Source organism: Watersipora subatra, chromosome 8 (genome assembly GCF_963576615.1).
Source record: "Watersipora subatra chromosome 8, tzWatSuba1.1, whole genome shotgun sequence".
NCBI classification, from domain to species: domain Eukaryota; kingdom Metazoa; phylum Bryozoa; class Gymnolaemata; order Cheilostomatida; family Watersiporidae; genus Watersipora; species Watersipora subatra.
The window spans coordinates 7,464,163-7,580,617 of NC_088715.1; the positions used below are offsets into that span (position 1 = coordinate 7,464,163).

Consider the following 116,455-nt stretch of genomic DNA (forward strand, 5'->3'; position numbering starts at 1 on the left):
CTTAGACCACATCCAAGAGAGTTGAAAAATCAGATTCAATTAGCATTTTTTGATTTAATCAAAACTTTGCTGAGCCTCTATTGATCAACAAAATGTACTTCTCAAACCTATGCAGTGGTTTAGCTACCATTGTTGAGAAGTTTGGAATATAATTGGCACAATAAGAACAATGGCGATTACTTGGTGGCATATTTAGCCTTATCTATAACATTTATCTCAGATTTGGTTGGTGATATCCCTCAGCTGACAAGGTACGGCCAACAAATGACACCATCTAACTTGAACAAGTACTTTGTCATATTTAATTTCAAGCTAGTGTAATAAAGACACTGAAGGACTGCTTTCAACGTCTTTTTGTGCTCTCACATGGTTTGGGTGGCGACAGGTATATCATCCAGGTAGACATTTACACTAGGTATATTTTTCAACACCAAGTTTATTACTATAAAAAAAACTAAAGCGGTTTTCAATTCAAGCAAAACAAGCCTTCATGTGTGATAAACGATGTAAGAGATCTTGTTTCCTCATGAAGTGAAACATGGCGATAAGCTACTTCCAAATCTATCTTTGAATATAATCTAGCTTCAACCGATTAAAAAGTTCTCATCTTCATGGGGTATTACATGAACATCAGTTACTAAAGCTGTATTTACTCATTGTAAGTGAACAAATAATCTTGCTGATTCATCAGGCCCACGTACAACCATCAAGTATAAACCCAATGAGAAGTGTTAAGTTGTTCAATGATTCCTCATGCCTCCATGTTCTGAAACTTGTTTTTGACTTGCTCCTTAAATGCTAAAGGCAGTTTTAGCTGCTGCTGGCTAACAGGCTGTACATCAGACTTCTCTGTAGCTTTGTTATATATAGTCATTGACATTCTGTTCCATTACAGTCTTTAGGGTTGATGACCTCCGACCTCCTCTGACAAGGCTTGTTTGATGATAGCATTCTTACCTCAATTGCAATTCCATGATCAATCAAAAGATCTACCTATCAAACAATCTCTTTTGGTTACTTCATAGAATGTACTAGCTGCATATCGTCCATTGAATAGCATATCACATTTCAAGTAGCCCTATATTTCAATAGGTGGCTGATTCTACGACTTAAGTTTCAGAGGAAACGGCGCACCTCAATGTCACCAAAAGTTGCTTTCACAGAAGTTCTTGTCAATATAGACACCCATGATCCAGCATAAACTATAACTTTCACTGCTTTGTAAACATTTTTAGACATCAAGGTAATACTGAAGTTTATTGGTTGGTCTATCACGCTTTTAACATGAAATACATTTGATGGTTGTTCTTCTACGTCAACAACTAAAGTTTTGCCAGTAGCCTTGTCTTTGAAACACTTTTTAAAATGTTCGATTCTGACAACCAATGCATTCAGCATTCTTTTGCTAGAAAATGTGGATCCATTAGCTAAATGTTAACCCGAGTCGCATCCAAAACATCTTCTCTTCCCTTGACCAAAATGTTCAGTTTGCACCTGTGCTTCTACAGCTACATGATGTTTGTTTGTTAACTTCACTGCATCCCTAGCTGCCTCAATATTTCTGCATGTCTGCAGCACCCCATCCAGTGTCAAGTTAGCACCCACCAGTAAACTCTCTCGAACATGGTTGTCATTAGCATATTGTGGTAAGCTGTGATAAATCCTCTGCTCCAAATCATGAAACGAGCCGGTTCTGCAAAGATCTCTCAAATCAGCCACATATTGATCCACACTCGAACCTATTTCACACTTGTGAGTTCTAACTTTACATTGCTCAGCAAACACATTAACTTTTGGTAAAAAGTACTTATCAAATTTTTTGAAACATGTCTGATACTCCTCATTAGTCAATGCATGCTCTGGAGTAGACTCTGGTAGGTCTGTAAATGTGTAACAAGTTCTCTGTCTTTCAAAACAAAGAGAGTTAAGGACACTAAGGCTTAGTTCGAATCGATATAAAAGGATGAATGTTCACTCATATTCTTCACTCTTTCAATACAGCTTCATCATGGCAGACAGATATGTCCGCAGAGCAAGCCGAAGAGTCGATTACCAAGAGAACAAGAGGTTGACTATATTTTAAGTCTCAGACATTTACTTTCCATTCTTATAATTTAGTCTAAAGATATAACTATTATATTTGTTTCTCCTTAAAATAAACACAGGGTTATGGAAAAACCAATTGACATTTTTATATTAGGAATCTCATTTCTCTTGAAACTGTAGTTCTAAAGTACAGCATCTGGGAAGGTAAACTGTAAGTTCCTAGTTACATTAATCAACAAGATAAATTGATTAAAATAGTCAATAATCAAGATCAGACCTTATCTATGAGCTATTAGCAATAACTACTTAAAGCAGCCCATCTGCGTTCAATAATAAACTGATCCATGAACCAATACGATGTAGAGTAACTGTTAAAGGTTGACTTGCAACAAAATCCACATTACAGTTATTTGGTATCAAAAGATTCACCATGTCTTACTCTATTGTGTTGTAAGTGCCAAATATGTAGAAATGTGATTACAAGCTCTTAAAAGCTCACAAACGAAAAGCCGCCGTAGATTGGAATCTCTTTATTTCGATGACATAACCACGGAATTTGGTTATCCTCTTGTCACGTATGTTCTCACGTGAATTGAAAGGCCAATACAAAGCTCAATATAAAACTTATCGTAGTACTAGTTTATGACGAACACTTCGGCTGTTACCGAAGACCCCGTATCAAATATAGATGCTCGTTACTTTACAGTTTTGTTACGGCATTATTCAATCGTCAAGCCGTAATCTGATCATGTGACCCAATACTTCGCAAATAATTTTTGTAGCACTTTTCGATTATCACAGGTGACCAACAGGCTCGTCATGATTTTCAGACAATGATATGTACTCATTCGAGCTAAGGTTAAAAAGTTTAATGATTTTTTACGGTAAGTTATAAGATATCAGTGCTTAAAGTGACAGCATTACAATGACGATAAAATAGACGCGTAAGAACAATAGACATAGTTTTATTGAATGCGTGAAGTATATTTGTGAAAATCTTTCGACGAATAAGGTTGCGGGAAAGTGTAAACAGAAAACATCTCTCACAACTACATCACATTTGAGCCGTTTTGGAAAGGGAATCCAAACTATGGCAGTTTCGTGTGGCTGCGATTTTCTGTTCATTTTTGAGCTTTTAAAAGCTTGTAATCACATTTCCACATATTTTGCACCTACAACACAACAGAGTAAGACATGGTGAATCTTTTCATATCAAATAACGGTAATGTGAATTTGGTTGCAAGTCAACCTTTAAGATAATCCAGTTCTATCAATCACCAACACAACAACTAAATTTATGTAGTCGGACCTTTTTCTTAAATTTCCTAATATGCTTATTTAGTAGCAGTCAATTACAAGCTCCTTCGCAAGCTTGCGCTAAGCTGACCATTGTTAGGCTTTTTGTATGAAAATATTGGCAAACACAGAGATCGAAAGAAAACAACGCCTAAATCACCGGAGATATGCGCAATATTACAACGACAAAAAACACCTGATACAACAAAGGAACACCAAGAAAAGCAATCATCTTATACCCATCATCAAGCAAACTATAAACCGTCAGTGAAAATAATCTATCAGAAAAAATGCATCAATTGTCCTGCCAGAAAATCGCTAATAGAAATTAAAGGTGATTACATGCCAGCTCAGCCAACTTCTACCAAATAGATCCAAAATAACAAGAGTTAGTCATCATTTCAATCAGTACATGTATTACCTCGTAGTTGTCTTTACACTAGATCACTTAATGTAGAAGTAGTGGGCCTCATATGATTTAAATTATTTTGTTTGTGGTTTTCAGCTTTCGAGTAATTGAGTTTAATGTTACTCAGTAGTGCAAGCTTAACTTGCTATATAAGTTTATAGTGCTTTAGCTGAGTGGTTATTTGTAGGATTTTCAATGCCTCTTATGTTTATAGGTAGAAAGCTGTTAAAATATTTACTTTTAGTGGCATGTACGGATGATAGTAGTCCTTTACTGCGTTCTCGAGTTTGAATGTGAGGCTCGAATTGGTTAATAAGTTGGTCGTATGAACTGTTCATTGCTGAATGCTTATCATCTTCACCAAGTATCCTCATAAAAAGTCGTAGTCTGATGCGATGACATATCTTTTGTCGTAGCTCAAGACCAAGCTTTTCTTTCGCTTCACTAACGCATTCTCGTCCTTCAAGGTGGCTTATAAAACGTACAGCTTGATTTTGAACAGCTTCTATGTCTACTATGTGTTTTTTTAGAAACGGATCCCATATTGCTGCAGCATATTCAAGATGTGGACGACAAAGTGACTTGTATGCCAGCAACCGAGCAGATTGTGGAGCCAAGTATAAGGCTCTTTTTATCATGCCTAGTTGTCGCTTTGCAACTACTGTTTTTTCAGAAATATGCTTGTCAAATCTTAGGTTAGATTGTAACTGGACACCAAGATAGCTTTTGTCTTCTACATGGTCTAGAACTTGATCATGAAGATATATTTTGGTATTACTCTACTGTTGTTAAAGCTGATAACGTGACACTTAGTTGCATTGAAGTTCATTTTTCATTTATCTGCCCATTGTTGCAGTGAATCAATGTTTTTTTTGAAAACGATTTTCATCAGCTGTGTTGTTGACCACTTGGTAAATCAGAGTGTCATCTGCAAATTGACTTACTGAGCAGTCTATGCAATCTAGGAGGTCATTGATGTACACTAAGAAGAGAATAGGCCCTAATACAGATCCTTGTGGTACTCCTGAAGTCACAGGCAGAACAATAGTTGTAACTCCATTGAGCACCACACATTGATTTCGCTCAGACGAGAAGTCATGTATCCATGTTAACAAATAACTGTCAATACCTTGAATGATAGAACGTTTTTGCCTAGTCTAGTTTAAAATTAAGTGTTCTCAAAACCACATGTTCTAGAATTTTGCATGGGATGCTTGTTAATGAAACGGATCTATAGTTATTTGGTATGTACATTCTGCCCTTTTTGTGTAGAAGGGTAACATTTGCTGATTTCCATATTTTTGGCAATTTTCCAGTTTCAAGAGATTTATTGTATATTTTAGCTAAGCATTTAGAAGTTAATTTCACATTTATGTGAAGATCCTTTTTACAGAGCATGTCTGGCCCGGCTGCTTTGCTAGCCTGAAGATTGTGAATTAAGTTTTCAGTACCATCTGGTACTATTAATACATACTGGTACCATCTGGTATCTGTGTACTCGTTTTGATTTCTTGAGCATGCCTTTAATTGATGTTCTTAGCAAAATTGAATGTGAAAAACGTTATTCAAAATTGTAGCACATTGGACCGGATTTTTGTTGTATTGCCATTTGGGTGAGTTAGCCTGATAAGTTTTTTTCGATTTGTCAGTGTTTTTAATGTGTTTATAAAAGGGCTTAGTATTGCTTTCTTTTAAGAGATTACAGATCTTGTTTTCAATATAATCTCTCTTCTCATTCTGTTGACAGCCCTCTTGGTTTCCTTTCTCTCTTTTCTGTACCGTTCCAATAGAAATAAATCACTAGAATTCTTAAACTGATTATAATAAGTCCTTCGCTGTTTCTGGATAAATTTAGATGCTTCCTTGTTTAACCAGACAGGAATGTTTGTTTTTATCTTTATTCTTTTTGTAGGCACATATTTACTAGCTGATTTATTTACTATTTCATATTATATAGCTGTACTCAGTCCAGCTGAAAACACATTCCACATTTCATCAATGTTGGATACTTGAGACAATTGACTTTCAACATCCTGTAATTCAATGTTGAATTTTTCAAGTTCAACCTTATTGTACATTTTTGTGTCTCTTGTTGTTAATTTTGATAATTTTTTATTGATGTTAAGATCTTCTGTAATTATATAGCGATCACTAATGCCTGGACTGATAACATCAGTACATCTTATGACTGTTGGATTGTTTGTACATATTATGTCTAATGTGTTACCTAGTACATGTTATGTGTTGGTTCATAAATTAGCTGATGCAAATCATGTTGTTTTAATTTGTCACAAAATGTTGATGTAACAATTTTTCTCCGTTAGATGTTACTGTCAGATCATTCCAGTTTATTCCTGAAAAGGTCATGTCTCCAATAAGTATGAGCGTGTATCCAATATATTTATGCAGTAACTCTTTGATAGCAGAATTTAATGGTGAAAGTTCTCTATCATGTTGAGGTCGATAGTAGCAACCAATTAGTATAGAGCCATTTATTCTTGTTGTAGCTGATTTTGTTCGAAATGAGCTATCTACCTCCAATATTAGTATGAGTCCAAATCTCCTTTTATATGGGTAGTCTTCACTTTAGTTGTGTTTGTCATTAGGTGCAGAGGACTCTGGTTAGCTGGTTCTATAGTGTGTTCTTCACTGTCTACGTGAGTGTCGATGCCAATAGGTAGGAGGTAGTCTAGTGATGGTTAAGTTACGGTTCTACAACAAGGCTAATCCAATGCTATAGTTCATGTAATGATGCCTTATGTATATATATATATATATATATATATATATATATATATATATATATATATACAGTCAAACATGGATAACTCGAACTTCAAGGGACCGAGCAAAAGTGTTCGAATTATCAGAACATTCAAGTTATCAGAGCACTGTCATAAGTCCATATATTTACTTATTTATTAGTAGATACATGTACATATACAAACTATAATATAAATCAAAAGCACAAATGGCTTGTTTCAAATTAAATGCTTCTAATGTAAAGTTTAAAACGTTTTCATGAAAAAGTATAGAGATTTTTCTATCACTTGAGATTGGTTTGTTGTTTGAGGTGATGTTATTGCCAGGACGTTTTTCAGATTGACATTGGCAAAACTTGATCGTTGTTGAAATGCTCAAAAGAAAAGACATTTTTTTCTTTTGGGGTTTTACCCACGATCAATTTTGCCGTTTTTTCTTGAAGTTTATGCAGATTACCTTACTTTACCTGGGATTCGTTAAGAGCAACACTCCGAGGCAGTTCAATTAGAAGTTTTACGAGGTTTTACGGTACATTCTATATCACTCACGCTTTTTTAATAGATACTTATTGAATGTACACACGTATTCTGTGTTTAGGTCAAACGATGAATAGTTTTTTGTAGCTCAGACAACGTATACGTTTAATTACAACATTTTTTAAGACGTTTTAAACATTCAACATTCCGACGTTGATTCAACACGGAATCAACGTCGGAAAACTATTCATCACGGGCTAGCTGGGTTACGCCACGCACTCAAGGATTTTCGCCACGCACATACAAAACAACATGCGATTTTTGTTTTGTATGTGCGTGGCGAAAATTCTTGCACGCGTGACCCGGCTAGCCCGTGCTATTCATCGTATCGCAGTATAAATCAAATTTCACCAAACTTTTAGAAAAGTCGTTGACAAAAATATTTTGCCGATGGTGGTAATAACGACGCTTATGAATTACGAAAAGATGAAGTTTACCTCTATGGCTTTGAATAAAGTGATTTTCTAAAGCGAAAACAACCGTTTCGGTAGCTGTTGGGCAAAAAAACAGTTCGAATTAACAGTGTTGAGTTCGAGTTATCTATAGCAATTTATCATTACGTGGGAACGGACCAAAGGAAATGTTCGAATTAACCATGTTTTCGAGCTATCCGTGGACGAGTTATCCATGTTTGACTGTATATATATATATATATATGTATATATATATATATATATATATATAGATATATACATAAGGCATCATATATATATATCATATATATATACGCTACTGTAGACGTAAGATATTGCGATACAATATACATGTTGATCAACTATTAGTATACAATTAACTGATGTTGCTTCCTTAGTTGCTAGACATAGAATGAATATAACTATCAAGCTACTTCTATATAAATGGATGTACTGAATAGGAGTTGTGTTCCTACTATAGCGTTGCTATGGATTGAGTAGATAATTTCCAGCTTCACAATCAAATGATAAGAATATTGTACATGCATGCAGCCCGTCAGCAATGGTTGTTTAGATGCATACTTGTTGCCATTAGTGGGAGATAATATGCTGTAGCAATGAATTGTAACTACTAAGTTTCCTACCTATCAACTAATCTCTTGACATTTACATGTGTGGGAATGAAGTAAATTCTACTCGACAAGGATAGACCACTCCCAACTCAAGAGCGAGTTTACGCAAACTCGATGAGTCGATAAACCGACTCGTGGGTGAGCCGATAAACAGACTCGATGGTGAGCCGATAAACAGACTCGATGGTGAGCCGATAAACAGACTCGCGGGTGAGCCGATAAACAGACTCGAGAGTGAGCCGATAAACAGACTCAAGAGTGAGCCGATAAACAGACTCGATGGCGAGTCGATAGACAGACTCGTGGGTGAGCCGATAAACAGACGCGTGGGTGAGCCGATAAACAGACTCGGGAGTGAGCCGATAAACAGACTCAATGGTGAGCCGATAACAGACTCGTGGGTGAGACGATAAACAGACTCGAGAGTGAGCCGATAAGCAGACTCGATGGTGTCTTTTCTCAACTATTACACCCTAGCAAGCCAAGCGCAATAATTCTTGATGTTCGGTCAATAGCACTTATAGTGAATGCAGCTATGATACGCTGGCTAATATCGCAATGCTAAAGTCAGAAACAGTGACAAGAATGTTATACACTACAAGTGTACTTGCTTTTGAAACTCGAGCAGAGCTTATTGTAAAGAACGCAGTATCTTTATTGGTGTTATATCTCTCAGTAACAAGCATTAACACACCAGCAATGATAAAACTGACAGGTTATATAGCAATCCCAGGGAAAAATCTACAATTGATTGGCTGCACAGTAATTAGGTCAACCAATTCCACAATAACATACTGTATTTCGAGTACAAAAACGATAACATTTGTCACTAACTAATCACGCAATACGAGTATTAATAATTTTTTTAGTGTTTGTATAGTAACATGCAAATCTTAGAACAACATGGTAATAAATGATTAACATAAAAAATTGCTAGTATAACACATACATATACTCTACAGTGGACAAGTGTTAAGCGTGCGCCTTATAAATGACTATTCAAGTTTGTCTGAATTGCGGCGAACGTAATATAGATCCATTGAGTCCGCAATTTGAAGCTGCAGGATTATAGGCTTAGAAAAGACTTCATCAACTCTCTTATGCATGCTGACTGTCTATAAATACGGGCACACACTGATTGACAGTTCATTCGCTTTTACAAGCATGAAGCACTCGTGTACTTTTTGCGATTTTTCTTGCAACAAGGAGAGTGACCTACAGAGGCACGCTCGTGTACACAGACACCGCTGCTCCTCTTGTGATGAGGTGTACACCACCCAGCCACTCCTGCAAGCACACGTCTCTGCTTAGCACCAAAAAACACAGTCTACCCAGACTGTGTTTGAGGGCAACGCTACACAAGGCCACGGCAGGAGTGACGGCCGTACTGGAGGCCAGCCGGTGACGCTTGCCCTACTCCATGGCATGAAGTGGAGTCCAAGATCATCCGCCCATCGGTAGACCAAATCGGGGACGACAGTGACCCTCTCAAGCTACTGGACTCACCAGTCAAAATCGATTTCTGAGTGCCAGTAGTCCCACCAACCACCTCGGCCCTTTATAGGGCTATCATTTCCATTTTAAGGGTTTTGTTCTGCGACGACAATGGTGGAAACTCAGTGTCGTACTTATCATCCACTTTTTTATTACAGGAACATCGCTTTTCAAAAACATGATTTTCCACTATTACATCCTCACGAAAATTAGCTCACAAAAATTTTCATTTCTGAATGTTATAAGTTCATGATCAATATTTTGATTTACAGCTATAAAAATGCCTCCTTCGTATAATGTCCTGTCGAGTCTATAAATTGTTTATGATTGTAATCAAAATATGTTTATTACTTACTATAGTGTGATCAAGTTTAGTTTCAGTTAAGCCAATGATATACAGCCCCCATGGGGGAGGCTGTATATCATTGGTTAAGCATACTACAACATAGTTAGATGTTAACATCATTAGTTCTGTAGTTTTCCCTTTTAGAGATCTTGTGTTAGCATAAAAAAAGTTTTAAACTGTTGTTGTTGTGCTTTCCCTGTTCCCCCTGATCCCCGGGTTCTCTTTGTTCGCTGCAACCCATTCCCCTTTTCATTTTTGGTTTGAATTATACTGTTTCTAATTCTGTATTCAACATCAGAGCTTTTTTCATGTCAATGAAGTACTCAAGACAAGTCCACTCAAACAACAACAACAACAACAACAACCACAACAACAGCAACCGGACAACAAAACTAAACAACATAAAGAACAGAACCTAAGAACCAGCGCGCAGACTCACAGAGGCTTCGAATGCTCGTTCAGTGATCTCAGTGACATCTCGGAAATTCCGCGTCTTTCCAGAATTCCTAAAGTAAACGAATTCCTAAAACTTCCATTGATTCATTCGTCTATGTAGCTTGAGTTTCTTAAACTCGGAGTACGAGTACTCGTCGCACAACAACATCCCGTAGAAAACCATGTCCGAATTATTTGTGCCCGTGCCTCTCCTACATGCCTTTGTGTAATTTACGGTAAGATGCTTCCATTCAAGACCAAAAAACCATTTGTTACACCATCATTACGAAACGTTTGTTTAGCTTTTGTAATAGTTGTTCAAAGTTATTGTACAGTTGTTATTGGCTTACAAACCTAAACGGAGTAGGAAAATTAGTAACACTGAAGTTATAGCTGAAATATTCGGAGACACAGCGAAACAGATTTTTTCACTCACGTAACTCATGTCGTTTATTTATTCTAGTGCCAAACCAATCAGGCGACATGCCAAAGGCAAAGAAAGGAGGAAAGAGGGTTGTCGACCAGTAAGTATTAGTGTTATAAAACATCGATAATTTATGTTTATAAATCCGAATAAAAGCTGCGCTAACGGAGAAAAGTGGTTATATAAAATAGGATGTAGCAATCAAGACAGAAAGGAGGTTTTTAGTCGAGACGAATTATTACCTCTTAGCTACAATCATAAAGTTGAAACTCTCAGAACAGCCGCCTTAACAAAACCAAGTTACGCTATTCATGCGATGGTGTCAAAGCTGTACAGTTATTAGTTCCCAGGTTACCAAGACGGAGTTTGGTCAACGCAAGAAATAGGATGCTTAGAGGGGACTGAGAAGACAAAACTGTAAGGCAAATGATATAAATAAAATCGACAGCTAGAAAGATAATCAGTGATTCAATTGAAATTTAGTGAATTCCTATAGGACTGGGATTATGAATGCATGGCGCCTTACAGTGCCTCGCGTTGCGTGTGTTGTATAAATCAATGTACTCACATGTACTGATGTGAAGACGAAGAAGCCTCCGTCTTTCGTTACACTGCCTTATATCCTCCCCTATACTGCCTTACACTAGCTTATCTACTAGCTTTACCCACTAGCTTTATCCTGCTTTATGCACTCACCGTAATTACCAAGACCACCTGTACTGCCTTGAGCTCAGACACCAATATAGCCTGAGCCTAACAAATCCCATAATACAACATGCCCTTTCTTTTTTTCTTTTTGTTTTGGGCTACTCCATCACTACCAACAAGCAGACATAGTAACTTACCTTACTTGTGTTGCTCGTTACCTGACTCCATTAGGCTGTGGGCAGTCTCCATAGGCTATGCCTCTGGCTTGTCTGACCCTGTGCCACCGTCTAAAGTACTCTTCTCGCTACTGCCAGCTCCATTGCCAGTCTGCACTAGCTTTTCCATGACCTCCGCCGCTACCAATACTTTTGCTGTGACCCCTGTCTCTACCAACACTACTTCCACCAACATCTCCAACACTACTTCCACCAACCCTGACTAGCCCGGAGTCTTTTGGTTGGGTCAGTAATGACTCCTCAACCTCATCTCCGTCTCTTCCGTCTTTACCTCGCTCTCCCCAGTAAGAGGCAGGCTCGACAGGCTTCCTGTGGGAGGTCTCCACCTGGGCTGTAACCGGCTGCACAGGGGATGGCACCGCAGAGCTGGGAGTTGGCATAGGCCCAGACCTATCTAGCTCGACCTCACCTGCAACCAGTGCAGGTCTGCTACCAGCAATTCTGCTCTGAACCTCGGCTAACTCCTGCACCACTACCCTGAATGCCTTGACATTTTCCAACTCCATGACTGCTGCCTCCCGTTTGGCTTTCAGCTTAGCCAATTTCTCCTTCGACTTCCTCCGCACCTCCATTTCCTCTCTTTCAATCTCTGCTACCTTTTTCTCATGACCTTCTCTGTCTAACATTCCATTGCTGGATACCTCGGCTAAAAAAGAGCAAACCTTTTCCATTACAGACATTGGTTCAGCTACTTTCTCAACACCTTCCCTTACCTCATCGTGACTGTGTTCTCTATCATACCCCATAGACACTTGCGCCTCTCTGGTGCCTTGGGCTGTCCCCCGTTGACAACCAATTTCTACGTATTCGCTACTCTTCACTCCCTTGGTTTTACAAGTCCACCAATCTTGACCTATGTGACCTTTCTTAACTTTGCTCTCTCTGTCAGACTTATTTGTCAGGTTTTGCAACTCGACATCATCTGAAACATAACTTGACCCAGCAATAATCGTTCTTGACGAAAACGGCTTAACTGGCTTAATACTTCTACACTCCTTAACAGGCTCAAACTTACTTTTGCATAACGCGTTTACAACAGCAAATAGTTTTAGCAGCTTCAACTCAGTTATGCCCAAAAAGTTTGTTCTCAATCCTTTCACCACATGAACTTCAGCATCCATATGCCTGTCTTTACTTTCCAAATGCACTATTACACTTCCAACCACTTTTAACTCACTACCATCAGCAGTTTCTAAAACTGTCGACGGTTTCTTTAACCGTAGGTTCAACTTATTGGCTGTTGCCTCGGTTAATATTGACACCTCAGCCCCAGTATCAAATGTAAACTCTACATTTACTCCATTAACTTCTAAATACTGCACAATTCCCTGGCCTAGTCATTGATCTTCACTATATTTATCTCTATAACCAGAGGATCTAACACTTCTGCCCTTACTATTATCCTGGTACCCCTCATCATACCGGCTCGTCTCGCGCCTCTCCTTATACGTCTCCCCCTCAAACCTATCCATACTGTTGTCCCTGTACCTACTCAATTTGTCTCTCATCTCACGGAGGCTTTCTCGGCCCCTGTACCTCTCCCTACTACTATCCCTGATACCATATCGCTCGTAGCTATTATCTCGGCTACCTCCTGACCGCCTGCTACTACCTCGCCTGTCATAACCTACTTCTCTCCTATCCCTACAATAACGGGATACATGTCCTCGCTGTCCACAACAAAAACATTTAATGGAGGGACAACTCCTCATCTCATGCCCACTACGTTTGCAATTGTAGCATACTCTACCTTCACTGCCTTCTCTACTGCTTGCTCTATATCTAGAGACATGCCTCTCCCTGCTATTATCTCTATACTTTCTACTGTCACTGTCCTTGTTATACTCCCGGCCTCTTGTCCCATATCTACTAGTATCTTGCTCTTCACTACCATAATACTCTCTACTACTCCTAGGGCTACCCCTAGGGGAAGATCTACCTGCTGAATCATAACTTCTATCTTTATCATTACTCCTGTACTGCACTCGGCTATCAAACTCTGATACCTTTGCTACTTCTCTCTTAACCTCACTCTTTAAATCGGTACTTCTACCCTCACCTCTCAAAAATCTATCAGAGTTGTTGGCCATTTCACGAGCCCTCAATGCCTCCTGCAATAACGCCCAAGTAAGATTGGCATTCTTCATTAACTCTCTGCTTACTTCTCTATCTCTCAACCCGTTAACCGCCACAATAAGGGCAAACCTGACCCTATCATTATTGTTAGTCACCTCTGCATATCTGCTCAAACTCTCTACCCGTTGTAAATATTCTCTATCACTTTCCCGAAGTGCCTGCCTAGCCGTAAGGAACTTATGCCCCTTTACGAACATACTCTCTTGTCTACCATAATAATCCTGCAAAACCTCCACTGCCCCTTCATAAGTAGAATTTACGCCATCTACGTCAAACCCTGCACCCCTCAATACTTCTCTACCACTGTGCCCAATAGCTCTCAATAGTGGCACTAACCTACCTCTACCTCTCATAATAGGGCGTCTATCGCCACCTTCACCTTCATAACCTCTTCTCTCAACAGCACTCTCAATACATAAATTCATCTCCTCTATGAATCTCTCCCACGACCCATCACCGTGCTCATAAAAACACCAGCTTCGGAAACCCACTCTCCATCTCTACCCGACACAATATATCTCTCGCCACCAATTCACTCTATCCCACTCGTATGAAATTAGTGTAATTCCCACCTCCGAATACGTAATAAATATTTACACCTCAACAACACCGCTACTTCACCGCTACAACACCTCACAACACCACCCTAACTCACGTCACCTCACCTGCACGCCCGTGAAAGGGTCTATTCAACCGTTTAAACTTACCCCGCAACCAGAAAAATTATCGCCAAGGTTAACACACAAAGAAAAAAAATTAGAATTTTGTCAACTGCGCCATGTTGTATAAATCGATGTACTCACATGTACTGATGTGAAGATGAAGAAGCCTCCGTCTTTCGTTACACTGCCTTATATCTTCCCCTATACTGCCTTACACTAGCTTATCCACTAGCTTTACCCACTAGCTTTATCCTGCTTTATGCACTCACCGTAATTGCCAAGACCACCTGTACTGCCTTGAGCTCAGACACCAATATAACCTGAGCCTAACAAATCCCATAATACAACAGCGTGTTCGCAACCCGAGTTGTACAACTCGAGTTGCTGTTTAAAGAACTCGGCCTGGGTTTTTGATGAACTCGAGTTGTGTTACCAAAACTAACACGGGTTTGTAAAAAAGCAAAGTGAGTAATTGGGGTGTCTCATTTATAAAACATTACAGAAATTTAATAATAATAATTTAAATATACATGCATATTGTGATGGATTTACTAAGCTGAGCTGCTTTAATTGCCATAAGCATTTAGCTATTCTCAGATTAGCCCTATAATTAAAAGCCAGCTTCCGTGGAAAGCCCGTTGATTAACACTCAGCCCTTGCTATATAAGCAAAGGTGCTTCAGTGTTAAGACGGGAAAACAAAGAGCACAGAGCTAGCGATACAGAGTACAAATGACTGAACTAAAGACTGAGTTACGTTCTTAATCTGCATTAAAAACAGTGCGGTAACATTAACTTACCTTTGTGCAGCTTTGTATATCTTTGGTAACATATATATTGCTTAACATTCTTACATTTACAAGTGTAACTGTTTTGAGTATTTATTGTTTAACTCATTTCAGCATTACGCTTGATTGTAGTGAATTGTTCTAAATGTTACACCTTTTCATGTTTATAGAGCTTGTGTGAATAAAAGCCATTATTCACCAGACACTTTGTTTGCAACAATTACAGTTGTGCATGAGAGCTATTACTCATTCGGTATAAGACAACTTGTACGCAGAACCTACTTGCTAGTGGCTAGTCAGCGTTGACTTCCACAACATTGGTGGCAGCAGTGGGATATCTGTAATCCTGTTGCTACTGAAAGTTTAGCTGTACGCATAACCTAGTGATTGTTGAACAGCTCTCTGGAAAGAGATGGCTCAAGGCGGAGACTCCAGAATGTTTACTAATCCATTTCTGCCGATAAGTAAGCCATTCTTGGACGCGACTAATCCATTTACTGATACTGATGAAAAACAGCCCAAGCAAGTCATGCACTCCGATACATCAGTACACGTTGATGGGATGACCTTCATTGACGATATGTACCGGAAATATGTGTTGGAACTGCAGGACAGACAGGCTGCCAGCAGTCGCATATCTTCTTCAGTAGCAGAAGGACTCCACAATTTGGCACATCCTGTTTCCACTCCCCGACCAACGGAGCAGCTACAGTCAACCAGGTTGGTCGAGCCTACTTCAAAGAAGGCTGAGGTTCCTAACTCTACACTCAGTGGTCGAGTGGATCTCAGGTTACCACACTTTGATGGGCATGGAGATGTAAACTTATTTATACAACAATTTACTGAAATTTGTGACGTAAGCCGATGGGATGACCGAGTCGCACTAATACAACTAAGATCCTGCTTAGAGCAAACAGCCAAAGACTGTGGAAGAGCTGAAACGGTTGCTGAGGTAAATAGGAAGCTGCTACAGATGTTCGGACTGTCTTCATCCGAAGCAAGAGAACAGCTGCACTATTTACACCAACGAGCAGGAGAAGATTACCTATCATTGGGTAACAGAGTAGAAAGGCTGTCAAAGTTAGCCTATGGTGGTCTTGGGTGTGCTGTCGAGAATGAGATGGCCTTAGAACACTTCCAGTGAGCCGTGAATGACCCTGCACTTCGGCGGCACCTGCTGCTGGTCAAGGCTTCAAATCTGGAGGAAGCCATTACCGCAGCAAAACATTATGAAATAGTTGGGCGTCAACCAGTACCCTCAAGAACTAGAAATCCTCCAAGAGTTACCCAAATAGATAATCCAAGCGGTACTAGTGGCAAAGCTGCAGAAGACAACTCTGAAACGGATCTGGCTGAGGTTCTGTTCTCCATGTCATTAGAACTGGAAAAACAGACAAAGCTGATAAAAGATCAGTCTGCCCGGATTGCTGCTCTAGAGCAAAGAAGTGTTGACACAACCAATGTCAAGTCTCATAGAGCCAGACGTTGCTTCATATGTGGAGACTCTTCCCATCTGATGCGGAGTTGTACAGTACGGAAGAAAAGACCACCACCATCCACAAATCCTAATCAGGAAAACTAGCAAGGTTCACTCCTAAGATTACGGGTAAAGTGGGTGGACCGGTGTCAGATACCCGTCACAGAAAGCCAAATAAACAGGGCAGGAGAGAAACAAGGGTGAGCCAAGCAGACAGTCCTGGTGAGTTGTCACAATTAAAACCAATCATTAGGAAACCTGATTTGCTTCCCTTGCCTCTTCATTGCTCTGGAGATGCTGCGAACCCTCCGGTAGGTCAATCTAATTGCAGTACTAGGGTTGATGCAGAGCATCCTTGTATAAATTTTGCAGCCACTGCTTCTGCACTCTATATTCCAGGAAAAGTTGAGGGCTGTTCAGTACACTATTTAGTAGACAGTGGATGTACCCTCAACTTGCTGGCAAGGAGAATGTTTGATAGGCTGCCACGGAAGTTTCTTGGTGGATTGCTGGCATTTGAACACACTACAGGCACTCTGACAGATGGATCTGGTTTGAAATTTTATGGACAGATAAAATTAGCTGGCAGATTAAGGTCAGAACCAATCGAATTAGACTTTGTTGTTGCAGATATTGAACCAGATGCTATACTTGGAATGCCCTTTCTAGTAAGCCATAACTGCTTAGTTAGTTGTTTAGACTCTACTGTTGTGATGAATGGTAAACACCTTAGATGCACCAACCAGCGTGGTATAGATTTTGTTAGTAGGGTACAGGTAATCGCTAATGAATCTATTCCCGCTAGATCTGAACAGTTGGTCCGGTGTCGGTTGTTAAATAACATTTGTACCCCTGTTGGCATAGTAGAAAACACAGGGGTTGCGGCTAAGCATGGCATAGCTATTGCTGCTAGTGTGAGTACATGGAGTGAAGAAAGGAAATTTTTTGTTAGGTGCATTAATCCTGCAATGCAAGTATGTCACCTTAATGCTGGATCTATTATAGGGCAGTGTGTCAGCTTGGAGAAGAGACAGATTGTCAATTCATCTGTTCATATGATGGATGGGAACCACAGGAAGCGTGTCTCAGATGAAAATATCCCTGCTATTCCATCTCACTTGGAGAGTCTATATGAAGAGGCAACTGAGGCATGTTCTCAGCTTTCGCAACGCAAAGCGATTGCCAAGTTGTTGCATAGCTTCAGTGATGTCTTTTCAAAAGGTGACTCTGATCAAGGACTGACTTCTTTAACGAAACGTTCTATCCCTGTTAAGGCGATGTCACAGCCAATTAAACAGGCTCCAAGACGTTTAGGGGTGGAGAAAGAAGCCGAGGTCAGCAAGCAAGTTCACGAGTTGTCAAAGCAAGGTCTTATCGAGCCTGCATATGGAGCATGGAGCTCTCCTGTTGTACTCGTGAAAAAGAAAGATGGCAGCTGGAGGTTTTGCATTGACTATCGCAGATTAAATGCTATTACAGTCCATGATGCTCACCCCCCTGCCTCGTATAGATGAAAGTCTGGAGGCCTTGGCTGGCAGCAAACTTTTCTCCACACTGGATCTCATGAGCGGCTATTGGCAAATTCCACTAGATGAAGATGCTCAAGATAAGTCGGCATTTTGCACTAGAGAAGGCCTGTGGAAATGGAAAGTCTTGCCATTTGGTTTGACGGCAGCTCCGGCAACATTTCAACGAATGATGGAGCAAGTGCTACATGGACTGCATTGGAAGACTTTGCTGCTATATCTAGACGATGTTATAGTCATGGGTAACAGCTTCGAAGAACATTACCTCAACCTTGAAGAGGTCTTATCTCGGTTTCGATTGGCCAAGCTCAAGCTTAAGCCCTCCAAATGCCATCTCTTTCAAGAAGAAGTGGCATATTTGGGACATATAGTTAGTAGTAATGGTGTAGCAACTGATCCAAAGAAAATATCTGCTGTTGCTACTTGGCCATCTCCGAAGAATGTGACCGAGCTACAATCTTTTCTTGGGTCTGTTGGTTACTATCGTCAGTATGTCCAGGACTTTGCCAACAAAGCCCGACCACTGACAAAGCTAACCAGTAAAACAGCCAAGTTCGAATGGACTGAGGAGTGCCATGCAGCTTTTAACATACTGAAGCAGTCGCTACTGACGGCCCCAGTTCTGGGTTATCCAAACCCGGCCCTTGACTATATCCTGGACACAGATGCTTCTCTTAATAGGGTTGGTGCAGTTTTGTCTCAAATCCAAGATGGCCAGGAACGGGTAATATCCTATTATAGTCGTGCTTTGTCACGTGCTCAGCAAAACTATTGTGTGACTAGAAGAAAACTGTTAGCTGTTGTTAAAGCTGTTGCTCATTTTCGTCCATATTTGTATGGTAAAGAGTTCAAAATTCGTACTGATCATGCTTCACTTTTATGGTTATACAGGAGGACTACGCCTTCTGCCCAAGTTGCAAGATGGTTAGAGATCTTGAGCGAATTCACCTTTGCCATAGAGCATCGACCAGGGAGCAAACATGGGAACGCTGATGGGTTATCAAGGAGGCCATGCCACGACTGCACCAAATGCGACAGAGTCACGAAACAATGTGGAGGACCAAGCATGGGCCAAATTCGACATGAACTATCAAAGCGGGCACAAAATGAAAACCCTGTGTGTACTAGGATTGCTGGAGAGAAGTTGATGGCACAAGAGTGTGCCGATGACTTTTTGGATGAAAACCACATTCATGAAGTGGTTGGTACAGACTGTAAAGCATCAGCTAGGAGTGGACCAGAGTCCTCACAAACTGCCAGCTTAATCGTAACTAACGGTGATGGTTGTTGCATGGTAGAAGATTCCAGCACTAGTGATGACTGCCAGAATGATGAGGAGCAGACAACTTTAGATTATTCTTCTAATCAACAAGGGGGTCGCAACCAACCTTCCCCAACACCACAGTCGGATACACCCAGCTCTGATGAACTGTGTCAGGCTCAGTTGCTCCCAAGTGATATTGCGACTATCTACAATGCTGTCAAGAATCAACAATCTCTGGATCCAGCTATAGTCAACCTTGGCAGTACAGAATTACGAAAGCTTAGCACCATGCTCTCTTTAATGTGAATAAGAGAGGATCAAGTGCTGGTAACTCGTATACTTGTTGGGAAAAGATCTCAGGAGGTGATACTTTGTCCTATGAACACGCGGAAGCAGGTGGTGTGGAACGCACATACCCTTTCTCATGCCGGGATAATGAGGACCCTCCGGAGACTTAGACTAACATGGTACTGGCCTGGAATGACGTCTGATGTTCGACGTATAGTGAACAGCTGCGAAATATGCCAGCGAGCGAAGTCTGGAGGTTTGCATCATTCTTCAAGTCATAGACCTCTCTGGGTTGGCCGTCCTTGGCAAAAGGTTGCGATTGACTTAGTTGGACCGCTGCCTTTGACCCCTCGAGGAAACCGATGGATTTTAGTGTTGACAGATCATTTCACCCGTTGGCAGGATGCTGTACCTCTACCTGATGCTACAGCTCCTATAATTGCTGAAGCTTTAGATAGCCGCATCTTTTGCTACTTTGGATTACCCGAAGAGCTCCATAGTGACCGAGGAACACAGTTCGAAGGTGACCTTATGGCAGAACTTTGCGCCATGTGGAGAATCACTAAAACTCGGACAACTGCCTATCATCCCCAATCTAACGGGGTGGTGGAACGTGGAAATAGAACCTTGGGTGATTCCCTTCGCTGTCTTCTACTTAGTCAGATGGAAGCGCAAGAAAACTGGGACATTGTGCTACCACAGATCATGAGGGCCTTTAGGGCAACCCCACATGCAGCAACAGAAGAAACTGCAAACTATTTGATGCTAGGACGGGAATGTAGGCTACCTGACCAGCTAATAGGTGGGACACATGATGTCGATGAGACTACACGAAGTGAATACACCTCCCATATGCAAGACCGGTTAGATACTGCTTACCAGTTGATTCGCACTCAACAAATGCTACCTCCTAGATTACCTGAACAGGAGGATGCAATCTTCAAAGAAGGAGATCTGGTGTTAGTGCAAAACAAACGGAGACGTAAAGGGATTCACCCAAAATTACTACCAAAGTTTAATGGGCCATTCGTTGTAAAGAAGGTCTTTGACAACGGCACTTATAAGGTTGCTGGTCAAGGAACAATCAATGAATGTCGTCTCAAGCTATTCACGCCGGCATCTGATCCAGCTGGACAACTGAGAAGCCCAAGGACTAGCTCGGATGTTGACCAGTCAAGGAATGATTCTCTCAGTGATATAGAAGAGCATATCGGGCATGAAGAGAATCCAGCATCACCAGATGCTGCACTCGATCAGCATTTTGATGATCTCAACATGTCCTGGGAAGAACAAGTTCCGCTTCCTGAACGGCCAAGGCGAGCCTTGAGAAAACCTCCCTGGTTGAAGGATCATGTGTTATATTGAGCTTCGAGGCCTTAAAAGAAGATATTGGTATGTCCGATGACACCAAGTTTGGAAACTCACTTGGGGAGTCTCGGATGCCTTTATCTACGGTCTCGAGCCTTGCTATAGCATCAACCATCACTCAAAACATTCAACTCACTTGAACCAGCTGTATTATTAGGACAACTAAGCATTGTAACCTAAGGTTACAACAGGGTTGTCAACATTGGAGCTGGATCCCTAATCCATCCTTTATCGACGCTTGTGAGCCAATATTAAAATACCGGCACTGCATCTAGGGGTGGAGAATGTGATGGATTTACTAAGCTTAGCTGCTTTAATTGCCATAAGCATTCAGCTATTCTCAGATTAGCCCTATAATTTAAAAGCCAGCTTCCGTGGAAAGCCCGTTGATTAACACTCAGCCCTTGCTATATAAGCAAAGGTGCTTCAGTGTTAAGACGGGAAAACAAAGAGCACAGAGCTAGCGATACAGCGTACAAACGACTGAAATAAAGACTGAGAGTTACGTTCATAATCTGCATTAAGAACAGTGCGGTAACATTAACTTACCTTTGTGCAGCTTTGTATATCTTTGGTAACATATATATTGCTTAACATTCTTACATTTACAAGTGTAACTGTTTTGAGTATTTATTCTTTAACTCATTTCAGCATTACGCTTGATTGTAGTGAACGTTGTAATTGTTACACCTTTTCATGTTTATAGAGCTTGTGTGAATAAAAGCCATTATTCACCAGACCCTTCATTTGCAACAATTACAGTTGTGCATGAGAGCTATTACTCATTCGGTATAAGACAACTTGTACGCAGAACCCACTTGCTAGTGGCTAGTCAGCGCTGACTTCCACAACAGTATTAGGTAGTTTACAATAGTGTAAAATAAGGGCAGTATTTAACAATGCACTGCGTTTTGATAGTCCTATCATAAGCTGACCCTTCATAGGCCTTTTCTCGCATAACCAGTTTCTGTTAATTGCTAATTAACCTATTTCTTAAAAGTATGAAATTTACCTAAAACTGATTTGGTGAATAAATAATTGAAAAAATCCCAGTTATGCTTTGGTTCATCATTTTTTCCTACCATACTCTTATATTTGCTTTTAAAATCGCCGTCTTTTACACCACATGTTTTTTAACCAAAATGCTGACAAAACTCGATATTGTAACTATTGTAACAGGTTTTATGTGCTTTTCAATTGACTTATAAACAAAAATATTTATTAAACAAATCTAACTAATGTAAGTCTAGAGTAGGCCTACTGTTTTTTGTCAACGGTATGTAGCCTACAACAGAAAAGTTGCAAGTTTGGAAAATAAAGTTTTAAACAGTTTATTAACTAGTGCCTTTGTTGCAGAGTTGGATTTTTCCCGCGAACTATGGAATTTATCCCGAACTGTTGGGAAAAACTGGCATTTACCGGTAAATCCCCGATAAATAGTAAAAAGTGGTAAATTGGATTTTTATAGAAACAGTTACAATTAACAGAAGATTAGCGTTATTTATCAACCTTTCAAGAAATTGAATTGTAAACAAAGAACCAGTTGATGACCTTTTGTCAGGTCTATCACACTAAGTAACAACTTTCACAACTTAGAATAGCCAAAAGGCTTACACTCATACTGTACTTGGTAGTTTAACTCATCCTCTCAACCTGGATAATAAGGAATGGATTTGTCGCTATAATTAGCTTGTATTTTACTAAAATATTACTCAATTCAAATATCGGTTAAACAGAATTTTAGTAAAAGAAAACTCGTGGCTACCACCTACTGCAGGAGAATGACCAGCTGTTTGCAGTCCTTCATTCGAAATCTACCACATAGGGTCTCCATATCTACAGATGGTCAACATGGCATAGAACAGTGAATAAAAAATATCATCAAAAACATGGGTGTGGTTCAGGAAGCTAAAAATATGATCAGGTATTTTGAACCAGTGGCCAGTGTACTAAACCAATGTCAATCTGACAGCTGCACTATACCGGACTGCTGCTAGCCGTCGTTGGAGCTTAGAGAGAATTCTACAGTGCTTTTTTCATCGACGGTGAATCTTCATCTACGATGAAGAAAGCTCTGATAATCTGACATCCCAATTTGCTGGCAACCGTATCCACCCAAATACAGAGGTCATGAGCTTGACGAGGAGCAAAAAGGTCTGTCTAAGATGTTGATCTTACGCTACCCTTTACAAGTATTTTGCTGGAGAGACAGTGTTTGCCTCAGGCTTCTTCTCAGAAAGTATGAAGGAGATAAATCTAGGGGGTGTATAACTCAGGTGTATGAGATCAGAGCCCAGCGCGAACGATGCTGTATGCAAACTTCTCAAGTTGTTCAGAAATTATGTACATTATCTCTGCCAGCATCATCCACAGCAGTTGAGAGAACTTTTTGCAACTTTACATTGATGGAGCCAAAACTAAGGAACCGGCTGGGAATAAAGGAAACTGCAAAACTTGTGACTTGCAATAAATATTTTTCAGAAGAGTGAAATTTGAAACAGAATGATAATAATTACACGTATATATATTGTTAACTGACCTGGTGTGGCCATCCGAAGTACATGTAGTTTGTACCAATATAATATATTTAAGCTCATTTTGTAAACTTCATTATTGCAAATAAATATTCTATAATAAAAAATTATAATTTTCTGGCTTGCTTAAATGCTTTCAGAGCTCTTAGTTTCAGTAGAAATAGTTTAGTTAGAGGAAGAAGCATACTAGCATGAATTTATTGCTCTATTTCATCCTTTGATATTTCCCCGATCATCTATGGGTATTTAGGGCAGACGGTAAAAACCAAATTTTTCCCAGTGGTATTTACCGTCTTGGGAAAAACCTTCCAACCCTGCTCTGGTGTATTAAAGACGGCACTAATTTTAGCATACATATATCTTTTGACAAATGTTTGCCTATGTTCCTGACATGTCACATTTGCAACAAACTAAAAATATGCCTGCTGTTCTTTCAGGGAGTCGGATTGTGACATTGAAGACTTCAAAAAACAATCTGATGAAGATGATCCAGTTACAGCACTTCCTGCTGCTCCTTCAAAACAAAAGAAAGCAAAGAAGAAGAAGGGGAAAAAAAGGTGGGTAGCTTTTTGTGTAAACGCTATCTGTGTTCCCCCAGTGTCTACTCGATTTGGAGACCCTGCTGCATATGGCGGACATCTTGGAGGTCACAAATTGGTATTGTAGCTTTCCCTACTTCCTTGACTTATTTCTTCCTGTACAGACTCATAAAAACTTCAAATGTCTATATTGGCTTATATCACCTTTATTGTTTACTATTTGTTATTCAAACACTGAAATACTGAACTGGGTGGCAGTTAGCTCTCTTTATAATTTATATAGTATTCAAACGGAGAGACTTCTAGAGCATCATGTGTTATAAACGATATAAACTCATTCAGCCTCTATTTATGCTTGATTACAAAAAAGTGCACATTGATTGGAGGATTCAGCGTTTTATATGCTAATGATTGTGCAACGTTAGGCTAGTAACTAATAAACAAACCAAATAGGATGTTGTTTTATATGATGTCATCATGCAGGTGCTTGAGAGTGGCTGAACTTAAAAGATAAACAAAGCTTTGTTATTGTTGAAAAGCAGAATGACTGATTGTTGTTTGATTATAAACTAAGCCATTCCATGTAATAACACGGGATAGTATACCCTGGCTACACTCCTAGTAATAACACGCGATGGTATACTCTGGCTACACTCCTGGAAATAACATGAGATGGAATACCCTGGCTACACTCCTGGTAATAACACGCGATGGTATACCCTGGCTACACTCCTGGTAATAACACGCGATGGTATACTCTGGCTACACTCCTAGTCATAACATGGGATGGAATACCCTGGCTACATTCCTGGTAATAACACGGGATGGTATACTCTGGCTACACTCCTGGTAATAACACGCGATTGTATACTCTGACTACACTCCTGGTAATAACACACGATGGCATACTCTGGGTACACCCCTGGTAATAACATGGGATGGAACGCCCTGGCTACACTCCTGGTAATAACACGCGATGGTATACCCTGGCTACACTCCTGGTAATAACATGGGGTGGTATACCCTGGCTACATTCCTGGTAATAACTCATGTGATGGTATACTCTGGCTACACTCCTGGTAATAACATGGGATGGTATATTCTGGCCGTAGAGTTATCTCCCCCTAGTGTGATAACTGCGCATTCAACAATACGAGCATTTCCGGTGCCAACAAGGAGAGTTTAGGCCGCGCTCCTTTTTTGTGCTAGTCACTCGTAGTGATTGACAGAACAATAACGTCAGCCATGAGAAGATCATGAATTTGCACAGTTAAGATAGTAATTATTGACCATATTAAAGAAAAGATGATTATAGTTTCTTACTCAAATATATGCTTATTATTTAAAGCAATTCAATACCTACTTGACTTGCAAAGGCACTGAATAGATAATGTTAAGTGAGTTAATGTAATCAGTTACTCATAGATAAGATAGATAGTCATACTGGGGTTGTATTACATTGGTGTAATGGGAAGCTAATCGACTGCCATCAACTGAAAGTGTTGACATTGTATGGTGATAGAGTTATTCATTGACACCACAGTCCACAAACAGCCCTTGCATGTAATATTAGATTTCAATACATATCAATCAAATACATAGACTAGCTTGAAGCAAAGATGTCCACTAGTTAGTGGACATCTTTGCTTGATGTAAGCAAGCAAAAAGTTTGAAAGTTAGAGTGGCAAATGTTGTTATATGTTAAATAAAAATAAATTATACCTAATTATACTAAATTATAAGTATTTAAAAATAAAATAGACTTTTTATTATTTTATTTATTAAATAATTTTTCATTGTAATCATAGCTTAACAGATTACATTTAGCCATTACTTGCTAATTATTTTACATTTAAACACATTTACAGTTTTATTTTTCTTCCTAATTTATTTCAACAAAACACTTCTTTTATGATATGAAGTTTAAAAGTTGTAGTTGTTTGAAAAAGCGTGAAAACATTTACAGTTGTTTTTATTTTTTTTCTTCTCTTCATTTATTTCAATTACACAAAACACTTCTCATGATATGTAGTTTGAAAGTTAGAAAGGTAAATGTTATACAGAAATAAATTTTCTGTCCAAAGACTTTTTTATTACTCGGGCAACTCGGGTAGTACAGCTCATAGTTGATGGCAGTCGATTAGCTTCCCATCACACTAATGTAATACAACCCCAGTATGACTATCTATCTTATCGATGAGTAACTGATTGCATTAACTCACTTACTTAACACTATCCATTCAGTGCCTTTGTAAGTCATGTAGGTAATACCTATACAGGGATTACGTGTATGTCACAATTTCCATTTCCATAATTCATTTCCATATTATTTGCATTTTCATAATTAATCTCCATATTATTTCCATTTCCATAACATTTCCATAATTCATTTTCATATTATTTCCATTTCCATAATTCATTTCCATATTATTTGCATTTTCATAATTAATCTCCATATTATTTCCATTTTCATAACATTTCCATAATTCATATTCCATTTCCATAGCATTTCCATAATTCATTTTCATATTATTTCCATACCATTTCCATATTTCTAAAATAAAATTTTCATATCCATTTCCCTGAAATTATGGAAATATTTATGTTTATGGTAATGGATATGGAAAAGTAAACATTTCCATAATATGTTCAGCGATCCCTGGTAGGTATTGATTGGTTTTAAATAATAAGCATGTATTAGACTAATAAACTCTAATCATTATTTTTTTAATATGAGCATTAATTACTATCTTAACTAGAAATTCATGATCCTTGTTTAACCATTCTCGTGGCTGATGTTATTGATCTAGTCAATCACTACGACTGACTAGCACAAAAAAGGGGCGTGGCCTAAACGCTCCTTGTTGGCACCGGAAACGCTCGCGTTGTTATCACTCTAGGGGGAAATAACTCTATGATCCTGACCACACTCCTAGTAATAACTCGTGTGATGGTAATAACACTCCTATTTAAACTGTTGTTCACTTTTGCTATTCTTCTTCCTTTAATCATCTTGTCTTTATTATTTAGAGATGACATTGATGATGATGATGATGATAATGATATAGAGAACATGGTCAAGAACTTGGCTTTGTCTGAGGAACCTTTTCATCCCAAAAAGAAGACGCCAAAGGCCAAATCTAAACCTACTGCCATGAGCGCCTTTGCCATGCTTAATTCAGAGAGTGATGAGGGTAAAGACAGTGATCTAGACTCAGTGAGTATTTATTCATTCCTCGCTTCCGAGTTCTTATCCATGGCTGTTTCATGGTAGGAATAATTGAGTAACCTTTGACTCATTATAGAAATGTTAAATCGAGACTCTACTAAAGTTGAAAATGAACTTACACAAAATTTTAGTAAATTTTATTAGAGAATATCTCGGTATTTTTCTACTATTTGAAATTGTTTTTATTGTTTGAGGGGATCTCTGACTGCCGGGATGTTTCAAGATGATCCGCAAAACTTGATCGCCGTTAAAATGCTCAAAAGAAAAATACACACAAAAATGAGGTCACTGTCTGCGCGGCTGCCCGTCTCTCGTGTTCTCTATAACGGCTATTGCTTCAAGTTGCCGGTTTATGCGTCACTATTTCTGTCAGTCTCTTTGTCGAAGTACAACTCATAGAGTTATCTCCCCCTAGAGTGATAACTACCCTAGCGTTTCCGGTGCCATCAAGGAGCGTTTAGGCCACGCCCATTTTTTGTGCTAGTCACTCGTAGTGATTGACAGAACAATAACATCAGCCATGAGAATGATCATTAATTTGCACAGTTAAGATAGTAATTAATGCTCATATTAAAGAAATGATGATTATAGTTTATTACTCTGATATATGCTTATTATTTGAAGCAATTCAATACCTACCAGGGATCGCTAAACATATTATGGAAATGTTTACCTTTTCCTATCCATTTCCATCAATGATATGCGATCCCCCCCAGCCCCATACAGCAATGATATACAGCCAATGATATACAGCCCCCCTGTATATCATTGTTTTCATAAACATAAATATTTCTATTTCTATTCTAATATATATTATAAATATTAAATATATATAATATAGGGAGATGGATATGGAAATTTTATTTTAGAAATATGGAAATTTTATTTTAGAATTATGGAAATGTTATTGAAATGGAAATAATATGGAAATGTTATTGAAATGGAAGTAATATGGAAATGGAAATAATATAGAAATGAAGTAGGGAAATGTTATGGAAATGGAAATAATATGGAAATGAATTATAGAAATGTTATGGAAATGGAATTATATGGAAATGAATTATGGAAATTTTATGGAAATGGAAATAATATGAAAATGAGTTATGGAAATGTTATGAAAATGGCAATACTATGGAAATGAAATAGGGAAATGTTATGGAAATGAAATTAATATGGAAATAAATTATGGAAATTTTATGGATTGATATGGAAATGAATTATGGAAATGGAAATTGTGACATACACGTAATCCCTGATATCTACTTGACTTGCAAAGGCACTGAATAGATAGTGTTAAGTAAGTGAGTTAATGCAATCAGTTACTCATAGATAAGATAGATAGTCATACTGAGGTTGTATTGCATTGGTGTGTTGGGAAGCTAATCGACTGCCATCAACTATGAGCTGTACTACCTGAGTTGCCCGAGTAATAAAAAAGTCTGGACAGAAAATTTATTTTTATATAACATTTACCATTCTAACTTTTAAATTTCATATCATGAGAAAATATTTCTAAGCAGTCCAAATGAATTAAGAGGAAAAAGAAAACAACTGTAAAGGTTTTCAAGCTTTTTCAAACAACTACAACTTTTAAATTTCATATCATGAAAGAAGTGTTTTGTTGAAATAAATTAGGAAAAAAAAACTGTAAATGTGTTTAAATGTAAAATAATTAGCAAGTAATGGCTAGATATAATCTGTTTAGCTATGCTTACAATGAAAAATTATTTAATATATAAGGTAATAAAAGAGTCTATTTTATTTTTATATAATTATAATTTAGTATAATTAAGTACGTTATAATTTATTTTTATTTAACATATAACAACATTTGCCACTTTAACTTTCAAACTACATATTATGAGAAGTGTTTTGTGTAATTGACATAAATGAAGAGAAGAGAGGAAATAAGAACAACTGTAAATGTTTTCAAGCTTTTTCAAACAACTACAACTTTTAAATTTCATATCATGAAAGAAGTTTTTTGTTGACATGAATTAGGAAGAAAAATGAAACTGCAAATGTGTTTAAATGTAAATGTGAAATAATTAGCAAGTGATGGCTAAATATAATCTGTTTAGCTATGATTACAATAAAAAATTATGTAATAAATAAAGTAATAAAAAAGTCTTTTTTATTTTTAAATAATTACAATTTAGTATAATTAGGTATAATTTATTTTTATCTAACATATAGCAACATTTGCCACTCTAACTTTCAAACTTTTTGCTTGCTTACATCAAGCAAAGATGTCCACTAACTAGTGGACATCTTTGCTTTAAGCTAGTCTATGTATTTGATTGATATGTATTGAAATCTAATATTACATGCAAGGGCTGTTTGTGAACTGTGGTGTCAATGAATCACTCTATCACCATACAGTGTCAATACTTTCAGTTGATGGCAGTCGATTAGCTTCCCATCACACCAATGTAATACAACCCCAGTATGATTATCTATCTTACCTATGAGTAACCAATGATATACAGCCCCCCATGTGTGGGGGCTGTATATCATTGGAGTAACTGATTGCATTAACTCACTTACTTAACACTATCTATTCAGTGCCTTTGCAATGCATATAGCTATTGAATTGCTTTAAATAATAAGCATATATTAGAGTAATAAACTATAATCATCATTTCTTTAATAAGAGCAATAATTACTATCTTAACTGTGGAAATTCATGATCATTCTCATGGCTGATGTTATCGTTCTGTCAATCACTGCGAGTGACTAGCACAAAAAAGGGGCGTGGCCTAAACGCTCCTTGTTGGCACCGGAAACGCTCGTGTTGTTGATGGCACAGTTATCACTCTAGGGGGAGATAACTCTATGGTACAACTATAGACATCATAGTTGTCAGTCTCTTTGTCGAAGTACAACTATAGACATCATAGTTGTCAGTCTCTTTGTCGAAGTACAACTATAGACATCATAGTTGTCAGTCTGTCTGTCCAAGTACAACTATAGACATCATAGTTGTCAGTATCTTTGTCGAAGTGCAACTATAGACATCATAGTCACACTTCCGCTTGAATCTGAGCATTCCAAGAAAGGATCTAATGCAAGCTGCTATATCTCTGGACTGGTTGGACTATAAAGACCAAAATTGCCGTAAATTGAAGCTTGATGTCTTACCTTTATATCGACACTTTCATTATGCCCTGCGTTGCATGAGTCATAAAAAACAGCTTATAAACATCACCTTACCTACTACCTACACACTACATTACCTGCCTCTGTTTATAAGTCATTTTTATGACCTTGTGTGACACCGACACCTAGTGAAGCCAATCGCTAATCGTTACGTGTGATGCAACGTCGTTGTGCGTATTTTAACCGATGTAATGAATATTTCCACCATTATTGATCACCATGCTCAGTTGAATCCCATAGTCTCATCGATACTAGAGGTTTTAGCGCGTCTAACAACTAATTTGTTAAAAACTATTCAAATTGCTTCATTAAAAGCAGACATAAGGAGTGTTGCTCTTTATTCTAATCACTAAAGTTTAGTTCGTACTAAATTGGTCCTGATTTATACCTTAACGACAGACACATTTATGACAAAAAAGATATTACTTAACACTTTTGTTTAGCAAGACAATATGACAAAAATAAATTTCTTCAAGTTTGCCATCTTTGGGTTGTTCCTTCCGTTTTCTATTTTTGCTTTTCCTACTAGGTAATGTAACGCTCATTATATCTTTGCAGCCGTCTTATGAATTGGAGAATGGTCACGCGGAACAAGCTGATGACGAGAAAGAATTAGAGACCACATCTGGTAAGTTGATAGTCGTCGTTCTGTCTAGCAAACACAGATAGGTTGCTGTATTCTTCATGGATAGCTTCTGAAGTAATGAATACATTTGGATGCTGCTATAAGCAAATTCTCTCTTTTATATAGTCTTCTAAAATAAACATGTTCAGCGTTTGTATAAGGTTGGTCTACACCAAGTCGCTACGTATTTAACATATCTGGCAGTTGTATGAGATGCCTCTATGCAGTGACTCTTAGGAGTATAGAATGACTCTATGTTTTGGTCTTGTCAGTTAAAAAGAACCACATTCGGGTAGCTGATGATGGAGAGGATGATCTGAGCACGAGGATAGCTGCTCTTCCAGCAGACAGCGGGGATGAGTCAAAGCCTTCCAAGAAAGACAAGAAGAAAAAGAAAAAGAAGGCTAAACAGCAGGTGGAGGAGGGAAAGGATTTGGATGCCATATTGGCAGAGCTGGATGGAGCCAAATGTAAGGTTGCTAGTCTGTCTACCTTGATGACCATAGACATGGATAGTAGTCCAAAAACATTTTCTTATTTTTAGCATTTCAATGGTTTTTTATTGGCTCAGCGGCTTGTACTTGCACTTGGAATTACTGTATATCCTTGCATATAAGCCGTCCCTATAAAACAGCCCTAAAATCAGGGAATTTATAAGAACTCCCGTACAAGTCGGCCATTCAAATCATAACATGCTATGCTTATCTATCAGAGCCAAAGGTTGCAGAAGTAGAGTGGCTTTTGCAAGTTTAGTACAGAAAGTTTCTGATTGATGAGAAGTTGTATAATTAGCCTATCATGTCTCTGCTTAATCGAAAGGAAACAATCGTCTATTTGCTTTGAGCCAATGGAAAACATGTTTGCATCTCACGCTGGCCTTAGTTTCGCTTTTCAAAAGTACAATTTTAACTGTTCGTTCTTTGCGATGATCAGAAGCATTACAGCTACAGTGAACCCTTGCCACATAATTTTACCCTTACAGGATTAAAATATTCGTTGGGTATAAAAATTCGTTATTTCGCTAACAGTCAATTCCGTGAATTATTAAATTCCGTGAATAATTAGTTCTATTTTTAATCACAAGGGAGAATAACTACTGCATCAAATTAAAAACTAGTCGTTAGGCTAGTTTTTAATATAAATACTAAACATAGTTGAGTTCCAAAACATTTTTAAAATCATTGCCTGGGCTTTGAGCTAACACCATTGCCAATGCATCACATTTATTTACAAAATTATTCAAGGTTGTCACAAGATATGCAGAATGGCGTCATCGCGAAAATAGCCCCTAGGCAGAAGTACTAAACGTAGCCGAGTTCCAAAACTTCTTTAAAATCATCGCCGGGCTTCGAGTTTTATTGCCATTGCATCAAACTTTACAAAAATATTCAAGGTTTTCACAAGTTATTCGGCATGGCTACGTCATCGCAAAAAATCTCTCCTAGTCTTTTTACATTGAAATCAACTCCATCAATCTCTAATACCGAAGTTGAGGACGATCATGATTCTGATCTGGACATTATGGTATGTATTCTATTTGCAGTGCAGATACGTTTTTCCATAATTAACTGCATTAGTTAATTCTTTTGTTTAAAAACTGATCGCTTTCATTAAATACTTCGGCTATTGTTTTTCTGTACTTCCTTAACACTTGTTAATATCTTTTCTTTTTTGTGTTGACTGCAGATTGAGAATGAAACAACCTACTCCGATTACGAAAACTAGAGACAAGTAGTAATATTCATCAAGGCAGGAATATTGGCAGAGAAGCAACCAGTCAACCTAGACCCCTTCAACGACAACAACTTGATATCGCTGCAGCAAACATGATTATATTATATATTTTATTTGTATAGGTATATTATAATTTATTACAAACTTGAGTGTACAAGTAAAATATTTCAAATACAAATAAAATTTTACAAACGATGAATGGAGTAAATATAAACAGTTTAGTCCATATGGCAGTTGTCTAGCAATAAAATTAAACTGGTACTCTTGATAAGTGAATACTAGTGTGTAATGGTGCTCTCTGACTAGTTATCTTGGTAATAGCAGCTCTATATCGCTGTCACTGTCTTGGGTAGATGTTGAAGGCGATTCTCTCTCTACTGCATGACTGGTAAGGAAGTTAGCATCAGAACTCTCCTCGTGGCTTACTGTTGCAAAGTTTCGCCGGTTGGCCAAAAATTTGTGCTCATAAAGTCGTTTTTGTTCCTTTTTTAAAACAGATATATTCTTCTCGTTAGCAGCTGCAGTCACTTCTACCTAATTTTAAGACCTCCCTGAATGATTGGGGATCTTTTAAGAATGACATCTACCACCCTTGTAGTCATGGTGCCTCCGTGTACGATGAAAAATCTCTCTCACACTAAAACAAATAACGAAGCGGTAGGGATGGAAAAAATAAATATTGTGTCTTACCGAAGAACCAAAGTAAAATTCAACTAATTTAGTAAATGGTTTTGAAAAAGCTCATTACTTACCACAAATTGTTGGTTCATCCAAATCTATGAATATTCGTGAAAACCTCTGAACGCAGCAAAAAAATTAAAGCTTGGCATGATCGACTCGTAATTGGAAGCTGTGGTGTACATCGCGTTTCGGGGTACGAGCGCACGCAATGCGCGCATGCGTATGATTAACTCTATTGTAAGACGCAATAGAGTTAACTCTTCATAGAGAGTGACAGTTTTCAGCCGCGAATAAATTAATCCGCGAATATGCATGAAATGGCAATTTTCGCGAAATATAACTCCGCTAATAAATTCATCCTGTACGGTAATTCATTCCAGTGGTGGAATTGTGAGGCGAAATTTTGTATAGAGGGGTTTAGAAACCCATCATAATTATCTAATGCATACAACCGCAAATCATCAAAATCTTACATACATTACATACATACATATTAAAATTTAGTAACAAAATAATATGGTAACCTTAGTAACTATAGTTACCTCTAGTAATTTTAGTGTATTTAGTGGTTATGATCTGCAATAACATGTAACCTTACAATGTGTTATGTGCAGTATGTACTGTGGGAAGTACTCACCTTCAAGGCAGATGTATAACATAAATGTTGAATTTAACTTAAATGAATTTAGCTTACTAAACACATACTTAAAACTATGTTTTATTATGTATTTTTAACTATTTTACTCAACTTCAAATTTTTCATCAGCCAAAACTTTAGTGCCTATCCGTTTCTTATTTTTACAATATTATAATTTTGTAAAAATAAAAAACGTTATTTGTAAACTTTATTTTTTTTTTACAAATAGCTAATGACAAATAACGCTGAGCGAAATCAAGCATCGTATCACTTTCATCCATTATGGGAGGGACTTTGGCGAATATTCCGATGTATTCAGCACACTTACTGCCACATTTAAATTTCGAGAGAAATTTTTGTTGACATTCACTATGTTTCCATGATGCGCAGTGCTTCGGAGTTGCGCTATCTCCGAATCATGGAAACGGCGTCTTCGCACTGAAATCCCTGCGCACTGATCAGTGCGAAGCCAGTAGAAATTCGCAGCAAGGAAACAGCGACTGTGCAGTGGTTGCGCATAGCTCTCATGCCGTGGAGACGGATTCTTCGAGGGCCATTAACTAGTACAAAGGTTGTCCTGCTAATCTTGGTTTTTTTCTATTCTTCCGATCTTCTTTCACCTAAATTTAATTATGGTCTGCTCCTACGAAGATGATGAAGTGATTACTTTCCTGGACTTTGTTATCGATACCAACACTTTTCGAAAAATAGGTGGCAAGCCCTAAAGTAACATTTCAATAATCTATTACTTATATAAATATTTATTAAAAATATATTATTTGTAAAAATTGTGTTAAGGTTTGTAAAACATTGTGAATGTGTATTGTAAATAAAAGTATAATGATGACAAAAGCATAAAAATACCTTTTCTGACGTTCGATACGCATGATCGATTCCATGTATCCATTCAGCGACTCGATTTATACAATTTCTCTTTTCTGGCTAATTTGCTGAAAACCACTGCACAGCATGGTAACGTACAATCCCCTCGACTTCGGAGAGGGCTGCTTCGCAGTGCTGCGCACCATGGAAACATAGTGAATGTATGACGAAAAATATTTCGTGTGGAGAGGGTGAAACGAACAAAAATTGTCTGAGTAGAGAAACTCACAACGTACATTATACAGAGTTTGAAATAATCAAGAATTTGTAAGCTGCCAGTTGTAAGGTCTGCCAGTTTTTCTAAATTACATTAAAATTGCACCAACCAACTTTAAAAGGACCAGTAATTTTTGTAAGTTGAAACAAATTTTCTTAGCTTTCATCAAGTTATGGAATTCATATAAATCTAAATATTCTGTCAGTGTATGTTCTACTAATGTGTTTGACAGCACGATGTGTTATGATTAATAAAGAACTACAACATTAATCAGACCATTCATTGATCCTTACTGGAGACTCTCAGAACTCCCGATATTGAGAACATAACTCCTAATACAATATTCATCAAAAGTAACACTGAGCGAAAATTAGGCTCTATTAATTTATTCAAACTTTTGTTCTTTATTGTCTCTAGGAAGAGAGTTATAAATACTATATAGATGGTTGTTACAAATTATAACTCTCTTCTTAGAGACAATAAAGAACAAAAGTTTGAATACCTACCTCTCCTACCTACCTACTCTACCTGCTACCTAATCCTGAGAGTACGGTCTAACACCTGTGGTTACTTACTTACTGTTCATAGCTTCTATCCATTGCATAAAGCATGTGACTACAATCAATAGAGTGACTACCATCAATAGAGTGACTACAATCAATAGAGTGAGCTACAATCAATAGAGTGAGCTACAATTAATAGAGTGACTACCATCATTAGAGTGCGACTACAGTCAATAGAGTGCGACTACAATCAAGAATGCGACTACAATCAATAGAGTGACTACAATCAATAGAGTGACTACAATCAATAGAGTGACTACAATCAATAGAGTAAGCTACAATCAATAGAGTGAGCTACAATCAATAGAGTGACTACCATCATTAGAGTGCGACTACAATCAATAGAGTGACTACAATCAATAGAGTGCAGCTACCATGTGCTATATTTTGTTACTACTTATACACTCATCAAATTATATAACTATCACACAGTCTTCTCTCCCTCACTTACAGCGGAAAACAAAGAGACAGATGCCGAAGAGAAGCCAGCAATCATCCAGCATGTATGTTTGACATTGATGTTTGTCAGTTCATTAAAGCATTCCTCCAGGCTCAGTATACATCTCAATACCTTACATACATCTAACAATACCTTACATACATCTAACAATACCTTACATACATCTAACAATACCTTACATACATCTAACAATACATATAATACATCTAACAATACCTTACATACATCTAACAATACATATAATACATCTAATAATACATCTAACAATACATATAATACATCTAACAATACCTTACATACATCTAACAATACATCTAATAATACATATAATACATCTAATAATTCATATAATACATCTAACAATACATATAATACATCTAACAATACCTTACATACATCTAACAATACATCTAATAATACATATAATACATCTAATAATACATATAATACATGTAACAATACATATAATACATCTAACAATACATATAATACATCTAACAATACATATACATCTAACAATACATATAATACATCTAACAATACATATAATACATCTAATAATACATATAATACATCTAACAATACCTTACATACATCTAACAATACATATAATACATCTAATAATACATATAATACATCTAATAATACATATAATACATATAATACATCTAACAATACATCTAACAATACATATAATACATCTAACAATAGCTTACATACATCTAAAAATACACATAATACATCTAACAATACATATAATACAACTAACTATACATATAATACATCTAACATTACACATTACAACATATACAACTACATATAATGATCTAACACTTATAGTGGCCTGTTCACTTTGTCTACCGTACTCCACACTACTCATGCTGTACAACTAAACCAGTCAGCTATGATATACACATGCTATGCAACTACATATATCAAAGGGAACTTTGTTAGATTCCAAAAATTGCTGGTTTAAACTTGGATTGAAAGTAAAAGTTTGTTTTTGTTTTATCTTTAAGCACAACACAGCATGAAATGTTGATTTGGAATATAAATCTTATAGCCAGATGAGGGTGAAGAGGTTGAAGAATCGGCAGCGGCCAAAAAAAAGAGAAAGAAGCAATTGCAGAAACAACGGCGGGAACAGGAAGAGGCGGGGTTAATCCCGAAGGAACCAGTAGTCGAATTAGAAGCAGGAGAAGATGAGGTGAGAGATTTTTACATTGTACTGTAATAGTATTGCCTGAAACTTTTGGATTAGGCAATCCAAATGCTATGGCCTTGACATTGGGTGTTTCTGCTTTCCATAAGATTAGTGCTTTCCTTTATCTCTTGCAATCACTATACAGTGCACCCTCGAGATACAATTATCCTGATATACGATTTTTTCACCTTACGAAGTCAAACATTGTGATATCTTCACCTCGCTATACGAATTTTATTTCACCATACAATTTTGAGAAAAGTTTCGCCCAAGTTAAAATTTGGCGGTCGGTGTGCTCATAGCGCACGTTGAAATAAAAAGAACACTGAAATATAGTTTGCCGAAAACATTTTCAGAATGTTTAGAAGAGACACGATGATCGACATCTCTCATGTCAGCATTCCGCATGGAAAATTTCGTGTAAAATACACAAGCAAGAGCAAATATTCACTTGTATTGTATTTCTATGTCAACAAAGTTGGATGTCGTAAATAAGAAGAAAGCACCCATGTTATTAACATTGTCAAGGGATATGATCGCAACCAATCAGCATTTGCAATTATTATTAAAACAAGAACTCTATTAAAGCAAGCACAAAAAAGAGCTTCCGACTGAAGATTTGAAGGAGCTAGGTCATGCATGCGATCAGCATTCAAAAGGAGCAACCATTTAGTAAAGGCGAGGATGTAGAAGATACAGAAAACCCCATATTCGCAGAAATATTTCAAGTGTTTAATTTACTGATGTGGACTGGTACATTAAAAAAATGCATGTATAATATATATTATTTATCTCTTGCATGGCATGTTTTTCATTTTTATTCATTCTATGTGTTTCCTTTTGATTTTATGTTTTATTTTCCTGTTAAACCATTCTTTGCAGGTGGGCTTGTTATCTCCTATGTGAATACAATTCATCATTTGTATGTAACTCATATAACTAGCTACTCAAGATAGTTAATGCATTCACATTACTTTCTGAAACTTGTTAAAGCCTTGTCCTCTAGTGTATAAATACGTATAAACTTTGTACGTATGGTTACATTGATTCTTGTGCATATTTCATACGAGAAAAACTACCGTAACACCTTCTACAAGCTTTAGCTAGCTAACAGTTTTCTGCATTGCACCAGCATTTTTTTCTTTTAAACCAGACGAAAAATTGGACAGGACTAGACAACCTTCTTTAGCTTGCTAAAATTTTCATTTCATTACGTATTAAATTAATCTTCAAGTGTACAGCAACATAATTAGCATTGATACGTTTTTTCCTCTGCTTTATTCGCTACAATATACCAGCTAAAGTCACGTTACTCCAAAGGTATGTACGTCCTGTATAGTAAATAAAATTTCATTTTTCTTATCGGTAGCCATTAAATGGTCAGGTGTGTGAGAGGCCGCTTTCGATAACTGCATCGCTTGGCCTTTCTTATTGAATTCTGGTCGAAAATTGTTTCAACCTGATACGCTAAATTTTATAATGGAAGTGAAGACAGAAACTTATGAAGGATAAAATTTCGTGATAAAAAGTTGAAATTCATTAAAATAGTTCAAAATACATACTAAAACTTGGTTTTAAGGATGAGTTTGGCAAGCTAAACTTATTTGAAGTGAATTTAACGTTTATGTTATGCGTACCTTTTGAAGGTAAGAACTTGTTACCGTACGATCTGCATTTGGTACACAGATTACAATTTTACAGTATTGCAGATTATGATCACTAGGTGCACTTAACACAATTCGGCTACTGGATGTAACTATAGTTACTAAAGTTAACATACTATTTTGTTACTAATTTTCAATATGTACTGCATTTTTATAAAATTTTGGACGATTTTTACCTTCTTTCTTTCATTGTATAATTACAATGGTTTCTATACCCGGACATACGATAACGTATGTGAACCTTGGAACTTCGCCTTGGAACGGATTAACATCGTATCTCGAGGGTGCACTGTAGTATACTCTCATATCTCATTCTATGATTCACTCTCATATATCACTCTATGGTTCACTCTCATATATCACTCTATAGTTTACTCTCATATATCACTCCATGGTTTACTCTCATATATCACTCTATGGTTCACTCTCATATATCACTCTATGGTTTACTCTCATATATCACTCTATGGTTTACTCTCATATATCACTCTAGGGTTTACTTTCATATATCACTCTATGGTTTACTCTCATATATCACTCTGTGGTTTACTATCATGTATCACCTTGTGATATGTTCTCAGTTTAGCTTGAGAGCCAGTGGGTTTATGATTAAAACCACCAATAGGTACTAGCGCTGATTTAGAAATAAGCAAATACACGAAGAGAGCTGTTGCCATGTAATACAGCTTTGCTAGAAGGACAGAAATCCTTGTTTATTATAATAAAGGGTGTTTCAGACATTGATAGCTATTTGCTCTTTTCAAGGACGGAGATGACAAGAAGAAGTCGAAAAAGAAAAAAGATAAAAAGAAGAAGGCTGCAGCTGCTGAGGCTGAGCCGGTCGCTAAGGACAAAAAGCCAAAAAATAAGCAGGTTGGAGATTTGAATTCTGCAGTCTATATAAATATTTCTCAAAGTTTGTCGTTTGTAGGATTGATTGTCCCGCTATAGATCTTAAAATCTTGGAATAAATGTTCCATACCAAAAAAGAATCGATATGGACCCTGCCATTCGCCAGTCTGACGCCTTACCCACTAGACCACAGAAATCGAATTGCTAGCTTGCCAATATAAGTCATTATATGAGAGCAAATGCCTAACTGCTTTGCGTATGACCCGGGTCATAGCATAACGTCACGAGAAGCTGTTTGCTCACATTATTAAACTGGCTAATAGTGAGCAACCCTCACTACTTATCATTGTTAATGAGTCAAAGCACTTTTCTCATGATATGTGTTGTAGCTTCCTGTCATGTTTACTCTTGATGTACAGTTCTAATTTATCATCATGAACGTCAAATAACCAGCAATTTGATTGGCTGACAGCTGTATTTCACATTTGCGAATAACTTATACAGATGGTTTAGATTCAAAGAAGCTTCTTACATTAAAGGTTGACTTGCAACAAAATTCACATTACAGCTATTTGGTATCAAAAGATTCACCATGTCTTACTCTGTTGTGTTGTAGGTGCAAAATATGTGGAAATGTGATTACATGCTCTTAAAAGCTCAAAAACGAAAAGCCGCTGTAGATTGGAATCTCTTTATTTCTCTGCCGTAGTCATGAAATTTATTTATTGTCTTGTCACGTGATGTTCTCATGTGAATTGAAAGGCCAATAAAAAGTTCAATATAAAACCTATCGTAGCACTAGTTTATGACAAGCACTTCGGGTTTTACCGAAGACCCCGTATCAAATATACATGTAGATACTCGCTACTTTACAGTTTTGTTTCGGCTTGGTCTAATCGTCTAGTCGTAATCTGATCATGTGACCCATACTTCGTGATTAATTTCTGCAGCACTTTTCGATTATCACAAGTGACCAACAGGCTTGTCATGATTATCAGACAATGATATGTACTCCTTCGAGCTAAGGTTTAAAATTTAAACAAATTTTTATGGTAGGTTATAGGATATCAGCGCTGAAAGTGACAGTATTACAATAATGATAAAACAGACGCGTAAGAACAATAGACATGATTTTATTGAATGCGTGAAGTATATTTGTGAAAATATTTCGACGAATGATGTTGCATGAAAATGTAAACAAAAGCCATCTCCTACAACTACGTCCTATTTGAGCCGTTTTGGAAAGGGAATTCAAACTACGGCGGTCTCGTGTGGCTGCGATTAACTGTTCGTTTTTTAGCTTTTAAGAGCTTGTAATCACATTTCCACATATTTGGCACCTACAAGACAACAGAGTAAGACATGGTGAATCTTTTGATACCAAATTACTGTAATGTGAATTTTGTTGCAAGTCAACCTTTAAATTACTCTAGAGTTAAAATTTATAATAAATAGTTTACCAATTGCAACTACAATTACATCTACAAGTAATTGTAGTTGCAACTTCAATTACTCGCAACTACAATGCGATTACATTCGTTATTACCAAATTGGACATCTAGAAAATGGCCATAACAATCAAATGGCTCTCAGTAACTGGCAATATCTCATATTATCATATTATTTGATTAAAATGTAAGGAAATAGTTGAATCTTCATGTGTTTTAGTCTATATAATTGTATATCATTTGAACTGTTTCTTGATTGTGTAGGAACAATTTCAGATAAAACTGAATGACTGACAGGAATCAAAGTTACTAGTTATTTAAAAGTGGCATAAATATTATCTATATATACGGAGCAACATATGCATCATCTTTATAAAACTTGTTTGATAAGAAAAATACGCTCTTCTTAAATTTGGCGTTGAGTTATGTACTGACAAGGTACGTACATTCTACAGAGGGACTCGAGATATTTGTAGACACTTATCACCAGGTTGTTCCTGGCAAAAGTTATAAAGTTCACTCCTCACTCATAATTAGTAGCACAACTAATTCTTTGTTGTGAATCATGTGGTCATCAGTGCTTTGATCAACAAAAGTTTTAAAGATCACCCATTGATCTATGTACACGTATGTATGCAGCTTCTGTATCCCTGATTGAAGTTGTGTCTTCTTTTTGGTTGAAAGAAATCAAGTTCATTCGCTTTTAAAACATCAGTACTTACGCTACAAGGTTCCGGATGTCTTGTCTCCGAGCAATTTTTGTATAGGCCAATCAAACACACAGTATGTGTGATCAACACAGAGGAAAATGTTGTGTAGGGACCAAGTGGTGTAGTGGTAATGCGCTTGCCTTTAAATTTGATGCCAGGGTTTGATTCCCGTGCGAGGCAATCTATTTTTTCCAAATGCTTTTATCATGATTTCGAACAGACGAATGTACACGACTCTTATTATAGTAAAGATCACTATAATAAGTAGGATTAATATTAACTATGATTTGTTTAGAAGTGACTTAAAAATCAATGAAATTCATAAGCTTTATTGCAGAAAAACAAGTGATTGTTTTCTTTTTGGATGCTCATTAACTTTGATGATGCATTAATTCTTTGGAAAGCTATTCATTTGTATTCTCTAGCTGAAGCGGGTTGTTGTAAGCGACCTCAGGCTCTGAATGTTAGTGACTTTTTAAAACATTAAGGTTGAAATATTTTAAAATGATGATGACTTACACACCCGTGTGGTACTACAAGTTGGTTTGTTATACATTTAGTGTCGCAATCCTATGCATTTTTTTCAAATAATATACTATTGAAATGTTCGGCTCATTCATATACAGAGGTCTAATATTTAATGTATAGAGTATATATTGCCTTAGATCGCAGCCATGAGGGAGGCCCTTGCTAAGGCTAAAGAAGAACAGGAAAGGATAGAACGGGAAGAGGAAGAGAAGATACGAAAAGCTGAAGAGGCCAAACGTCAGCGAGAGGAGGAGGTAAGAGTTGTCTTTTCATGCTTACTTTCTGCATTTATTCACCAAGTGCAAGGGTAAAGTGATTGATATTATTACCAATGTTGGAAGTTTTAAAATACGATACAAACCTGTCATTACAGTCAAACCTGCCAGTACAGTCAGGCCTGTCAGTACAGTCAAACCTGTCAGTACAGTCAAACCTGTCAGTACAGTCAAACCTGTCAGTACAATCAAACCTGTCGGTACAGTCAAACCTGTCAGTACAATCAAACCTGTCGGTACACACTTAAATTGCTCTGGTGGTCTTGTGCGCTTCTGAATGCTAGTTAACACTTGTGGTACGGACAGCTGATACGTACATGCATGCATTTTAAATACAATGTCTTCGGGTTTAAGTTGAACTACAGTTTGTACAAATTCGACATGTATTGACTTCTCCAAAAGTGTAGAGCCTGAGGCTTGTACTGATATACAGCATGGTCCAATCATCTACCCGTATGTACTGCTGATTGTCAATTAAAAGCAGATAGTTAATTTTGGATTAAAATAATCTGGGACTAAAATCATTTAACTATGTCCAAAACAGACCAGTATATAGATGTATGTCTCCCAAACAGTTGCAATTAATTTATAATATTGTTGAAGTCATTGCCTGTTATAGCTTTGCTGTAAATGAAATGGTTGCTGTACATTTGCTATGAAAACACTGCGGTGTCTGTTTTCCAGAGCCTCTTTTAGTCAATCGGTTCGTTAAGTGTGATGGTGGTACATGTTTAGATTATATGTAGAGGCACTGGAGAGTGTGATTATGTTTGTATATGTAAGCCTTGACATTGCAGAAAAAACGCAAGGAAGAGCTAAAAAGGAAACAGAAAGAGAAGGAAAAAGAGCGAATTGAGAGAAGAAAAGCAGAGGGAACGTTCCTCACCCCAGCTCAAAAAGGTATGCGCTTCAAGTTTGAACAAGAGGCTATATTCTATATATTCATGTTCTCAACTGCTGTCAGCTTGAATACATCCAGCATATACATGTCGGGGCACCGGCATGAGCTTTAAAATGTTGGTATTTGATCACAATGTTTATGCATCCTTTGCGTCTCATTGGCTAATTTTTGTTAGGAATGAGCACATGTTATTTTAAAACACTGCGTCTGTTGAGACCGTACAGTGGTTTATCTTGCTTAATAAAAATTAAAAGCAATGATTTAAAACTAACTAAACTTTCACCATTGTTATTCACTATACAAACAGTTCATGTTTTGTTGGAAGTTTGTAAGTTTATATGAAGGATTTCAAGTACAGTATTGCCAAGTTTATCATTGAGTGTCGCCATCCTTTAGAAAGTTACTCACTTTGATACGAGCATCGAATATAATACGTGATTGTATTCGAATTACAAAACCTGATTGTGTCATTTACTGTCTGTTTCAGCCATTTTGTAATCACTTTAATTTATTACTATGAATTTAGAGTAAATTTAATGCTTTTGCTGTTAAATAATTTTTTGTATGAGGACATAATTAAATATTCAGATTTAATTAATTTAATTTTGATTTTGTTAGTTTTTTTATTAATTTTGATTAATAATACCGAATTAATATTTGATGAGGGCATATATATATTGTCATATTCTCTGAACCACATGGGCCATGGAAAAAGTATTTTGATACCAAATTAACCAGTGTAAAATTTCACATCAGCTGATCCTATAAAAAAGCTAGAAATGTGTTACAGAATGAGCTCAGAGATTTTTTGGCCAATTTGGCTGCTACTACTATATTATAGCTTACTACTACTGCTACTACTGTGAGCACGGCTGAGTCAGATGAGTTATCAGTATTATTACTGGTAAATATAAAATAATCACTTTGTAGTGCTGTTACTCAATATATAATCGTCAGAAGTCCATTGAGCTACAATTTGTGAAACCTTTCTGTTGTCTGGCATGGCTGGTCATTGCGAAAAAAAATTGCGATAAAAAATTAAGTTTATGCAGCGGTCAGGATAAGCTGTAAACTCGACTCTTGGCCATACATAAATGCTTTGCTGAGTCTCACTATGCGGCTTTTGGTACGTAATGAGTTAAGACTGTGATAAACAGTTTTTATTTTCAAAGGTTATCTTAGGCTCAGATCAAGTAAGTCTATGTTATTTATTTCTTCAGCTGAGAAGCAGAGAGCCTTGCAAATGCTGGAGGCTCGTGGTATAACGCTACCAAGTCCTGGTGACAGAACTAAGAAGAAATTTACATATGGGAAACAACGTAAAAAGAAGGGAGACAAATCTCAAGATGTTGAGGGTATGTAGCCAAGAATCGGATGTAATTGGCAACTGCGCATATGAATTTTCATGCTAATGAATTAGTGCCCTTTTGTGTGCGCGGGTCTGTCATCAATCAGTACCCATACATCCAAATGAACTGTGATTGATCTGTCATCACATGAGGAGTTTTCACTTTGCCCGTACCTCCAAATGAGACACACCGGTCTCAAATTTAAAACTTCAAATCGTTTTAATGGCAAATCTATTTGCTCCATAAATGCTGCAGACGGAGGATTCCTGCCTCTAATCTTGTTTAAACAACTTGTGATAAAGTCCCTGTTAAGCATATTAAGCTGATATGGAACTAGTGCATGTACATTTTGAATGTGATTTCAGAAAAAAATTAAATAGTATTCTATGAAATACTTGTTGAAATTTTTTTATGGTGACAACTAGTGGAATGCCTGGTGTTGCACGGGTATTAAAAGACAGCTTATAAACAGTGGCAGGTAGCGTAGTTGAGTAAAATTAGAGTACGCTATTGCTAAACTTACTAATAGGAGCTGTGAGAGCAAGCTTACAGCGTTGCGTAATGCAGAGTGCTATGTATTTTTTAGCTGACATAATGACTCAATGCCCAATGAAACCATCAATCTCGCATAGCTCAGTTGATAAAGATATCAGCGGGTTATTGGGAGGTTTCGTGATCAAATCTAGCATGAACTGAATCTGCCATTCCTAGTTTTAGTTATATCTGGACTCACCGATCGACAGACTTGGAGTTTTTTCTTTACAGTGATAATACAGTCACCTGAAGTGAAAGAGGAGCCAATTCCCATCATAGAACCAGAAAAACCAAAGGAAGAGGAGGGAAAAGCATGGGACGATGATAGTGATGACATGAAAGACTGGGATGCAGAATCAGATGAAGACGAAAAAAGTGTGACAGAAGCTTCAGGTTGGTCATTCCTCCGTATAGTACTGTGTTCTTGTATGTCTGGCGTCAATTCAGTGTGAGGTATCTTTCTAGTAGTATCAGGTGTTATGAGGCATTGCTAGATCGCTTGTCGCTTATGTCCAAAGCTGATCGCTAAAGCACAGTTCCATTCTTCTCAGTTAATTATCTATTTGTTTTGTCACTCTAGATGTTTATGTATTTAGGCGGTGGTTTGGCAGGTCTTGTTGATATGATACAGTAGATGCCCATACAACACATACCTCCTATATACAGTAGACACCCCTATAACATGTACCTCCTATAAAGTAAACTCCACATGTCGTAATGAATTTATGTAAAGTTTTTGCTTTGTACTACATAACGTAGTGTCAAGTCAGTGCTCAATTCTCAATTCAAATCTCAATCACATTCGATTTGAGTAATGAGATATTTCGTTGTTAGTCTTAAAAATATCGCTTTCTTTCTTGCCACAGTTGGGAGAGAAAACGATGTATACGGCTATTGCTATTATTTATACAAGTACCCTGACAATTCAGTTCGCTATGCAAGTATCACGATCATCAAGTGTGGCGATCATCAAGTATGTCGATCATCAACTATGACGATCATCAACTATGACGATCATCAAGTATGTCGATCATCAACTATGACGATCATCAAGTATGTCGATCATCAAGTATGTCGATAAAGCATAGAGAATAAGTAGCCACACAATTCTTTAGAAATACTTAAAGTCGGTCGTTAGTGTCGATGTACCAAGCTGAATGTCATGAGTTGTACTCCCGTCAAAAGTTATCTTTTATTCTATCCTCAAACCCGAGCGATCGATAGACAAACGGTCAGACAGACATCGCTCTTTTACGTTTAGTAAAGATATATTTTTGTTTTACTTTATTTTATAGACAATATGATTTTTATCTAGAAAGCATAATAGACCTTGCTTTCTATAAAAAATAAAAAATATCAGGGTAAATTGACATTGAAGGTGTGTGTTCCCCTTGACTTACTGTAAAATTACCGTAGTCATGGACGATAAGCCATGTTAAAGGAAAAAGGAAAAGTTATCGATACAAACCAATAATATTACAGTTATTGTACGGTTAAGGGTAGTTTTTCCTTTTTGAAGGGCCAAAGATAAGAGTTTGGAAAGATCTTGGACCGGATTAGGCAATTTACATGTATGTTACTGTTCGTATAAGGTGAAATCCCTATAACATAAACGTTTCCAGAACAGTATGATAAAATGCCTCTTATGCAGACGATATTCATAGTTGTGGTGTACTACGTATCCTGTTCATCTATGATTATATGCAAGTGATCTTTGCTCTCCGCAGTCATCACGGCGGCTGATGAGGAGGCGAAGGAGAATGCTGCCGAGGAAGAAGAGGAGGAGGAGTCATCAGAGGAAGAAAGCGAAGAGTCATCCAGTGAGGAGAGTGAAACATCAGAGGAGAGCAGCTCCGACGATGATGGCATGACTCCTAAAGAGAGGGGCTTGGCCAGAATTATGGTACGGTATTGGCTGTTTTACTCTATCGTCTGTCTAAAGTTTGTATGGATATTCATCGCTAAAGCCTGGTTTCCATATACATCGCAAAGCACCGGCGATAGCACCGCAGGCTCTTAGCGGTGAAATGGGAACCTACGCGCCGGGTACCGCCGGTAGTTGCCGGCGGCATCGCAATAGTTTCGCACTGCTCAAATTTCGCAAAAAACCGCAGGCAAAACCTTCCCGAAATGCTTTGTACGGGTGAAGGTCACATTATAGAAACGGCGAGGCTAGTGAGAATTTTATTTGATTACGCGATTATGTTTAGCGATGCGGCTTATATGTGAACATATGCCGCCGAGCCTAACGTCGCAAACGTTTTGCTTCGCAAGTTACCGCCGGAGTATCGCAATCGATATGGGAACCAGGCTTTAGGCTCTTGCTCGAGTGCAAGTCTGTCTCGCTACTTTATGCTATTAGTCACTCTGGTGCTTTGCGAGTGCTTCAGTTCTGATAGATTTACAGTTACAAAAGGGGCAGTACATTTTTGTAACCAATGCCCATGTTATGGCTTCTACATATTTGTAAATGAGATTGGAGCTGTTTTCAAAACTTTTAATATATTTCACAATTTTTAATTGGAATGATCAATTGCAAAAATGTTGGACATTGTGCAATGTTAGATGACTGGCATGGTTTGTGAATGACCAAGACTGTATTGCTGATTGGTTGAAACTATTCAAGTCACATTCCAGTCTCGCAGCGGCCAACCTAAAAACTAGTAAATACATTGGCTTATATTCAATTCAAACATGGAAACTATTGTTCATTTTTGTGGCTGTTTAAAATTACAGCTCCGCACTCCATATTTGCATTGATGAACCAAATAAATTTTGACGTTGCAAAACTTCCTTGTCAGCTCAGCGTAATAGGCTTGTCAGGCAGCCATGAACTCGCGAACGGTTGCTGATTTAGCCTAAGAAGTTGATAAATTCTCCACAGTTTTTCGAACTCAACCCTTGAGCTTTGATAGCTGGACTTCTATGGGTTTAACAACTTGGCTGGCTCTTCATTCTTATAGAAATTAACATTAGATGGTGTACATAAATGGGTACTAAGGCTACTGAAGTCGCTAGGTCTCTCTCCCATGTTCATGTAGAATTGGTGTATTATTGCAGAAGAAACAGAAGGAAGCTGAGGCTAACAAGTCAGTTGATAAACTGAGAGCACCTGTTGTGTGTGTTCTTGGACATGTGGACACAGGCAAGACAAAGATCCTAGATAAGGTATTCCACATCTACAGATTCCTTATTTATTTATATCATCACATGATTGGTCGGTGGTTAATTTCTCACGTGCAGAAGAATGAAAAGCACCTGGTTAATTGTATGTTTTATTCTTTACATCAAGGATGAGTGTGCCTTGACTTGAAACCAATGTTCGTCAGTCCTTACACAATACTGCACTGACGTTACAATTTTTTTTACACAGTTGATGGTCTTGTTTAGCGATTCTACTTTTATGAATAACTGTCCATGTATTTTTATGGTGTGATTCGTTGCCACAGCAACGACTTGACAACAACCGCAACAAGTTAATTGTGATGCTTTTAGCTGCGGAAGACGAATGTGCAGGATGGAGAGGCTGGTGGAATTACACAGCAGATCGGTGCTACCAATGTTCCCTTGGAGGCCATCGAGAAACAGACTTCATTTGTTAAAGATGTGAGTTGTATCCTCGCAGTATGTTAGTGGTCGTTATTGTCCAATTAGTATTGTCTTCACCTTTTGCTATACATTGCATTCTTCATCAAGGTTAGAGGATCTACATTTAATTCCGGTAAATAAAAGTTGAAACAGGAAAAATTGCAACACATACATTTAGGTGTCACTAGCCAATCATTAGAAGTAAATATAATATAATAAATAAATATTAAGTAAATATAATATATAATATAAATATGCATTGTTATTTTCAAAATGTTTTGTGATTGAGGCAGGAATGCAGCATTCGGAACTGAATCAAAAAATATATGCCCTCTCGTTGGAGATGTTTAATATTGTGTTGCAGTAGTTGACCTTTGAATGGGTAGAATGATCTGATCAACTCTTATGGTATTGGCATCCTTGCTAATGTCGCATGATCCTCCCAATAGTGATGACTGTTGGAGCTGGTGGTTGTCCTCATGATAGGAAGGATAGTTTACTTTAGATGGTAGTGATCTACCTAAAAACCATTGTTGTTAGCCATTTCAGGTCCAAATGCTTTCTTAGACTTAGAGGCTAGTAAGGGGAGTGAGAGAGAGAAGGCAGTGGCTAAAACTGTTTGTCTTTTTGTGATTTTGCAGTTTAAGATGGAAGATCTGAAGGTGCCAGGACTGCTGATCATAGACACTCCAGGCCACGAGTCATTCAGGTATGTAGGACGCACTGACCTAGATCAGTAGTTGTGTAATTTTTTTGTACTTGCATCTGTATAGGCTATTTTAGTTGCACATCTGTTGCTTTGTTACTGGAGTCTGTATTCTGTCAGGACTTGGGGCCTGTTCGTGTACAGGCTGTAGCTTTCATTCGCCACTGGCTTATTCCTTCTTGTAGTCGTCCATGTTTAGCCGAATCGAATAGCCTTAGAGGCAGACAAATGGTATACTGTAAACTGCTTAGTTTATTATAAACGTACGGGTTTAGGATTTTGACACCGTACTGCGTGCTATAGCTGGTTTAGCTACTCAGTCACAGACATGGCATGCCAGTTATTTACAACCTAGTAGTAGAATCTAGTAGAAACTGAGATCGAAAAGAAGCTTCAAGCAAAGATCGACGAAGCCTGTACTGCCTTTGGCAAGCTATGGCAGAGATTCTAAAACAACAAGCATGTCTCAGTCAGGGTGAAGTGAAATGAGTAAAGTGTATTGAGCAGTTGTTCTGTCAAAGCTCTTAGAGACCTGGAGGCGCAGAGACCTGGAGGATTGTCAAGGTCAAGTAAGGAAGCTACATGTGTTGATGATGAAATAGTTGGGGAACATCATGAACATCAAGTGGCAAAATAAGATTATAAACATAGGAATCTTAAAACGGGCAGGCCTATCCTCAGTGACTGTCATCCTTATTGAAAAAAGTCTGTGATGGTTGGACCGTGTACACAGAATGGACAATACCTACATCAGCTGTTATACTCATATCTGTGTGATGGTAGAAGAAATCAAGGAGGGCCTAGGCTCCTCTATAAGGATATAGCTAAGAATGTAAAATGGAGGCAGTTCGATACAAACTTTTGGCAGACAACTGTTTATAATCGAGCTGATTAGAGATCTGCTATCATACATATAATATGTAATAATATATAATAATATATAATATAAGCCACAACCATAGACAGTCTGAGTCACCTTCTCTGACTGCGAGTGAGAGAGAATATAACTTTACTGCGCAGTCACTACATTTCTACCTTGACCTATATTATAAACTAGCACTTGATATATGTTCTATTAGCGACCTATATGTTATGTCTACTGGCAACACTAGAACTGTCTTGCTGTCTGAGAGTGGTATGTATAATAAACTGTCATAGATTTTGCTGTGATCCGAGGACTTTTGTTGCAGCAACCTGCGTACTCGTGGCTCTTCGCTCTGTGACATAGCCATTCTAGTTATCGACATTATGCATGGCCTTGAGCCACAGACTCTCGAGTCTATCCAGCTTCTCAAGAAAGGCAAAACGCCATTCGTCGTTGCCTTGAACAAGGTCGGTCATCCCTAATTCTGTTTTTATTTACTCACTAGGTGAATGCCCGGGTAGTAAAAAAGTCTTTGGACAGAATATTTATTTTTATTTAACATACATTTACCATTCTAACTTTCAAACGTCACATCACGGGAAAAGTGTTTTTGTGCAGTTCAAATGACTTAAGAGAAAAAAGTTGCAATCTTGCCAATGCAATCTTTGTGAGTTCAAATCCAGCACACCGCGATCTTTTCATTCCAAGATTTTAATAGTTATAACTGGACATACCTTATAGTTATAGTTATAACTGGACATACCGAATTACAGACACACAAACTTTGAGATATATATATATAGATGATTTTGGCTAGCTACTACCTCTTTCGGTTTTCTCATTTGGTCTGCTGAATTTTTGAAAACACATTGTCAAACGGAAATGTTTTTTATTAAAATTGAACTTGCAGAATAAAAACTGAATACATTGTTTTGCTTTTGTTTGAAACGTCTTTCGTTCTCTAACTTTGTTTTGGCGCTCAATTGCGCAGAGCTCTACATTGCTTCCATGGAATTTCTCTGTACACTAAATTATATATATTCATTTCTCATGGTTACAGATAGACAGATTGTATGGCTGGAAGCCGAGTGCTCGGCAGGACGTGCAAGCTGTCATCAAGAAGCAAACTGCCAACACCAAAGCTGAATTTGATGAGCGCGCATCCATGGTTATAACTCAGCTTGCAGAGCAGGTAGCTTGTGTATTGATTGACATGCGGAGCAGGTAGCTTGTGTATTGGTTGCCATGCAGAGCAGGTAGCCGGTGTAATTTATAATTTTTTACTTTGTTAACGGACAACTATTTTAAACATTGACATGCCAAGTGAGTTGTCCATGTATTTACTGGCATGTTGAGCAGGTAAGATGTGAATTTAGTGACATTCCAAGAAGGTAAACTGTGTGTTTACTGACATGCTGAGCAGGTGGGCTGTGTATTTACTGACATGCTGAGCAGGTAGGCAGTGTATTTACTGACATGCTGGGAGTGTATTTGTTGGTATGTCGAGTAGGTACGCATGTGTCCGCACTTTTGTGTATATATATATATGTCTATTTTTGACTTGTCAGTTTGGTAATGAATCTACTTAGTGACATGGCAATTAGGCATTTGTATTGATCTTCCACCGCATTAGTATGCTGCTCTTAAAATAAAAATAAGTAATACACCATCCAAACCTTGACCTGACCTTGACCTGACCTTGAGTCAAAAGTCACGTTGCTTAAGAAATAAAATCCTACAAATATGTTCAAAATAGATTTACTTGTAGTCAAAGTGTATCTTTGTCTGTCAACCTTTTAGAAAGTAAACTTTACATATATGGTAATTAATTTTATCAGATTAGTTGTAGTTCAAAACAAACTCTTTCTTCACAAAGTCTGAGCAGGTGACAGGAGATTTCTGGAAATGCAAGTTTGATTTTTGCACCTTTTTTATTTAATTCACAAATTTAATCAGATTAGTCATATCAATCAGTCTATCAATTCATAGCATTTGTCCATCAACACTAGTCAATGTTAAATAGCTGCAGCATATTGTTACTGTTATAGGGTCTGAACTCCGCCCTCTACTATGAGAACACAAGTCCGAAAGAATACATTTCTCTCGTGCCAACCTCAGCTCATAGCGGAGACGGTATAGGCAATATCATAGCGTTGCTATGCGAGTACTCGCAGACATTCCTGGCCAAGAGGATTGCCATTACCGATAATCTTCAGTGTACTGTCATGGAAGTGAAAGCTCTTCCTGGCCTCGGTAAACTTCTATTTTTTATTCCTAGTTTTTTCAAGCTTGCAAAATGTTGTCTGATAAATGTTCATACTGTACTCACTCTGGAGGTGTCTGTTGTCTCTACACAACTTACCAAATATAGTAGATCTTTTACTTATGAACTTAGTTCAATCTGAAAGCTATTTCGTAAGTAGAAACCCATTTTACCATATAAATGCTCTAATTTGTTCCAAGTCTCCGCAAAATTCATCATAACATAAAACCTGTAACAGATATATGTAAGAGTTGAATTACTACATAATAAAAATTAAAAGTACACACGGAGAAAGAAAGAACATAGAAATAACGAATAAATACTAAGAATGTTTGTGATTGTTTACTTTGACATCGGATGTCTAGACAAGACTAAGATAAAACCACGGGGAGCAGGAGGATAGCAGTCAGAATGGGTGGGTAACATATCGCTGTCTTGGTTTTTGCTTTACTCCGCACCTTTTTGGTTTGTGCTGTTTGCGCAAATCATTTTGAATGTATCCGTAGTAATCTTGACCATCCGCTGAATCAGGTAATTGTTTTTAATAATCTCAGGAGGTCTTCCCGCGTAACAGGCACATACCCTGTTCAGCACCCTGAGATAACACACACTCAGAAGCGATCATAGAGTTTTTTTTCCAAGTTTTTTATGAAATCTTTTAACAATGGCGGCATCTATAAGTGAAGCCATAATTAAGTGAGTGAGCACAATCATTTCAATGCTGTCAACCATATAAATGTACTATTGCATGTTTGGGTAAGGAAATGAAAATACATTTTACTGTACTATAGCAAATAAAGCTGAGTGAGACACATTGTATGCCAAGTTGTGCACACAGGATTCAAACGGGCATAACGTATGACACGAACTAACAAGTGGCCATAATACTAAAGGCCTTTTTGCCTTTCGTATTTGAAAACATGTTAAAGATGTTTTGTAACTTAACATTTTTGTATGTATAGTCTTTCATACATAGAGGTCTCCTGTATCTGTGGAACCTCATCGATCTGGTTTCCTTATCTCTAAGGTCTGTTTGTGTAATCGGAGTAGCTGTTGTTTCGTGTCTCGTTCCATCATCTCTGAGGTACTTTTGTCTCACACGTCTCCTCGTCTCTCAGGTACAACGGTGGATGTCATTTTGGTGAATGGCAAGTTGCGCAATGGGGATGTGGTTGTGCTGCCTGGCACTGAAGGACCAATAGTTACTCACATCAGAGAGCTGCTCATGCCTGAGCCGATGAAGGAACTCCGTGTTAAGGTAACCGTGCTATTTAGCACTAAAAATTCTGGCAATATCTTTGAGATGTTGCTTGCTAACATAAATCAAGCTATACAGAAATTTTGAAACTGTTGTTCTTGTCCAATTACAAATTCAAGCTTCATGTACAGCAATAACGAGCTTGCATCAGTTTGAGGAGTGTTGCAGTGCGCAATGAAGAGGTTGTTGGACTTTCAAGACTTAATTTTCTGCCACTTTGTGTAACTCTATTATCTTTAAAGAATAAAGAAACTTTCTTTTTTTGTCATTCGTGCTTGGCAGACAAATGAGTAATGTCTCATAGAGTATTTTTTCAGCAATTCTTACACTTTCTAGAATTTGTGTTGCAGAGCCAATACAGGCATCATAAAGAAGTGGAAGCTGCTCAGGGTGTGAAGATAGTTGGAAAAGATCTAGACAAGGTGCTCGCAGGTCTCCCTATGTACGTAGCCAAGTACCAGGATGAGGTAGAGGTATACAAGGTGGGTGGGTCTTACGCTAAATTTCATGACTAGCCTGAGCTCATTAAGTTTTTAGCTTTTAAGAGCCTGTAATCACATTTCCATATATTTTGCACCTACAACACAACAGAGTAAGACATGGTGAATCTTTTGATACCAAATAACTGTAATGCGAATTTTGTTGCAAGTCAACCTCTAAGGATGGGTCATGAGAATCTATTCCAGTTTTAAGGGTAGATGGCAAGAACTTATAGCACATTGTTGTCGAGGTCGATTGCTCAAGTCTGCTATTTTAAGGGCGGATATTGAAAGTTTGTTGTACAATGTTTCAGGAATGGATAGCGGCTGCGCTGAAGAATGTGCTGAATGCTATTAAGTTGTCTCCCACCGGAGTGTTTGTGCAGGCGTCAACTCTTGGCTCTATGGAGGCATTATTAGAGTACCTCAGATCTGTCAAAGTTCCAGTGAGTCTTCTGGCTCCTCTTTTAGGATGTTTAATGATAGCTAGCTTAGCGTGTTGGAATCACTTGACACCGGTAGGATGGCATCGATAGATCACTTGACACCGGTAGGATGGCACCGATAGATCACTTGACACCGATAAGATGGCACCGATAGATCACTTGACACCGGTAGGATGGCACCGATAGATCACTTGACACCGGTAGGATGGCACCGATGGAATTGATTATTAGGTTCCTTTTGAGCATCAAAAAACAAGGCTACACAGGCAGCACTTTTGTGTGAATGTCTAATCTAATTCGTGTAAAATTGGGTTATGAAAATTAAACAAGTTTTCACAGCCTTAGGAAATCCTTGTAATACGGCGTGAGGTGACTTCTGTCAGTAATACAGGGGGATGTTACTTTCATCAGTAATACAGAGGAGGTTACTTCTGTGTTGTAATACAGGGGGAGATTACTTCTGTGTTGTAATACAGGAGGGATTACTTCTGTGTTGTAATACAGAGAGGTTACTTCTGTGTTGTAATACAGGGGGATTACTTCTGTGTTGTAATACAGGGGAGGTTACTTCTGTGTTGTAATACAGAGGGAGATTACTTCTGTGTTGTAATACAGGGAGGTTACTTCTGTGTTGTAATACAGGGTGAGCTGACTTCTGTGTTGTAATACAGGGAGGTTACTTCTGTGTTGTAATACAGGGGAGGTTACTTCTGTGTTGTAATACAGGGTGAGGTGACTTCTGTGTTGTAATACAGGAGGAGATTACTTCTTTCATTCACCAGTACCAGACTACATCTCCTAATAATTAGTAACTAATTATTAGTTCTTAAATATGAATAAGGTTTTAAAATTGAGTTTCCAGCATTATCCAAAGTTTAAATATTGCTAAAATATTTTATTTCCTGTTTCTAACAGTTTTCAATGACTTAGCGTTCTTGCCTTGCAGTGTGTCTTTTGAAAACTTTTTTGCTTTTTGATCTTCTATCAGTCGAACATTACATACATCTTGACTTTGTTTTTATACAGGAGAGTACAATTCTTCTAGAGTAGTATTGTAACCTAGTAGTCGGAAATATTTTTTTAGCAATCGCACTCAGCAAGGTCATGAAGATATGACCTTTTCATTGACTGCTATTTTTCTCACCCTTGACCTAAGCTGTTTTCATGTTTTCCATCCATGTATACAGACGTTGTAAGTGGAAGAATAAATCAGCTAACTCTGTTTTAGTATGCGGGCATCAACATCGGACCAGTTCATAAAAAGGATGTTATGAAAGCGTCCGCCATGCTGGAGCATGGAGAACCAGAGTAGGTTTATCTCTAGTTCCTTCTACTTCCTGTCCATTTGTTGTTAGTTAACCGAACAGGCTGTTAACGGACATGTATGTTAACAGATACGCGACCATACTCGCATTCGATGTCAAGGTCGAAAGAGATGCAAATGACCTCGCAGATAGTTTGGGTGTGAAAATATTCACTGCGGAAATAATTTACCATCTATTTGATGCCTTCAAGAACTATCAGGTTGGTGTTTTTAGTCGTTTTATGTGATGAGGACGTTCCAGTTAGTAGTCATCTGTTATTGGAGCTTGACAGTGTGTGATTGCATGTAAACATATGTTATTGATGAGTAACAATGTATGATTGTTGATTTCAGTTTGTGGTTGTATATGGTTTGGTGTTATCACGTACAGTCATACTTCAACTTACGAGCTTAATGCGTTCCGAGACTGAGCTCGTATGTCAATTTACTCGCATGTTGGTGCAATTAATTTATATATAGAACAATTAAATATATATTGATTGGTTTCCATACTCTAAAAAAAGGCAAATAAAACACTCAAAACAAGATGTTGTAACAGAAAGAACATGTTGGCTATTGTCCTTACGTACTACATGCTTTCAAAAAGCAACAAATAAAAAATAATGCAAGGAAATGTGATTAATTAAAATGTAAAATTAAATACATACAATAGCAGTTAACACTCGCATTTGCCAGTGAGGGAGATATAAGTTATCCTTCGTTACAACAGTTGACTTTGATAAATTTAGATTTTATCAAAGTGTTAAAAGACAAACTTAGAAGCAAACCTAAAAGCAAACTTTCATTTTCAACTAAACGTAATTAAAATTTCTTCGGCGTTCATAGTTTGAAATTTCTCACTGGTTCCTTTTTTTCGCTTTCACGACTAGCCGGCCGTTTTAAGATAAACCTATCTAAGGACGTTTGCCTTTGTCGCCCTTGCAACATGTTGCGATTAGGACGAACACAGGTGTCGTCACAAATGGTTAACACACGATCACTAGCCAACTTGTCCGAATGTCTATTAAACAGTTTGGATAGATAGCGCCGGCCTTTTCACATTGCATCGTTTCAGTTACGCTGTCACCGGCCAATTGTTTGTCCAATGCCATCAGCGGTCGTGAAGATCGCTGCACCGTTTAGAAACTATGGCTAGTCCTTTTGCGAACTAAATGCCCTGAATATAATCCTTCTGTTTGATAATTATGAATATATTTCTGTCATATTGCCGAGCTATCTGAATCACGCATACACATTTCGCATATTTTTCAATACTTTTCCGTTTAATATCGACTGTTATCATTTGCTTTTTCTTTGTATTATCTTTTATTTTACTGGCAAACTTTCGGTCTACGCACAGTACTTTTAATTCACATAATTCTGCACAGAAAATCGTGCACAAAAAAAACACGGTACAACAGTATAACCTGAGCAGTTGAAAAATACAGAGTGATGCTGTTCTAATAAAACACCTCCGGCATACTTGGCAACTCACTCAAGTGCTCGTATCTCAAACATGGCTCGTATGTTAGTGCTAAAACTTGCTAGAAAGCTGGCTCGTATCTTAAGTTTCTCGTACGTTGGAGCACTCGTAAGTTGAAGTATTACTGTATGTTAAATCGACGATTTAAATCGACGATGTTAAATCGACGAGAATAGAGAAAGCATAATATTATTATGCTTTATTAGTTATCTTGAGGTGTTGTCTGATGTTCTAAAAAAAGAATCAAGGAGATTGACCCACTAGAAGCTGAGATATAGCCAGCCAAACACAGGTTTACCTAATAAATAATCAGAGGAAAACCCTTCGAAAATCCTGAAAACTGTGACGTATAAAATCGACTTAATGTTCATGTGCCGGAGTTGCGCACCCTTACCGCCGTTACGTATGATGATTGTTGTGGCTACGAGATGTGAAACGCTTCTCGCAATAGTAAATAATTTATAGACTAGCTCTGGTTTCTGAAGAAAATCAAGCAAACATTGTGTTGTAAAGGCATTTGCCCACAACCCCTCGCTGTGATTTTTCAAAACAGAAGAGCAGATTTTGACTATTGGGCTTCAAATTTTAACTCGATCTCCACGGATATGCTCCGAAGATCCTCTGTTCAACGAACGGCGCGTGTATAGTCTATATGCGACATCCGCGATTGCAGTTCGTTTAGAATAAGAAATGGGAATGTGAATTTTTGTTCAATCATCATTTTTCTACTGTGTATCTACTGCAGCATTCAGTTGATTTTCATGATTATCGTCACTATTAACAGACTGTAAGTTTACTACAGCCATAATCTTAAAAAGAAAAACTTGACCGTGCTGCACTTGCTGTAAGAAAAGAAAACAATAACTTTTGATTTGATTTTTCTATTGATCTATTATCTTATCTATGATTATTTTTTATGATTAATATAATAATCATAATGCATATTATACAAAATAATAATATAACTGCGTATAGAATAAATGATGTAACTAATATAATTTGTAGAAAGTGATAGCAGAATGTTGCGAAATAATAGATGCGTGTAATTATTTTATGCTAAAACTAATCTACCCGTCTGAGGGACTGGTTCGGAATTCTCAGAGCAATGATTGTTAGGCCCAATTTGATTGTTCTATACTTCCAGGGATTAAACCAATTAAAACGCCGTGATTGTTATAGGAGAGCGCATTAGTTGGCTTAATTGACCAATGGCACACAAGTCAATTTCATACGTCATATATTGATGATTACCAAATCACTTATGTTTTTTTGGTAGACCTGTGTTTGGCTGGCTATATCTCAGCTTCTGGTTGGTCAATCTCCTTGATACTTTTTTAGAGCATCAGTCAACACCTCAAGATAAATAATAAAGCATAATAATATTGTGCTTTCTCTATTCTTTAGTAGTCATCTGTTATTGGAGCTTGACAGTGTGTGATTGCATGTAAACATATGTTATTGATGAGTAACAATGTATGATTGTTGATTTCAGTTTGTGGTTATATATGGTTTGGTGTTATCACGTATGTTAAATCGACGATTGTATGTGACCGATTGCTTGTGTGTGATTGGTCGATAACAATGTATGAACTTTTTTGGTTTTGTGGGTGAGATAGTGGATGATCAGTTAAACATGAGATATTGGGCATGTTTTGAGGTAATGTCCTCGTGGGTCGGGATTAAAAGTGGGCAATCTCAAACGCACGGAAATCTTTTGGCATGTGATGGGTACATCTTTGTAAAAGGTTCCGATTCTGCGTTATTGTCAGTCTGCTAAAATATACCATTATTACGTGGACTGCTGGGGTGACCTAGGTTAAAGGCCTCACAAGGGAAGGCAACATTGTCTATGCCACCCTACAAACAAGCCACCAACTGGCGTGCAGATGCTCCATGAGTAGGTTGCCCAAGTAGGTCAGAGAAAAGAGGGTTGCGTGTTACTCTTTAGTTTATAAGGTCGCTTTTATAATTCATGTACAACAAGAGGTCTCCATCTTTATTTTATTCAATTTATGATTCCCGTATAACGCAAGGAGACTGAGTAAAAATAGTGCTGAGCGATATGACACCACATGCCAAAACGATATATTGGCCCTGTGAGCGATCTATATCGCTCAGTATCGAAAATTTGGAGTTATGCTCCCTTGATATAGATCATTGTGACATTTGACCAAAATACAGAAATACAAGGGCGATAATCGTGTCCAAACACAAAAAAATTAGGAGTAGTCTTTTCTCTCTAATTTTATTTAATAAATTTTTATGAAACTTTTTCTACTTCACCGGTCCGTTTCTAGAGGATTCTCAAAGATGAAGGAAATCCGTGAGCTCGCAAATAAGTTTTCAGGAACTAGTGCTTTGCCGATATCGCGGCACGAAAACCGGCGATAACCGATGTTGGTTTTGCCAATTAAACACAGATGCTTATCGTCTTGACATGTTATCGAAAACGTGGATATACCCGATTACAGAATCGACCTACAAAACATCCCAAAATGAAATCGTCCCACACAAAATCGACACCTATCGTGCAGTATCATTTTATCGTGCAGCACTAAGTAAAAATGGTAATAGATGATAGTGAGTCACGCAGCCACCTGAGAATCATAACATGTTTGTAGGTGGGGGCATGGGAAATCATTATTTGTGCTTGTGTGTGATTGGCTGTTCCCGTAACAGTTGCCATTGAGCGGTTGAAATTTAGTCTTTCTAACTCTCATTGGTTAATTTGCAATCGTCTTTAGCGTAATGAGAACCTTGTTTATCCGTCTGTCCGAAGCCATCGTTAGATGTTCTGAAAAAAGGTACATCTTTTCGGATTCAAAAGATCGCTTGGTAGCTTAACGTGGTCACAACTGCACCAGTCGGCCGCATTAGGCAGTGCTCATTAATTGTGCACATAGTTATTATCTACACTTATTGGCTCACTTGACAATCTCTCATAGTTGTGGGAGATAACATAGTATGAAACACTATAATAATCCTTACAATGGTAAGAGCTGCATCCATCTGTCTGTCAGTTTGTGAAAAAGGATTGCACTATATAGGGTTCGAACTCACAACATTTAGCTTGGTAGACCACTGCTAGTTCTTGCGCCAATTGACCGCTTTCACTCAGTTCAGAATAATTGTGTACATAGTTATTACACATGATGATCTTTCACAGCACACTAGACTATCAGGGTACTAGTATTAATAATAACAACCATCTTGTTACATAGTGGAATAATTGTGTACATAGTTATTACACATGATGATCTCTCACAGTACACTAGACTACCAGGGTACTAGTATTAATAATAACAACCATCTTGTTACATAGTGGAATAATTGTATACATAGTTATTACACATGATGATCTCTCACAGCACACTAGACTACCAGGGTACTAGTAATAATAATAATGTTTAACAGGAAGAGTTGCTGGAGATTGGGCAGAGGGAAAACAACCATTTGAAGATCTTTCCGTGCAAACTTAGAGTTCTTCCTCAGTTCGTCTTCAATTCTAGAGATCCCATAATTATGGGTGTTTCTGTGGAGGCTGGCTTCCTGTCCAATGGCACACCGATATGCGTTCCTTCAAAGGAGGTTGGTTCCCTGTGGTGTAACTCGTCATGCCGGACTGTAACTAGCCCTTTCTTGTAATTGTAGAGTTTTCTACTCTTGCTTCACTGCCATTCGTTAGAACCATCAAAACTCATCACGCTAACTTCAGATTGTCTTTGTCAAAACTGCTGCATGTTGGAAAAAGTATTCCTATAAACGTATTCAGAATTTCGTTTTAATGAATGCATAACCTGAAAACTTGACGATTAATTTTCTGAACTAACTGGGCACTGTAGCCACTGCTTGAAAGAAAAAAAATGATCGGACAATTTTAAGTATTTCGCTCAGTTAAGTTGATTTTATTAATATTGGTCAAATGGTATACACCCTTGAGGGTTGGCACAGAGGGAAGTAGGCTATGTTATTTCAATAAGGGTAAATCGAAGTTCCAACTTTGGTTCTCTGGTATCTGTCAGTTTACAGTCGTGCCCAGTGGTTTACCAATGGACACGACAACCATGGCCCAAGAAAGCATGAACCAGGTGCCATTCAGTTGGATGCTGTGTCTCCATTAGGAAAAATTCCCTGATTAAATTCATATTAATGATCAAAAGCCAAATGTGCCGATTCATCGTATTATTGTTATCGTAATTTGGTACTTTCCAGAGGAAACTATTACAACCATTTTTCCACAGCAACATTACCTACTACAAACTTCATTATTAAATAGAGTGAGGAGAGAAGACACTCTAAATATAATTTAGAGTTATCGACTTAGAGCTAGAAGTTAGAGCTATCGACTTATTTTATGTCAACTCAAATTGTTAAATATTTTGTTTATATGACAAGCTCACTCTTAGACTACATTTGAAGATCACAGTCTATCCGAGTTAATTATAATTAGTTTGTTATCGTTTTGCTATTGGCAAGTTGGATACAATCGCTTGCAATTGGCAATTCAATCGATTAATCGCTTGTTGGTTTTCATAAAATAGTCAAGGATAATCATAGCATGCTTCTTAACGGTCCCATCTTCGAGCTTTATCAACACTAGATATTGGCTTGAAACAATATGGTAGTCTTGCTGTATATAAGTGCGCTGAGAGTAAGTTCTTTGTAAAAATAAAAGTGAAAGCGCTGCATAGTTAGCTGACCAATTTCGCTAATGTTAGCTGGTTCAACCTATGGCCTAGTTTTGACTTCACTGGGTAGCATCTCACATGTCCCCGCAGCTGTTCTTTCACACGACAGACTTCTGCTGACAGAGATAGTCATATTTGTGAAGCAAGAGCTAAATAACATTATTAGTGAATTGATTGATAAAGCATAGTTTATCGCTAGGGAATCAGTCACGGCTAGTAGCGTGTTAGATTGCCATCATAAAGCTTAAGTCAAGCTAACTTTGCGCTATCTATTCTAATATAGCTAAATATTCTAATACAAGTAATGCTTTTGTTTAGCTATTTATTACATAGCCATAGCTCAGGCTTATATAAACTAGGTCCGGAAGGCAACAGTGCAATACATACTATGAGAGTGAATAAACCACATCTTGTGTTATTATTCATACAGGAACATAACATAGCGCATCTTGGCATTTCTCCATCTCTGACATTTGGGAGCAATAAGAAATCTGCGTAGCAATCTCTTCGTATCTTGCCAAACAGTCTATCGCTGTCAGTGCCCATAATGGGAGAGTGACTAAAGTACATTACATTAACCTGTTGTACAAACTATGTCAAAAGCATAAACAGTGGAAATGTCATTGGTTCAATGGCTTGACAACGTTATACCATTGGTCCAGTGGTTGGAAAGGGGCATTTCATTGGTCGGTGGCTATGCTGGTGGCTGGGTACATCATAAATCAACGGAATATACATCATTTTAGGCTTTCTGTCCGGTATTATCTTTCTCTCAGTCATTTCGACGATGACTGACTTATGATTTAGACTTTATCACTGACTTTCATGCAGCTCTGTTTTTTGCCTTGTTTTGTCATCTGTTTGTGTCTAGTTCCTTCAACTTTAAGTTACACTTAGCTATTATCATTGTATCTAAAACCTTGGGTCTAACTTGATTTCCTTCGTGGAGTTGTAAATATAATAGTTGTCATGGCAACCGCTCATGACCCATCCTGTGCACATATACCAGCCATTTTAGGCCATCGTTTAGCTGCTGTACATTACAGTTCACCAATCATTAGCTGCTGTATATTGCAGTTGACCAATAATTTAGCTGCTGTATATTGCAGTTGACCAATCATTAGCTGCTGTATATACAGTTCACCAATCATTAGCTGATGTATATTGCAGTTCATCAATCATTGGCTGCTGTATATTGCAGTTCACCATGCATTAGCTGCTGTGTAACAGTTCACCAATCATTGGCTGCTGTATATTACAGTTCACCAATCATTAGCTGCTGTATATTACAGTTCACCAATCATTGGCTGCTGTATATTACAGTTCACCAATCATTAGCTGCTGTATATTGCAGTTCACCAATCATTGGCTGCTGTATATTGCAGTTCACCAATCATTGGCTGCTGTATATTACAGTTCACCAATCATTAGCTGCTGTATATTACAGTTCACCAATCTCGGAATTGTTACATCAGTTGAAAAAGAAAACAAACCTGTGGAGAGAGCTACAAAAGGAATGGAGGTTTGTATAAAAATTGAGAACTTGCCTGGCCAGGCTCCCCGTCTCTTCGGAAGACATTTTGATGAGAAAGACATGCTAGTTAGTAAGGTGAGCAGACAACTTCATATCTTATAATTGCTGTAACATGCCTAAACTAGGCAACCCAATAGATAGCTTTTATTGTAGTCCATTATTCTTTTTTCACATGTTCGTATACTTTGTATGTGTTGTCAGATAAAAATTTGTTCTACAGCCATGAGGCATCTTCTTTATTGTACAATAATAGTAGTTAGTGTCTCATGCTTGAAAAATAAAAACTTTCTTTTACGCAATAGCTCTCAATGGTTGAATGAATTATGATTTTTGTTGCTTTTTTCCCCTTTTTTTTGGTTTTACTATTGTTGTATGGCCTAATTTGAAAAACATTTCTATTTGTGAAATGAAATTATTGCCAATAAAGAACTATATATATATATGATTTGTAGATTTCCAGAGAGTCAATTGATGCAGTGAAAAAATATTGGAAAAGAGACATGAGCAAAGATGATTGGCGGCTTATTATAGACTTGAAAAAGACTTTTGAGATCATGTGATCTCAAGTCTGTATGTGGTCCAAGCGTTTAGTTTGATCATGTAAACGGTGGGCAGGCACCATTTATTATTTGTGCAATTAACATCTGTGACATCATTTATCCTGACTTGTCTGCCGCATTGTATAAGTCTTGGTTTCTGACCGCATCACCCAGATCTGACCAGTCTTGGTCATGTCCAGTCATTATCATTATATAATTGCTTTGTCGTTGAATGGTTTGTGAAAGGTGAGTAAGCTGCTATTATCAACCGGATGGTAATTATCGGCTGCGTTAACTCGAAATTTTTCTAACAACACCTGTTTAAACCTCTCAAATTTGTTATCTGCTATAACTTTTCATGAAACTAAAACGGAAACTTATAGACGGAATGACCGACCATTTCCACTGAAAAAATATGTCATTTGTTGTCCAAACGCGAGCTTAACTTTATCAGCTAATTTTTGTGTTTTGTCTTTTGCTATTCTATTACTGCTGTTGGCATCTCCATAACGGAGTTGTTCTCCCATGGCAAGAACGTTATCATAAATCCTATATAATAAACCATAGCATACAAGTTTCGTGATAATATTACTATCCAATAAAGCTATTAATAATTATTCTGAAATGAAGTACTATTGCTGCCAAAATGAAAACCTGTAGTTTTTATGTGATTTGCATGAATTTATGCATTTCTATTCTTCAGCCTCACTATGTGTCAAAAGTTGAAAAATAAAGGAAATTGACCACCTAGTATCTACAAAGGCATTTGTTAACTCGAGAAATACATATAATGGTATATATTTCATCCTGCACCCCTTTCGTTCACATCAGGATCAAGGTTATACTGAAATATTATTGGATTATAAATGTTTTGTTTGAATTTATTTTATTATATGAGATAATCAACAATATTTTACAGACTTGATTCCTTTGGAATAATTATTTTAGCTAGAACAAGTCAGATTGGAATAAATACTAACTAAAAACTGTGAAATAAAAATAAAACCAGGCAAGATTGTAAAAGAGCACCTAAAAATATGGAAGCTTAACAATTCAGGAAACTAACAAGCCATGAAAAAGATGTAAAAAAGGAAGTGCCAATAGATAGCAGTGTGTACAATTAATGATATGGTAGACAGTATTGTTCGGGTCATTAAAGTCTGTGGCGCTAAGTGGAACAGAGGAGACAAACACCATAATATCACAATCACGAGCCCACCCTATGATTCACAAAACTTACTTGAATTTGTCTGACGGATATAAGGATTGAAATTGATAATTTGAAAAACGGTGTGTGAGCATTAGTCTTAGCAGAACAAGCTTCAATGTTTCCAAACATAAGTAATGCCCACATCTTAGAATATGTTTTTTACCAGTGATGTTCCTACCACTATTACTTCTGCTACCCTTTGTAGCTATTACGCTATTGGAGGGAATGACAGATTGTCAGTCAAACTACTACATACATTTTCTCAAGAAAAAGTCCATTTTAGATGGGTTTATAATTGATAAATGTTACTGCCAAAGCTATCAGCTTTTCAATTACGCAGATCAAATTTGAATACTATGCTTTTGTCTGAGTGATCAGCTTAATTTGAAGATGTTTGAAATATACCAGGATTGGCAAGAAATAATATTAAAATATTTTAAACAATTGTACACCAAAAGCTATTAAATTTGTTGAAAATGGAAATGTCGAGCCAAGAATCTGTAGGACCTCGACACAATAACGAAGGTAAGCAGCCTGCACGGTTATTAAGAACGTTTTACTTTACTCAAAAGCAATAAAAAGCAAATAATTAAATGGATGCTGAAATCAAATACTCATTAAAAAAGCAATGCACTATATTATAAGTTTCTCGTAAAATGATAGGAAGGCTAATATACTTTGGCCATTTTAAACATTACCGTTAAGCAATTATCATGCAATTTTGGCTGATTTTAAAACCAAACAGCATGTTATGCCAAAATGTGCAATGATATTAAACTATTCCACGGTTAGCTGTTCCTTGAAGGTTAATCCAACCACAACTTTTGGTGATCAAAAAATTTGATAATATTGATTACAGTATTGATCAGCAGATCTGAGTTGTTCAATTTCAGCAGGATTTTTCACTTCAGACGATAACTTTCATGCTTATATAAACTTTAGTGGGCATATGTCAGTTTGTTAGGAAATATGTGAAAATGTCGATGAAGACACCGGCTTACGATCACCAAACGTTCTTATGCAATTTTTGATAGGCATCAGAAGCCACATCTGATGCACCAAAAATTATCAATTTGACCCATAAAAAAATTCACTATTTTTCATCACAACCAGAAAAAATATAGCAAGACTCTTCATATGCAATTGGCTGTTCCTAAGGAGCACCTGATCAGCATGTCAGCATTCTAATCTATAGTCTGAGGTGCACCAGTTACACCTGTAAGTGTAGTGGGCAGAGGTATTCCTCGTCACAGTTAATGAAGAAAATATGAGCTATGAATGAGGGCTTAAACTTGAACATGTAACCCAAAATCTTTAAATGACCTTGTAAAGATCAAATCACCATGTTGAACAATATATATACCCATTGTTTTAGGCTTAACTTCAGCAAAGTTATTTGGCAGCGATTGACTTAGTTCATTTAAAAATGACTACAACTTGCTTCACTCACAAAAGTTTCCCATTCTCAATAACCTTTCCATGAAAAGGAGAATAGACCAGAATCTTGGTATTTAAATTTTAGCACGTAGAACCGCTTTATTATTGGATTATCATTTAGTTTCATTTTAGGCACTTCTTTGCAGAATTTATGACAAAGTGAAGGTGAAAGCGGTGAGACTAGAACGATTGCTGTACATAATACCTAGCATGACTAAAATGGTATATTCCTGAGATCATTCCTAACTGTGTACTGGTATCGCTGTAGAAACAGTCGCTCAGCAAAGTCATAGAGCTGGACATCAAGGTCATTGACCTCCAAGATCTTCCGCCTCATCTCAGGTGAAAGGTTGTACAGGACATTACCTGAGAATCTATTGTGACGGTTTTTCTGCGCATACATAGGCAATCTAAATTCAAGATTAAACGTCCTTTCGAATAAATACTGACTTTCATTGAGATATGATATGATGCTAAAATAGGGCATTGATCGTAGATTGTCTTTGGCGCTGTTAAGCAGCAGCAAACGCTTCTGCGGGTCATCCATCATGTCCGCGCTGTAGCAGTCTGTAAAAGTTCAATTGCAAAATGAAATAGAAATTTTCAATAGGAACTTAAAATGGCATGTTGTGCAAAGTGACGGAGGCATCATGTTTGTAAGAGTCTCAATGGAATAGCATGTTACAATTAGGTTCAGAGTAATCTGCAATAGGCGGGTCCCTCAGTCAGATCACCTCTAATAGCTTGAATTAGACTTTTGAAGGGTGTTCTTGGGTTTCCCATTGCCTATCTTAGGTTTGCCGTCAAGGTTGTCTTCCTTAGGAAATTAAGACCTTCCTCCCATGGCATCTGGTGGAAGGACTCAAACAACAAACCTACTGCCGGGCAGTACTGAGGCTAGCCGCTACAGCTGCTATATGTATGTATTTGTGAAATATGCTTATATCCACTGCATTTCCATGCTTTGAATGGGTTTGGAGTTGCCCTCTGCCGATCGATTCGCATCCGATCAATTCGGAGTTGCGCTATAGATCTTTCCAAGATTCTGCGATCTCTCAAAACAAAACTTATTAAGTAGATTTGCTTACGTGTTGCCGCTACTTTTCAATTCATGCGTATTCAACTATATGCACTGAAAAGTAATTATTTCGTCATCTTCGTACGAGGAACCCATTCTTGGCTAAATGTTAATGTAAAGGCAAAAAGTCTAGCAGAAATAGTCGTGAGTAGCAGTAGAAGTTTACGTCGCAGAAATTCGGAGCAGAAGTAACACCAAACTCATTTGAAGCATGAAAACGCAGTAATTAAATTAATGACCCCTGTACAGCGTTTTGTATAACTGAAACACAAGAGAAAACAACTCCTGTGAGAGAAGCACCCACTTACCTATTACACTCAAATTAGCCAGCATACGAGTCTGTCGATTGCGGGCGAGATTGTGGGGACAGTTCAAAAACTCCTCTAAAGTGACATTTCTCCATGAGTCTCCAGAGAAACAGAAGGGTAGCTCTTTGATGCTGGGAGACCGACCATTGCACCTGGTATTAATATCAGTAATATAGAACATCAGATTTCAGCCTAAAATGCTGCATTCAGTTGCAAATTTTAGGTTTGTTAGCCATTGATGAGAACAAATTTGGTAACTTTCTTTAATTAACTATTGCCGTAAGGAGACTTGATTTAAAGGATCTGATGAACGATAAAACAAGCAACGAAACAGTACGACCAAAGATTTAGGACTTCAGATGATGGACAGACTCTAAGCATTCCTTTTAATATTTGACACCATATGACACGTGAAATATTTGAGAAAGACCTTCACTTTTATCAGAGGTTTCCATAAATGAGCCTGTCAGAATAAAAAATGATTCTGCTATGTTAGACAGAAAGAATAAAATACATTTTCATTTAACCCAATGAGTTGGACTGTCTGCGACACTAAAGGGTTGATATATCAGTAAAAATACAATCTTTGATTGACACTGTACCATTGATAATCCAAGACCATTTGGTTAATACTATTTGTGGTGTACTATTAAGGTCAAAAAATATTGCTCATGCAAGAAAATGTCTATATGGAGATTGTCATGTAGGAGCATGAAAACGCAAAGCAGTAAATTCAGTGACTAAAAATTCAAATAACAAAATGTTTCTACGAATAGTATAAATATAATTTGCGATATGAACGTATCTCTAGAGTGGCCACTATAGACTGTGGTCCAGCATTCATAGAAAGGTCAACATGGGAGTCAATCAAATAAGACCAATCTTACAAAGATAGCAGAATTTTACATGTCAAAGACTAAAAATAGGTGAGTGATGCGCCATTTCACTCAGAATATTTATGAAAATAAGCTTCAGGATGAACTGACACAAAATTTCAGACTCTGTTAGCAAGTACCGATATTTTTCTATCATATGTGATTGTTTTTAATATTTGAGGTGATCTGACTTCCATGATGTTTCAAGATTAAAATCGATAACATCGATCGCGATAAAACTTAGAGCATTCAGAAGCAAACTACGTACCGAAATGATGTCATTAGTTGCTATCGTTGCTATCAGCTATTATTTTTAAGTTGTCGCATGACACGTCTCAATTCTGTGAATCGCTTTGCCAAAGTGCGACTATAGACCTTATAATCGCACTTTCAATTGAATCTGAGCATTTTAATCCCCATCAAATTTTGTCAATTTTAATCTTGAAATATCCTGGCAGTCAGATCACCTCAAACATCAAAAATAATCGCAAATGATAGAAAAATACCGATACTTTCTGGTGGAACCAAATTAAAATTTTGTTTCCTTTCATCTTTGATGGCTGTTCTTTCTTGTTTGATTGTCTCCCAACTGGGATATGACCGATTCATAAAAAAATTACAAGCTCTGACTATCAAGGCATATTCTGTGAAATTATGGCTCATTCCGCTGCATTTAGTTGTTTTTTAGTTGTGACAAACATCGTAAATCCGAGTTATTGCGCTTGTATACCAGCTATCTATGTAAAGGTGATAAATCTGGATCCTCGTAACAAGATTTTTGATTTCCTTTGAATACCCTAAAGGGTATACGTGATCACACATCCCAAAACATAACAGTCTTCAAATGGGATTTATAATAAGCATTTGTTTAGTATGACATCTCTATTAACTTGGAGTTATCTTCTACAGATCAATTCCGGTGACACATGGATTGACACAGTCATCACCTACTGATGACATTTTTAGCATAAATGAAACCAATTTGCTGGTAAACAAGCTAAAGAGGTCTTGTTGGATTTGTTTGCTGGTCTTTGATGTAATAATTACTGCATCGATTGAATATTAATGAAAAGGATTATTTTATAGATCCGTGTAAAGCTAAACAAGCAGTGTTAGTGTATCCCATTTCACAATATATATTTTTCTTATATTTATTTCTTATATTTAAATATATTATATACATATATATTTATTCTTATATATTTTCCTTATTATATTCCTCAAGCTTTAACGATAACCACCATTGTAGCCCCCACTAATGAATTAGTAATCAGGGCTGTGCATATATAGGCGCAAGCTAATGGTAAGTTCTACATTTCCACTATATTTAGTGAGAGTACAACTCCAAATATTCACGCATTGTCATAAAAAGTAACTTGTTGCACCCAACTGATAATTTGGATTGCGTTTAAAAAATGAGCAGCTATCGAATGAGAAACTCTTAAAGTAGTCAGAAAAAATCAGTGACTCACCTAAGGGTTGATGCCATCCAAGAGGCACCCCTTGACACATGCTGCCATTCGCTGATAAACCTTTTAGCCGGGTCCCTGAGCACGCTTACATAGTAGTACCTAACGATAGAGAACAATTCCCAAATAAGTGCATAATAAAGAATGCACTAACCTAAAAGTGTCTAGTAGTAGAGAAGTTTTATTACCATAGAAGTACCTAACAGTAGAAAGCATTACCATAGAAGTACATAACAGTAGAAAACATTACCATAGAATTACCTAGCAGTAGAAAGCATTAACTGCTATAATAAAGGTACCTAGTATAGAGTGTTCCTTCCCATAAAAGTACTTCATAGCAAACAACCATTCCTAGTAGTGTGTAAAAAGTACTCCCATAGAAGTGCCTATTGGTAGAGAACCCACACCCATAGAAGTACCTATTGGTAGAGAACTCACACCCATAAAGGTATTGACTGGTAGAGAATATGCACCCATAGGAATGGCTAGTAAAAGCTTTTCCTGATGAGTCAGAGGATCGTGCCACTGTTTATTAATATCCTAATTACATTACTCAATATGTCATTCTCATGAATCCTTGTGTTTTACTGCTATACCATAGCATAAAGTATGATTCAGTAGAACTGTGCTCGCACAAACATAGAGTCATCTGAAGAGAACAAAGGCTCTTACAGACATGCACAGAGTTATATGGACATTTTTAGACTCATGTAGAACAAGGCTATTTCTTCAGTAATTCCGTGTGTCTTGTCCTGGGAAATTGCATGGTTATCATATATAATGTATGTAGCTTGACATCATTTCTCATTCAACCATGTATTACTGAAAGTTGTCCTCTCATATAACGCTCAACTTCAATTACTTTAATTATCAATGCACTAATTGGGCTCCAAAGATAGGTTGCATTATCAGATATATAGAAACTCGTAATATAGTCAGTTGTAGTCAAATACAGAATTACGCTAACAACGTTGCATGGATCTACTTTATCACATAGAGATAACCCCTGTAAACAGGTGAAGGTATCAGCTATTTATAGACCTACATCCTCTCATAGAAGTCGTACCTGCGTTGTCTTGTCTCTTCCTCCAACTCATTTAGTTTGCCAGAATTGAGGCACTCTGTCAGCTCCGTGTAATCTGCATGCAGACCACATTTCCAGCCTGTTGAGTAGCGAGAAAAAAGCCAATATCTAAAAAAAATTAATTACATTTATTATTAGCTGCCCTCCGTATCCGAAGATGACTTCCAACAAACTTGTGATTTAACAATACTGACAATGAAATGAGTCCCGCTATAACAAGTACCAAGGATTTTGAAACAAATGCCTCGCTGTAAGTTTGTGCGATTTAAAAGCCTAGACAATCTCTCTCAAATAACTAGTAACAGTGGTTATATAATAACTAGTAACAGTGGTTATATAATAACTAGTAACAGTGGTTATATAATAACTAGTAACAGTGGTTATATAATAAAAGTCAAAGAGACACAAGTAAGGCTTAATGCTTTTCAGAAAAATGCTGTTGTCTGTGACATTGCTAACAAGCAAATCAGAGCTGTCAAACCCCCATTTAAAAACAAAATTGTGCATTCGTTTGTCAAGTATGGATGTAACAGGTAGAAGCTTTCACGACTGATTCAAAATATTCATCGACTACCATAAACACTTAGCACAAAATAGTGCAGCAATTGTCAGTAATATAGATTAGAATAGGAGTTGCACTCTCCATATTTGGAGAACAACTCTGATGTTAATTTCTGATGCCCAAATAGAACCAGAGTAACAGAAGTCTGAACTTTGTGCTAAACTCTAAAGTATTGAGAGGCAATCAAACCATAGAGCTCATGGCTACAGCCATGAAAGTGTATGAGATAGACATACCGGCCAGCCATATGTTCAACAGGACAGCAGTGCAGATTTTGAAGGAATGCAGACATTCGTGCAGTAAACCAGTTTTGCTCAAAGAAATGGTTACCATGTTGAAATATTGCTACTTATTCTCCCTATACACTTCAGGTAGATACATAATCATCTCTCTTTAATGCTTTACAGACAACCTTTAGTTTTTTTAACTCAATATAGACAGTCCAAATACATATACTAGAATTTCACAAATAATACTTGAGATATCTAAAAGATAACTTTTAAACCATCAAAACTGCTTAAATACCACCTAATAAAATATCTGAAAACTTTGTATTTTGAGGAATGTTTCCTCATTACAGACACATGAGTTTTTATATTTCGCAATTGGATGCAGATAGTAAGATCATAACTAGATTATTGCATTCACACACGCTGTAACACCAAATGAATATGATTAAAATAAGAAAACCAATTTATATCTATAGGACTTTGCAGTTAGTCGATGATCTACTACAACTCTGGCTAATATCCCAGTCACTTTGTAAGAACCAATGAAGTGTTACTAAACAATCATTCGGTCAGATTATATATTACATAAACAAAGTTGAGCCATTAATTTTTGTTCAGACGAGGAAACAAAGTAAACTTTTCCTGGTGTAAAGAGAGAAATATCGAACTCCATTGTCAGTGTTTTACAAATTTATACTAAACTAGTGGTAAGCCTGGGGATGGGGTTTCTTTCACTGTTGATCAGATAGTCCAGAGGAGGGTGTTTAATAGACTGGTTCACAGGAAATAGACAGTTTGGAAACAACATAGCGTTAGTGACCTTGCGGAAGGCCCTGAGCATATTCGTGTAGAAGTTTGGATGAAACCAGCCAAAAATGTGAAAACGATGTTTACGCGGACTAACAGACAAACACAATGACAAAGTGAGGTTTATTAATAGAGATAACAGGCTCAGAACTACTAATAAAAACACATTATTTCTATTGATCAGTGAAAAGTAAATAGAAAGTAATAAGATGCCAGACACGATATTGTTTTGAACATACATATCCCTTTTGATGTCGCTGTCAAGATTAGGTTTACCTCGAACACCGTAAACCCTATATTTAAATGCCACCTTTATTTGAGCGCCACTTTTAAGGAAGGGTTGAAAAATACAGCACCGTTGCGTTCAAATAAAGGATTTAAAGAGATTTTTAACTCTTTGGAAGCTCACCCCTAAACCAGTAGATTTCCATAAAAGTGTATTATTACGATATGATCAGGTGCAAATTATTTTTTAAACGTTCGCAGCTGTTCGATATTTATTAAGTTTAGACTAGTCTGATATTAAACCTTCCAGGGGTAAACCAGTTTGCGGATCTGTTCATTGAGTGACTATCAGAATGTTACGATTGGACAAGATTTGACCAATAAGGTTGCTGAACAGTGATGGAACACTATTGCAAAATGCAAAGATGTATTTACTGGTTTTTCTAAGAAAAAGAAATTAACTCTTAATTTTATAGCTTGCATTGCAATTCTGTTTGTGACCAGTTTAACAATAATAATGCTGAACGTTTTTTAAATTGCAAGGATTTGGTAAACAAGTTGTAGAACTGCCCAAGTAATCCTTTGCCCTGTTCACATTGTTAAGTCAGGTAACTAACATGCAGGAATAGCAAAAGCATTTCTTGTTCTACTATTAAGAAATGTTATCTTTCACGAAGTTTCCCGAGCATGTCTATATCATATATCATATACAAACCTTTTTTGATCCTCACTCATGCAAGGACATTTGAGCATCCCTTCTCCCTTGAGACACCTGCACGCTGTCTTCAACTTGAGATTTTTCACGAGATTCTTTCCAAAGAAGGTGCCACCAGTTTTTTGCATATGCAGAAACACCATGACATCTCCGTCGCCATCTGCAACATAAGATAGAAAATTGTAAGCCATAGATAGACAGCACAACTGTTATGAGAATAAAAATTTCTCAGAGTTTCTGAGGGCAGCATGAATATTGAAATTTAACTGTGTGTCATCTTCCTACAAACAGGTTTTGACATCAAAAAACAATTTATTTATTTAGATGGTTTGTGACAAAATGCATGTTTCCAAAAAATGTGATTGGTCACAAGCAATATGCTTATTTCAGCGTTTTAATTTAGTTTTCAATTTTAAATTAGTTGCGCAACCATAAACTGAAAAGTAAGATTTAGCTCTCAAGCTAGGTGAACTAATTGTCTTTACATACCCTAAGACACTTATGTATTCGCCTCATCTAACTTTCGCATTTTCGCGAAGTCATCCTCTCGCGAAAATTTCATGCGCAAATCTAAACTATCATAGCTAACGAGCGAAAACGCGAAAGTAAATAGCTTTGTTCATTGATAGTCCAAGAAACAAATGGCAGCAAACGATCAAATTGCATTATCGACCTCGCCCACACCATTCTACCTGCGGTTCACAATTACAAACTAGTTCCAAATTGAAATTTTTGTCTTATCGGTGAACTGAACCTGAGGAATCTAATTATGTTTATTCCACTGCATTTATTTTCACATCACTATATTTTCGCACTCATCAGAGCTACGAAATTAAGTTGCAGTGAAATTTTACTCTGTATGCCACTCACGAAACTAAATACTAGTGAAATATAAGTGTCCTAGGGTAGCAAAATAAGGTCTAAGGTAAAATGCTATAACTTAGACTCAGCTCTTTAGCCTATATCACAGACTTCATAGAAACACCTTAGATTATAGTCCTATACATTGTTGTAATAGATTGTTGTGATTATCTCTTAGAAGGAGATGAGACCTCATCACTCAGATTCCAACGTTGTTTGATTGCAGTTTTCTTATGAAGGCAGCACTACATACCACTTTAAATTATCCATTTTTCACATATATTATATGTGAAAAAATATATATTATATATTATATGTCATATATTTGGCTAAGTATTTGATTTGTATGAGCCAAGAGCATGCAACAGCTTAAATGATGGACAAATATAAGTTTTCTCTCAGCAATTAATAAGCAAGCTGCAGAGGCTCTCCATTAGATGAAAGAATAGAATACTATCCCATCCATGAATAAGGGGATGGTGTGCACGCCCCATATAATTAGGCGCTCCTAAGGTTCTGTTTTTTTTTCAGAATCTTGGCATAGTTATTCAATAATGTGAAGTGCAGACTGAGTAGTTTTTTGTTCGGATAATCAGATGATGAAACATTTTACAATTCATGTGCAAAAAGAGCACCTGTTCTCTTCTTATTACGCACTCCTTTCCCACACAAAAAAAACTATTGCTAAACCAGAATAGCTTTGTGATATTAACTCCTTCACTGCCGAATAACCAGTCCCCATTTCCATTATAGTGCCAGACTAAACTAGACAAATGGTTTTCAAAAACATCATTTTGTTTTCCTCAATCTCAAACAATTCAGTGCTATCAAACTATCAAATACACTTTAAATAGCTGCAACAGAAAGCAAAATATGAAATATTAATCGTGAAAGTCCAATAGCGTACCGATGATCTAATTGAAATACACATTGCACCTTTGAAAGTAATTTATAAAAATGTCTGCAATGCAAAAATGCTTTCCACCTTCCATAATGCTCCTAGTTAGACTGAAAAGCCATTATAAACAAATGCATGTAGGCCATATTTGATGTTCAGACAGTTGCTAATTGTATCAAATACAATTAAACATGCATTTAAATACAGGTTTTACGGTATATAATTTCTGGAATGCATCTTGCCGTATTATTAGCTGATATAACTGCCAAAGAAAATCACACAAAAACTTGTAAGGCAATCAATCACTTTATGTGCTCACAAATATATTACTCTTGTAACTTCTTCTTCAGCTAAAACTGAACGACCAACATATGAAACTTGTCATTTGTGATTGACATGGCTGAGAAAGTGCTTATTTGGCCTAAAACCCTGTTTTATATATAATAGAGGTATATATACTGTATATAATAAATATAGAATATGTAATAAATATTTATTTATATGATTATATAAACTAGACAATTATTTATATGACTAAAAATTCGCGTGGCAGCTACAATGCTGTTCCATGCATTGGGAACAAGCATGAGTTTTGTTACTGCAAATTTTTATCAAATGTTTCATACTTGCTAAAGATGGAAATAGCACTATTCCATTTTAAACATTTCTACACTTCAGTTGTTCCTATTTCGAAAGCGTGCTGCTAAGCAAGACTACGGTGCCCCACTCAGACCTCAGACGTAGAATTATTTACCTATTTCCACAAAGAGCCTGCGTTATTCCACATCATGCAGTCCATTAAAACACTCATCGCACGGTAATTCAACAAGCACACAATTTCAAATCCGCATCATCAGCGCAATGAAAACATAGTGATTGACTGACATTAGTCAACAAGCGCAGGTATATGAGAGTGATGCTCCCAGACACTAAAATGCGCATAAAAAGATAATGATACAGTAATTACGAACATTGCCAGTGAAATGAGGCGAGACTCTCCCTTAGAGGGACGTAAGTATTGACATGGAGGCTGGATATTAGCCAGTAATTGACAGAAGAGCACAGAATGGTCACAGGACCGACGAGTAGAGACAGTTGAGCCAGCCACTTGACGGCATAGAGCAAGTTCTCACAAGTGATTGCAAGCTATTCTTGAATCACCTCTCCAACATAATATATCAAATAAACCAACACAAGCTTGATTTTAAACCCAAGGCTTTGGAATAGTATTTGATTTGTTGGTGCAACATTAAGCTCATTTCCTTAAGTATGTGAAAATGATTGAACGGAAAATGAATTTGTCACTTGAGAGCACTTAACAAATAAACAAATTTACGAGTGAAAGCGACTCCGCTAATGGCCTAAAATGTGTATAAGAATTGAACGGAAATGTACATCACAGGAATTGGAAGAGGTTTTTAGAAATGTAGTGAATATAAGACCTATATAAGGTGACCTATATAAGGTGACCTATACAAAGTGACCTATATACGGTGTTTGTATGCGAGACGAACCTCTAGCTTTCTCAAATGTAAAACAACAACAAAAAATTGCTAACGATATTCAGCAATAAACCAGATCAATACTAAAGACACCGGAGTCATTTCAAGCCTACTTCGACAATGTTGTCTAGTGTTTACAAAAGCAGTTTATACGCAGTATTTTGAGTGCTGTTCTAACAGCTTGTGTAAACAAGCTATGACTGGTAAATTATCAGCCGTGTCAGCTATATGCTGTATTACATGGTCACCAGGGGATGCCCCACAAACACCAACTCTCAGGCAATTCACAAAATTAGTAAATCTTACATGGAGGCACTCCGCGTGAGTGACAGCAATTGTCTATACAATAAGTAATACAACTAGTTGCAGCATATTCACAATACTTGGTGAGTCTATAAACTTTAGACTAATTTCTATATGCTGATTAAATGACAGTTTGCTATTAGCACTGTTTGCTACACTCTATGTAATCATAAACAAGCCAAGTAATTAAAGTGGTGAAATTTGTCGGACAGTGTCACTGAGGTCCTACTGTTGCTCACGAATTCATAAGTAACAACACAAAAGATATAAAATATACATTTGTATATATACTTTTATATTATATATAGAACTAATATATATAAAAATATCTTAATACTATAGGTCTATATAAAAATATATTTTTATATATATTATTTTTATATTAGGCTATATATATACAAATATTAAAGGGCATTCGGTGATATAGACTGACCCAGCCTTTAGTAGTATATCGTGCCACAATTCAATTTTTATCGTCGCTGTAAAACAGTCATATATTTTATTATTGTTCATCATAATCTATTTTAATTCTCAAATGATTTTATATTAGAACAAGTGTATAAGACTACGATAGACTTGAATGTTTTAGACATAAACAAATATATTAAACAACTAAATTAAAATTAAATTAAAAAAATAAATTATGAACAATAATTTAAATTGCCAAGTTCTTATTATATTAGTATATTAATACATTCTGCTTTCGTACAATGTGTCGCAGTCAGTTTTATTTGCTAGCGAAAGTTCATAAACGACAAGGGTTTGGTTTTATTGAACAATTAGGAGTTATCATATATTAGGAGTTATCATATCACATACAGAATGAAATAGCTGTAGTGCCTAGCAACTCAAGTTCTGTGTTTTATGCATAACGACATAGTTTTTGAGTTTTTGCTGCTGTAAATAACCTTTCCACTTATGTTCTTAAAACAAAACCAAGGCTACAACACAACACCCACATCCACATATAGATGTCCTCCCACCCCCAGCGATCTTTGCTACGTCTCGTCTAGACGTCCAACACGAAAGGCAAGGAAACAAACATACCGTTCGAAGTTTTTATTGGTTATTTCTCTGTTCTTTCTTTTTTCATGTATACTTCCTCTTTTTATTACGCAGTTATCTAACTCTAACATATATTTGTTGCAAGTTTTAATATGATTTATACAAATATTATATCCAAATCTTGTGGGGGCTTGGAACGGATTAGGGCATTTATATATGTGTTTCTGGGTAAAATGGGTAAAAAGTGTTTCTACTTATGAGGTTTTCTACGTACAAAACAGCCTCTGCAACAAATTAATTTTGTACAAATTAATTACGAATTAATTTTGTAAGTAAACGTTTCGCTGTATTGTGTATTGTGAAATCACAGGAAGAACTGAAAAATAGAAAGTTGATGGCTACTGTAATCAGCTAATCAACTGTAGGCTTAGCCTTAGTTACATTAATCCTCGCTAAAAACTCATTAGCAAATTATTCATTGAATTCTCAGACTATCAGACTCTTCAGTCGATTAGTTGATGTCAACCAGGAGAGTATACAGCAACACTTATTATGTTTTCATGACGCAGATGATGCAGATTTTGAGTTGTGCCCACATTGAATAACAGTGAGAAAAGCGTTTCACTGGACATTTCACCTTGTTAAAAAAGATAAGGATTTCCGTACCAGTAGCCATAGTGGCGCATTCAAAACTACTCAAATAGAAATAAGAATGAGTGTCAAAAATGTTTCAAATGGAATAGCTTGGACGGCATTTTCTAGCGCACTATCCGAAAATGCCGTTTTTATTTTTCGCAAGCATGAAAATTTGGTAATAATTTGCGAGTAATAAAACTCATTTGACCAGCAGACTTTTGCTGTTTCCAACTTGCGGATGGTGCAAACTAACGTATTAACAGCCTCATGAAAATATCGTGATTTAAAGATAGCAAACTCCTGCTGAGACTGTGAGAATAGTTAGCACTAGTTAAATCAGATGCCATCTGCCGAGTCTATCGCTAACCATAAAAGCAAGCAATGGGCACTAAATGGCCCGCCTATGCTGTAAATATATGCCTTAGGCAAGCACTGAAACTACAATGACGACAGACGAACAATATAGCAAGACAATAGCAGCAATCCGAGTAAACATCCAGTATTGATCAACGAGTACAGAGTTATAGAGGCTTCATCAGTCCGCGGTCTGAGATTGCCCTTACTGTAGACATTACAGTATCACATAGCAGCAATCCTCTGTCAGCGCCACACTGGCAGCGTGTTTAAACGCCTCTCATGAACCAGTTCTTACTACCATAACTTGCTTTTATTGGCAGGCAATGTCACTTCCTTGAGCATGATTCACCCAAGACACCTAGCACTAATCCTTAATTGCATTGTTTCAAGCTTGATTTATCATCTCTGATCAGCAGCTAGGTACCACGGGAGCTTAGGCTAGTCGAGAGCGTTCAAAATGATTTTTGTCTATTTTAAATGTTGAAAACTCTGCAGATAGATGTAAAAAATCGTGGAAACAATGATCTTCCTTGAAATAAAGCTTATTCAAGAACGATTACAAGCATGTTTCACCTTCTGCTCTCAAACTGGTCATCAGGTGCAGAATTTCTGCTAGACATACGCATCTCAGCTTTAATGATAAATTTGCACGAGATTTTAGTAAATTTCATTAAAAATTATTAGTATTTTTCTATCATTTGTGATTATTTTTTATGTTTGAGATGATCAGACTGCCGGGACGTTTCAAGATTAAAATCGACAAAATTTGATGGCAGTCAGATTAAGCGAAACTGTGATTGTGACGTTTATAGTTACAAAGAGACTGACAGAATAGAGACGCGTAACGCTGCAACATGAACACAATAGCTAATATCAACTAGTGTTATCTATTCGCACAATTTTTTTTTCTGAGCATTTTTGTTCAAGTTTTGTTGATTTTAATCTTAAAACATCCTGTCAGTCAGATCACCTCAAACATAAAAAAACAATCGCAAATGATAGAAAAATACCGACACTTTTGAAAAAAATCTGCTCAATTTTGTGTAAATTCATCACGAAGTTTATCCTTGACACGACTAGCCAGTTATTGTGTATGCCTCATGCCTAGAAATTACATCACAGCTGAATGTGAACCAAAATCTTTACATTTATTATCCAAAAGTTTAACTTCCGCAACACAAACTTTCTTCATAGTAGATACGCAACTAACTTGCATGCTAAAAATCACCAATGGCCGTATAACATCTAGAACAGCCAGATCAACCAGCCAGTTTTATTACATAGGAAAACAGTGCACACCAGTCATGGCAGGCGAATCATCTATTCTCCTGCTAGCCAAAAGTTAATACACATTTATGGTCTAAGCTGAAGCCCAATCCGGGCTGTGGAAATTTTCCCTCATGAGTTAAGCATGATATTATCTCAGGCTATCATTGCCTTGAAATCAGTGATGATTAATTATTCATCTGGACAGTATTCAATCGAATTCCCCAGAGTCTTTTATCAATCAAAATTTTGTGCCAATGAAACAATCATAAAAAGAGCTGTTTTTCTTTTGAGAACAGTTGGCATGTGTGACTTTTCAGTTATTTGAATAGTCAAACCTGCCGCACTATTCCCATAAGAATTTTAGTATAGTACAGTCAAAAGGATAAATTCATGGCATGCAAGGTTTGGTTAAAGATGTACTACTTATTTAATGGAGTAGCAATTTTACTCCTGTTAGACACACACAGAGACTGCACACAGCATGAAGTGGGCTACTGAAGTATGGATAGGGGAGGAGATTACACAGATATACCCTGTTATAGTCAATAAGAGGTTTACATAAGGGCTACTAGATGTCAAAGAATGAAACATGATACCTGGATCACGATCCAGTATTGTAGTACCAGAAAACAGCCGTTAACCACATAATGATATCCTAATAATCAACGTGATTATCAGGATATCATTATTTGATATCCTGATCGAATTCTGTGATTTGACGTCACAGAACCGTTTACCGCGAATGGATTCGACTCAATAATACCTGGCTAAGTTCTCCCTAATAGAGGTAAAAAAATTGGTGCGTTTCATGACACCACCACGTGGGTCTCTTCTAACTACTATCGCAAATGATGGGTTGCTCAGACACGACAATGAGATAATTACCTTTTTATTTATTTTACTATGGTTACAACAGATAATGATATCTGGATAACATTGCTCATAGATACACAGTATCACTCAATATCATATTTTTGTCTTGAATCATATGTCAATTATCATTACTGTTACTTTTTCCTATGGCTGTTGTTTTCACAAAGATAATATCACTAATGCACTGATAATATCATATATAAAATTAAAGATAGAATGTTCTAGTGTTGCTAAATATACTCTGTACTCAGCAAGCTCCAAGTACAGCTGTATTATAGCAGGCAGTTTACGACTTTACAGTCAGGCTGCAGAATAATTGGTAGACCGACTAATGGAGGTGCAACAGAGAAAATGGGATGTGCAAGACAAAAAATCAGACCAGAGATCTGTCATCACCAAAACACCACCATTGCAGCAACAATAGGCGTATAACCTGCCAATTGACCACATATCAGTGCCAATCAAGTGTCATGTGTCAAATCTCATCTGTCAGCTGTGCACAAATTGAACCAATGAGAGCGAGGGGAGACCATAGGATTTGCATGATTTTGCCACAGACTGCATAACATATATATGTTGATATGATTGACAACATCTTGGCTAGTCTTTGGTAAAAAACAATAAATGAATAATAATAATAAGTGAAATATAATAAAAACAGTTGTATGAGATCCTGCAGAAATAAATTCCTGAGCCAAACCAGATGGCGCAATGAATTGGTAAACACTGAGAAACAGGAAGAGAGGAATCGCTGGGCTGCCAATATCACGCCATCATGATGACAAACTGAACAGAAGCACTGTGGGAAAGAGATGAGCATTCGACCAACTCCTTCATTCTTGCCAATGTATTATCAAATACATTGGACAGAACTACAACGCGATTGCGGGCTATACCCATGCCGTCCCAACTTCAGATAAGTTATCATTCTTTTAAAGTAGTAGGCGGACTTTCATGAATGTATTGAACCAAAACCGTGCATTTCTTGTTTGTATGAATAAACAATCTGTTCGCTAGGCCAAGATGACAACAGAAATTTGGGTTTTCAAAAAATTGGAACAAGGTGTAAAAGCAAATATGAGATGATTAGCTTTCAAATGGTCGACATGCACGACGAACAACAGACAAGCTGCTTTAGTATGTCTTTAGAGGACTGCATTAGGTAACATATCATTCGTTTGTAATTATGTTAGCAATCGAATGGATGTTCACGCAGGACATTCACTAGTGTTACATGCTATGAATTTTTATCGTATTTTTCCTCTTCGTAGCATGTAAATGGCTTAAAACGTCGCATCTTTAATTCTTAGTGGGCGATTCAAACCTCCAATTCAAGGGGGTAATTTTGAAAACATCGTATCAACAACGAAGTACTGCGTATGATGTAAACATCAATATTCGTGTTATTGCACAAATCTTTGCGATCGAAGGTTGGAATTTCATCGTTTCATTTTCATTGTCAAGAAGACAATTTCATTGTCTTCATTGGTGATGTCCTTACAGCATCTCTATGCAGCAGTTTTCAACGCATGTGTTTTAAAAATATTTTAATAATTTTAAAATCTTGTCGAAACACTATTTTAGCAAATAACTCAGAATTTAAAAGAAAAATTTGTTGCACGTTTTGACATTGATATTTGCCTATAAGGCTCATTTTAATAGGGAGTCGCGATATAAAATATGCACCCCGTTGTAGCTAAAAGAGTAACAAGCTAATATAAAAACCGTGGAGTTGAGCAAAAAGTTTTTGTACCGTGTAAACTCGTCAGCTACGAACAATTGGGAGTTGTGCCACCACTTCTGCGTATCATGTAAATACGTCTTCCTCATTCCTACGATTAAAACTACAACTTCGAAGCCCAAACATTTTTAGCATGTAACACTAGTGATTTACTATGTTTATATAGTGTGGATTTGGAATTGTGTGCACCTTGAGCTACCATGTGATGAGTATTTCAATGAACATTCACATGTTGCCGATTAACACGGGTGCTTTGTTAAAAAACAAGGATTTCTACACCATAGGTCGTAGCGGAGCACGCCTGTCTCACTTAGCAGAATGCTTTCTGAATAAAAATGACTGAAGTGTGGAAAATGTGTAAAATGGAATAGCTCGCGCAGCATTTTCTTGCGCAGCATTCGCGAGTAACGCTTCCATCTTTCGCAAGCATGAAACATTTGCGAAATAGTGAAGTCGTTTGGACCCTGTTGGTTATTGCCGTTTCCCATTTCCATTCTGTAGATAACTCAATCTTGTGGATCAAGTCACATGTAAACATAGTAATAGATATTATTGATATCATTGATATTCATAGATATGATTAACCCAAGCTTCCACTAGTACCAGCACTTGGTATAGGCTATGTCTTTTAGAATTTGGAAATTACTGAAAACGATATGGCTATTATTACAACAAACCTTTTTAAATAAAAATGGAAAAGGATCGCTAAAACCAACTCTAAAGTTACACTAGTACAATAACCAGCAGATGCGTTATTGACAAAACAACCATTTCATATAAAGTTGGGGATAAGACATCAGCATCCAAACTGCCCCTTGTTAAACAGTCTGAACTGCCAGTCCCTAATTGGCATAGTTCGGTCGCATCTCCAGCACCCCTACTGGCCCACAGGAAACCCTGGCAGAATTGCAGCACGTGTCAGCGTGTAGCAGTAGTTGTAATGTACGAATGCTGGTCTTGTTTACTTATCATTGCTGCCTGCTGCCGTATCTGCATGCAGATGATAGCCTCAGCTAATTTGAACACAACATAGCTGCTATTGTTTTCGCTGCTGCTAAGAGAGAGCAGAGAATGCTGATCTGCCAGAGAGACTATAAATACACACGAAATTAATTTATTTCCATATGCTCGTTGCATGTCGAAATCATTAGATGTTAGAACGAATATTCTTATAGGAATACTTTATTTTGCCTATTTCATTCTAAAGCTCAAAAACAACAACAAATACAATTACTGTAAACCCTCTATTTAAACGCCACCTTTATTTGACCACCATTATGGGAGAAAAGTTGAAAAATAAACCGTCGCCCTTTAATTGAATGCTACTTCCATTTGAACACCACTTTTATTTTGCCGATTCTATTTAACATTTTTAATCTTCACAAATCCATAATAGCAAGTGATCAGTAGAAAAAGTTTCCGCAAAACTACTAACAATGACTCGATTACATCAATAACAATTAATTCCTTCATTGTTTCTGTTCGTATCGAAATCTATTTTCCAACTCCAAATCTTTAGGTGTTTCGTCAAAGAATCACCAGTGAAATGGTTAAATTGATCTTCTCAACATATTGACAAGGTGTTTGAAAAATACAACGCCGCCCTTTATTTGAATGTCACCTCTAATAAAGTGCCTATCTAAGAGAAGGGTTGAAAAATATAGTGACATGGCGTTCAAAGAAAGGATTTCTGGTACATGTAGTGTTAAATAAAATGGATTACTATGTAGGAAATTTGTAAAACTGTAGCAATAAAGGAATATGCATTTGAATGTACTGTAAAACCTTTATATGACCGCCATGACCTTATTTTTCAACCCTTCTGCATGTACAGAAGCGCTTTATTAGAGGTGACGTTCTAATAAAGGTGGCATTTCAAGAAAGGTTTCACGGTATGTACAGTATATTGTCTTAGAGATACATGAACTACCGCGTGTACTCAGTAATGGTACAGCGAGGGATGGAGATATGGGTTTAACTCACTCTGACATAAACTTGCTCAAATTTAAATAAAACAATCTGATACAATAATGTTCCAGCTTTGCAGGGGTTTCGGTTCAGACCCACCCCTAAATTGGGAATTTCGGCAAAATAAAAACTAGATTTTTTTCATGTACGACTCATAATTTTAACACTTCAGAAACCTTAAACTGCTTTATAAACTTTCACACATACCATTCATGCATGCACATGTACTTACACGTAAGTACATGTACTTACATGTCCTTCTTGCATATGACATAGTTGTATAGTACATTGTATATACAGAAATGAAATCTCTAAGAGGCCCACAAGTACTGGGTACAGAAGCATGACTGAGATGAGAATCATTTAGGTAAAGTCAAGGATAAATATCATTAAACCAATGTCAAGATAACAAAATGATGGAAAGCTCCTACTGATGATTCTCTGTAGATGAAGGAGAGATGGTCAAATATTCTTGCGAGAGGGTATATTTTTATCGCTGACATCAACCAGCTTATAGCTAGGGAACTTAAGTGAAGATAAAGCAGCGAAGTAGGCAGCATTGTGTACATATTTTGTTATATTTATGATTCATATTTTATTTCTACTATTTTATTTTGGATGCCATAAATTGGAAATCACTTCATATGCAAAGATAATATTGGTACAAATTTTATACCATTTGTTGAAAAATGGTATATAAAAATGATCGTAGGTCAAGGGTTAACTGTATCCAAACTACATGGCAAATCTAAGAACAGAAACAGCCAATACTCATCTAGCTGCAATATTTACAGTTATCCATACAGTGATAGGGTCGGACAACTGGGTGCATCAGTGCTGATGACTACACTGAGCTGTCAAGCGCATCATATTTCCATATGGTACTTTAGTACAGCATGGATGTGTCACATCTTATGTCAAAATTGTATCTTTAAAAGGTCAAGAACAAATGAAACTGTCAAGCAACAGGGAAACAAGACATATTCACATGCACAAGTGCGATGCTGTTAGTCGCTAAGGCCCTTTTTATGGCACCAAGATGGCATGCATGAATGTTTTGCATATTGATGACATGGCTGTTTCTATGATGGCATCACAGCACTACAAGGGAGTACATCACTACACTATTGCTGTGAAGAAATTTAGTAATTCCCTTTCACAATATATTATTTAATTTATTTTCAATGTACGATGTAAATCTCCTACCTGGAGAAACTAAAACGTACGATAATAATAGTGCAACTCAATTCGAAACGCCTATGAGATAGTCTTTCAAAAAGAAACCTTGTCAGATATACATGAACCGAAACTCCCCAGGACGTGACCCGATGCTAAAGGCAGATGTAAGAGATACAGCTGATGTGGACAAACCAGATGCTTTATTTTCCTATACCAGCCAGTGTATGCCCAACGTTTCCACCTATGATGTTGACAAATAGTAATAAAAACAACTCTAGGTGCACCTGCTTCCATTCAAATATTAATTAATTAAAACGCTAATAAAGCAAAAGGCTTAATTAATGAAAAGTAATTTGCTATAGGAGAATTAGTGACAAGTGACAAGCAGTGACAAGTTGCCCCAACTCAGCGCAGGTGGATATCGAGCGAGCGATTATCGCAAATAGTTGGCATAACCTCCGGACTCGCTGTTTGCACAAGAGATTTTGACCAGATAACTTAAAGCATTAGGTTTATAGAGTTCGATGTACACAACTTGTAAGTATCCTTCACCCTAGGAATGCTAGTTCAAGGTCAAGTTATTTTGAAGCCGTGATGTCTCGCCGCATACACTCACAGATGCCAACTGATTAACATATAGGAGTAAATTGAGTTCCTCCAATTGGCTTCCATCTCTCTGGCCATTCAATGAATAGTCAAGAATGAAGTCTACCAAAAGCCCTCGGGATGCAAAAATAACTTTAGGATTGATAGTAAACAGCTAATAAAGAGCCAAAAGCCTACAAATCCAAACTTACTATAAATCTTTTAAAGACAAAATGCAAAAAAGCCAATATAACACTCACTACGTTATGAGTATTACTGCAAGAACTTGTTTGAAATATTGTTTAGCATAGAATAGATATACATCTAGAATAGAATATATTTTGTAGAATAGAATTTTGTCTAGAATAGATATACATCCAAATTGGAGTCGTCTGCTTTGTTATAAAAATAAAGATCATAGACGTACATAGCTAATCTTTTTAAGCTTTGTAAACACCAAATTGAGTTGTTGGCTGCAATTTTCAAATAAAATTCTAAAATATTAAAATTTCCTAAAATTTGAAATTTGGAGATCTATATATATCACCGACTCAATTTTTGCATTTTTTCATGGAAATTGTGGCAACATTCCTGATAGTAGTTTTTTTACTAATGAATCAGGTATGTTAAAGACTTGGTTAGCATTGTTTATAGTAATTAGAACAAGGGTTGATTAGTTTACAGTCTATAAATATTTATTGCAGTACATTTTTAAGCAGTACATTGTCCATAAACATGTTATACAAGTTACAAAAGAACTTTGAAGACCATGGCGAAAGTAAATCATCTGTCCCTTGATTGTAACAAACGATACATCACCTAGTCAAGATTGCCACTGTCACAGTCTGCACTCAAACTACCTAGTAGAGCTTGCCACTGTGACAAGCTGCACTCAAACTACCTAGTGAAGCTTGTCACTGTCACAGCCCTCACTCAAACTACCTAGTGAAGCTTGTCACTGTCACAGCCCTCACTCAAACTACCTAGTCAAGCTTGTCACTGTCACAGCCCTCACTCAAACTACCTAGTGAAGCTTGTCACTGTCACAACCCACACTAAAACTACCTAGTCAAGCTTGTCGCTGTCACAGCCCTCACTCAAACTACCTAGTAATGCTTGTCACTGTAACAGCCTACACAACTGGATTGGGCTGATTCAGGTGTATTCACTGTTGATAAAAAAGTGCTGGGGAAAAAACAGTTAAGGTCATCAGGTCATCAGGTCACATAAACATCAGTAATGAAAAAGATGCTACTCAAATACCCAATAATTTTATCTTCATAGTTTGATGAAGTGTCATTTTGTTTTTGTTAATTCACACTAACTGCCAAAAATATAGCAGTAAATCAGCGTAATTAACTTTTTATTAGGTAAGTGTGACTTGAAGGACTCCTTGTTAACCTTTCTATTCATTGATAGAATATTTGAATGGCCCATCGGCGGCTATTATAGGCTACTAGAGGCATGTGCTTTGAGGTACTGATGATCAGTGATACACCGGTGGTCATAGAGCCTGCGTATGCATGGCAATATTTTTTTCTAACATATTATTCAAAATCGCTCAGTGTTTGGACCGCCTTTAATGTCTGATTTGGCTTATTAGCCAAAGTTGCCGTAAGTTCATGCTGTCAACTGTTAGCCAATAGAACAAGAGAAAAACGAAGCACTGATAGACTATGTAATTGTGATGACATCTGCGGCTTCAGTTTCTATAGCCTTTCCTTTTTCAAGTATACTGGTTTACATTATATCACTGTATGTTGGAGTTGCACTCTTGGTGATTATTTACTATGTGCTCAGTAAACTGATGACATCGATATGGTGATCAGCTGCCAGAGGTTGCTCGATCTATATTTTCTTTTATGGCAGTTGCTGCGGGACTAATACTGTATCGTTTCAGCGACCGCAATGTATAATGAGAATGCTATGCCACGAACTATCATAAATAAGGATGGGTTGTGAGTGTAAACATTGTCATCACAGGCGATCACTGAGCCGATCATATAGACGATCATGGTATTGCTGGATTACATACAGCGATGTAGTGTGAACCAGCCTTAGAAGGCACTATTCTGAGTATGAGTAAAGTATATGAACCCCTTTGGCCAAATTTACTGTACTTCTATTTACTCCTACATATTTTATCCCAAAACTGAACCTGAATTGAACAAAATTGAACCTAGGATGCACCTAGAATTTAGGCGCTACATCCTTGGCTACTTGCTATGGCCAACTCTTAGAGAAGGGCTGCCTAGTAAAGCTATGTATTAACCTCCTGCACTCTCCGCTAATGTAATTACACTAACACTAACCTTAACTGCACCGAGTATTGTTTAAATTAACTTGCACTAGTCTATTACCAGTGAATAGGCTGGCCAAAGAGAAGGTCCCAACTGTCATGCCTATTTAAACTAGGAACCTCACACTGATATGATACATGCTATAGCAAATATTTACTAAAGGCAATCAGTTGCGGAAATACTTAGGACTTACTAACATCAGTTATATTGCATTCCCCCTTCTATAACAACAACTCTGTCCATATCTAAAACATAGATACGCCCATAGATACGTCCCAGGAAGCGAAACGCTTAACCAAATAAAGCTTAAATTAGGTTTACCGTGTCGCTAAATTTAAATCCTTTTGATCTACAGAGCTGTCGCTGTGAAGGAATGCTGCCGCTGCCTAAAACAACTGAGAAAATCATGGAATGTCACTAAATTGAACATGCCGTATTAAGCGAAAAAGCTTGCTGAAGTTAGAGAAAACAACCTAAATGTACCTGACATTTCCATAGATTTTTTTAGTAAAGCAATCATTTGAAAACAGAAAATAACACATTATTCTTTTTACAGGTCAATAAATGTTAGCAAATATGCAAGTCCTTAAAAGTGCTGCGACAGCGTCTTTGCAGTTTGCGGTTCCTACACATAGAGGCATGCGATTGGGGTACACATGCGACAGTTGGACTCCAATCGCGTACTCCTCATACTAGTAGGAAAATTACAGTAGTTTTTGCTTTGATTGGACCGAGTCAGATTGGGTCTTTTGACAGCGAAGAAGTAAATGCGCGTCAATGTATCATGAAACGTTTGCCTACGATCGATAATCGAATAAAGAAGATAACTCCCTGTTTTGTATAAGCGTACAGCTAACGAATGCTCATTATGTACCTATTCAATATAAGACGTTTTTCAATGTTGTGTCATGTTGATCTAGTTTAAACGAAAGATCTATACTTCTGTGTCTAAGATAATAAAAACTTCCATCTATTACAATATATTTTAATATAAATAAACATTTAATTTTTTAAAATTACTGTTAGTGTGAATTCAATAACTATTTTTTACAAAAAGAATGAGACTAATGAATACATGATTACAAATCAAACTGTATACTTGGCCCTCACTATCTCTCTGTAATGTTAGCTCAAGGAAATGTGATATATAAAATATTTATTGGTAATCTAATATTTTTAATTTTAGATATTATCCTACTAAAATCTAATAAAATTAATCTCCTAATTAAAATTTAAATCTTGTTTTTAAATTTTTTATTTATGAGTCATGGTAGTACAAACTCAAGCTCAGAATCAAGTTATGGCCAGGTTGTAACCACCATAAAGAATTTTGCTATCTCTCTATATATGAGGTCTTGATCCATCGTTTAGAGAGATTGACCTCAGATTTTAAATATAGCGAGCAGATGCGGTGAGCGAAATACCAGACCAGCGAGGAGAACTATGATAAGCATTCATGTTTATACTTCCATTAAATACAAAGCTAATTCAACCACAAATAAAATTTCAAGTCTATCTTCAAACTTTTTCAATTCTTTCGCTAGGTTTGCTTTATACATATAAATATACATACACACACATACATGTACGTATTTATACATACATATACATATTAATATACATACACATACGTATTTATATATACATATACATATGTATGTACACGTATATATATACACATATATATATACCCATATTTCTAGAGTTAGGAGTTAAATAAATATATACCAGTTGGAAGGTTCCAGAATATAAGGGATTAGGAGTTAACGCAAATATATATGGGTAAGCCTCCTATATGGTGTAATTTATTCACATGGTAGATATATATATATTTATTTACCTCCTAATTATTATATATTGTTATGTAAATTTTAGGAGAATATATTATCATACACTACATATTCATCAACTTATCATACTTTATATACTTGTACATAGATTTTAGAAAAACTGTCAAAACTTGGACATTGACTAGATGGTTATTGTAAGTTAGATATCACTTTAAAGGTCAAGTCACCTGATGAGTGCAAGAGTATGAAACAGACCTGTCAGGACTCCAGAGAGAAACAACCTGGATTTTAAAATAAGTAACTTTAACATATTCCAACACTCTAGTGCGTTATAACACTCTGCACTTTTCAGAGCGTAGAGTTCCGTTAGCAGTAGCCCTGACTAAGCCTACTTATACATTATATATATAAGTTAGTACATGTATATATAGTTAGTATTACTAAAATGCCAATAAAAGGTAACTCTGTACTGAAAAAAGAATTCCATAGAGCAAGATAATATATATTAAAAAAACTTATTAAAAAGTTGCTAAGAAGCCTCATATGTTTCTTTTATATCAATCTTTTCTTGCACTTATTTATATAAAATTGTTGAACTTAACAACAACGAACAAATTTTGACTGATAATAGCACAAGCTATCCTAAACATCTTCTTTGCTTCTCAGAATTTTTGGTAACCAACGATTCCTTAAGTTCTTCCCAGTCATTATAAAGTGATTTGATTTCTTAGATATCATTTGACACGCACAAGCGATTTAATATTACTCTGATCAATGTATAACTTATATGAATTCATTCGAATAAAAGAAGAAATGAGTTTGGCACAGCCTAAGCAATGGCTGATCCCAAACTGACGCATAAGTGTTTCGGATATTCGATTACGGTAATCGCCTCCGCATAAGTTCTGTACAATGCAGTAATCGCTCAGTTATCGAGGTTAATGGGGATGTTAATGTGCCTCGCGATAAGCAAAAATCCGCAAACTAAAAACTAATGCCTAAAGTAAAAGCCAAAATTATAACGCTAAAACTGCTTTCTAAACATATATTCATTTCTTATATAATAAGTACATGTTAGTGAATTGATGTTATCTTGGTTGACTTTCAGTGTATATTTCAACTTTAGTCTTAGTATTTTAAGCCAGATAGTGCACTTATGCAGTAATATAAACTTGATCTGGTCTGAATGTTCATACTTGTGATTAACTGGGTTCGTTGTGAGAAGGAAGTCACAACGAACCCAGTTAATCAGGTTGGTAAATACAAAAACACTAGAAAGTGTTTGAGATTCATGTATTTATATATATTTTACTTTTTTTATGTTTTTTAAATTAATTTTATGCATTTTTATTTTGTAGCAATCATTTTCTAGTCGCGAAGTACTGAAGCCCCAAAAAGTGAGCAACAAAGTAGCGAAGGATTACTGTATGTCTAAAAAAAAGGAGTTGTCAGCACTAAACATGAGTGTAGCGCTACAGTGGTTAGAATTATGGTCACATCGTTACTACCAAATGACACGGTGAATGTCAATCAATAATATGTATGTATATAGATATATATGCACTTTATTATCACCAGTCGATGCTGTATGATGCAAATTGAACCGTGAGACAAAAGACAGTAAAATAATAATAGTGAAATTACATATATACAACTTTCCTTCACTATTATTTATTTTATTTATTGTTTTTGATTCCGGATTATTGGCTGGTGATGAAGCTCATATCTATCTACATTGCATATATATGTTATTGATGGACATTCGACATATCATATAGCCTGTGAACTTTGTTAGAAACAAAATTTTAACATGACTTCTATAAAGATTTGTCTTGAAGCGTTGAAATACTTTGGTTTAAAAGCTAAAAAGCAAAAAATTAATTTCAAATATTTATATTCCAAAGAAAGTCTAACAAGTTTATGACCTCGTTATTTGAATTTTGAACATTGAAAGACCTATGGAAACTGAGAGAGTGCTTGTTCTATATCACCTATGCTTCAATCACTGACTTGGCAACCACGAATCACTCATGACCGGTCAATATGATAAGTTGCAGGCAGACAGATAAATACGCAAGACAAGCTTAGCGATGTCACCGAAGATATTGGTAACACACCAGGAAATGAATGCTGATGACTTACAAGGCTGTAACATCCTATGAACTGGTACTGAACTGCTTGCTTCAGGGTTTAAATGTCTCATTTGGCCTATTAGCCAAAGTTGCCATAAGTTCATGCTGTCAACTGTTAGCCAATAGAACAAGAGCAAACGTTAACCCATCATCAACAAAATAACCCACAAAACACCAGACCTTTGACTACAATGCAACTATCCTAGTCCACGACGAGTCTCATGCACTAGTGTTACATGCTACGAATTTTTGAGCTTCGAAGTTGTGGCTTTGATCGTAGGAATGAGGAGGACATGATATGCAAGAGTGGTCGCACCACTCGCAATTATTCGTAGCTGATGAGTTTACGTGCTACGAAGAAATTGTCAGACAACTCCGCGTTTTCTATACTAGTCTGTTGCGCTTTTATCTACAACGGGGCGTATAATTAATATCGCGACTGGCGCTCCTAAAATGCGTCTAAGGTCAAACGTCAATGTCAAAGCGTGTAAGAAATTTTTCTTTACATTTCGGAGTTGATATATTTTTATTTTGAAGATAATATTTTTAAAACACTTTGCATTAAAACAGAGATGTTGTAAGGACGTCACTAATGAAAACTATGAAAATCTAACCTCCGATCGCAAAGATTTGTGCAATAATACGAATATTGATGTTTACATCATACACAGTACTTCATTGTTGCTATGATGTTTTCAAAAATACCCCCTTGAAACGGAGGTTTGAATCGCCCACTAAGAATTAAAGATTCGACGTTTTGAACCATTTACATGCTACGAAGATGAAAAATACGACAAAACTTCGTAGCATGTAACACTAGTCATGTACTAGAATTTACAAAGATAACAAGCAGCAAACTAACAGCATTTTACTGTGAAGGCTGTTACGATATAAATTGGCAATAAGAATCGTCTCCCTTGGAGCAAAGTTATACACTATCATGATTTGATTTGTTTTCGACAAATGTATTTCTTATGTACGTTTTAGGCGGAAATGTATTAAAAACCAAACGTTGTCACTCCAAATTAAAAATTATGTTCTAAATATGGTATGAATCTCAGCACACATGGTGACATTTTGTACGCCAAATGGGTACAAAATAATTCAATGAGCGAGTGACACTAATTTGAGACAAAGTTTTCTCTCTCACAATGCATCGACTTAATGGCTTTGGGACATAGCGCATAATAAAACAAAGAGTTCACATTTGTTGTAATTACAGGTGACGGATATTGAGATAAACAGACAGCCTTGGTAGGTTAAATTGTCTATGCAATGAAACACCCGGGACACCTGACAAGACCTGTCGGTCAGACTACACTGTCTTCAATACAAACAGCAATTGTCAAAGTCTGGAAATAACGTCTGTGATTTATCAGCTGATTATAGGCTGCCTCATAATATATTGTGATGTCAGGGTTGTCTCCTCCACCAATATTCATCGACTATATGCACCACAGACCTACGGCATCGATGGACCAATGCTGATATGTCAGGAAACATCGCAGCCACTTGTGTACCACTCTATTGGTACTGCGTTAATGCATTTACCACTGCATTAGTGATTGGCTGTCAGGGATGACCTATATTTCCCTTTATGATAGTCGCTGCGGGATCCGTATTTCATCGTTTAAGCGACCGCACCGTAAAACGAGAATACTGTGCTACAGACTATTCTCCGAATTAATCGTACCAAATTCACCTGTATACCTAGGGAAGGACGACAGGCAATTTTATGGCCCACAGACCTATAGCCACACCTTGACATACAATGTTAATTTATTCTGGCATCTGTTTCATATGTCAAAGCAAGCATATATTGGAGCGAACACATTAATCTGTTCCACTGTCTATAGAACAATGATAGATACTCCATGCTTTACTCAGAGCATTGAAAGGTCAATATACAAAACTATGATACAAACTAAATGGAAAAATCTAAATTACATTCAAAAACTAAATTAACGGAGCAAAAATGAAAAAGAAATAGACTTTTATTGTGAACAATAGTGCTGGTTCAGCAATATGTACGTTTTTTATTTTATTGTTGATTTTTTGATAATGTCGATCTTAACTTGATTGTACCAGCCAATGTAAGCAAAAGTAAAGGCCATGTTGGAAAGAAATAGTAAATAAAATTAATAAAGGTAAAGTAAAATCTAAAAATACGCAATGTAATTCACTCTAATTTACACTAGATAAAATTTTAACTAATATAGTTTATATATGTTTTATTATTATATTTTCAATTTTCATCCGCATTTCCATTTTGTTGTTAAAAAATTTTTATTTTGTTAAGAAATTTTCATTTTGTTCCTCATAAAGTTTTAAGAAATGTCGTACAGCATATTTTGGAAATTAATTCCCATGTCGAGACCAATGCTTGCTCAGATTTTATGCCTACGGGGAAAAAACTTAGAGGAGGTAATCATGAGCTGGGGTTTAACTGCACTTTTAACTGTTAGCCAATAATCATCGTATTCACTGTTCTTCCTTGACTGTACTGCAAACGGACAACTCTCATCTGAAGGGAAATAACATTAGTGCTTTAAATATCGTTATAAGTAAATGCAACGATACAAATTGATTAACGCAATCTGATGCCGGCTCTTCTTTGCTGCCGAAAATAAGATTGCAATTGACTATGATAAGCTATGAAATCACCATGAGTTAACATACAACAGGATTAATTAAGGTAACAAAATAAGTCTATTAGGTTATCTGTAAGTTCGCTGCTCTCAAGAGCGAAAGCAGCGTGGGATCATCTGATAATGTTGGTGTCAGCTTGGAATCTTGAGAATGAGTTCGACAAAGTAACAATACGTCTGCTTAGCTGTGACCTTATGAAGGGAAATAAAGAACAATAGCTCATTGTAACGGCGCTGCTCTATTAGTTTGGGATGGGCAATCCTGTACTAATTAAATTTACATCAAAAAGCATGAAGTTGTACTGGATGACCGACAGTGTGCATCTGCCCAGACAATATTCATGAGACTACTATCTTCTAATGATGGTAGCACGCTGTCACAGTTGAAGGTAGCAACAATGACAGGAGGAGTACAGTACTAGTAGTAGTAATGGTAGGAGTACAGTACTAGTAGTAATGGCAGGAGTACAGTACTTGTACTAGTAATGGCAGGAGTACAGTACTTGTACTAGTAATGATAGGAGTACAGTACTTGTACTAGTGATGACAGGAGTACAGCACTTGTACTAGTAATGACAGGAGTACAGTACTTGTACTAGTAATGACAGGAGTACAGTACTTGTACTAGTAATGATAGGAGTACAGTACTTGTACTAGTGATGACAGGAGTACAGTACTTGTACTGGTGATGACAAGAGTACAGTACTTGTACTAGTAATGACAGGAGTACAGTACTTATTCTAGTAATGATAAGAGTACAGTACTTGTACTGGTGATGGTAGGAGTACAGTACTTGTACTAGTAATGACAGGAGTACAGCACTTGTACTAGTAATGACAGGAGTACAGTACTTGTACTAGTAATGATAGGAGTACAGTACTTGTACTAGTGATGACAGGAGTACAGTACTTGTACTGGTGATGACAAGAGTACAGTACTTGTACTAGTAATGACAGGAAGAGTACAGTACTAGTAGTAGTAATGGTAGGAGTACAGTACTAGTAGTAATGGCAGGAGTACAGTACTTGTACTAGTAATGGCAGGAGTACAGTACTTGTACTAGTAATGATAGGAGTACAGTACTTGTACTAGTGATGACAGGAGTACAGCACTTGTACTAGTAATGACAGGAGTACAGTACTTGTACTAGTAATGACAGGAGTACAGTACTTGTACTAGTAATGATAGGAGTACAGTACTTGTACTAGTGATGCTGATGACTTACAAGGCTGTAACATCCTATGAACTGGTACTAAACTCCTTGCTTCAGGTTTTAAATGTCTGATTTGGCCTATTAGCCAAAGTTGCCATAAGTTCATGCTGTCAACTGTTAGCCAATAGAACAAGAGCAAACGTTAACCCATCATCAACAAAATAACCCACAAAACACCAGACCTTTGACTACAATGCAACTATCCTAGTCCACGACGAGTCTCATGTACTAAAATTTACAAAGATAACAAGCAGCAAACTAACAGCATTTTACTGTGAAGGCTGTTACTATCTAAATTGGCAATTAGAATCGTCTCCCTTGGAGCAAAGTTACACTATCATGATTTGGTTGGTTTTCGACGAATGTATTTCTTATGTACGTTTTAGACGGAAATGCATTAAAAAACAAACGTTGTCACTCTAAATTAAAAATTATGTTCTAAATATGGTATGAATCTCAGCACACATGGTGACATTTTGTATGCCAAATGGGTACAAAATAATTCAATGAGCGAGTGACACTAATTTGAGACAAAGTTTTCTCTCTCACAATGCATCGACTTAATGGCTTTGGGACATAGCGCAAAATAAAACAAAGAGTTCACATTTGTTGTAATTAGAGGTGACGGATATTGAGATAAACAGACAGCCTTGGTAGGTTAAATTGTCTATGCAATGAAACACCCGGGACACCTGACAAGACCTGTCGGTCAGACTACACTGTCTTCAATACAAACAGCAATTGTCAAAGTCTGGAAATAACGTCTGTGATTTATCAGCTGATTATAGGCTGCCTCATAATATATTGTGATGTCAGGGTTGTCCCATCCGCCAATATTCATGGACTATATGCACCACAGACCTACGGCATCGATGGACCAATGCTGATATGTCAGGAAACATCGCAGCCACTTGTGTACCACTCTATTGGTACTGCATTAGTGATTGGCTGTCAGGGATGACCTATATTTCCCTTTATGATAGTCGCTGCGGGATCCGTATTTCATCGTTTAAGCGACCGCAAAACGAGAATACTGTGCCACAGACTATTCTCCGAATTAATCGTACCAAATTCACCTGTATACCTAGGGAAGGACGACAGGCAATTTTATGGCCCACAGACCTATAGCCACACCTTGACATACAATGTTAATTTATTCTGGCATCTGTTTCATATGTCAAAGCTAGCATATGTTGGAGCGAACACATTAATCTGTTCCACTGTCTATAGAACAATGATAGATACTCCATGCTTTACTCAGAGCATTGAAAGGTCACTATACAAAACTATGATACAAACTAAATGGAAAAATCTAAATTACATTCAAAAACTAAATTAACGGAGCAAAAATGAAAAAGAAGTAGACTTTTATTGTGAACAATAGTGCTGGTTCAGCAATGTGTACGTTTTTTATTTTATTGTTGATTTTTTTATAATGTCGATCTTAACTTGATTGTAAGCAAAAGTAAAGGCCATGTTGGAAAGAAATAGTAAATAAAATTAATAAAGGTAAAGTAAAATCTAAAAATACGCAATGTAATTCACTCTAATTTACCCTAGATAAAATTTTAACTAATATAGTTTACATATGTTTTATTATTATATTTTCAATTTTCATCCGCATTTCCATTTTGTTGTTAAAAAATTTTTATTTTGTTAAGAAATTTTCATTTTGTTCCTCATAAAGTTTTAAGAAATGTCGTACAGCATATTTTGGAAATTAATTCCCATGTCGAGACCAATGCTTGCTCAGATTTTATGCCTACGGGGAAAAAACTTAGAGGAGGTAATCATGAGCTGGGGTTTAACTGCACTTTTAACTGTTAGCCAGTAATCATCGTATTCACTGTTCTTCCTTGACTGTACTGCAAACGGACAACACTCGTCTGAAGGGAAATAATATTAGTGCTTTAAATATCGTTATAAGTAAATGCAATGATACAATTTGATTAACGCAATCTGATGCCGGCTCTTCTTTGCTGCCGAAAATACGATTGCAATTGACTAAGATAAGCTATGAAATCACCATGAGTTAACATACAACAAGATTAATTAAGGTAACAAAATAAGTCTATTAGGTTTGCTGCTCTCAAGAGCGAAAGCAGCGTGGGATCATCTGATAATGTTGGTGTCAGCTTGGAATCTTGAGAATGAGTTCGACAAAGTAACAATACGTCTGCTTACCTGTGACCTTATGAAGGGAAATAAAGAACAATAGCTCATTGTAACGGCGCTGCTCTATTAGTTTGGGATGGGCAATCCTGTACTAATTAAATTTACATCAAAAAGCATGAAGTTGTACTGGATGACCGACAGTGTGCATCTGCCCAGACAATATTCATGAGACTACTATCTTCTAATGATGGTAGCACGCTGTCACAGTTGAAGGTAGCAACAATGACAGGAGGAGTACAGTACTAGTAGTAGTAATGGTAGGAGTACAGTACTAGTAGTAATGACAGGAGTACAGTACTTGTACTAGTAATGATAGGAGTACAGTACTTGTACTAGTGATGACAGGAGTACAGTACTTGTACTGGTGATGACAAGAGTACAGTACTTGTACTAGTAATGACAGGAGTACAGTACTTATTCTAGTAATGACAAGAGTACAGTACTTGTACTGGTGATGGTAGGAGTACAGTACTTGTACTAGTAATGACAGGAGTACAGAACTTGTACTAGTAATGACGAGTACAGTACTTGTACTAGTAATGACAAGAGTACAGTACTTGTACTGGTGATGGTAGGAGTACAGTACTTGTACTAGTACTAAATCATACATCAAAGAGAACCCAATGTAATGTATAGCAAGATAATGCTAAAACAAGGGTCTGTTTTTAATCACCAGCTGAAGGCAGATATGTAAAGTACATGTATATTAATACGCCTTCATTTGCCAGTTGATCGCTACAGTAAACACTCTGGTGTTCTTTATGCTGCAGTGGTCTACCATGTCTTAACGCTTCATGACGCTCTTGGCAATGTGGCCACCTTCTAAGATTATATACTTTTTAACTGTTAGCCTACTGTCGTCCAATTTGTTGAGTGTATATAGTTAAAATAATTTAATGAGTGTATATACATTAAATAATTAAACTAACTCATTTGGAAATATCTCGTTACAATAACAAATTATACGCAAAATGTAAATAAGTAGGGTTTTACATAAAAACACAACAGCTCACCTACCCGACCTTCATGTGACCTTCTTGGTAAATCAACTCTTCAATAGCATTGACAACTAAGTTTCCAAAACTTTTTAAAAATTACAATCTGGACCAAAAATTAGGATGATATCAAATCGAAACAACGGAAGTAATACTATTTGATGAGCGATGTTCTCACTCATAATCAAGGCTTCGTGATAAGTAGAGGCTATACGAAAAGAGGAGATTACTCCCTGAGTACCGCCTTTTGATTGTTTATCAAAAAGTTGTAACTTGGTAAGAGGATCATTACATAGCTTGTGATATTCACCAGTCATCAACAAGATTAAACAAAAACACCAGACCCTCGACTACAATGCGACTATCCTAGTCCACGACGAGTCTCATGTACTGAAATTAACAAAAGTAACAAGCAACAAACTAACAGCATTTTATTGTGAAGGCTGCTACTCTCCAAATTGGCAATTAGAATCGTCTCCCTTGGAGCAAAGTTATACACACTATCATGGTTTGGTTTGTTTTCGAAAAATGTATTTGTTATGTACATTTTGGATGAAATTGTATTAAAAAACAAACATTATAACTCCAAATTAAAAATTATGTTCTAAATATGGTATGAATCTCAGAACGCATGGTGACATTTTGTACGCCAAATGAGTACAAAATAATTGAGTGAACGTGTGACACTAAATTGAAACAAAGTTTTCTCTCTCACAATGCATCGACTTGATGGCTTTGGGACTTCCTCTAACGCTTGTCGTTACCGCCATAGCTATTAATGTGTGTAAAAGGTGTAAGGCATGTAGACTAGATTCATACAATAAATTTATATTAAGAAACGATCAATAATCAGTTGACAATATGATGTATGACTTATTTGATTGACAGCCTTTTGAAGTCCATTCATGCATATATAATAAATTAGAAAATGTCATATATCATATACCAATTAAACGTTCATTGAATTGAAACCAAGGAATAATTGTGGGCTAGTGTCCAGAATTATATTCCATTGCTGCTCATATGTCACATTCCAGGTAAAAAGTTGGACAGATAGAATATGCTTTATCATACCAATACAGCCTGTCAAACTATAACATACTGAATCATACGATTATTACCAACAGAACCATACCAACAGAACTGTACCAACAGAAATGTATTAACTGAACCATACTAACAGAACCATACCAACAGAAATGTACCAACTGAACCATACCAACAGAAATGTACCAACTGAACCATACCAACAGAACTGTATCAACAGACGTATTACCGACATATGTGTTACCATCAGGCGTTTTGCCAACAGAACTGTACCAACAGATGTGTTACCAACCTTTTGTGTTACTAACAGACGTGTTACTAAGAGATGTGTTACCAGCAGGCGTGTTACCAACAGACATGCAACCAACAGAAGTGTAACCAACAGACGTGTTACCATCAAACGTGTTACCATCAAGAGTGTTACCAACAGACATGGCCAGTTCAGACCCTTAATCTGGCTGAATCTCGATCAATAATGTCTTCTATAATGATCCGAATAATGGATAAAGCTCTCGATAGCAACTGAATTAACCCCAACATGCGAGCAGCGAACAAACACTGTGGACACAATGCTTATACAATTATACATGCATTTCGAGCAGACTACCTCTTGCTTCACTCCACAGTCATGCAGAAGTCACCTTTCGTTAACGATATGGAGAAAAAACCAAGTTGGAGGACTGTCCACATATGCACACAGCATGGCTTCACACAACCTCAAGAAGGGCCCAATTTAAACTTTGAAAAGCTGTTTATCATTTATCAATCGCTCACTATTCACCCGTGGTTCATAGAACATGAAATCATATGAAATCCAATGCGTAGGAGACACCATTCACGCAAGAGCAAATATAAATTTTTAACAGAAGGTCACCAATTGTATTTCTGAAAGGTTACCCAAAAGTTTCTACATCAAAAAAGTACAATTATTTGCGCGATGCAATCACAGGCATTATTTTATATAAAGCTCTACAAGTTACCAGCAAAGCATGTGGCACAGCATATGCTTCCATAAATATTCCCACATTTTGCGTTGCAAAATAATAAAGCAGAACAGAATATTTTCGACACAGACCTAGGGTGTTAAAGGCTACCGACTTCAATAGATCTTTTCACACAATTGCAGACCCATTCACTTATTACGATACAGAAAATTTTAAGGCAAACGTCACTTGAGTCAATCAAACAAACCAGTGTTTTCTCATAGTTCTCCTCCATAAAATATTTCCAAAAGCCCTCTCCCATGAGACACTCATAGTTACAACAAATTAGCAAACAAAAAACCATATCCGCCGAGATCATAAGCTGTCTAAATGTGACGTGAATACGGTGTTGACAATATGCGGATATCGTATTTCTATGGGTTGTTAAAACTTTCTATTTGAACTCTGCTCACCTTTCACACACAAGCGCAGGTGATAACATCGAGTCTTAATCATACAAAAACATACTTGAAAAGGAGAATAGAAGAAGCCAAGCAATCACTTAATGGGCTTCACGCAGAGTTTAAAACAAGCTGGGAAATGTACCTTGAAGAATAGATTAACCAGTTCACTGTAGGAGTGTTCCGGAAAAAAAGCACTGACTGCAACGTGTCAGAGAGAAAGTCTAATTAATCTGATGTACTATATGTATAACTTCTTATCGGTATTAACAATCACCAACAAAATGTTTTTTTGTTACAAGCCAGAAGGAAAAAAATGAGAAGACAGAAATCATGAATTATTGAGTGAGTCAAACAAACGTGTTTTAAAAGTAGGTAATCTAATAGTATTGCAGATGAATTAGAAAAGTTAATTGTAGGTTGTAGTAACAGAAAGTTCATAAACTGAAACATACGATGATGAATGTAGTATGCTGGTGTAACAAAATAGTAAACGATGTTCGTCATATGCGTGGGAGGATAAATACTAATATTCTGATAAGGAAAACTGAAATAGTTCATTGGCTTTCAATACAAATAAGATATTTTTTGCATGTTCACTAATCATGATTACCACCTCCAGCACCACCTTACTTCCTCATCAAAATATACATAAAAAAGATTATACAATGTTTTTTCAATTTGCGTCTTGCAACCCTGAATATACACTTGAAAAAACTACAGCTCTGTTTCCCACACCAATTCCAGCGATCAGTGATTTTATCATAAAGTATCAGTATTTTTGTATCATTTGCGATTGTTTTTAATGTTTGAGGTGATCTGACTGCTATGATCTTTTAAGATTAAATTGACTAAACTTGATCGCGGTAAAAAACCTCAGATAAAACGAAGCGCGATTATGATGCCTACAGTTGCAAAGAGACTGACAGAATAGAGCTTCGAGGTGAATACCTTAGCCAATATCAACTCTAGTAATGATAGCAACTAGTGACTTCATTTCGCACATCGTGTACTTGTGAGTGTTTGAACCACGATTAAGTTTTCTCGATTTTAATTTTATAACACTCTGGCAATCAAATTACTTCAAATATAAAAAAAAATGGCAAATGATAGAAAAACGTTGATACTTTCCGATAAAATCTACTGAAATTTTGCGTAAATCCATCTTTAACCCTGTGATGGTAACAGCTGACTCTCAGACTCTCAGACTCTAGCTGACTCTCAGACTATCGCTGACTTGGCTACACTCAACACCCCATAGTCGACTATTCAACTGCTTTATTTGTGTTAACATAGTAATTAATAGTAATTAAAATAATTACAGACAAACCTGGTGAAACAGACTCAGCCATGTCCGGACATACAAAACTGTTTACTGTACTTTGCATTAAACAGCCTCTACAGTCTCACATACATACTCCTAGGCTATAATATGCATATACAGTATACATGAGAGAGTAAAATATGTTTATATCAGCAATAGGGTACAGTACAATATTAATAGCAGTAATAGTAATAAATGAAAATTACAGTACAACACTCAATCAGGCGCATGCCTTGATCGCGTCGTCTATCATGAGGGCCAGTCATCAGTCAAAGTTGTCATTCGCCGGACAGACACAGACGCATCGGACAATCGTCCAGACCTGTGACATTGTTCAGGGAAGTAAAATCTGAACAAGCGGGAGTCGACTATATAATGCTTTAGTATCAAGGTGCTTTAATATAGTCTATCTCTGAGACATTCTCAACCAAATTGTCAAATCATTTTTCCATTAACATTGCAATAGTTTTAAATAGTTTAATAATGAAAACAGTTTGTATTTATTCGACGGGACAAACAAAGTAGATTGAAACAAGCTTCATTGAAAAATAAGAATAAAATCGCAAATTTTTTTACACGAAAGTGTCTTTGCGCAAATATACAAGAAGGATATAAAGAAGAGATTGCGTAGGCACTTCACGTTTTGAGATCGTCTTTGCAGATTTACTTGACTTGATATGTTGAAACCTGTTTAGTTGAAAATGAAGTCAACTGAGTTGACTTCATTTCGGGAAACTAGCATAAAATCTGATACACATATTGATTCCAGTTTCAGCATCAAACTTTGCGCACCGCACACGCACATGCGGGTTACGACACCAAAAGCACCGCAACAGAGCATAATGAATATGTTTAAACAACAGTAGAGAAAGGAAACTCGATACACCATTAAATCAGACATAAAAAGCCTCTGCCTGCAGTAAGGAGATACCATCTTTTTACTGTCTGCCTCACAAGCCTCACAACAACAAGACTCTCAACCCAAATGAATAGCTTAACCTCAGCGTAGATTATACTATTATACTAGAAATATATGGTTTACCCAAACTAACAATAACATTTGGTCAACACATCTGAATATCACAATGTCAATTGAAGGTGAACCTGCACAGTTTTAGTAGATTCTATCACAAAGTATTAGTATTTTTCCACCAGTAGTGATTGTTGTTGATATTTGAGGTGATCTGACTGCCAGGATGTTTCTAGTTTAAAATTGACAAAACTTGATCGCGGTTAAAATGCTCAGAAGAAAAATACATGCGAAATGACATCACTAGTTGTTATCGCTACCAGAGTTGATATCGGTCATTGCACTTTGCCATTTGAGATTCCTTTAAGAGGAAACGCAGATTCATCAATAACAAAAAGTGGTTCTTGATGTTTAAACCCATGATGTGGTTATAGATATCAAAGCTTGTCGGTGTTACAATTGCAGTTGTGTTAAATGTGTCAAGTTCCACGCAATCACAAAACTCCATACAGGCAACTAAAATGTTGGCCAATATGGGGCTCGAACCCATGACATTCAGCTTATTAGACTGACGCTCTAACCAACTGAGCTAATCGGCCAGCTGCGCAAGTACTGGAAACAATTGCGCTAATCAGAGAGTAGTGATTGCTTTGTGACAGCAAACAAGTGAACAACAGTCAATAATATAGATAAGGTATGTTAGTTTAAAGGTTGACTTGCAACAAAATTACAGTTATTTGATATCAATCAAAAGGCTTATTATGTCTTACTCTATTGTGTTGTCGATGCAAAATATGTGGAAATGTTGATTACAAGCTCTTGAAAGCTCAAAAACGAACATTTAATCGCAGCCATCAAGAAAACGTTGTAGGTTGGAATACCTCTCAAAACCGCTCAAATGGGCCATAGTTGAACGCGATGTGCTTCTGTTTACACTTTCACGCAATCTAATTTGTCGAAATATTTTCACAAATAAACTTCACGCATTCAATAAAACCAGGTCTATGGTCCTTACGCGTCTATTTTATTATTATTGTAATGCGGTCACTCTGAGCACTGATATCTCAAAACTTAGCCTATAAATCAGTTTAAATATTTAACCTTAGCTCATATCATCCTCTGATAAACATGAGGAGCCTGTTGGTCACTTGTGATGGTCGAAAAAGGTTGCAGAAATTTTTCGCGGCATTTGGCCGGAAATATGGGTCACATGATCCGATGATTAGACCAAGCTGAAACAAAACGGTAAACTAGCGAGGAGCTATATTTCATACGAGCTCTTCGGTAGAACCCGAAGTGTTTGTCATAAACTAGTGATACGAAACGTATTATATTGAGCTTTTTATTTCACGTGATCACATGTCACAAAACAGTAACCGTGTCAAGTTGAGTACGCCCTCAAAATAAAGGGATTCCAACCTGCAATCGTTTTTTTTGTAATTGTTGTTTGTGAGCTTTTAAGAGCTTGTAATAACATTTCTACATATTTCGAACCTACAACACAGCAGAGTAAGACATGGTGGACCTTTTGATACCAAAAGATTGTAATGTGAATTTTGTTGCAAGTAAACCTTTAAACTATATTTAGTCTAAGCTAAAGCATGTTAGGCTGTGCATCAGGGCCTCTAATTTTGGGCCTATTCCTAGGCTCTGAGTTTACGCTCCCATTCCCCGATCTACAATGCAAAGTGACGAGAAAAACCTTCCATTTATCACTTTTTATTAACTTTTTACATATTTCTATAATCATTATAATTAATTATCTGCAGTATTTATTAAAGAGCTAGAATAAGTTCGATCTGTGGAACGAATTAAATGAATTACAGCAAACTCTATAAAAAATATTAGTTTATTATATATTAGTTTATTATATATATTATTATTATTAATATTAGTTTCAACAATGAATGTGCAGCAAATGTCTAACAAATTAACTTAGCGTATATAGACTTGGTATTGTTAATGCTATAGTTGACGTCGATGATTCTGTTTATTTTTGTTAAAAAACGAATATATATTTCAGACTCTGGAGCGTGCAAAAGTGTACAAATCTAATTAAGATTCTAAAATAGGAAGCTAAAGTTAGACCTACCAGTTGAGAAGGTGAAATGTTTGTTGAGATCACTTTCCGTGAATTCATAGTCGTTAACGTTACCAGGGTAAGTCTCCTTGACGAGCAGGTAGGAAAGAAGAAAGAAGGGAAGGCCAAGGATGACAGGCAGTCGACGACATGCCGTGATACACCACTTTAGTCTCATTTCTTTAGTTATTCGTTTTAAAATCATCCATATCTTTAAAAGAATGTAAAAAGTATTTTGTGGGCCAAATGTGAGCATTAGGCCTTTGAATGCTTTGCTATTTCAAGAGAGTATCATCATGTCTATGCAAATTTTCTCTTACAAATGTTTGGCTCAAATAAATTGAGCAAAATAGCTTTCTGTGAACAAATACTTAAGCTATAGAGGAGAACACAAACAACAATAATAATATTCTAGGAGAAAGCATATACCGGTAGTTGTTTCTTAGGAGTGGCCGCGAACTCGGTTCTAATCTTGTAATTGCATTGAAACGTTTATTTTTAAACAAATACTTTGAAAGGGTAAAGAACAAGGTTTCGGCTAAAAAAAAACACGTTTGACATAATCGTAAAAGCAAGAAGCTTAAGCGTTTTCAAGGCGAACTGTAAATCTAAGAAGCCACCAATACATATTCATATTACATCGCTTTATTCACCTCATATACTGTAGGTGAACTCAGTACCAATCGTAAAATAATGAATTTATCAATAACAAGGAGCCACAGTATTTTTCATAATAAAGCCCAGAAATAAAAAAAAACATAAATCCTCAAAATGTTGTACATTATATTATCCAGTTTTATCTTTACATTATTTTTGGATTATATATTGCTGTTGAGTTAGGCTAACTAACACAGGCTAATATGTACACGCGTAACGCAGAGTAAGATGCTATATTGAAACAACATTCATGTTTTGTGTTACAACACGAAGAACGAGTAGCTCGCGAATGACAGAGATGAGCGTGGAATAAGCTATTCAAAATCCTTACCAAGAAAGTGGGAGAGAAAAAAAAATATCAATAGATTATCAATAAACAGTCAAATCTTATGAACACCTTACTTGTTTAATGATTGGTTTACTCAGATACAACGCTGAGTTGCAAATCTCTAGTTTATTATCTTGGACGTTGGCACGCATGAATCGCGGTTATAGTCGCATACTCACCAATGAAAGCCCGACTTTTTCTTCTGGCGATATAATATGGTTGACATTTCATTGGACGATTATTAAAAAAGGCTACGTTTATTGGTTTGCTAGCGTCATAGCCTTAAAACTGCTTTCAATAATTAACTTTCTCCCCAAGTTGTTCGGTGTTCGCCCTTTTGATTTTGTTATTAAACTACAAATCGAGTTGGAGTTATTTGTTTAACATTGTAGAGGTGATAACTCTTTATGTCGAAAAATCGACAGCTATTAGGGAAATTTTATTCTACTGATTTTATATACAGTATTATATAATATATTTTTTATAATTATATACCTACTATAATCGTATTATTATATTATTATCCGTTATATATATATATATATATTGCACACTTGTCAGATATAGGCTTTGACAATCTTTATAATAAAACCTTTATACAATTCTAATAGCCTACATGTGTTCAATGATATACGGCATCCCACGTGGGGGCTGTATATCATTAATGTATTAATGACTAAGATTTTATAAAAATGATATTTTGTCTTTATGCATTGACGTTTCACACTTGTAAATTATGTCTTTCTAAAAGAGAACATGAATTGACAAATTAAAATACACAATTTTGTGATTGAAGGCAGTTTATAGATATAGCTAGGAATCTATGTTGTCTGTATAAACAACTCCAAAAGTCCCATTACATCACATCGCATCACAAGTCACATTACATACAATGTTAAAACTATATTGGTTTATCACAGCCATGTGTTTCAGGTACCACCGGACAGTCTCCCATCCTATGATTTGAGTACAGACAAGACACTCTGTGATGTTCATCTAAAGGAGAGTTCACCAAAACATAAAGCTATCAGCTATTGTATTTACTGCTGTAAGAAGTTCTGCCCTGCTTATTTGGAGGTACTAGTTTTTCCTTTTCAGATCTTTAGATGATAAGTTGAATATAATGGTAGCAGTAGTTATGTGTGAAGTTGGCAGTATAATTATTGAAGTGCACCTTCAGGTTACATCGTTCCTGTTTTACGGTTTTTTCGACAATAACAAAAATAATTCAAAATTTCCAACCGGCTGCAAACATTGAAAGAAGATGCCGATATGCTATTCAGCACTCTTCGCGTTTTGTAAATACTTGACATTCCATGAGTGAAACGACAATTAGTGAAAATTTATTGTGCATTTTAATGTTTGATGAAATATGTACTATAAACTTTAATTCGTTATGCACATGTATCTCTATACCTGCTTATATAACTTTAATTAGTTAGTCATGGGTTTTAAGAGTGAAAATAATGTTCATTGAAAAAATAAGAATCTTAACCATAATCCTTAGCAGATCATAACCACTAAATATATTAAAGTTACGGTGGGTAACTATAGTTACTAAGATTAACATACTATGTTGTTACCATTTTTTAATAAACATGTCCGTGTATCAAATTTTGATGTTTTCGCTAGGGGTGTTTGCATTAGACAGTTATTATGGGTTTCCATATTCCTCTACACAACATTTTCGTTTTGCGATGCCAACACCCACCGGAATAAATTAAAATTGTATCGTTAATTAAAATCAAATTAATGCTACGCTTTTGACATTGTTGTCGCATGATTGTCTTTTGGTTGTTGACTTGGGAACTCTGTCCAGCAGACGAGGCACAGATACAGTAGTTTGCTCCTTCAAAATGAACCAACGTGCTTTACCCGTAGCTGATTTAATTTATTTAAATAACTTGTATTTAGTTACTAAAAGAACTCTTGTTATACATAGTCTCAAAGTTATTTACCTGGAGGCAAGAGGTACTAGCTATGAGCTTTGATATTATATTTTTAATTCTGATTGGTAGATCTGCAAGGTGCTCTTTTGCCAACTTGGTAAGAAATAAGGACCACATTCTTATCAATCATCATATGACATTATGACCTATGATCCTATGACCTATCACCACGATCATGTTTCAGGATACATTAGAGATGAGACTGATAAATATGAAATATTATAAGAATGGTTTAAAGGCTAAAGTTTTTTACATGTAGTAACCACTACAAAGAATGATGAAAAGGGAGAGTTTTTTTAAATTAATTCGATAACAACTGTTTTCTATCTGATTTATTTCAAAACCAATAGGGTAACTAGCAAGAGAGTTAAAACTAAAGAGACTTTTTATTTCCATTCATACTTCACATAGCGGCTTATCAGCAGATCTTGTACATCAGCTACCAGTTGTATATGAGCTCTGCCGGTAGATTGTACACAAGATTTACCTCAGCAGTGTGCTGCAACTGAGCGTAATTATCCAGTCTATAAATGTATAATGTCTAATTTATCGAAGCTGTATCATAGACTATTTTTATCTAACCTGTATGCTGTACAAGATCCATACTTTATTTGTATGTTGTACATGAACTGTATATTTGCTGTTTGTTGTACACGAGTGGAACTATCCAGTAAATAAATATGTATAACGTAGACCGTCAAATTATATAATCTACTAACACTAGCTGATGATTAATCTAATACTTAGAAGACGATTTATGTAGATGGGCACTCGAGTTACATGCTTGCTGGAGCAAACTTATTTTACGAATGAATTGAATCGATGTTCGGGTATCTTTTACTCACTTTAGAATTAAATTGACTTGGAGCATCCTACCAGTAAGAGTTGAATTGAATTGACTCTTTACTGTCACCTCAGAATAATTGACTCAATTCTCTATTTTTAATAAGCAAAATAAAACTTGAGTCAAAATGCACCAATCCTTCTCTTTATAATTGCAGCGTTGATGGAAAATCTATCACTCTCCGTGATGGATTTTCCACGACTCTCCGTGATGGATTTTCTATGACTCTCCATGATGGAAAATCCATTGCGGAAAGTGGTGTCCTAAGTAACATAATATGTTACTTGATGTGCGCCATAGCGAAGGTGTCAGTGCAGTCCCATGTTGCCACCCGCAATCATTTTTAAAATACTTTGATATCACTGCATATATTCTATTGGTCAATAATGTTTACTACACACTAGCTTTATGGTTTGCCTGTGCACTGACTATAAGCTTAATTATGAGCTTTATAGATGCTTGGGAATATCGTTCAATTTTTCGAAAAGCCCTTATAAAGACTTACATTGTACCTATACAAAAACATCGCTCGCAGATCGCAGTGTTATCAAATCCACTCAAAACCTTGACACAATAGAGTAAGTTAGGCTAGAAAATTAAAAACACGAATCAGCTGAATAGTTTATTTCTTTACTCACGGATGCAGCATAAAATCATGGTTTCAATTTTTTTAACTTCCAGTTTAAGATGACTGAAATAAATATCGTAAACAGTGACCTAAAGGTATTTCCGCAAGTGAAATTCTTCAACACTGGATCAATCATATCTTTTGACTACTTTATTTCTATATGTGTGTCTGCGTCAAACTGCAAAACGATAGTGTCTCTTCTTTTCAACCGGTTTTGAAAAGGAGAGACGCTAAAAATAAACTACAAAATACTAAACATTTCTCTTGTTTTTCAAATACATTGACTCTTGTGCAGAACTTTTTGCAGATTCAAACAACTTTAAATTTAAGTTAAACTTGACCAAAACTCTGCTTTTACAGCCAAAATGCCAAGTATAAGCCAGCAAAAAGTAGTAGGCATGACTTAATTCCATCCAAAAACTTAATGAAATCCCTAGGGAAATAGTTGATATTGAATATACAAACAGTCAATAGACTGAGTTGATGAGTGTAGCTAAATTAGTTATTGTGGGTTATTGTTACTTTGATATATTGTCATAGATCAATTTTTGTAATAATTGATATTGTTTATTTGGAAGAATTGAATTGAGTCGTTGAAGTTAGAATAAGTAAAGAACGGAGAATTTACTTGAGATGTTTTTTGCAATGAATTGTGAATTGAATGAATTCTTACACAACATATGATGCAAAAAAGTTGGAAATTGAATTTTTAATATGAGTTGAAATGAATCGATTCATTTTTCAGGATTCAGGAATGTCAGTACTGCTAGTAATTCCTTAGCCTATTGTTAGTAGAAGAGTGAAAACTACAATCTCTTACAAAGAATAGTACTACCCTAACAGAGAGTCAGGATGTGCTGCCTAGCAGAGAGCACTTTCAAAGTAGTAGGGAAGGTCATCAAAATATTTATGGTTGTTGTTCTTGTCCTTCAAACTGTAAGTACGAGCAGAGTTCATGAATGAACTTAATTTGACATATTTCTATTAAGTTTGTTCTATGTTAGTAATATCAGCTGTGATTAATTATAATGGTCACTCGAAACATGTTTTATTCAAGACAAACAGAGCAGACAATATTAGCAAAAATTCACTGGCGATCTTTATTAAATTTCAGCAAATTTATACAGAATTATAAAATTTGAGTTTATTTTTATTCGTATAAATATTATTAATAAATTATTTTTAATAATAAATACTTAAACATTGTTCAAAAGACCACTGTTCACTTGTGATATATGATATGATTTATAGTTGTTTGTACGTTGAATGCTATCAAATTAAAGCATGTACAATACCCAAATAATTCTACTGTTCTCTATCTACTAATATTTGATTTGTTACACTTTATATCTTTGCAAATGTCTAAAACAATCTTTTTATCATCTTCATGGTACGATTTATGCTGTAACTCTGTTAAACAGCTTCTTAGCGCAACCTTAGCTCTACTCGCTGCCATAGTGTTCAAAGAAGCAGCACCGAGTCAACCAGACATAAATGAAGAATCTGGAAAACTGGAGATATCATTGTCATTGTTCTACTACTCCCAAGATGTCTACGATTACACGGACACAACCATTGCAAAGGTGAGTAAACTTCAATGGAGTTTGATATTTCAGTTGATCATTTGCATTATAGCAATGAGCACTGGAGTAAAGTAATAACTTATAACTTGCTTGATGTTTAGTTGCATATGTGTATCATCGCTGAGATTTTGAGATGCACAGCGAGTTGTTTATAGTTTACAGTCTCATATTCAATGAATCTAATTTTGATCTTTAATGAAATACCATCACTAGTCGCTGAAAAACTGAAAAAAACTTTCTAATCTCACAAGGACGAAACAGTTTTGATTTATATTTTAAAAATTCTTAATTCATTTGATACTGTTAGCAGTAAATCAGTCAGTTGTAAACTAAATGTACATAAATTTAATAAAACTGTATATTTCTGTAAAACTGTATATAAAACTAATATATTTCTAGGCATGCATGACTCTTGTTTGTGGAGGAGTTCTATTCATGGGAGTCGGAATGTTGGGGCTCAGCAGCGTCTGCTCAGGAAAGCCTAAGTTCCTACTTGTTGTAAGAATAACCATAGTGACTTCCATCCTCACTAAGAATCTTAAACCATGTATTCTTTTATTTAAAAACTCTATAGATAATAGCACGATCTACTGCATTCATGTTGTACCTGCAGTCAGAAACATTACCAAATATGTATTTTCGGTATATACCAGTGTTACTTTATGAAATATACAGCTTGACTGATTGTGAAGCAACAAGCTTTGTGATTGTCCAATTGTGAATATCTGAATATAAACAGCTGTTAGTGTATTTATGTAGAAGTTGTCTACACATGTAGACATGTAATACAGCTATAATCGGAATCTCTAAAGGGAAGAAAGTTAACATAGTTATATTATGTGAACCATAGAATTATTAATATTTACATAGTCCTGGCATGTAACTAATCAAGGTAAACACCTGAACAAAAATTGGTTTTGCATTTCCTCCTATAGGAAATATAATCTTTATAGTTCTTGACTATGTTGGTGCTTTCTTCATCCTTGGGGACATTCATTGCCAGCAATTTTACAAGATTTGAGGCTCGGGCAAAAGACTCTTTGCATGAAGTGATGGAATGGAGTCTACAGACACAATATGATGGAAACTTGAACAGTACCAACCGGTGGTCAAGACTCTGGGACTTGGGGCATGTTACGGTAAATTTATTTTGTTAAAAACTCAAACAACCTGATAATGTAGCTATAAAAACTGAGTAGTGAAGGTCTGTAATAGCCACCTTTCTCTGGAGTATGTTTAGGTGGATTAGTGATAACCGTGGTACTTTTAGAGCTGGAAGCAGGACATTAGATTGATCAAAACACGTCTTGTTTATGATCATAACATTTTGAAGGATTCATTTATTAGTATGGGTTCTAATTAAACTGTATTACTACTAACTAAATTAACTGTGTGACTTTGTTGAGCCACATACTTTCACTCTTTTGGAATCTGTTGGTTGTTTAATGAAACAAGAAGAGGTATTCAAGCACTAGCAAAATACAATGAGTCCATTTAGTCGTTCATTTGACAGTTTAGTTGCTGCGGGATCAATAACTCCTCAGATTTCAAGAAAGCACAACAGTTTGATGAGGTGTTCTTGGGGCCCGCTGTTGAGCTAGATGGCTTTTCGGACAATTTCTACAATGTTTCCATACCGACAAGCTGTTGCAAAGTACGTATTTTTTCTATATAATAAGAAATGCCATTCAAGAACTCTTGCCTGCAACTAATAGTATTGCAAAAAGTTATACAACTACAATTACAAAATTTATATTTGTATATTTTTGTCAAAAAAACCTTAAAAATTTAAGCAGTTACGTAGAATAAATTTAGTAGTAGGTGTTACTGTCTAGCTTTAGTCACATAAGTATTAGCCTGTTGATGCAAGTAACTACATGTATGTAGGTACGTTTATTTCAAATTAACTTTATTGGTGCATGAACCTTCTGTACTTTCACTAACTAAAACTATTATCCACTTTAACTTAATAATTATGAAATATTCTTACGGCTTTTAAATAAAAGTAATTGATAAAAACTAAAATAATTCTTTAGGTGTTGAACTTAGAGCTTTTGGAAGTTGTCTGCACTTTTTTACACATCTTGGTTTCTTAGGTACAATTTGCACTAGTATATCTGATGAGTAATATTTTAAGAATATATTTAAATGCGAAGTTAGTAAAAGCA

At 36.5% G+C, this 116,455-nt stretch overlaps 2 protein-coding genes and 1 non-coding gene across 4 annotated transcripts; 1 reads left to right on the forward strand and 2 right to left on the reverse strand.

The window, feature by feature from the left end:
* The first annotated feature begins 10,551 nt into the window (after positions 1–10,551).
* On the forward strand, positions 10,552–65,947 carry LOC137401503 (eukaryotic translation initiation factor 5B-like). Its single transcript, XM_068087884.1, has 28 exons — positions 10,552–10,606; positions 10,834–10,894; positions 24,158–24,277; positions 27,290–27,476; positions 31,206–31,275; positions 31,545–31,742; positions 36,440–36,489; positions 37,510–37,653; positions 40,080–40,187; positions 42,990–43,106; positions 43,925–44,027; positions 45,249–45,383; positions 46,143–46,304; positions 47,639–47,814; positions 48,972–49,079; positions 49,407–49,517; positions 50,141–50,208; positions 51,396–51,537; positions 52,131–52,262; positions 53,119–53,323; positions 54,452–54,591; positions 54,942–55,073; positions 55,385–55,516; positions 56,745–56,824; positions 56,911–57,040; positions 61,717–61,890; positions 64,438–64,599; positions 64,977–65,947. Exons 2-28 carry the CDS (start codon positions 10,854–10,856, stop codon positions 65,082–65,084), a joined length of 3,435 nt encoding a protein of 1,144 aa, XP_067943985.1. The 5' UTR covers positions 10,552–10,606; positions 10,834–10,853; the 3' UTR covers positions 65,085–65,947.
* A 25-nt stretch (positions 65,948–65,972) lies between these two features.
* Positions 65,973–109,455, reverse strand: LOC137401504 (heparan-sulfate 6-O-sulfotransferase 2-like). Of its 2 annotated transcripts, none has more exons than XM_068087886.1 (7): positions 109,358–109,455; positions 108,311–108,509; positions 75,064–75,223; positions 72,507–72,632; positions 71,444–71,542; positions 69,097–69,248; positions 65,973–68,277 (listed from the first exon to the last, which is right to left on the reverse strand). In XM_068087886.1, the coding sequence occupies exons 1-7, from the start codon at positions 109,433–109,435 to the stop codon at positions 67,925–67,927; spliced, it is 1,167 nt and encodes a 388-aa protein (XP_067943987.1). In that variant the 5' UTR covers positions 109,436–109,455; the 3' UTR covers positions 65,973–67,924. The 2 variants fall into 2 exon arrangements, with proteins under 2 accessions (XP_067943987.1, XP_067943988.1); XM_068087887.1 differs by having other exon boundaries at positions 109,287–109,379.
* Positions 106,744–106,817, reverse strand: Trnai-aau (transfer RNA isoleucine (anticodon AAU)). The gene has a single exon. It is a non-coding gene; the product is annotated as a tRNA-Ile (tRNA).
* Positions 109,456–116,455: the final 7,000 nt, after the last annotated feature.

Coding starts and splice junctions, on each gene's coding strand:
- LOC137401503 (XM_068087884.1), top strand. CDS start 10,854: ATGCCAAAGGCAAAGAAAGGAGGAAAGAGGGTTGTCGACCA. Junction 37,654..40,079: donor TAGAAGCAGGAGAAGATGAG/GTGAGAGATTTT, acceptor GCTCTTTTCAAG/GACGGAGATGACAAGAAGAA. Junction 61,891..64,437: donor TATGCGTTCCTTCAAAGGAG/GTTGGTTCCCTG, acceptor TGTATATTACAG/TTCACCAATCTCGGAATTGT.
- LOC137401504 (XM_068087886.1), bottom strand. CDS start 109,435: ATGCGTGCCAACGTCCAAGATAATAAACTAGAGATTTGCAACTCAGCG. Junction 75,224..108,310: donor ACATTTCACCTTCTCAACTG/GTAGGTCTAACT, acceptor CTTATGTTGCAG/ATGGCGACGGAGATGTCATG. Junction 72,633..75,063: donor ATGAGTGAGGATCAAAAAAG/GTTTGTATATGA, acceptor AATTTTTTTTAG/ATATTGGCTTTTTTCTCGCT.